Here is a 144179-nt window from a genome sequence, read left to right as displayed (position 1 = left end):
ATCTGGGTTTAGGCTTTTCTGTTCAAACCACCACAAGTTCTCTGCATGTCGCAATACCATCCTTCATGGATACTGTTTAGTGCAGTGGTTAAACAACTGACTGGTACTGAACAACTTATCAACACAAAGTCCTCAACAGATACTGAAAACAAATGGGCGAAAGATTCAATGATTCCCAATAAACACCTGAATTCAAGGTGGACAGAACAAATGAGTGTCCTATTGAAGGAGGGTCAGTGTAAAACCTCTATTTCCATCCAAGGTAGGATCTTTCTCTTTTATTTCCCTGTCGCTCCATTCAGGGTGAACCCTGGCCAAATGGATGCATGGAGCCAAAATGATCTATGAACTGGTTTCGAATAACTATTCTGACAATTCACCACTTTCAATAACAGTTGACTCACATTACTGCTTGTAGTAAATAAAAGCCGGTTATTTGTATTCTTTGACTAGTCGCCCTCAGTGTGTCCTGTCTCAATATGATAGCCGTGTTATTGTTTTGTCAGTGTTGAAACATTAGTCGTGCTGTCAGCACTGCGTGGTTCACCCATTAAGTTAAAGCTAAAATTACATCAGTTAGCTGTGTGTCCAGTGGTGGTACACACACGTTCTTTTGTATCTCAGAGGTCATTAGTCATTATGAAAACATGATATTTTAAACTGCATGTCTATTGCCTCAACCGGATATCTAAGGACTGCGAGTGGGATACAGTGAGCTGCTATTTATAGTGTCATTAATCGTAGATAAAGTGAACGATATCAGTAATGATAATATGTAAGCTGTACACTACCTGTTTTGACTACAGGGAGACGTGGTCCTGGGTGCGCCAAACATATGGAGAAAACTTAAGTAGGTCACAACTCACATTCAGCTTCAGTGTGACTCTGATGTGTCGACGTTGAGGCGACTGCTTCTGCTACTCAAGGAGTTCAATAGACACCAGGGTACAATAGGGTAGCTCCATAGTTCTATTCTTAAATATACCAATTTTTTAATCAAGTGACCCGACAACCTGTTCTGAGGTACAACATCAGCAGAAGGTTTTTGCAGGAGGTTCTTGCTTTGTATTCCTGTAATTTGTTTTACCTCAAGAATCAAACAAAGACTGGAGTCTCAGCCCGTCGACAGGAAAGGACATGTTTAATATGCGTCGTCTCAGTGCTTTTTGTAATACCTTGAATGTACCTGACAGCTTTTCATATATCATGGTTGCTCGCCGGGTGCTTTCTCACATTGGACGACTTTCTTATTGGAAATTGCATAAAGCTGCGAGTGCAAGTAAAGTTACTTTTCCTCTTAACTTTATGTGTAGTGATAAAATGAACACATAAAGTTGATGTCAAAGCCACTCTTAACAAAACCTATTTCATATAGCTGCAGATTTAGCATGACCTTTTACATTAACCTATGTTGGAAAATTCTCATTAAATCATTTTACTTAAAGGTGACACTTCTGGCACACGTATCTTTTTGCAGTGTGATGTGGAAAAGTGAGTCATTCCTTTCATGTTATGCCAACAATAAATTACTATAGTAAATTACATCTTTGATCCACATGTGCCAATAATTAGCTGTTTAAAAAAAAAGCATTGGGGAAATAGGACGAGGCAGCCCAAATGCACCATCACCGCTGGTGATGTTGCACTATGGACAATGTGCCTTTAACCGTTCAGTACGTCCTGAAGTATTCCACCATGTTCACCTGATGTTTGGCACTGCGCTCTTAAGAGTACAGCAGGTTTAAAGAGCATTTTTGTGGAAAACAGCTGCTCACTGCTGCTGATATGACCACTGAGAGCAAATTAAAGCTGCAAAGCTGCGCCTGTAAACCTAAATCAGTGAGCAGAGGGATGGTAAAACCCTCTGCGGAGGTGAAGACAGCTGGGGAGTTTTGATGCTAATTCTTTGTGGGAAATTAAAATGTTGATTGGTGCAGCTACAACAGTGATTTAAATAAAAGGGTGCTGTTCCATTTTATCTAAAAGTGTATGAAAATAAAAGGTTTCCCAGACACAAAATACCACCTTTAAAGTTGTTATGGGTGCGAGCAGTCAGATTGGACAGGCCAAAACACTGCCTCAGATTTACGGCGCAAACAGATTAGAGACGGGGTGTTCCAGAGAAATGCCTCTTATGTATCTTGAATAATGGGTTGTGATGTTATCTGCTTTCTCTCCTGTTGCCCACCACTTCACGTGTGACATGCGGCCCTTCATAAACTATCCCGTGGTTCGGAGTTAGTATGAAAGCTCTAATCTTTTCCAGATCCACTAATGTAACAGTAGAGGCAAGGACACACATGGCTGTGCAGGCTTGATATTTGGGGGCTGATTTATGCCGCAGTTCGTGCCCAAGCTATGGATCCGCTGTTTAGACATCACCCCATTCATCCCCCACCCTGTCAGCTTTAAGAGCTCAGCCTCATGTGCAACTTTAAGTTCAGCCTGCGTTCAATCATTTCTGCAGCACGCTCGTGTCACAGCGAGTAATTAAACTTCTGAGACGTGTCAAAGAGGAGACGTCGGCTGCTTTACAGCTTACGGAGGCACACAAATCCATGCAAACCGTTTGGCTGCGTTATTACACACGTATCTGTCGTAAATGATATAAATTCATGTTGTAAGAACCTACAATGTGTATGGAGTTAGGAGGATCATCGTGAACATGAAAGTATAATGTTTCTCATATCAAGACTTTTTATTTAACTAATCTTTCTTCATGTCATTTCATCTGATGTGGATTATGTCCTTTCTGTGTAGATTATGATAATGGTGTTAGAAGACACAAAGAGCTTCCATCCAAAGCGAAAGTGGCACTCATGAAAACAGTGTGTTCATGTTTATCATAGCGCTCCACCATATAAATCACCTCATTCCCCCCAGATGGCTAATGCATGCGAGTGACTTCAGATAATGGACTCGCATTTTGGTTCCTGAGAGAATACGCTGCAATGAAGGCGTTGACAGGCCTTTATCTTAACTGACAGGGTGTGTTAACAGTAATGGCTCAAATCAAATGCGGGACTCATGCGCCTCCGAAGTGACAAAAAAACACTGCAAACTTGTGGCTGTTGCAAACTGTTGTTTTGTCTGTGATGATGTTTGAGCAGGCGCATGTCCTCCTTCGGTTCCTGTCTGGGGTCAGGCTCTGGTATTCCACTGGATAAACAAGGCTGGTTTTTTTGGTTGTTTTTTTTCAGACAAAAGCAGTTTGTCCCAGTCAAGTCAACACGGCACCACACGGCACCGACACCCAGTTTAAATAGCTTCATAAACTCTCTGACGTGCATTCCTTGGAATTTCCACGAAAACAAAAGGCCAAAACACGTTGTTGTTGTTATTATTAAAATGTTACATTTTTTTTTTAAAGTGTTATGCTCTGCAAGGACATTTGGCCCAACAAAGTACACAACACTAAAGGCTATATCACGCATGACAAGTGGAAACCTGGAAATTCCCTTACATTATACCCACCAGCTTTTGCCTTCTCACACTAATGCAGTTCACACAATAGTAATTCTGTCTTTCTGCATTCTCATATTCTCACTACTCACATTTTAATCCAATGTGTAATGTGTCATTTGAAAACATGCCAATACCCACCCATTCATCACAGTCTACTCAGAGTGCTGTGTGTGCGTGTGCGTGTGTGTGTAGTAAAGTGGCAGAGGATAGTTGAGGATCAGTGCTGCTCCACATACCTAACCTTCTTTCTCTTGTTTTGTCTGATTTGGTTCCACCTCTAGTACAGTCTGGTTTTCTCAGGTCAGCTGACCAACATCTTCTCCTAGTTTTAAAACCCAGAGTCAAACACAGGAGAGGAAACTGCCTCGAAAGGCATCTCAGATGTATTTGTGGAAACGTCCACACCAGAAGAGGTTTACTACGTGTTCCCAGAGTCAGAAGAAACGAGATGAAGCAGCTTTTAGTTCCTACGCTCTTCAATTACTGACACACCTCTTTGAAATCAGGATTTAAAACTTTGTTTGCTCAGACTTTCCACTGAACAATAAATGTTGCCTATTTTAATACCTTTATGCTATAGAAATAAATTTGCCTTTCCTCTGAATGTTCAGGTGCCACAACTACTGCCTGTTCCTAAATATAGTGTGATACATACTTTACATCAAGGGTGTTAAACTCGCTTTACTTCAGGAACTGCAGCATGATTGTTTTCAACTGTGTCATGTTAAACTCTTCAATTAAAGTACACATCACTGTGATCATTCACACCAGTCTTGTATTTATTTATTTATTTTTTATTTCCAACTTTATTCAACTGACGAACGGTGAAATCCTTGATTGTTTTTCTGCTTCGTCACACAGCAAGCTTCAAACCTGGCGTATACGCAGTGTCTGTGACCGGCAGACTCCCTCCAGGTGCCTAAATACACCATAGCAGTGACTTTTAAGTGTCTCTTCTTGTTGTGTTTACTGACCTGTTGTGTGTTAGATCTAGATGTCTATCATACACAGCAGCCTTCATCCAAGTAGACAAGTATAGTTCAAGAATATACAAAATGCATGGACAGTCTGCCCACATCCTAATTGTGAGAAACAAGTTTCACTAAAAACTCTTTATTCTTTCATTTATCCAAAACAAGAACATCATAATAATTAGTAGAGATAAAACCAAAACACAGTGAAGGAGAGGAAAGAAGCCCAGCAAGCTGATATGATATCCTCCACATCAATAAACATTACTGTCATGAAAATATTAAAAAAAACCTGAAAAGATTTAATCAAAATGATCAAAACACATCAACTCAGAATCAGTGGGTTGCTGTTTGGACACGAGATTTTTTATTTAGCTTTAAAAAGAGCCAAAGAAGAAAGCATGTTGAATGATTTGTCCTTCCAGAAATTCGATGAAGAGGTGACAAAGGTGATGAAGAGGTGAATCGGTTCCTCACATTTTGAACTACTTTTATCACAGTCACAACGTAAACAGTAAACAGAAAGATGACAACAATCACTATCAATGTGAAGCTTAATGTGACACTTTCCATAGTGCAATGTCCATCTTCCTGTCTGCCAGACAGATACTAAACTAAGATTTCAAATAGAGATAATACAAATAATAATAGCCTTTCATAATTATGGTAGATCTTTCACAATCTGACTCACTGAGTCATGTTCAATGTAAATAACACTTTTGAAAACAGATATCTCTGTAAATGCCACTCACTGCAAATACCTAACTTGGTGGTTTATTTCATGTGTGTTTATATTTTTCAGGAAGATGAGTTAGTCCACATGTTCAGGAAGAAGCAGACTGCCTCTGCTCTCACAAAAATATATTGATAATGACAATAATACCTGCTGTGCTTGAACACGACTTCAGAGAAACACTTGTTGCCAGTGTAGGTTTAGCAGCATGGCAGTCTTTACAAACCGCCTGCGTCTTATCAAGTTTACCATCTTTCTTGTAAAAGCCAAAGTCCTCCTAAACGCCTGATTTTAAGTGTTTCGGTGTGTCAAAGATCTTATATTTATGCTTTATGCTGCTCTCGTGGACTTCAGTGCTGCGGCACGAGCTCGAGGGAGAAAAGTGTGTCTGGGCTGATGGTGCATTCAAGGCGCCTCGGAAACACAGGATATCATTAAATACAACGTGAAAAAAATACAACGTACAAAACAAATTTTCACGATGCATTTTTGGAAAAAGTACAACGTGAAAAAAAAATCGATGCAACCGTTGATTTTACCAACACAGGCACGCAGTGACCGATGTATCTCGATTTCACAGTATATTGTACCGATGCAGTGTGCTGGGTGCCCCAGTGTGAATTCTGGGTGTCCCAGTCTGAGTACTGGGTGCCCCAGTCTGAATTCTGGGTGCCCCAGTTTGAATTCTGGGTTCCTCAGTCTGCTCAGCAGTGGGAGGCGGAGGAAGCTCCCTCTCATGCTCCACAGGTAAGTGCTGTTTAGACTTTTAATAGTATAGAATAGACAGTCAACAACACTGTGACAACCCTGGAAGCCATGACTTTCTTTTACTTTCAGTGTGCTGAATACTGGGTACCCCAGTGTGAGTACTGGGTCCCCCAGTCTGAAGTCTGGGTCCCCCAGTCTGCTGAGGGCTCCTGCCCAGATTCTGCTCTGCAGTGGATCACGGAGGAGTCTCAGTCTTGTGTTCCGCAGGTAAGTGCTGTTAAGACGTTTAATAGTATAGAATAGACAGTCAACAACCCATGACAACCCTGGAAACCATGATTTTCTCTGACTTTCAGTCTGCTGAATGCTGGGTCCCCCAGTGTGAGTGGTGGGTTCCCCAGTCCGAAGACTGGGTGTCCCAGTCTGAGTACTGGGGCCCCCAGTCTGAAGTCTGGGTCCCCCAATCTGCTGAGGACTCGTGCCCTCATTCTGGTCAGGAGAGAGTCACAAAGGAAGCAGGGTCTCATGTTCCTCAGGTGAGTGCTGTTTAGAATTTTTATAGTATAGTATAGACAGTCAACAACACAAGACAATGCTGGTAACCATGACTTTCTCTGACTTTCAGTCTGCTGAGTGCTTGTCCTCGCATTCCACTCAGCAGAAGGTCACGGAGGAAGCTCAGTCTCCTGCTCCACTGGTAAGTTCTGTTTAGAATTTGAATAATGACCAGGAAATACAACTTATGACAAGTATGTTCGCTCAAGAAAGAATGTAGACCAGTATTATAAATGCTTAAATTAATATTTCATACACCCATAAATAAATGACGGGATATCATAAAATGTGCTGTGCTAATTAGAACATTATAAAATAAAGTTAAAAAAAAAGCCCAAACCAAGCCTTCCCTTTATTTTGAAGGTGATCACTGTGACTTCTTCCTCTGTGTGTCCTTCTGTGGACATTAACGTTGTCTTTCCTCTCATTTGCTACCTCAAATAGCAGCAGCAGTTCGAGCCGTACTCCGTGAAGCACCAGGGGGCCGAGCAGCTTCAAGCGGCCAAAGACAAAAAGGCCGAGACGCATGAGACCTGTGATCGCGCCAATAACTGCCAGGCTGATCAGCACAGCAAAGCTGAGCAGCATCAAATAACTGAGCAGGCCGAACAGCAGGGGCTGAACAATAAATGTCAGGTGGCTGACCAGGTGGAGCAACGGCACCAGGTTGAGCATTGTCATCAAGCCAAAGAATACAAGTTATCCGAAAATGAACTTTGGCTGGACGAGCAACTGGAAAAGCGACGGCAATTAGCGGAGCAGGCCAGACAGCGACGACTGAACATTCAATGTCGTCTGGATGACCACGAGGAGAAGAAATGTCGGGTGGAGCAGCTTCGTGAAGCCGAGCACCGTTTACTGGCAGAGCAGGCCGAACAAAGAAGGCTCAATAACCTACGTCGGCTGGCCCATCAGTCAGAGAGGCGGAGGGACGACAGATTACCGTCAGGCAGTGAGAGGCTCCAGACCAACTGGAGACGCGTTGCAAGATGAGGAGGTAGGAATCTGTTGCCATATCGTGCATATCGAGTGGCTGCTGAATTAATTCAGGCACACTCATTGATAAAAGCTGATCTTGTTTGTGTTCAGGTCTTTGATCATCTCTCACTTTTTGTTCCCCTGCAGGAAACCATCTCCTCCCCAACCCCAACCTGAAGGGTTTTGTTTATTATAAAAAAAACACCAAAAAAACTCACTTTTTTGTATTTTGTATTATTGTAGTTTGTGTGTCAAGTGAAGTCAGCATGAGCTGCAATCCCCAGTGCATCCCACTATTTTAATCCCTGGCTTATTTTCAAGATAAAAGTCTGGTGTGAGGAAAACAATGGGACAATTGTTGAAGTCCCTGTGCCTCCACTGTCCACAGGGTTGTCAGAGGTAGCCAAACTCAAAGGCAAGAAAAGTTAAAAGGTCTGGTTTCACCATTTGAAAGCATTAGTGAACGGTTTAATAATGATGGAGCCCCTCCACCGACACAACAACACTCAGGAGTAACCTCAATGCCGTGCTGCCAGAGTATTAAAAACACCCCAAATGCAACAGAATCTGGACATTTCACTGTGTGTGTGTGTGTGTGTGTGTGTGTGTGTGTGTGTGTGTGTGTGTGTGTGTGTGTGTGTGTGTGTGTGTGTGTGTGTGTGTGTGTGTGTGTGTGTGTGTGTGTGTGTGTGTGTGTGTGTGTGTGTGTTTTGCCAAGGATGTGCTTCAGTTTATTTGAGTTTTGCCTGGGAGTTATTAAATGTCATTAACACACCCGAATTCTAAATCATAGACTATGTAAAGCAATATACCCAAGTGGGTTTTCTCTATATATGAAATCGTTGGGGGAAATAGAATGATAGGAAAAATTAATAATTATAACTTGACAGTGTGTTTGCTCATTTTCTTTCTCTGCTTTTGCCATTACAGGGTCAGAAGGTGAACTTTTCAGCGAAAATGCTTTCGACAAAAGCATTGACAGTGACAAAAAGATGAGAACAAAATCTCTTGCCAACCATCTCTGAGACAATATGGCACATAAATAATTTTAATTAAAGTTTTCCCACTTAAATTACATAAGGAAGCATAATTGCTGCCTGTGTCATGTTCTCTCTCGTGTTTTTTTTTTCTCCAGCAGTAATTATGGTAACATTTTTTTCTCCACCTCCGCCAATTAACAAGACAAATTCTTCAGTGCAGACGTGTCATTTTCAAGTAAAGAATGAACGTTTGTTCCACAATAATTGTCACCGATGATGTGTTCGCGCGTCGGTCTGTCACCAGAAAAGAAAAACGTTCTCTGTCTGTTTTTCTATCTCCTCCCTTTTTCTTCTTGTCTGCATCATCAGGACAGATTGACACTGCATGGTATCAGCTTTCAGGGACTTTCTCCAACCATCAACAGAACACATGCGCAAGCACATGAGCGCGTGTGTGCGTGCACGCACACACTCCAAACCGACAGCCCTCGGTACAAGCACTCGTCTATATGTCATTCACCAGGCACCTTGGCTGAAACGAGAGGTGCTTGTCATCCTACATAACGCCTCTGTTACGGCCCCCGATGGAGTGAAACCTCCACTGCTTCCCTGGTACTCGCTCGGCTCTTCCTCCATTCTGTTGTTTTGGTTCACAGATTCCCTCTGGCGCAAGCAACCTGTGATTTATATACTGCACCTTGCCGCGATAAGAAGGAATTCCTAATGTACACTCTCACACAAACGAGGAGAACTACACCCAACTGTTTCCCTCATGAAGACCAACTCTGACGCTGAAACGCAAACTTGAGCATTAAGAATTTCAGTGTTTGGACCTGAAGCAATAAACGCCATACCAAAGTGGATACTCTTTCTGTAATTCCCCCTCTTTGCATGAAATGCAGAGTTTCCTTAACACTGTTTATGTAGGCTTGGTTTCACAGGGGTTCAGTAAACTTTTATGTTGCTTGACAAACGAGTTTGTAAAACAGCTCCTCAGAAATAAAACAAAATTAGAGTGAGATGAATGGGAGAGGAAGTCGTAGCTTCCGGGTGGGGGCGAGGTTGGTTTAGGGTGGGGAAGCTGAAAGCTGACACGCCCGCAGGACACCAAATCTCAGCATTCACCCGCACAATTGACCAAATGAAAACAAGCCATAGATTGTATTTCCCTTTTGACGTTCAGCTTTGAATAGAACATTTCAGGGTTTGTCCTCATCTGTCCCCTTTTTCACCCCTGCGGTGGTTTTCACGCCCTATTTTTTTGTTTTGTTTTTTTTTTCATTTTACTTCAGGTCATCATTTTTGTCGCAGCTGCAACAAATTTGTTGTCAATTCATTCATTTGATTTTGAAAAGAAAAGCAGTGAGTGGTACGCTGAAAGAGTTCCCGGAGCAATCAGCACCACCTGCTATCAAGGCCGCAGAGCTACTGCAAAGATAAAGTTAATGTATACAGCAGTGGGAGCCAAAGTGTGGAGTGGGACCCCCTGGTGGGCACCAAGAGCTTCAGGGTGCCGAAGCAGCAGGACAAATTTGCCTTGTGCCAGAAAGCTTATTTATACATACACAGTTAGACACACTTTAAAAAGAGGTATTTCCTATGATTGCATTACAATATGACTGTTTTTTAACATCACTTCTGAGCTGATGGTGCAGCCGATCAACCAATTATTTGCTGAATAAACAATTTTTGACTCTAAATATGTGATCCCGATTATTTGTAAAATAGTCAAAACATCAAAGGACCATAATTTGGGGCTTCAAGCCAAAAATGCCAGTAAAGAAAATGAGAAAAATGAAGGGGTGAGCTGGAGATGGAATGTAACATGATTGGGTTTTGGAGGAAAGAAGAAAAAGAAAGAGGGCAAACCCACCAAGAAATAAAGAAAGTGACTTTCATTTGAGAGGTGTTTAATTTTGAAGTGGCTCATTTACTCTCATCTCTGCTTTTTCTGTGTATCCACAACATGTCCAATGGTTTGATTGATAATGAAATGCAACATTGACATTTGGGCTTCATTTAAACTCTGGGTTTAGTGCAAATTGGCAAATGTAGGCATCGAACCACTTTTAATTAAGTTGGAGAACGTCATTGATAATATCGTCTGCTTTAAAGCAATCCTGTCTCTGCTGCCTTGAATTGCTTTCCTTTAGCCCCTCCTACCAAACCATACATCAAAAAGTAGGCGTATTTCGCTGGGCTTTTAGTGGGGTGATTTATCAGATTGTCAATTGCTGTTTCCAACTACGAGGCAAAAAGCCTTTTGTGTCATGAATCACAAATATGAAACTGTGAAATTAAATGCAGAGGAAAGGCAAAGAAGGGGGGAAAAAAAGAAAGTGGGATGAGCCACTGGGATTGGTTTAACAGCAGCTTCCCGAGATTAGTTTTTTAGGCTCAACCATCGATCAATCCATCCTCTATACATCTTCTTCCACTTTCGGGTTGAGGGGGAGTCGAAGCGAACTCCAGTTGACTTTGGTGAAGACGGGCGAGTTGCTAGTTCATCACAAGAACGACCACATGAAGACAGATTGACACCAAACAAGTCATTTTAGGTCACCAATTAATCTCAAATGCTCCTGTGAAAGAACTCTGCCGTACCAAGGAAAAACACAATGCTGCAAAGGGATAACATGGAGCTTCTTTGAAGACCTTCCCAGAGAGACAATGGGCCTGATTTAATATAAAACATGCTAAATTGCATGCGAATGAAACTAGAACTGTAAAACATGATGAACAACATCACCTGCAAACAGGAGTATTTAAATGAAAGGTTTGGATGGTATGAATTCAGCGCCAGGAGAAAATGAAATGTGATGCCACTGAGTCGTACATGTTGGTGGAAGAAGTAATCAAACCTATAAATATAACTATTCATTTGCTTTTGTGAAAGAAAATATAGTAAAAAGTAATATGTGGTAATATTTCTGAGGAAATACCTCTCAGCTAAATAAGCAGCCAATCTAAAGCTGGACTACGGACACAGTGAGAGTTGTACATTATTCTGCTTAATAAAAAGCCTCTGAGTATTTTGTGTGATGCTGAACACGCACTTGATATTCAAAATTCATAAAGGCAAACCCACTAAATCGGTAGTGTGCATTATCTGCCCATTAGCATATGCACAAAAACTTCAGGGACATCAACGCATTGCAAAAGCTTTAATCCTCTTTATTAGAATACAATACATGTCAAGCTAAACTAATGAAGTAACATTGTTGATTGAATTGCATCGCTGCTTTAGATAAATCACTGGGGACATTTATAAATAGCTCCAGTGAAAACAGTTTTATTCAATGCATAAATATTTTGTAGTAATACAATTTTTTTTTTAAAGAGTCACATTTACATATTTTAAGCGTCATATATTTTACCTGAGTTTTTTTTTTGGGGGGGGGGGAGGGGGGGGGTGTTGGTATGTAAACTTACACCTGAGCATGTTTTAGACTGATGGATGAATATTTTCATTGAGGTCGAAATGCCACAACTAAAGACCACATGTCAAACTGGGCTTTCCGTCCAGCTTTGCACTTGGTATATGGTTTGTAATTCTATAGGAGGAGTGGGGGCGCTTGAACAAACAGGCTTTAGGGAGGTAGCTGGTTCGGTGTGCGTTTCAGTTCTATTTGCAGCCGTATTGAATAGCTTCGCTTCACATGCTTGTCACCTCGTAATCAATAAAGTTGGAATAACACAGGCAGCCATCAGTGAGTCGTCACTCACTCACTCACTCACACCAAAAAAAACTATCTGCATATGCTCACGACGGCAAAAATGATCAATCACACATAAACTGTCTGGTAGCTGTCGAGGCTAGCGGTCGCATTAACACGCTGCAGTTTCAGAACTTTAAGGCATCATCCATCACTTGTAGCCCACCAAAGGGGTTCAGTGAAGGGGACACACACACACACACACACACACACACACACACACACACACACACACACACACACACACACACACACACACACACACACACACACACACACACACACACACACACACACACACACACACACACACACACACACACACACACGCGCGCACACAGGTGCTCCTGGCTGCAGAAATAGATTGCCCTCCCTCCCTGTCCTTTTCCTGTGTAATTAGTTTTCAGTCCTTAATCCACATTCTTAATTAAATCCTTTTACATTTTTCCACTACTTTCCTAACCAGACTCGTTCTCCCCCTCCTCCTGCTTCTCCCGCTATGCGGATTATGTTTGCAGTACCGTGTATAAATACTGCTGAGTAGGTGGCCCTGTAATGGAAACACAGATATACAGATATCAAAGGCTGAGCCCCTTTCTGCAAATTCTACGCACATTAATCAAAACCTGTGTGTTTCACAGATGTGTCTGAGCACATGTGCATTTGTGTATTTGAGGCTCTAAATGCGCATGAGGTATCTGTCTGGAAAAGTGTATGTGTGTGTGTGTGTGTGTGTGTGTGTGCATGTCATGCAGCAGGTGAGAACATATGGTGCCGTGGTTCACATTTCAAGAACAAGGCTTTGGAAAAGTTTAGGTACATCTGAAGATGTTGAAATGAATTGCTCTATCAACTCATGGAAATATGTTTACACGCAACGATCCTCCACCGATTTTTTTTTTTCCCCCTCAAGAGCAGTTACAATGAGTGTGAGGATAAAAATCCAACAAAACAAGTAAAAGTGGTCATAATTTATAATTCTAAACATTTTCCACTCAGTTTTTTAATTTGCGTCAGTCATTAGGGACTATTAAATGACCGGATCCTCCTCAAACGGCCGGATGATATTATTTTTATGAGAACACCGCATTATATCCATTCAGTATATTTTTCTGAAGTAGAACAACCTGAAGGTTTTGAGAATTTCATTTAATTTTTTTCTGAAAACTGTCTTATTAAAAGTGCTTATTGGGAACGGTTAGTTCAGTAATTTCTCAGTCACCATCTGTCCGAAAGAGCATTTCTATCAAACAAACTATTTTTCATTCCCAATTAAAATGTTCCTGAAACGGCAAACGGTAACCCTGAGAACCTTTAGGGCTGTACAGCGGTGTAGTGGGTAGTACTCTTGCCTCATAGCTGAGATTCCTCCCGGTTTGAGTCTGCGTTGGGCTTTAGGGCCTTTCTGTGTGGACTCAGCATTTTCTCCCAGTGCATGCATGTTTTTTCTGGCAACACAGACTCCCAGCCCAGTCCAGAAACATGCACTGGAGTCTGATTAGAGTCTGAATTAATTGTCGGTGTGAATGTGAGAGCATGACTGTCTGTCACTCTGTGTTTTTACTGTGATGGAGCAGTGACCTGTCCTTCATGCTCCCTGATAGTCGGTGAGATTCAGATCCACTGGCCATACATTTAATAAATTTTATTGATTCTAACTGTAAGATAAAAGCCTGTTTTCAAAATGATTTGCTGCACAGCAATATAAAAATGTATGTGCACGTGATTTCAGGGTGTAGAGGGAGACTGGAAGGCGGCAGGTTGCAGATTCCTAGACTGGCCTGAACCAGTCAAGAAAATAATTTTCGTTTGATATTGAAGTCGCATGTTTCTCTGTGGAATAACTTGCATTATTAAACAGTCTGACACCAAGAGATATTTAACACTTTGATATTGCAACAGTGAAATGTAGGGATGTAAGATATGTGTGGAAAACTGCAACATTTTCAGTAACTACTTGATTTCTTTGTCTGCTAAATTTGCTTTGAGCAAGAACATTTGATATCAGTGAAAGAAGTCAAATGCCTGTTTCTTGCAGGGGGAAGTACTTTTTGGAAACGGTATATGATCTTAAGCATTTTCGAACAGCCACGTAACTGTGGGCCAGTGTTGGCCGAGAGGTTAGAGCACCAAGCTTGTGAGTGAAAGGTCGAGGTTTGTAATCCCACTGAGAGCTGAGTCAGGAAGGGCATCCGCCATAAAACAAAGTCAAGCGTGAGGATCACGATCCACCGTGGTGACCCTGGGGGAGATCAACCAAAAGACATCATCATCATTTAACCAATGTAATAGCAGTTGAGTATCAATTTGAGCCATTTTTCAATCTCTGCTTAGATGTTATCACTTAAAATTGAAAATGAAATCACAATAGTTCAGTTTTTTTTTTCCCATTTATGGTAAATACAATCTGCCTGGCACTGCAGAGCAAAAGCCTACTAATCAATCAATAAATACAGTGCTGCAGCTGGAAGTCAAAGCAAAATCTGATATTTCGAAAGCCATCTTTAGATTTCACTTCTCGACCTACACCACTGTGCTGCGGAGTCCTGTTTATATTACCTCCCGGGCTCGTGAAAGATTTCAATATTTGGTGTGAAATGACTGCTTCGAGCTGATAAAGGAGAGTCACATTTCACAGTCTGACTTCAGAAATTGAGGTAGGCCTTCCCCTGTGGTAGCATGACTTCATCTCCTTCACGGTCAGCCAGACAGCTAATTTCTGACATGGCGGCCATGTGTCGGCCCTCTGAGGAGAGACTGTATCAGGACTGGAGAGTGTCACGACTCTACAAATAAAAACTGAGCGTTATAATTCTCCCTGTGTAAACTTTTGGTTGGTTGCGTCATAATTTGGGCTTCAGCGAGAGTCTCGCCTTCCAGCACGGGCTCACAGTCAAACCAGTGAGTGACACTGCAGCTGCAAATGTCTTAGCTGTTATGCTTATGGAAGAAGCGTCACAGTGGAGATGCTCCGCTGGGACTCACGACTGACTTGTTAAAAAAAAAAAGCAGAAGCGGTAAAATAACTCAAATCAGCCTCTGGAGCTCAGTAAAGTCAAAATTTTAAGAAGTGAAAAGACATCACTGGAGTCTGGAGAATATTGCTCTGACACACACACACACACACACACACACACACACACACACACACACACACACACACACACACACACACACACACACACACACACACACACACACACACACACACACACACACACACACACACACACACACACATGCACACACGGTCTTGTGGAAGGTTTAGTAAGTGATTAAAAAAAAACAACAGAACCAAACTTTCTGGGGAACAGGGGCCACACGTAGCAGTCAAGCCTCACAACAACAAGATCCTCAGTTTGAGGGCTTTGGGGAATTCCTATGAAATCTCTACCTCTGATGGAAGTTTGGGTTTTTTTTTGTTGTTTTTTTTAAAGTACCCCAGTTTCCTCATGCAGTCCAAAAAGACATTTCAGGTTAATTGCTGGCTTGAAATTGTGTCTGTCTGCATTTTGTGTTTGCTCTGTGATGGACTGATGATCAGTCTGGACTGTGCTTTCACAGTGAGGTGGGACTGGCCTGAAGACCCGTAACCCCACAATCAGGCAAATCAGGAGAAAAATTGGAAGAGTAGATACTTTGGAGCAGCAGGAGAAGCAATAAAATATACTTGCTACATTTCTTAGCACTTTATACACACAGTTTGAATCATTTTAATAGATTTTAGAAGCTGAAATCGCTGCCACATTAACACAGTCATCCAAGATAAGACCGGCCCAGATAAAGAACAAAGAAATAACACCAGGATTACTATATCGTAAACAATCAGAAAAAGTAGTTTGTGGGTGAAAACAGAAGCAACTTAGAATTTAAATACAAAAGGTAAAGTGTGTCATCAATAAAGGAAAACACAAGTCTAGGAGTGAAGCAGTACAAAGTGCAGAAAGATCCTGTAATTACATAAATAATGCAGCAGTTACTGTCAGCTGTGAATGACGTAGACGGTTGCTGAGACAAAGCTGTTTTTTGGCACCACTGATCTCTGTCTTTATGAAAGCAGCTGAAACTGGGTGGGAATCAGTATTTATGTCTAGAATTGTCTGCTGTGCACACACTGTGGAAGCTGAAAGAAAACACACCCGATCCTTAATGATCGAACTAATCAGAGTCATATTTTCAGCAGCCATTATTTTACTGGCCGAGCCAATGGGACGAAGACAGGATTCAAGAAAATGTTCTTTTCACTTGTCATGTTTATTTGGTGTTTAAACTGTCTCAGATAACAGATAGCAAATAACACTGCAAATGTCATTTAAATCAAACCAAAAAATCTATTTGTTGAACGGTCATTTTTGTGTTGATTATTTCTGATTGAGTGTCTTACTGCTGCTACATTGTGATCGTTCTGCCTGCTTTCCTGATTTCACACTCCATACAAAGAAATGCTCCTTTATTCCTTGAAGGGTGAAAACATGAAAATATGCCCGCTTTGACTGGAGCTCAGGATGTGAGGAGTAATAGAGCGTGCAGACGGAGAGATGATTTCATATAAATACCGTATCTGTTTTGACATCAGACTTTGCTTGATAGTTATGGTTTGGAAACACTTCTTTCCTGTGTTACATGCCTTCACCCGCTGTTTTCCACAGTGATTTATATTTACACTTTTTTTTGGTCTTGTTTTTGGTTTGCTTTCTTTTTATTAGTCAGGAAGACTAGGCTATACTTTTCATGCCTGTACAGTAACAAAGGAAAAATGCTGTGTGTCTTTCCTCCTGGTGAGCAGCACTGAAGGCCTGTGGGATCTGTTCCAACAGGGCCACGGTTGAAAACACTGACATACCGGTATTATCACCCAATAAAGTGTATGTGGCTAACTTGTTAGCAGACTGCATTCTCTTCATAAATCCAGCAGACATACAGCAACATTCACATTAATTTGGAGCTGTCTGTCGGGCTTCCTGACAAATATAGGTACAATGTTGACACTCTTAAGTCCCAGCTGCCGGCAGCTGGTTTTATTTGGCAGTCGCTTGATGCCACTGAAAACATGCATGCAGCGAGACTGAACCAAAATATACAAGTTTCAGGCCAAAGAAAATGCCACCGTGAGCCACAAAAAGGACATCCGCTCTGTAGTGTGTCATTTTGAGCGACATCTAATAGTAATTTTAACTATAGATACAACTAAGAAAATGGAGACATGCAGGCTGATCTTCAGACATTACAGGGCAAACAGACAGTCATACACTCTTCATATTCACAGGTACGTGCAAATTGACTCTAAATGATCTCCAGTATGTGGAGGGAACGAAAACACACAAAGATAATCCACACAAGCTCAGGAATGGGTTAAATGCAGACAACTATACAGGCGCTCACTGAAGTATGTCTTGTTCTTTCTAAAGAAAATGGTGTATAAAGTAGGCTATATAATATTGTGACATAATGTTCTTGGTATATTTGTATACTGAAGTAGAAATCCCCATAAATAAATAAATAGATAAATCTAAGTTATAGGCGTCGATGTCTGGAAAAATCCCGACAAATCAAAAATGTCATTCCTTTCAGAGCTTTGAGAAACTGTATACAAGTAGAATCTGAAATAAATCCAAGGTTTTGGATTGATATTTTGTAAAACGTGAGATTGCTGGGTGGATTTGTGTAATGTTTAACAGATGAGTAGTGAAAATGCAGTCTCGTGTAGGTTTTATGTGTGGGAGAGGTCGAATTTCTGAAAAAAAAAAAAAAAAAAAAAAAAGATAAATGTGCAAAAAGGCTTCAACCTATGCCTTTTAGTTCTATTTTTATTTCATGCTGTTTTTCCCAGCATCTGTACATACTTGATGTTTTTATTTTTCAGCATATTATTTTTTGCTAAGATTCTCAAATTTTTCTGATGGATGAAAAATGAAAATGGTACGGTCCAGACAGCAGCGATGTGGGGTATAGAGAGAAGATGTACACGCTAACCAGCAACATCTGGACATGATATCTTCTATCGCCTCTCAGGAATGACGCCAGTAGGAAAACCGAGAGTCCCACCCCTGCAACCCATGTCTTGAGCCCACTGATCTTCACCAGCATCGAAGATGTCAAACGCTTATAGAAAACTTTCGCACAACCTTATAGAGTCAAGGTGACGTCGATTACGGTTTACGTTTACTCATAAATCATGGTGGGAATGCAGCTTGGAGACAGCTCTGGACAAAACAAAGGAAAGTGGCCCCTGATCACCATGAGATGGTTCTCGTTCATAAAACCCAACAATAGCTGATTAAACCAAGACCACTAAGATGTTGCCAGATATAATATGACACAAATCACTTCTTGGTTTTCAGGGGGGGGTCCCCCCCCCCATTGTGCAGGATCTTTACAGGTTTTTCTTTTTCTTTGTCTGTGAGTAAAGTGATCCTCCCGCTGGTCACTAGCGCAACAGTTATCATATTCCTGCATGTATTCACTGGTTTACTTACTGAGTATAACTGTGCCACACACACTCACATACAGACGCCATCATATCAAAGAAGCAGCTTGAGTCCTCAGCACTGCAGGAATCTCATGGTTGCCAGTTTTTATTGGCAGTTTTAGCCCAGTTCAAGAGTCGGCGGAAGCGCACAGGGACACCATGGTTGTGAAAACTAAAGATGCTCCTTCAGATTCCAGATTTTGTGTGGTTGAACTTTCTCTCACCTCCAGAGGCAGAGCTGAGCTACAGCGGGAGGCGTGGTGGTGGAGGGGGGAGTCCTGCCAAAGATCCACTAGTGTCTTAAATACCACAGGAATGCACAATTGGAATTTCCATGAACGCCATGACAACTACGGATAACAGGGCCAGATAAAAACCTGGGCTGTCCCAAACAACGCTGGGGTTGTCAGCACCGCTGTTACTGTTTGTTCTTGTTTGTTTCTTGAGCAACGAACAACAATTACATCATCATATAAAGACCTCCATTTGTAAAAGTATGTTGTTTGCTTTACGACTAAGAAGTCTTTATGGAATAACTGCGTGGGGTCCTTTAGCAAGACTTGAATTAAACTGTCATAGTGGTAATAACACAGTTAATCTTATCTTCTAATTCCTTGCACAGAAGGAAAACAAGTTTTTTTTTTCCAGGGAGTATTGACACAAATAATTATATTGGAGAAGACCCAGTTGACGGAGCTTAAACAGGGATTGGAAATTGCATGTGACCTTTAACTTGCATGGTCGGTGATCGATTAGAATTTTTTTTTATTTGCTCATATTTCATAGGAAATCAAATAAAATTATCAAACTTTTTTGTCGTGGATAAGGTGAGCAAACTGGTAATAATGTGAACATGTGGTGAGCTCAGGTTACCATGTAGAGAAGACACTGCGAACCTGCCTCAGCTCATCAATAAGATAGTTAATTAAACTGTTACCTACAGGACTGGTTATTTTACCCAAGAGAAATCCACCCAAATGAGAGTCTTTCATTATCCAGTGGCAGACCTTGTCTGACCTGCCACAGCCTGAAAAACAACATTGATTTGTTACTTTGTTGAATTTCAATGCAGGGCGGACCTTTTCCAAAACGGCCAAGTGTTTCTGTTTGTCTCCTCGAAAACAACGTTCCTGCATTTCGTGTGAAAAAGATCTGTCGGGGCTCGTGAGGATTTTAAGGAACTCCTTTACGTGCCTTCGCTATCTGTTGATAGAGTAGCTCATGAAACCTGCTGGCAGACTGCCTGTTGATCCTTGCTCTTCAATTGTGATCCATATTTTTCAACTTTGTTTTTCTTTCTCTGTGTCATGGAGAGTTTCCTGGCAAAATAAAGATAAAACACAAGCGCCTTCCTCCACCTTGATTCAGGAAGAAAAACATGGTGAGAGTGAGGTGTCCAATTAATCATGTAAATATTTAATGTTCCTTTTATCTATCTTCAACAGACAGCACTATCCATTCGTTTTTTTGCATTGCTACTGCTTGAATCAATTACGTTTGACTGTTATATATCACTAAAGCTGCTTCTATCTACTCCCATTTCCTTCATCTGATGAGCAGGGCAGTATAGGAGGAGGAGAGTCCATTATTAGCAGCTATACATGCTGGATGTGTGCCAGGCCCCTCTGGTAAGCCACTCAAAGAGGCCTGCACCAGCCCCAGCCTCAAGCATTCCCATGCCAAACAAAAACATACCACGAAGTCAATATTGGCCTTTTATGCAGCCAACAAACTGCAGGAGGACAAAATAAAAATTGAATAAAAGAAGGAAAAATACCTAAAAGGAACATCTGAAGGCTGAATGAAAACACTTGGATTGTAGGAACGTCACTGAAGTGCACTTGGAGGTCCGCGGCTGTCTCCGGGGGGCTGTAAGCCATCGCACTCCTGCTCACACTTCCGCCCATTCTCTGTGCGAGGTTAATTGGACAGTGGTGTAACACTTTTCCGGGATGTGTGTGTGTGTGTGTGTGTGTGTGTGCGTGCGCGTGTGTGTGTTTGTGTCTTTATTAAAACAGCCCAGCCTTTTTTAATGATAATGGCAGCCACGTGTTTTGAGGAGTGTAGGGCTTAACCAAAATCCAAGCCTGAATATCCATTTTGTATTTCCTTGCAAAATGTTGGTTCTTTTGTGGAAAAGTATACACACGTTTTACATGATGAATTTAATCTCAAAGGCCTTGAATTCATCAAAGAAATATGAAGTCTTGATGGTTGAAGGCAGGAGATGTGTCCCATGCTGAGCTTCCCCCCCCCCCCCCAAGAGGTTATGAAGCTCTGGTCTCTTCTGAAAACCTCTTGGTCTCAAAGACATTATCTGATTAAATAAAGGTTTTATTAAACAAAGGAGGGTTTGAAAGGGGAGCCACTCCTCTTTCATTCTGCTAATCTGACATTTGCTGTCAGTGGCTGCACAGCCTGAGCATTAAACACAGCAAAAGTACCCCGACATTAAGTGGCATTTGGTGAGTCATCTCTCCATCTGAAGAGAAAATACTCCACTTTCATCTACTCATCCACTGAAATTGCCGGCTTCGTTTGAAACCCATTCAGTTTTCTCCCTTCATTTTGTCTTAATGGTCTTGTCTTTTCTTTAGACTACTAATCCAAATCCACTCTCTCTCCCACCGTCGCTCACACTCACTGCCTTCTCCAGAAACAGTTTCTGTTGTAGGACGTCACCTGCAGTCATTTCAACTTGAATTTAAGTCAAGTAGATGTCATCAAATACTTTTACTCAAATATTGAGGATGTACTTTGACATACCGCTGCTCAGCTTCAGCATGCTAAATATTAAAATTGGAGACAACAAACAAGATGTCTTTAGTTTCAGGTTACTTTATATAGTTTCAACCAAAATTTTAGACATGAATTTAATTTGGCGAAGTGGAGTAATCTACTTTCATCTCAGTGCTCTATAAAGATGACATGACTTTACACTTAAATGTACTTTTGTTCAAATTTAAACTCTTTTTATAGGTTTTAGTATATATACATTAGGTTCATTTTGAAAATGACTCACAATCAAGGTGAAACATTACACAAACATAAAGTAATTGTTTTGGAGGTCCACAAATGATATATTAAGGGGAGATCAATTGTCTGTTTTTCCAAGGAAGTGCGTCCAGACCCTCCTGCTCCCTGTTCGCAATTTCCGCCAAAGCTCGTAATGATCCTGAGGTAAAAGCATTTTACCACATTTCTTTTTTTTTCACCACGGCATTTGCAAATGATTGTTTTGGGCAGTTTGATGTGGGTCACTTAACTTTTCTCCTCCCCTGAGAGTCAGATCCTGTCAAGAGACCGTTTGACTCTCAAAGACAGGAAGACAAAATGTCAAGGAGAGTTTAAGGCGTGTGCCTGTTTTCACATATGAGCAAGTGCCTAACGTCTCCAAGTTGTATCAATTTCGCTCTCATACGATTGACTTATACCTTTCACAGCTTTACAGCTATAATCCCTGACTGGATCCTGGCTGAGGACGAGGATTGTGAGGAATTTGTTGAGGCTGCTGGAGTGTTTAGCACTCCACAGTGGGTCCAGCAGCTGTTGGACACACCAGATGGGGGTCAGGATCTGAACTCCCACTTAGATCATGTGACGGTGATAGTGACGGTTCTTGCTATTTTTCACAACAAATTTATTTTCTCCTCCAATGCTCGGTGCCAAAAGACTTTCCCACACCATCTCCCGTCCCCCTTCCACAGCTGAGTTCTGCTCAGCAGCTGACGCTTATGTATTCTTAGCACTTTGTTACCGACAGAGGAGAAAATCGTTCACAGTTCAGCCTGCACATGGACGCAACTGCGGCGCTCTGTGAAGATGACGAATAAAAGCAGATTTGTTGCCAGATTTAGCCCTGAAGGACTATATGAACAATTGTGTGTGCTGAATAAATCAATGCAACGAGACCTCAATATTTGTGGAATTACCCGGTGATCCAATTGGATTTAAAGCTTGCATCACAGTCCACCAAACACAACACTGCACGATTTCGGAAAAAAAAAAGAAAGAAATGAATGCGCATATTTAAACATCAATATATATAAAAGCTGTGCAATTTTATTAGAATGGGATCTCTAGTTTTTATAAACCAGCTGGCTGCAGCTTTACAAGCCCATTCTGTGAGAATATATTCAACTTGGCAGCGTTGTTTTCAGCACCCCACTTGCCTCTGCAATCTTAAAATGCTGAAGATTAAATAAGGGGGGGGATTAGATTTTTCTCATGAAGTTGCGAGGTAATCTTTTCTTACACCACTCGGCGGGCTGCTGGTATTAAATCATGAAAAGCACACTCAATAAATCTGTGCGGTTATCCTTTCATAACCCCATGCCATGATTTCAAATGTCACCAGTGCACCTATTATTGGCCTTTTGAAGTGACATGTAGATCTCTATGAAACGCTGAATTATGGTCAGTGGAAGGGTTTGTTTCTCCCCGGAGGGGCTTTTCACAGGTAATTACTGCTGTATGCTGACCACAAGGACTCAGACGCTTGCGGTGGTGGGGTCAAACATAATGTGAGGTCAAGTCAAAGAATATGCACTATTAAAAAATTATTGATTGGCCTATCAATGGCAATATGAATTATTCCATGACGTTGTCCAATGGCATGCAATGCACATCCACATCTTCTTCTTACACTATTGTTTGCAGAAAAACATAAGAACAATTCAGATCAATCATCACACATAAAGACCTTTGCTCTAGATTTTCTCGTTGCAACGCCTGACTTTTTTTGCTGGTAATAATGATCACGCACGCACACATGCCATACTTTTTATCGCCTATTTGCATCCCTGGAGAAAGCATTGTTACAGTGAAAGCCTTTTTTTTTCAGATATCCAGTGGGGATAATTGAATAGAAAGAACATGGATTAACATTTTCAGAACACAAAACCACAGCAAAAATATCCTGTAAGTTCATGAGATCGTCTTTTTTTTATTTTTTTTTTATTTCCTCCTCGATTTTGGCTTCTTGTATACTTGCCTGTACTTGCACAAGCAACTTTTTCAGCCTACAAGGCAGCAGTTTACAGGATGTTGAGCCAATCCTGCTGTGTTTGTGGCTAATCCTTCCCTACATCTTCATGAATAAACCCGGCCTCCCCCAGCAGGAAAACAAACTTGTTCAGTCGCATTAACCTAGAAACGGGAGGGAGCACCCACTCCACCCTTCCCTTTCCACTTATGAACCCTGACCACACTGACATCAGGCGGCGGGGCCGAGACCAGAAAGACAAGTTGCGCACTCTCTATTTGACCATCACAAGAATCCGGCTTATCGCTATTTGTTTGCTCAGGCGTTTAGAGTCAACAGCTGGCAAGAAGAAGAAGGAAGGCTTCAATCATGATAATACATGAAAGATTTGGAGTCACACGAAGTTCTCTATAATCCACAACTGCACAGGAGGGGAAAAAAGAAAAAAACAACTTTTCCCCGTCTTTTACGTGGAGGTTAAAGGTGGCGTAAACCCAAATTGAGCAAGCGTCCAGCTCATGTATTCCTGGAGGTGGATGTATACATCTTGAGGAGCACTTAAGTCACAGACGGAGGAATTCTCTCCTATAGACTCAACACGCGCTTTCCTCTTCTGTTAAGTAATTGTTGTGTGAATTGCTGGCTTCAACTGTGACGCATTTCTTGATTGGGGCGCAGCTTGCAATTGATTTACAAGATAATTAATTCAGTGCTAGTAAATGATGCAGTTCAAAAGACAATTAAACAAGTTTAAAATGTTCAAAGCACATTGCTGGGTGGCTGTTACTTACTCACCTATAAAAGCTCAAGCCTGAACCACCGGGGACATAATTCAAAGTGCTGATGAAGCCAGTTGCCGAACGGCGGGAAGACTGCTGATACCACGCAAAAACACCCCGAGGAGAAAAACAAATGTATTCAAACCAAATGCACTCACTAAATAAACACAAAAAGCACACATTTCTGTTCATGTCCAATGTTGATAAACTCCTTGAAATGACAACAATCAATTCTATTGGCACTCAATGAGTGGAACGGAATTGATTAGTCTAAAGCTTTTATCTGCATAAACTCATAAAATGTGTCAATGCACTGCTAAAAAGAGAATTTTCTTTTTTAACTGTCTTCACAGACGACCAAGATGCCAGGAACGCGTGTGACGAGGTAACCTTCACACACGAGCTCATTGAGATCATATATTTGCCGTTTGATCAAGGAAACAAAATCTGTCATCAATAGCTTACAACAAGTTTTGCCTTTATATCTGGGAACTGGCCCACTTCTGCCACTGCACTGTTAAATAAGTTGTGTTACAAAGAGGCATTTAAAAAAGGCTGTCAACATTGAAAAATAGTAAAATAAATATAAATTTTTTCTGTCATTCTTCCAACAAATGCTGTCCAACTTTTCTTTCTGAATAGTTATAATTTTTTTGTTATGGCTTGTTTTCGCACTTTAATGGTGATATATAGGAGATGTTTACAGGAAACTATGCAAATATATGTGACGGCACACAGACCATGCAAGTGCTTTATAATTAACAACGAGCATCAGAGAACAGCTTGACAACATAAAAGACTTCATTTCACATTCCTGAGCTCCTCCTCCCCTGCTAAAACCAAAAAGGTGACTTTAATGGGGAATTCCAGTAAACAGAAGCCTGTGCTGACTTAAATGATGTGCAAAGTGTTATGGCTGTTTACACTAACGGTGAAAAATGTGACTGTGTGTCAGGACAAAGAAAGACCCCTCTTAACTCCATTGAACAAATGACTCAGGTAGACCCCCGATCTAATTTCTCATTTTGCACAAAATACCTTGAAGTGAATAATCTCCCACAAAGCCTGCTCTTCACGACCAGAGACCGTTTGTACATGGAGGCCCCATGACTGAGTGTTGTACTTGGACAGACTATTAAAAAGTTCCTTAGCAGCAGTTGCATGGATCCACAAAATGGCCGATAAAGCCCAAAGCACTTTGTTAACCTTCCTCGGCTCCCTTGAGGCCACAGTTTTCTGTGGCGCCAACTCACTCTGCCTCAGTCCTGCTTGAAAACCGTATATATCATATCGGCCTGTTTACCGGCATGCGCCCTGCCACCAGTGTTGCCGTCGCCGCTGCAGTAATGCAAGACGTGGGCAAACCTCATAAATGTCACATTCTGTTGAGCCTATCTGGGTAGATGAGTGTTTCTCTTTGTGGCTTGAGCCCCAGCAGACTGCTGCAGAGCGTCTTTTAAAAACTCCAGCCTTCTGCTCCTTATAAATCACAGACGCTAACACATTCGTCTGAAGTACACTCAGGCTATGTCGCTGGAACGCTTCCAAAATGATGAAAGTGACAAACGAATCACACAAGGAAGAGCTGCAGGGACACGGGAGATAAGATGGCATGAATTACAGGATGAGGACGGAATAAAATTCACACAGTTTCTTTATAGGACAGGTAGGTACATGAAGCTCACGTAATGTCACGTTTGTGCATTTGGGGGCAGTAGTGAGACTCTGTAATATGCAGAGTCCAGCTTTATGTCAAAGTATTGGCAGCTTCTTTTTTTTAATTAGCCACTATTAAAACCTCTGGACTGTTTTTCAGATTGGAAAAAAAAAAACAACAGACTGAGGTTCACAGCTCTGGAGCTTCATGCAGCTCTTTAGTGGCTCCCTGTGACTTTCACCAAACTGTGTAAATAAACATTTTTATCTGATTTTTTTTTTTATGTCGCCCTCATCTTGCCCTTTGAAGTGACAAATGTGATTCTTAACTAAAAGAAAGGCTCAGTGGTTCGTTAACTGAATTATACATCACGTCCTGTCATTTAACGACAGAATGCACAATGGTGAAAGTACCAATTTGTTCCAGAGTAGAAACAACTAAAACACTAAAATGAAAAACAAAAACAAAAGTTTGCTAAAATAATAAAATACCAGACATCGTACAGACATCAATGACATCACGTGATGACTACTTTTATTTGCTTATTGTCACAGGTTTTATGTGAAAAGGGTACATGCTGTACCTTTAGACCAAAGCTCTCGATCACACTGATACATCATATTTAAATAAGTTTTTTTTTATGTATTTGTTGATAATAGGCAATGTATTTTAATCTAGCGAGATCATTCGTGACTGCAGTGTGTGGAAATGAACATTTCAACAACTTTTTTTTTTTTTTAATGTGTCCTAAGTTGGCACCAAGTAATGTGCAGCACTTAATGATTCTAATAGGAGTCTTGTGGGCATCGTTTTCCCATTTCAATAAGAATAATAGATTCAACCTGCAGGCAAGCTTGTGCTCACTCTAGCTCCAGAGAACTGCCTGAATCAATATTAGACTTTTTCAGAGCATCTGGAGAGGATACTTTCCTTTGAGATGACTAACTTATTTTTAAACACAACGTAATACAATGAGGCATCTGATGAGAATGCATCTGTGAAATCTATGAGAGGTTAATGAGTAAAATCAACAAAGAATAGCAGAGAGCACAGACACAGAGGAATAGATAACAAAAACTATTCCACAATATCTAATGACTAATTCTATCCTAATAGAAACAAAACACTGATCACAATATGCCTGTTTTTTTTGTAATTTATTTTATTTTATAATTGAATTTTTTTATTATTATTAAAATGTAGTTAGGCTCTGAAAGTTGTGCTCGCAGATGTGTTAGGATGTATTTCTCGGTCTGGTTGTAGAATGAATTCCATTCAGAGTATCAAGACATCAGAAGCACGGACTTTTTTAGGCACTTGGTGTATTGTTTGATTTTCTTTTTTCTGTTTGTATTTTAATTCCAACATGAGACATAAGGGGAGAGGAGCTTTCCCCCTCTATATCGCTGACATTGACAGACTTTGCATGAATAACGCGCCATCTAGTGTTCAGCTGCAGGTACTGTCTGAAGGCGGAAGTCTGCAGAAACGAGCTGTGAGACTGGAAGAAAACTCGCATAAATACAAAATTACATGAACAGCAAGTATGTAATTTATATATGTGTTTCCTTCAATACTGAATTACATGGATTTTATATACATCCTTTGAATGAAGCACTGGTGGATCCTCAATCATGCATTTTCCTTGTACTTGAGGATCCATACATCATATCTGCATTTATATGCATTGGACTTCTTTGAAGACAGTATATTTCCCATGGTGTCCTCCAGTTTCTTTAAGGCGAATACCGTGGTCTCGCGTCTGCAAAGTTGGACGAAAGTGCATCAATCTTCCTGGTTTTTCCCTGTCGGGTTTCAGTCAGTTTCTTTCATGCCTCTGGGATCATAGTTGTGTTATTTGATCCTCCAGGCTCTCAGGAGCTGTGCCAAGATTGCCTAATGTTGTTGTTTATGTAATATCAGACAGCTCTGAATGTGCTTATAGAGTCAAAGACACATCTGTCAATTTCTGACATTTGCAAAGTGAAAATAAAGACATACTTGCACATTTTACTGCAGAGACATGTTCTTGAACTAAATCTCAAAACCTTATTTGAACCCATGGCATTTCTATGAGAGCATGTTGCCGCACCTTTAAAGTGTAATTTAATTTAATTTAATTTAATTTAATTTAATTTAATTTAATTTAATTTAATTTAATTTAATTTAATTTAAATAAAATAAAATAAAATAAAATAAAATAAAATAAAATAAAATAAAATAAAATATCTCTCACACACTTGTAGGGGGCCTGTTAGTTTTTGGGCACTGTGCAGTATCTCAGCTGTGAGGACTGGATTCTTTTAGACAGATGTTGTTCCTGGCATCTTCTGCAGCCTACTAGTTTGGGGGTCACCACCAATGCTAATCATGTGGGGATCACACCAGCTTTAACCTTGACATATCTTTTCCATCCTCTTTGGTACTCCACAATCTTTTTGTGTTATTTCTTACGGAGGTTTTAATTTCCACTTTTCTTCATTTAATGTACATCATCTGAAAAGTTTGCAACAGCAATAAACACATAAGACATTTTTTTTAATGAAAAAACACTGTAACTGGAGGCACATTCGAGAAGAGTGAATAAGTAATTGAAAGAAAAGAGTGTCTGAGGATTTGTGCTTAATACAAAGAACTAAGTTAGCTATGTTGACTTTTGTGAATACATTGTTTGTTTCCATTGTTCTCAACCAGATTCTTCTCTCTCTCTCACACACACACACACACACACACACACACACACACACACACACACACACACACACACACACACACACACACACACACGCGCGCGCGCGCGCGCGCACACACGCACACACACACACACACACACACACACACTCTTCGCACGTGGTTTCCTGTCAGCGCTGTTATTTTGAAAGCGGGCGGTGGGCTTCCCGGAAGTTCCGGTTGTGATGTCGGGAGCGTTCGCCGCCAGGCTGCGTGCAGGAAGCAGGATCATCATCACACTCAGCCGCAGCCGCAGCAGCAACAACATGGCGTACAGCGCGAAGATCGGGCCGTCCATCCTGAGCAGCGACCTGTCGTGTCTGGGCAGTGAGTGCGTGCGGATGATGGAGTGCGGGGCGGATTATCTGCACCTGGACGTCATGGACGGGTCAGTTCGTCTCGGCGTGCTAACGTGCTAACAGCAACAAGCTAATGAGCTGCGTGGTCAAAAGTCAAACATTGGGGAGGCAGTACCTCAGGAGTGCTTTAACAGTTTTAGAAGTTATTTCTTGTGAACATGACACCTCGGAGTTTAAACATTTTTCCATGTTGCTCTTTTTTCTGTATTTATTTATTTTGTTTTATTTTATTTTTTAACTTCCTCTGTCAACATTGTCCTTGTGCAAGCTGCGTTTCAAATGTGGCCACTTCCTTTTAAAGGCATTTTGTCCCCAACATCACATTTGGACATCCCATGGTGGAGTGTCTGAGGAACTCAGTGGGCCAGGACCCCTTCTTTGGTGAGCATCCCTGCCCCCCCCCCTGGAGCCCCCCCACCCCCGATTACCAGAATTCACCCATGGTTGCTGAGGTGTGTTGTTGCATGCACATGCTTGTTGCAGACATGCACATGATGGTGTCCCGGCCGGAGCAGTGGGTCAAGCCCATGGCTGCAGCAGGAGCCAACCAGTACACCTTCCACTTGGAAGCGACGACCAACCCCGGGAACCTCATCAAGGAGATCCGAGACAGTGGCATGAAAGTGAGAGAACGATGCCCCCCCCCCACACACACACACACACACTCCTCCATAGACAGTCAATTTCATTCTGAAATCAGCACAGTCCAGCAGTTTACACAGATGAAAAGTAGATAATGATGCAAACGACAACATATTGGTGAGTGCCGAGTCCATGAAGCGCACTCAAAAGTTTCATTGGCAAAAATGTCGGGGAAAAAAGTAAAGGTGTTGCATCCATATTAGAGTTGATTTTACTCAAATTTATTCAAAATGTTATTCTGTCTATTGTTTAACAAACCAAAATAAAAAGTTTCCATTTGTATTATGTAATTGCGATGCTGGAAAATGGCCTCCAGTTAACAAAAATAATGAAAAATGCATCCACTTGTAAATTCTGATTCAAGTTATTCCAATATTTGCAGATGCAAAACGATTTTTTTACTTTTTTTTACCCTCAAGACTTGCAAGTTTAACGTTTAAAAAAAACAACCAAACAAACAAAACAGAAAGAAGTGTTTAATATTTATGCGTAATGTAAAATGTATAGAAGTGTCTCTCTTTTAAACCTTAATTGATTGAAGCCTCTGCTGTGGTTCACTTCCCACACTGACGCACAGGTGATTATTTCAGGTGGGTTTGGCCATAAAGCCTGGCACTACGGTTGAGGAGCTGGCGCCGTGGGCAAACCAGATCGACATGGCTCTGGTCATGACTGTCGAGCCCGGCTTTGGCGGACAGAAGTTTATGGAGGACATGATGCCCAAGGTAAGGACGAATTACAGGCACCAACAAACAAACGAGGCCGAGAAACGCCACAGATGAGGTGCAGGTTGTTTTTGTCGCGCGTCGAAACGACCCCATCCTCTCCCTGCTGGTCTGATAAGCGATCGTCAAGAATGTTTTAACCTTCCGATTTAACATTTCCCTGCCGCAAACTTGTACCGAGACGACGGGGGAGGAACTCCTTTCAAATGCTCATTTATAAAACGCTTTCAGTCGGCATTTGTTTGCATTTTAAGTGACGTACCAGAAGCCCAGAGTTCCTTGTATAAACCGGTAAGACGAGATGCGGAGATAGCTGCGGTTACACGGACAATAAGTCGTCTGATAAAACTGCCCGTCCATTTCTAATTGTGTCACAATACATTGCATAACACGCTCGGAACTTTGCACTCGTCTGTGAAGTAAGGTCACCATGTGATTGCGTCCTTCACGGTGGCAAAGTTTCACTTGTTGTTTACTTTTCAAGAGAGATGCAGAAAAGCTTGCTGACAAATGGGCCTTTTCATTCTGGCGGCTTCCAAGTGAAGTGGGTGTGTGAATGTCATAAATGATTAAAGTCACAGCGCAATGCATTATGGGTTTGATCCGCTGGCACAATCGGATGACAATCTGGGTGCAGATAAAGCCACATATCAAGTTACTTTATTCAGTGTTTGTTTTTTTAATCTCAGTAGTGACTCGGTCGTTCCAGTTTCACCTGTAGTGCTGGGCAGCGGGTTGACGTACTCGCTAAATAATCTGGACAAATGCAATGTACCACTTAAATCTCTATTCAGAATTCAAACAAGCACGTAACTCCACAAAATGATGGCGTTCCTGTGAGGAAAAGCAATTTGAGAAATAACTAGTTTGTTGTTTTTTTCCCCCCCCCCAACACCGGTTTTCCCCTAAACCCTTATAAACACAGGCTGACGTTGAGCAAGTGGCACATAAAGTTCCACTTTAAACAATGTCCGCCTATAAAAGTTTCCGGAAAAACCACAGAAGCACAAAGAATTCTATTGCATAAGTACTAAAACAACTAAGCAAAAAAAAAAAAAACATTGGCGGTTGTTTATTTTTGTCTCTTTGCTTCTCTCATTGTGCTTCTCATTTTAATTCAAGTGGGGTCGGTTCGATGTTGTCTAAAGACGAGTGTTTTTGTTTTTTTTTCCCTGTAGAAATAGTGAGGATACTGTGTCTCTTTGCTTTGATTTGTGAATATTGAGTGTGGCAGGTCTGGAGCTGTTCTCTCTGTGTGAATGTGACCCAGGTGAGCTGGCTGCGGAGTCAGTTCCCGTCACTCGACATCGAGGTTGATGGAGGAGTCGGGCCTGACACCGTCCACAAGTGTGCAGAAGTAAGAGATGCAGGAACCGCACCTGAAATAACCACTTGATTACGCGAGTTAACTCCGGGGGGAGCTTGTCTGACACGTTGTGTGTGTGTGTGGACTTTCACTCCAGGCTGGGGCCAACATGATCGTGTCAGGCAGCGCTGTGATCGGCAGTGACAACCCTCGTTCCGTCATCGCTCTCCTGCGCACCGCGGTGGCCGAAGCAATCCAGAAACGCTCGCTGGACCGCTGAGATGCCCCATTTTGAACCCGAGTCCCCGCCGCGACGCTCCCACCTGCTCCGTCTCCAGCAACTCACCGCAGCGGAACTTACTCGACAAGGACATTTCTGGGGGTAGAGGCCGAAAGGTCGCCGTCTGAGCGGCGGCCCTCGGCGGAGTCGTCAGCCGATGGCCAATCTTAAATCGCCTCTGATGTGATGGAAGCTGCAGTCGTGCCTCAACTATAAACAGTTTGGACTTCATCCTCCCTCCTGCCGCCGTCTGAACGCTTCACTCAGAGCCTCATCTCGGCTCGGGAGCAGCCGTTTCCGGGACTGAAGCGGAGGTCACTAATCGATCCCGTAAACATTCCTGAATATTGTTTTGACTCGCACCGAGTGATTTAAGGGTAAATTATCAGTGGAAATCCAAGCACTTTTGTTGATCCTTCAGTTCTGTATTTTTTTGACCTCCTATCTGTAATGTCATAGATCAAAAAATATTTTTGGCTCATTTGTTGTGTTAAAATCCTGTACTACTGGTCATGTATATTAAAACATCTCATCACATTTGGTTTTGTGGAATAAAAAGTTAAAAGAAGTGTTGACTCTGAAGTTTAACTTTTCTCTGCATAAAATTTCCATTCATTGAAAATAATTAGTCTTGTTTCAGAACATGAATTCAATTTTTTTTTTTTATTGTTCCTGAAAGCCGAAATAAAACATTTGGTGACAAGTTCATGTAAATGTTATCGTAAACGTCAAACTCACCTCTTTAGTTTCTAAGTGGCACTTTGCAATTGATAATCGTAGATTTTCAGGCCTTTTTTTAATTATTAGATCTCAACTTTTAACAGAAGCCTCAGTTCTCTTTTAGCTCCATTTCTTTCTTTTTTCTTAGTTTTATCTCATGTCTCGCTATTCAGATGTGTGTTGGTCTTTAATTGGCGGAGGCTGTAACGGGTCCTCGATGAAGGCAGCATGCACAATGAACAGACACACATTCGTGTGACGGCGACACTGAGTCCAATTAGACGGGGAACCTGCAGACTGCACACAGAAAGGCCGGCCCTGAGTTTGAATCATGAACCAGAAGCGCTAACCCACTACGTCCTGTGGCCCTGGTTTGCAAATATTTTTCCCTTTTAAGTGTATCGTCAAATACCTGAAAAACACTTGGACTTGCATTTACTTGGTATTTAGCAACGTCCTAACGTGTCTGAGGCGGCACACGAGTGTAGTGGATTGTACCGTCGCCTCACAGTAAGAAGACCGATGTTCAATTCTGTGCTTGAGGCCTTCTGTGTGGAGTTTGCTCCTTATCCACATACATTTGTTATAGGTTGATAATCAAAACAAATTGTGAATTGTCTTCCCTCTGATATCCCACTCTTTCATATTGGTGATCGGTGGACGAATTATCTTTCTTCCAAGTCATTTATTTGAGTGTTTCTGCTCTTCTTTCCCTCGTAATGATCATTATTCACAGTGTATGATTCAAGCTCAGTGACTGGCCATTCACCCTTCATACACTAGGTGGCGTGTTTGGACAAAAGCCTCGAACCAAAAAATAAATCATGACTGAACTGTGAGGACGGTAATGATTGATCTGCAAGTGTGAGAGGGCTTCACATACTGAAGCTTGGAATTAAAAAAGCATTAGTAATGTATGAACCATTCAGGCTGTGACCTGAACCACTCGCAGTTCAGTAGAGAATGGAAGACTGATGACGTGGGCCTGTAAAGTGTTTTTTTTCTGCTGGTGAAAACAAACAAAAAAAAAGCTTTTGGAAAGGTGTGGTGTGTGTATGTGTGCACGGTGAGAGCCGTGTTAAACCTTTGGCCTTTTATCCGTGACGTTCAACATCCTTTCAGTGTCAATATATCTACAGAGCTGTGCACCTGTTGTCTTTCATTACGCACAATCATGATGTCAACAATTGTTTAGTCAGAATAAAGACAAAGGTAGTTTGGAGAGTGGCCTTGAGGAATCAATAGGTGGTGTTTGTTGAGTCAGACTTTTTTGTTTTTTGGGGGGAAGGGGGTTGTTTTTTTTGTTTTTTTCTTCAGGACACCCAGAAACTCCACAGACACATTGAGTGTACAGTAACTCTTATCTCTTTGTCTGCTGGAAGAATCCCTCCTGTCAATGAGAATCACCCGTGACACACTTCAAACTGCAAGCGGCTCGCTCTCAATAATGCAGCACGTGTCTCGGAGGCATTTCACAGACCCGCTGAAATATTGATGCCTAAAATCTGTATTTTCATTTCAACTCCACGTATAATGGCAGATAATGTCGTCGTTTGTGCTCAACTGGATCATGACATGTGTTTGTGCAGGGGGGGGTTCATATATGGATCGTGCGTGTGACAAGGGGCATATGTGCGTGATGCATGCAACTGTAAATCGAGAGGGAATCTCCCGTGATGGATCTGTGTTCTAATAGATGATGACAAGTGTTTTGTATGCCAGTGTTGCTGCCGCCTCATAAGGGAAGGGGAGGGGGGGGGGGGGGGGGGGGTGATCATTGTGGGTAGGTTTCCAGCACCCACACATGCAGCAGACTCCTTAAGCCATGCCGTGGTCTCATTATCGGCTAATTGGCAGTTGTTTCTCTCTCCAGATTGTGTCACACTGTTTACACGCCGACTGATGATCGATAATGAAATAATAATTTGCAGCGAGAAGAATGTGGGCAGCGCCCGTGGTACAACTGAAAGAGACGGTCTGCGCGGGGGCAGATGATGCTTCCTACAAGGCCACATACGTGCTTCACACGGCGGCTCCTAACTTATACATCAAAGTGGATCATGAAAGACTTCCTGCTCGGATGCCATGACAACCGCATCTACAGGTACTGTCGTATGTGGGTGAAGGCGGATGGCAGCGGCATACAGTGCAGTGGCCGGGGATCAATCCGCGTTTGACTTTTGTTCACAGCTTTAAGCACCATCCAACACACACACAGGGACAGGTGGACAGAGGGAGTACATGGTGAAAGTGCACAAAAGATTTGACACCAAAAGTGCGTCAGACAGCCATCATGTAGAGCTTTTGATCTTCACAGAACTGCCGGGGGTGTGTGGGGGTGTGTGGGGGTGTGTGGGGGGGGTTGGGATGTCAGTCACTGGCAGAGATGTGTGCAGATTCTGACACGGGGGTGAACAAACACACAGTGGAGGTGGTCGGCTCACCAGAGTGCATGTCACTACTACAGCATATGTGGTTCAGCAAGAAGTTAAATTCACCACTGGAAGTTTTACGCCCAGCGATCAACAACCCTGCTGCCAATATCCATTAATCCGTCCCGCTTCATCCAGTTCAGGGCTGCAGTGATGACCACTCTGAAATATACACACACACACACACACACACATACATACACAGACAGTAATTTGAGGTCACCAATTACCCTGAAACTTATGCTTTTGGACTGTTCAGAGGAAACTCTCACATGCACGGTGAAAACATGCAGATTCCGCACAGAAAGGCCGCACCTGTCCGTAAATATATTCTTGCAGTGAGGTGATATAGTGCTTAACGAATGCCGGTGTAACTACCCATATTCATGATCATGAAAGAAGAGAAATGGAAAAGCCTTGCATATCAAAGACTGTCAAATATTCTGCAGGCTTATCCAGAGATGCTGTTTGATGTAGCTGCTTGTCACTGGGGAATCTGTTTTTTAGATTGTTAGAACATTTCCTTTCTTTTTCTTTCTCTCCTGCACTTTCTACCGCCATTTATTTTGTTCCATTTATTCCCTGCTGCATTATTTTTGCCTCCGTGACTCCCTCCCCACCCCCCCCCCCCCCCACCACCCCCTCTCTCTGGGATAATTATATAGTAGAATTATATCTTTCTGCTTCTTTCCTCATCCTCAGCACTAAAGGCACATTAGTGAACTTGCTTTGCCTGCTCCTGCTCATTCATAATTACTTGGCGTCCCACAGGAGAACAAGATGCACATTGCTGATTAGCTCACTGTTGTTACCAACTTTACTTATGCATAAAGGCCTCATCTGATTGAATGCGCATCATCTTATTAACAATTAAAAACAACTTGCTTAAGATAACAGTACAAAAGATCTCTTTGCTTTGCCCTACAGCAAGGTTGGCTACATGTACGGCTCCTACTGTAAATATGATGGATAACAGCACCTTATTGTGAAGGGGGGGGGGGGTTCTGCCCTCGTTGCCTCTCAGCTCCGGTTTACAATAATAATGTGTGAAATGCCTAAAGGCACACTGCTTCGCTGGTTATATTATGAGCTTATCTATACTCGAAGAAGGTAATGTGCTTGGATAGAACTCCTTTATGTGGCTGCACCCTCCTGATCTGCGTTGTCCTCGGGCAAACCAAACCCCGAGCTCTAGCCATCTCGACGTCCAATATATCAAAGCTGGATTTTTTTTCCGCCATGCTTGCAACATCACTTTTGAAAGGGCAAAGTTGGTCAGTGATTTGGTTGGTCCACCAATTTGGGACAGAGAAATGCTGACTGTGGCGATACTGTTGGGGGGAAAATAGCTTCACAGTTACTGAAAGTCCAAATGAGAAATTCTTTTCCTTGAGCCAGATCAAATAGTTGGCATTATTTTTAATATAATAAATCAATCGCTGCTCATACATTTCAGCAAATATACTCCAGCTAACCTCAAGTGTACTTTGTGTTTGCCAGATTTTTCCTGTGTAAATGTGGTTAACATTTAAACGGCTCATATTTTTTTTTTCTTTGTACGTTAAAATGTGCGCCACAGTGCTCACAGCCTCACAGCCTCACAAAATGCTAAAGAGGCTGTTGACTAGTCTTCTTTAAAATCGCCTCAGGGCTACTATTTTCTCTCCATCTGCTGTTCGCCAACACTTTGTGTTGGACGTCTCGTAAACACACTGTTGGACATCCAGAAGGCCCTCCGTGCTGTATGAAGTGATCTTCTGATTTTACTAAAAATCATAATTTCTGTAAGGCCCGTATATTCTTAAATGTAAATCCCCGCAAAAAGGAAAACAACAACAAATGCTGGAACAGTTAATGAGCTTTACATCTGAATCTCGAGGCTTCAGAGAATGAGACTAAATGCTGAGGCCTCAGGGGAAGTCGGCGGCAATTTCAGCATCACTGTCAGAGCCACTGGAACTACACACACAGTATTTTAGCTTTTATCAATAATGTAGGAGTTGAGAATATTTCAGAGTGCATGTTTGTAAATTTGTGCATGTCTTTAATACATAATGAATGATTTGGGACCATCATTGTTTTGTATGTCAGTAGGTATCTTGTTTGTTTGTTTGGTTTTTTTTTATGTAAGAGGTGTCGTATGCCTGGAGAATCCATGATAATCATTGTGCAACTCATAACATTGTTTTTAATGAATAACCCTAACAAGCTTTTAATGAGAGTATCGATTCATTCTTTTTTCACACAGCCTGACAGATTAACAACTGCTGCCGATTCGTCAATAAAAAAAAAACAAACCAAAAAAAACTAACCGTTGAGCCATTTTCAGCAGAACAGGTGGTGCATCTGTTCCTTATGCTTGGACAATTGTCACGTATTTATTTAGAGAAACCACGAGCTGTATCGTTCCCGTTCCTGTGCTACCGACATTTCTTCCGTTTTGACTCATCTTCACATCACCGAGTGAATCACAGCGCACACAGTGTTAATCATATACTAGTGAGCGCAACAAGCTGTGCTCATGCAGGCCTCAACTATGTGTCACTCTCAACAAGCTGTTAACTATATGGCCCCACCTCGCTTGTGTCTCCTCTTTACTTCATTTCACTTTTTTTTTTTTGCAATTAAAATTTTTGAGGAGGAATCATGATTTAAAAAGTATGTGGAGCGTAAAACTAATGAAACAATACACACATATATATATAGCAGATGTTGTAAATGTAACAGAAACTGATTATAATATTGGGTTTTGTGAAAATGAAAACAGTTTACCAGATATTTGAAATTCAAAGCATCTTTGCAGAATTTTATTTGAATAAAAATGTCATATCATGCAAAGACATTAGGCTCAAATTCTATGGTAATGACCGAGTTAGATAAGATGTGTTTAAGGCTTTCTCTCTTAATAAATGTCCCACTTAAGTCACATCTTGATGGGATTTTGCAGTCGTCCTTCTGATGATGCTGTGAGCTCTTCACAGTGTAAGCATGGAGGGGGGGGGGGGCACACACTATTTTTATTTCGAGCATTCTCTTCGGCACTTTCTCTCTCATTGGCAATACATCATTATATATTTGCCTGACTGCTGCCCTGCTGCTCTGGATCGTTAAGCGCTGTTTGCCCAAGTGTGCCCTCTGGTGTCTGCATCCTCAGCAAGAGCTCAGGATTTGTGAGTGTTGCTTACTTTTATGCAAAACATAGCTTCCCCTCATATGGGGTGAGCCTGGGAAAAATGGAGACGGAACAAGAATCGGGTAGAAAGTGGGACAGGGAGATAGTGCTCAAAGGGGGAGCATTTGGTGTTTTTCCCATCCTGTGAAGTTGTGACAGAGTCTGCTGACAAAAACATCAGTGATGTGTTAACACTCTGCTCGCTATCAGCAATAGATCTTTGAGTGAGGAGGGGCTCTTTTCAGTCAACCTTGCAGTCGACCAACAGAACTTGCAGGGGAACCTGAAAGCGCCAACAACATCCACTGTTTACAAGCAAAAACCAAACTGTGAATTTTCTTGCAGCAAATGTTTTTCTTTGTGCCGCAATGATTTATGGAATGGGTGGCAGCAGTTGTTTCCTGGCCTATTTAAGTATGTGTGCTTCAATATGACTGAATATGAATTCATTGAAAAACAGGCAATGCAAAAATGGGAATGCGAGGAGACCGCTATATACTGTTCAGGAGTGTGTGTGTATGTGTGTGTGCGTGCACTAGTGATGGAAGAAGATTGAGCAGCTCAATCTACATTGGCCCAGAGGTGAACAGTGTGAACAGCATTTGCCAAGGCTGTCAGGAAAAAAAAAAAGTTGTGGGTTTGCTTGCAGGAGGCCCTCTAAGCATTATTTATCCTTTTGGCATGCTGACCCAATCCTTCTATCTCCCCAGCTCACACTTTCACACACACAGACCCAACTAAACATGCAGGGTGAACGAACAGTTGAAATGCTTGAGGTCAAAATCCTACACCAACGAAACATGACCCCGCTGCCTGCAGAGTATTAACCTTGAGTTTATGGTTAAAGAACAACTAGAGAGTTGGGAGGCATTTGCATTTGTGAGAAGAAAATTGATTTCAGAATGTGTTTCGGAATAGACATATCGGGATCATGTACTGAATATGTTCAATTCCAATGACTATCAATGGATCCGATTCATTTCATGGGAAAAAGCACCGACTGGCCTGAAAAGTTGGAGTCACCCGATGCATGTATCCCTCAAAGCACAGCTACAACATCAAATATGTTGACCAATTCTGTTATCAGCTATTAAAGTAGTGACATTTGTACTACAAAATTGTGAGAGCTGTTCCACAGTGTGACACGACTGACGGTGGTGCACTATGGCATCACACATCGCAACCCTTTGGCTCTAAAAGAAGATTTAAAAAAAAAAATGAATAGTGCAGGAATTAAGTCGAGGATTACACAATTTACACACTGCAGCTGAAGCAGCCGTTTGGTGGAACCATTTACAATAACATGCATCTCTGGGAAGATTTAAGATTTACAAAAGGCAATCATTCAACCAACAAATAGGCTCATGGTCTCTAAAAACTGACATCAGCTTTCTATTAGTGCTCGCCGCCAATGCAAATGGAAGTAAATAAGATTTGTCACCATTTCTCTGAACCCACAGTGTATTCCTGGAGCTGCCGGGGCCTGGAGATGTATTGAATGTCTTCAGTACTGTGCAAGGCTATTTAAAAAGGAGAAATAGTGACACAATAACACACAACAAATAATGGAATTTAATGAGGGTCGGTTTTGACCGTCACAGTTGAACATGTGAGAAAATTAATTCATCACAAAAAAAAAAAAAAGTATCGTTCAGAAGATCACGAGTCTAAAAATATTTACACAAAACTAGTTTTCTATGGCATAACCACAACTTCGTACATTTATTAATCATTGTGCATTTATCAAAAAATGCATTATGGTCTTTTAAAATGTCTGACGTTGTCGGACAATGTTTTGTTCTTTTTATTCCAACCTAATCAGAGGTGGATTTGTCCTCGCAGTTTTGCCCTCTCACAAGTGATTGCTTGAAAATGGCCAATATATTAAAACGTGAAACTCTTGCCTCATTAAATTTGCCATTTCTATCGTGGTCTGCCTCTCGTTTTCTATTGTTTCTTTGAGGCACCCACTGAGATTGAGAGTGCACTAACCACCTCTATACTCAAGATTATTCATCCACATCAATATGTCTCGAGTAAAAACGCTTGTAAACACCTGGGTAATAACGCACAGACAGTCGACGGGCTATTTCTTTGAAGCCACTAATCAATTTGTCTGTGGCTGTACACACTGCCCATGCATCACACTTCTGCCTCCCGTGATTCAACGGCATCAGCCCCTTACTCGGCCTTGAACCGCGGGTTCTACTTGAAACGCACACTTCAAAAAAGGAAAAGAAAGAGGGATTGTTTCAGAATCGGCAACATAATTGTGTCTTTGTTGACATAAATTCTGTTTAATGAAGTGCTGCATAAAAGCAAAGCATTAAAAAGACAAATATGAGCAATAATATCAAACACAATCTCCACAACACCCATTCTTAAAATTAAGTACTTCACAGGTTCATTAGGGCATCTGGATTTGGCAGTCAGATATAAATGATGAAGGACTGGTCTTTGTGTTCACTTTTGGCTCAAGAAATGGGAGGGTTGGGGTCGGGGGGTGGGGTGAGGGGGGGTATGGGCTCTGTCACACAAACACAATGCTCAAAGAGTTCAAAGTTTACAAAACATCAAAATTCCTCCTGCGATATTGTCATGCAATATACATGTTGACACGACTGAGACAACACTGTCGAGTTTTTTTTTCTCCAAGAGTTCTCACGTCCAGGCTGGCAGTGAATGGGGTTAGGCCCACATGGGATTCAGGATTTCACACAGTCTTGACTGTTGCTTTGCGGTGAAGGGAACCCTTCCGCCTTGCATCAGGGGAGCAGAGGAGGACGCCGGAATCCACGATTAGAAGAGGTTTTTGACAGTTCGGTTTTCAGTTGTCTATGATCGAACATCCTAACCTAGGTGTTACATCACATTTCACTAAATAAACGCGACTCAAGCAAAAAGCATTAAGTGGACCCATTTTTGTGACTCATCTGTTAAAACTATTGTACAATTAAAGCCACGGTTAAATTTCATTATAAGTATAGCATATACAGTGTTTTAACACTGATCAAACTTGACAACCCGGTATGAAATGCTACAGACTGCAATGCGCAGGACAAATCTAGCATTTCTACATCTACCACATTGTCAACACACAGGCTATTGACATAATGTGCTTGGTGCAGTTGCCTGGCAACACAAGCAGCACAGTTTTGAGATATTCAGAGCAACAAAACAAAAGAGAAAAAGAAAAGAAAAATCTTACAAAGCTATGCAAAGTTGTATAAAACAATAAATAGAAAATCTTTCAAAATAAAACAAAAGTCAAGCAAATGTCCTCAGTCTTTTCTTACAGTGTGCAGATAGGTTTCTTGTGATTTATCATACGTCTACACATTGGTTATCTTCAGTGTGGCTTCTCAAAAAGTAATTTTTCTTTAACTAGTATGCATCAGATACCTTTTAAAGACAGGACGGAGTGGTGATATTAGGAAATAACTGTGCAATAATTTAGTGTCAAACAGTGTAATTTACCCAGGACAACTCAACTGATTCAACATGTGTAAAAACAGGCCTTTTTGCCAACGAGGGCTATGAATCCACAGCAACAGGTAAGAAGACATATTTACAATCTGCCTCCAGACCAATCGGCGCCGTCACTCGCTCCACTTTAAAACTTCACACATCAGCTGCAGAGGACAGCAGTGAAATAAGGACTTGGCACTGAAAAAATAACAAAAAAAAAACAACTTGTGATAATAGTACATATATCTTCAATAGCAGAGCTGTTCATTCCTCCATCACTTCAACCTGCCCCCCTGTTCAGTTTTCAGGGAGGAGGAGGATAGTGGAGGCGAGGGGGAGGGCGGGGGGGGGGGGGTCAGTCTCACCAAGGCCAGAGTGTCTGGCAGTGTTTAAGTGGCACACCAGGACCTGTTTCTGTCTGCCAAGGCAAATTCATTGTGAAGGCAGGTGGGCCAACACACATACACACATCCCCACTTAGGACACAGACTTGTGTGTCCGAGCCTTTGTCTCCGTGCAGCCTGGCAACCAAGTCAGCAGCTACAAAGTCAGTGGGCACAGAGCATCACTATGGAAACCAACATAGTGGGCAAGGCTGTGGCTGCTCTTGGATCAGTGCAGAGACTTTTTTTTTTTCCTTCCTTTTTCTGGCATCCACTTAGCGCCAAAGTTCATTATAGAGTTTCTTCTCTTACATGTTCTTCCCAGATTGGCCATTGATTTCAGGTGCAGTTTGTTTTTTTTTTTTTGTTTTTTTTTTAACCTCTTTTGAAAAATAGACAAATATTTAGATTAATAAAAATCAAAATGCAGGTGTGAGAATAAGTTTCACAGAAATGAGAGAGGCTCACAAAACTCTCCTAAACCTTCAATTTTCAAATCGAGCAGATCTCCCGTGTCAACATGGCACACTCGCTCTCGTCCACACAAGTGTTCACGCACACACATTTGTTAACATAAAACACACAGCCACCAGGGGTAGGAAATCGTTTTGACTGATTGACTAACTCAACACAGCAGTGAATGACAATAAGGTCTGAGGGTGGAGTCCAGATCTGCTCCCTGGCATTGTACTGGCTGAATCCGAGACGTAGGTGACGCAGGAGGGGGAGGCCCTCCTCTCGCTTAGTCAACCGAGCCGGGATGCAGGCTCAGCGCTGGCGGGTCGAGGCAGGTCGGGGAGTAGCTGAGGTGCGGTTCTTTAATCCACAGGAGGGGGGCGCCGTTCTTGCCTTCTTGGCTTTTGCTGTTGCTGCGGCTCTTGTAGCGCACCAGCAGCACGGCGATGAGGAGGATGCCGAAGATGGGGAAGGGGTAGAAGAAGACGAAGTAGAAGAGGGAGTCGTTGGAGCACACCACTGACTGGAGAGTGGACACTGTGGACGGAGAATGAACACGTCATAGTTGCTCACAGATCTAAAGCAGCTTTTTTTCCCTTCAAACCGGGAAAATTATAACCGCAGCCTAAAATGGACATTTAAAATGGAGCTGCTGTCTAATTTTTTTAAATAATTTTTTTTATGTCTCTTCAAGCTGAAAATGCTCTTCGGCTATATGCTGACATAACGAATCCATTTCACCTCATAAAATCTCCGCACTGCTTTGGCATTTTTAATGATGACGCTTTAATATTAAACATTGAGCCGCCATCTCTGGATGACATTTTTTTACCATGCTTGTCAAATTATTATTATATACACCATAACTAGGAAGGGTAAATCATAAATTTCTCTGTCAAGCTAAAATGGTGTGTAAAATCCATTATTGGAACATTTACACAAATCAACCATAACGTACTTGAAGTGAATAGCACTGATTATCTCTTTACAGTGGAACCTCTTATGGATGGGATATATAAAGGAGCAAGTACACACACTCTCCTCGAATCAAAGGCTTTAAAAGGGATCAAATGCACAAGCATATGGATTTGACGGAGTTTGGCAAAGACCAAATTGACACGTCGAAATGACCGGGTCAGCTCATTTGTAAAAGTAGGTTTTTGAGGTGTGGGTGGTCAGTATCCATGAAGCAAACTGACAATACTACCATACGCAGCTAAGGCTCTTGACAGGTCAGGGCTTCTTTGGAAATGAACTGTGCATTCAGCAGGTGGTCATAATGTTGTGGCTGTGCATTTTCTCAATTACGCTGAAACTGAAAAACAGGTCAGGAATGAACAAGACGAGAAAACACAACAGGGGGTTGGAAAAACCAAATTGGGAGCTTATAAATGGATGATGCCAAAACCGTTGCTGGTTTTAAATTGATTGTGTTTTTATTTCCTCGCAGTCTGTATAATCAAAGAAACTACAAGGATTTAGTTGATTAAATCCTTACCTCGCTGCAGTACGCTGACAAAAATAAACCCGGAGTTGTTGGTCGCCAGGCGGTACCATGCATTGCGGGGGCTGAGAAGCCACTCCTCAACCTGGCAGTAATATCGGCCCGCATCTGTCGGCCGGGCACCTTGAACGGTGAGGCTGTACTGGTCTGACGCCATCCTCTCAAACTGCAAGCGGGAATCTGGCCCCGCTTCTTCCCTGGGGATGCAGTTTCCGTTTCCGAAAACGGCATCGTGACCGATGGAGAAGACACACTCCCCCTGCTTGTCATCATCTCCTGGCTGGTCGTCGTTGCCCTCGTCTTCAGAGCGCTTCACGTACCAGGACACGGAGAAGCGGGAGTCTCTGGAGGACTGCGAGGGAATGCTGCAGCCCAGCCTGATCGAACCGGACTCTTCTATCGTTACATTCGACTCCACTTCCTCCACCTGCAGTCGAACTTCTACAGAGGTCCAGTGGAAAAAAAAGGAAGATTATTAGCAAGTATCTCTCAAATCTGTGCAACAAAAGAAAAGGCTTAGTATTCACTTTAAATTAATCTTGATTAGTCAAGAATGTCTAATCATTTCAGCTTTAACTCTAATACAGCATGATTAAATCAGTCATTGGCAATTAATCTGATTAACATTTCTTATTCTTTGATCATAATCTAACACACTTGTTCATAAATAATGAAAACAAGCAGTTTTAAGACATCAGCTAGAGGTTTGGGAAAATTGAAGTTGAGACACGACAGCATTTTTTTTTTTAAACATTATCCACAAAATGATTGAGATAATAATCAAGACATGATTATTTAATCAAAAATAAATCCAAGTTGCAGCCCTGATTTGAGTTGATGATTATAAATTAAGGCCAAAATATATTTCAATTGACAAAAAAAACAACCTCAGCAACGTCTGCATGGATATTGATTGTGCCCCAGTGAAGGATTTTGCAATTGGAACACCAAACTTCTTAAATGTGCAAACAAAGAGGGGTGGCTCTAACTCCCACAGTGCAGCGTGTGGCTACCACCACTTTTTTTTTGGGGGGGGGGGGGGGGGCTGAGTTTCCCAGCAGGGTTGGATCCTCCCCGAGGCTAGTGTGTCTGTCTGTGTGGGTATGCTACAACCCTTCAGGGGTGGTACTGTGACCCAGTTCCACTGCAGCGAAACACAAGTGGCAGTAAAGACTTGGCTTGCTTGGGCTCGTCTCAGATACAGTTTGGAATGGTCTGCTTGTTAAAGCAGAATAAGAAGCAGAATGCATGGCAGGAGAACGGCGGAAAAAAAAAAAGAAAAAACCCAACAAGTTCTGGCACATATCTCTCCCCATCTTTCCACTCCACAGGCACTTTTCTGGAAGATTTCCTGAATTAATGTTTTATCGCCTTAATGAATATCCATGTAGCTTGTACTGTATAATAAATTCATCTCATGGAGATGTTTACATGCAAATTAAAAAAATACAGTATGGTAATGCATAATATACTATACCATTCTTGTTTTGCTAATGCACTACAACTACTGTGTTAATGCTTTCAGTCAAAGAAAGGAGGATACAAAAGCATTAAAGGAATTAATGCATTTCCAAAGAAAAGCTGAATACAAAGTGCACCTATTCCCAGATCTCTTTGTGTCGGTACACCAGCTACATTAATTGTGACACCAATGGCAACTTCGAACAGTATTGCTATAAAAGTGTTTTCTTTGCCCTGCAGGCGTTAGACCAGATGTTTTGATCCTCACATTCTAGTTGGACTGAGGCCATAGAAGCGATTTCACTCTGAATTGTAAACAGGACACCTGACTGCTAACCGAGATAACTGCGGAAAAAAAAAAGTCACCTTCAAGTGGATGGACCGTTTATTTGTGTTTGGTGGCACATTGTTTTTTTGTACAAGAAAGGAAAATGTATTTTTCAATCAAGGAGAGAAAAGTAAAGATGTGTGGGTTTACATAAGCGCTGCCTGGAGCCCAGATATACAGTGAGGGTGGCAGTAGGTGCGTCATGGCTGTAGGGGTACATTTCTCTGTAAAGGACAAGAGGATTAGATCCTCCGTCAGCTGGCATGTCTTCAGTCCATTTTCTTTTTCCAACCGAGCGCTGCCTAGAGGCCTGTGTCAGGTCACTAGTGTGAGACGGCCTTGAGTGGTTGAGGACAGTGTGTGGTAGTGGGACACACAGTGGGGGCAAAGCAATTTGGAGGAAGAATTGGGTTAGCAATGTTCCACTTGTCAAAAGCATGACAACATACAGGGGGGGGGCAAAAGCACTTGTTTCTACGAGGAGGAATTAAATACAAATTTAAAAACGAACAGCGTTCTTGACTGCTCGCTCACCTGGCTGTTTGACCAGGACCTGCGTGAACCCCGAAGACTCCCGGGAAAGTCGATACCAGGCTCCGTCTGGGTCACTGAGCCACTCCTCCACCAGACAGTAGTACGTCCCGGAGTCACCGCTTTCCGCCCGGTTCAGTGTCAGCACGTAGAGGCGGGGCGACAGCCTCTCGGCCTGCACGCGCCGCCTCAGGCGCTCCTCGTCCGCGTAGGCGCCGTACTCGAAGGCCCCCGAGCGCTCGATCCTCAGAAGGAGCTCGTCAGCTTCTGAACCCGTTGCGCGTCTCACGTACCACAGCACGGCATGCTGGGAGTCCGGGCTGGTCTGAGAGGTGATGGAGCAGTTGATCCTGACGCGGCTGTCCTCCAGGTATACCCGCGACTGGTTGTTCTTTTGCACTTTCAGCTTACTCTCTGCAAGAAGTTGAGGGAGAAGGGCGTTTGGGAAAGAAGAAGAAAGAGTCGACAAGTCATTCTTCAAGGTGTAGGAAAATGTGAAAACTAGTGACAGGGTACACAATGCATCTTCTGTTTTGTGACAGACGACCTGTAGCTGGGTTTATTTCTGGTGGCAGCAGGGCAGGAAAAGATAGTGGCGCGTGGGTGGGTATGGCGGTTGACAAAGAAAGAAAAAGAAAGAAGAGGAGAAGAGGCAGGAGGAGGAAATGTCAAGCCAATCAAAGCAGAGGGGATGGGATGTCTGTTTGTATCAAGGTAGAAAGGTAAGAGGAGATGCAGAACAGGGGAACGGAGTCGGGTGCATGTGAAAAGGGTGAATTGTAAAAGAAGGCCTATGGATATTATTAGCCAAGATATAAGACAAAAGCAGGCCAGGGGGTCTTGTCAGCCTGCCAGAGAGGAAACGAACAGGGAATGCAGTTATAAAGTCAAGTAAAAGAGGAAGAGCGCAGATAGGAGGGGAAGGAGACGGCAGAGAGGTGTGACTGAGATGTCAGGAGGGAGCTGATGCTGCCCTGAGTGCTGTGACAGGATTGGTTACAGTGACATCGGTTGTGGGATAGGATTAGCTGCAGGTACATCAGGTGTGACCGCCACCAGAGCCCTACTGTCAAATGCTTGGGGGACGGATTAGTTTGGCACAAAGCATGTAGAAAACACACACAGATTCTTGACACACGATGTATGAAAATACGAGGAGAGAAGAAGAAGAAGAAAAAAAGAACTGTACAATTTTCTAAAGCGAAGCACTTAAGAGTGAAACATTTCTTCTGATGTAACACCTACATTAATTTGCATTTGACATAACATGACATAAAGAAAAAAGAAGGTATTCAGACGAAAATGAGCTTATAACATAACAATTCTAATCACAGGCTTTTTTCATTCACACCCAAAATGCTGCTCAGCTTAAATCAAGTCACACAAGTCTGCACACAAGCATTTGTAAAGTAGATATTCTCATTATGTTAGAGGCAGGCAGACCCCGTGTACACCGATGTTATCGTCAGCGATAACCATCTTTAAGTCAGTCTGATTGGTGGGACTGATGTTCTTGTTGGCAGACAGCAAAGAGTTTTCAGGCTGAGTCTGATTTGGGGAAACAGAGTCACTGACTTGATCTCGGCTGCAGACATGCACCGTCAGGATATGACATCTCTCTACTTCTACCCTGCGAATAGACATAGTTAGTGAAGTTGTTCTTTTTGAACAAGACTGGTATATACCAGACTTCTCCAAGCAACAAGAGTCATTTGTAAGGAAGAATTTGAAAGGGCAGAAAACAAGCCAAAACACGACGCAATGTTAAAGAACGGTGAACATAAAGCATTATATTTTGGCATTATTAGTCGCATCCATAAGCATAAAGTTTTATAAAAAAAAACAAGCTTCCGTTTGGAGAGTCATTCTTAAAACAGCATACTTCTAATCACTCATGCAGTTTGAATCACATCCGAGTATTAAACCTACTTTTTGGGCATCGGTTTCGATGCATCTGTTCCACTCGATATTAAAAATTGTCAAGTACCTAAAGCTGGCACCCCATGTTGGCTCATAATCATACTGTGGTTCACTTATTCTTATAATCAGGCCGTCTCTGATTAAAATCTTTTTCAATTTGGAGATGGATTTACTTTGAGACAGAAATGACACTGTATGCTGGCTGTTTGCATATTTACCATCTCGTCAAATACTAAAAGATTTTGCATAAAAAGGTTTTCCTCTTCAAAGAGATATGTCGGGAAAATCCTGTATATAATCCCAGCACAGGTATATAAAACATCCCCAGGAATGTACAGCTCAATGTTAATAATTTCATTTGTTGATAAGTTGTTATATTGCATTTCAATTCTGCTTTTTTTTTCTGGATTGGCTACAATTATACTTCTAAAAAGGCTGGGCAGCTCTGTGAGATGTGAAATAAACAGATTAACAGATTTCATAAACTCAAATTCATATTCCAATCAAAAACAGGCATACGGGATTTTCAAAAGAATAAAAATGTGTAGTGAGGATGTGTTTGGAAGACTATTTCTTTGTTCTACTGATACTTCCTGGCATTAAATGTTAAACGGAGAAAAAAAGCCTCTTTATTTCCACTTTAAATGGTGCAAAAGAAAATACATTTGTGGGATGAGCAGCCATGGGGAAAAGAAAAACTAAATATTGTCTGCCAATTAAATCAGCTCTCCTATGCTGTTGCTATTCACTCCCGTTTCGAGCTCCGGTGCCTTCGGGTGCCGACAACCAGGCATCTGGTATGTTCAATGCCGAGAGATATTGAGATGGAGTCAAGCAGTCTGAGCCAACTTCGATTCACCAAGTGGAGTTTATCTGAGACTACTGTCAGAATTTGACATTAAATGATGGAAATGACCAGCCAGCTGTCCTAATCTCAACCCTATCCAATGCTTGTGGGATCAGCTCCGTGTTGCATGTGCGAGAGTGACCGACATAACCACACTGACTGTCCAGCTGAGACATGAGAATGAGATACAATCCCACCTTGGGAAATCCCAAGTGACCACCTGGAGGAGGAAGTACCAGGCTGTGGAGGCTGTAATACTACTACTACTCATAATAATAATAATGTATTTTCAAATGAAAATTGGAGGAATATTGACTTATAAGACACTCATTATCTACAGACCGTGTCAATCTTTTTTGACTCTGGGTTGCTTAATATCGGAAACCACATAAAACTCTTGAATTTCCCCTCAGTCCGTCTTCGGAGTTAAACAACCCTCTGCATCTCCAATTTCATGCAAAGTCGTAGCTCACGATAGGATTTGCTATGACTGACTGACTGATTGACTGCCTGGGGTCAAAGCCATCTGTTTAAAAACCCTCAACCTTATCCACAGATTGACAGCCGTGCCTAAATGATCGCCGTTTGGGATTCTCAATATTTGCAATGTGCATGTTTTTTTGTTGCTTCACAAAACGCACGGCTAAAGGCGTAGCCAGGCCACTTTATTGTGCATGGGCATTTAGCACAAACATCTCTAATTAGTCATCATCATTACCTCTGTGCCCACTAGACTTTGTAAGAATGTTCCCATATGGAATTACCACAGAGCCCTGTGGATCTTGGCAGATCTTTTTCTTCTTTTTTTGTGGGAGAATTACCTCCTAACTTCCTGAAGTGGAACCATGCAAGATTGGATTGGCATGAGACAAAGCAATTCTCCACCATTTCCATTTGAAGTTTGAATCAGAAGCCAGAATCAAGAAAAAAAAAAAAAAAAAAACTAACTGGGGGCTGAAATCATGTTGCCATACGTCAGCGTTGATAAGAAGGTCCATCAAATATAGAGTAGTATAATTATTTTAAAACGCAGCATTGTAAGCCATTACACACTATTATTATATCAGAAATTCACTCAACTCGAAGAACAAATAAAACATTACTAATGTGCAAAAGAAAGCGGTGGAGAAATACAGTATTTTTTTTTTTTTACATTTCAAAACAACTTTAAAGTCTCAACTCCCTGCAGAATCCTCTTGCTGTGAAAGCGACTTCACAGACCAGCCTGTCACATCCTCTGACACGTGTCCATTCCCAGAGAGGGAGAGATTTCTTCTCTCAGCTACAGTATGGCCATCTGACAACTTGCAATTGCTGACGCAAGCAGGAGACAGGCAGGCCGAAAAAAAAAAATATAAAGAAAATCAATATGATGTACAGAGTGTATGTGGTGTTTTTTTTCTTCATTTTTTTTATGTGCAAAGAATGACCAAAAAAATATTCTGTGTTGTGTGAATAAAATAAGTATAAGGCACCAGTTCAATCACAAGTTTTTAACGAAGCCGCTCTTCACATATGTGCATTCCCTTAACGGCGAGAGCAGCTCTGTGTTCTTGTGTGTCAGCAAGGCTGTCAATACCTATTTTAAGTGTTATCACATATTCTTTGCTACTGTGTTTTTAATAAGCCTCCAGGGCTCATCCGCAAACTGAGACAAATCCATAACTGGAAACACTTGTTCTCACTGCTCTGCATTAGTTCGCGTGCCAGTCAAGGTGTCAGTGGTGTGGAAATGAAACCTTGAGCCACTTTACATGCAACGGCCTTCAGCTTCCAACTCATTAAGAAAAAAAAAAACAACAAAAAAACTTCGTTGATAATTTAAGCTTGAGCATAACCATACAGAGCCTCTCATCTTTTTTCCCAATGTGGTTTCCAGGGCAACACTGTCTCCATGATAAACATGCTGCGGCTCTGATACTTTTTTCCTTTTAAAGAGCGTCACTGATCTTATAGTCCAGAGGGGAAAGACAAAATTCACCGAACAAGGTCAGAATGTTATGTTTACTTCGACAAATAATATTAAACGGCATGCAAATCAAAAAAGTGAATTCTTGCTCTTCAAAATGCACAAGACACATTTTACTGGATGAAATGATGATGTAATGAGATACCTGTCACAGCTCCAATGGAAGCACCTGTGTTTCAGCCATTTATTGGTCATGTAGCACCATTACAGGACGTGTAAACACACAAATCCACACAGTGGAGTCACTAATTGGCTCATTGAACTCACGTCTCACCCCTCTTCCATGTGTGCCTAATTTGTCCGCTTTAATAGCTACAGGACACTGCATAGTTGAGACAAAGCTGCCTTTTTTTCCTTTTCTTCATCGGTGGAGGTAAGGTACACGCAGGCGAAAAACAGCAGCCCACTCTTGATACAATAGAAAGACAGCAGTGTGCACCCCAAACCCCAAAAGCAGCACCGTTGTACAATCATTGTTCATGAAGCAGAGCAGATAAAAACAAGTTTGCGTCCAGGGGGAGGAGAAGTGTAGAGCTACAGATACTTGGATACCACTGTGGCAAATCGTGCGCACACACACACAGATACGCACTTGCACACCGTGTGCTCGTAACAGAATTTTAGGATAACTTCAAAGGACCTACAAAACTGCCTGGCCCGAGTGTTCAGAGAGCAGACTACAGCTGGAGATGGTAAATCAAAGAGTGTTATCCTTTATTCTTTTGTCTAGAGAGGAAATCCAATTCATTTTCCATTTCTGTTTTGTGCTGCAGCTCCAGGTGAAGTCTTTTAATACAGGACAGGCTCCAGGGTTGAAGCGTCTGACTCAAACCTCTCCATTTCTGTCGCTTTATCACAGCCTCTTTTAAACCAATCAATAAATCTTTCCCCCCTCCTGTGTTACCACCATCTAAGTCCCCCCTGTCTAATCATCTGATGTTTCCCTGAATATTCAGCAGATCAACCTGTGGGCTCATGACTATTCATGAGGCCTAAATGAAGCACAAACACCAGAGGTGCTGATGGGGTCTCAGGTCTCCGGCTGACATTTTGCATCTTTTTAAGTACAATCTATTGGGTCAGGAAAGCAATGCAGACATGCTGTGGATAGATTTAACCTAAACACCAGACACAGGGAAAAAAATAGGAAAAGATCTTCTCTAAGAAGGCAGGATGAGAGGAAAAACAGGGGACTTAAGGGAAATATAATCAAACTATTCACTACAAGAGCGAGAGTCAGTGTGCAGAGGGAGGGAGAGAGCCGGGGAAAGATGAGAGAGATGTAAAAGACAGAAAGTGAGAACATGCTCCTGGGGGGATTTTCAGAAAGCAGCAGGCAGTCTCTCCAGCTGTACTCCAGAGGACTTATAGTCTTAATGGCTGCCTGCTCCGCCTTTAGCATTAGCGTTAGCTCAGCCATAGGCTTATCCACAGCCAGGACACCAAGCATGTCAGGACTGAGGGCTTTAGACACGCCCTGATCCCCTACAGGACAGCTCTGTTCACCACACTGATATACTTCACATACAAACAGCAGCACATCCCAACCTTCCTGGACCTCCATCACACGGGGTGGAGATGAGAGCGGGCCGTCTGTTCCAAGCAATGACGGATGGGGTTCCCCCGACTGAAAAGTGGCGCCTCTGCTGAACTGGGAGCCTAATTTCTATGCTAATGACTGTGATGTATCTATGATCCCATTGTGTCACAGGGATATTACTACCTCTCATCCCTGCTCTGCAACTCCCCCCACAATATCATTAAGACTGGGCTAATTATGGGGATCTGTGCACATAATGGCAGGCTTGAACACGCCCGTACAGAGACCACACACACACACACACACGCACTCACCTACTCCCAGATAATTTCTGTTTTTTAACATTAGTACAAATTCAATGAGATAAGTGTACACACCGCGTTCTATGAAGGGGTGACTGTTGCAAGGCTGGGAAACGTATGCAGATGAGGTGGGAGATACAGGAGGTCAGGGCAGGGGAACTCCTGGGGATGAATGACCCAAAAGAAGCTTGCACGAAGGGAAAAGCATAAAGGCATACTAGATTGAGCTGTGTGTCTGTAGTGCGCGTGCGTGTGTGTGTGTGTGTGCGCGCGTGCATGAGAGGAAGAGAAAGTGGGCCCGCCAATAAGAATAAAACACATTATGCCCATTAAACCAGAGAGAACAGTGGTCATTCAGTTAGTGCAGGCTGGAGAGTGTGCATATTCAGGAGGCAGCACTGCTGAGCCCTTCCTGCTTGCTCCTACTATTAGCCGCTGATTTACATGGGGAGCAGCAGCACTGTATCTAGCTCTGAGTTATGACTTCAATTACAGCAGCAGCAGGACACACAAGTGCTTGTGTGCACACATGGATGCACACACACACACACACACACACACACACACACACACACACACACACACACACACACACACACACACACACAGGTGCTTAGGATAGATGGAGGGACACAACACAGAGAATCTCATTGTGTCTGCAGATTGGGCCGAATAAGGAAATGAGCCCAAGATGGGATTGGTTTTGACAGAAAAATGTGTGTGAGAGAGAGTCTCGGGTTTTGCTCTTGCTCGGAGGAAGACATGGAGGAAAGAGTTTGACCTTGAGTGTCTGGAGCAGACGTGATTAATCAAAAACCTTTTATGAAATTATTTTCTGTTTCACTGCATCCCTCAAAGTCTCTTTATTTATCACACATTGTGAGAGATCAACTACAAGTGCTCTCTGATTATTTGCATACACAATATATATTAAAAAAATAAATAAAAAATTCTGCACAGAAAGGGCAGCCATGTACACAACTCCTGCGGCCTCATACATGCAATTACGCCTCAGGTGAGCTCATGGCAAACCCTGAACTACATCCAGTGCAACAAAAAGGGGGCGCAGAAAAGATTTACAACTGTGTCACAAGAAATACCACAGTGATAAATCCACTATTGTGCGCAAACATGCACCGCTGCCATATTCCTATTCTTCGGGAAACACCGACAACGGTGAAGAAGCTACTTGAAGAAAAATGTAAACATAATGGAGAGAATTACGAGGAGGGAAGGAGGGAATTATAAAATATTGAAAAATCACAGGAGTGAGGAAGGAGCTGGGGGCGTGCGTGTAGGGAAACATGCAGCTAAGTGGGAGTGAAGGGGAAAGAAGACATTAGAGACTTATGAGGAGAGTGAGAGCAAAATATGAAAAAAAAAAAAGTGAGAGCACCAGCGAGAAAAAGGACACGAGGGTGATAGGCCGGGACTTAATGAAGATGGACAGTGCCTACCCATGCCCTGATAAGAAGGAATCTCCAATCACTGCAGCAATGCCAACACCATCAATAAAGGCTGGCTGGCAACACGTTCAGTGGCATGAAAGGAGAGTGCATGCAGCATCTGTTAGTGTCAGCCCGAATTAAATGCGAAGACACCCTCAACTATCCAAAACAGAGACAATGACGGAGCAGACAACGCTGGACAGGACAGTGGGAGGAATAAATCTTCTAACTCAAAGCACAACTACAGAAGAGCTGAAAAGAGAGAGACAATGATACAAATAATAGGTAAAAAGATCATTTCCCGTATCGTGATGTTTGATCATGTGAAGGAAAGGTAGCCAAGGAAGCGTAGGTGTGTGAGGTGGAATGAGGAGAACTCTAAGTGGGCCACCCCCCCACCCTTCCCCGCCTTCCTTACCATCATCATTCTAACTCAGCCAATAACCAGACGACCCTAATATCCCACTTTGTTTGCCAGACACATGCATACCCACACACACACACACACATACTTAAATTATGAGAAAAAAAAATGTATTGATCTCCCTAAATCATCATTAATCTAAACTCCGGTTCCATTAGGGAAGATTCAGCATAATTAGTTTTCCATGTTTTCAGTGTGCGTTCGGTATGAGTTATGAGCAGATGATATTGGATCGTGTTGGAGAAACAGAGGCTTCCCTGGTGATCTGCCATGCATAACATGCATTTGCTATGATTGCATTTCAGAAAGAGACAAAAAGAAAACTCAATCAGGTGCAATCTAATACTGCAGCTACTGTATGTGGAACTTTACACTGCATGCGCACGCGAGTTCTGTGTGTTTGTGGCCATCTTTTGCTGTGAGCGATAATATTGAATCATGTTCCATCAAAGCATAATTACACTTTTGCTCTGAGAGGTAACCCCCACCCCCAGTGTTTATACACGTACTGCTTGTTTGTGTAGGATGATGTTATTTGCGCTCCTGTGTGTGCAATGGTCTTTTGCATGTAACCTATGGTGGATAATCTCAGCCTAACTATGCCGCAGGGCTGCCCTCACGATAAACATACAAATCTTGCATGTGCATGTGAACAGATACAGTGGTGAACTCCTCTGATATGACCCCTGGGATTTGGACACAGGCAGCATGCTGCTAATAGGATCTGAAACAGGAAGTAGGCCTGGTCTGGGCCACAGGCATAGTAGTTTGATGAAACATTATGTTGACCGGCTGACTGCTTCTGAGAGGGCTCGGTCCAGCTTTTATCTACATCCAACATTTCTCTTCTGCTGATCTGAGATGCATGGATGTGGGATCAAGGACGCTTTTTCTGATGGTGATTTTCAGTCCCTCCTTTTGATGTAGTCGCACAATAATTTAATGAGAAGCGTCACTCCACATCTCCACATTTGCAATTCTTATGTAAGGCACACACATGCGTCCTTTTTCTGAATACGAGACGCTGGTGAAATGGACCATCAGAGAGCTGAGAGAAGCAGTTTGGCTGTTGTGTGTCTGGGTATCAGGGGTGAGGAAGGCTTCTGTATACATGCAAAGTAAGCATATGAAATCTCTCACAAGCAGAACACAAGGGCCACGACAGGGGCATTCGTGCAATAAGTTTGATATACACACACACACAAGTATGCATGTGCGCACATAATGCTGTTGAGGCAGCTCATGCATATTGATCAGGTAAATCTGGAAACATGATTTAAAGTCTCTCAATTATGTATCTGGTCATATGCTGTGTTTGCTCACATCTCATTACACACATTCCCCTTTATTCCATCGCTTTGACAGAGAAGTTGGAAATGCCAGCCACTCATATTGCCAGGAGTGGGTAACATTCGGGAGAAAATAGTGAAGCAAAAGCAGAAGGGGAGTAGAGGCGTGAGGCAGAGAAAGACGTCCTACATTCTGACAAATGAATCATCAGTCTAAATGAAGGTCTGACTATACAACCAAAAAAAGGAAAGCGAAAACACACAGGAGGCAGAGGAGATGAACACAGTATGACCAGGACAGAGCCGGGCCTCAGCAGCCAATGAGATAAAGGAATTACTCACTCGTCCTCCCTTGTGAGATACTGCCCTACACACAGAATGATTGCGCCGTTACGGTTACTGATTGGATTTCAGTCGGCAACTGATCACATCGTCACGGTAACTGATGGCATTACCAAGGTAGCTGATCACTTTGTCATGGAGACACTGACACTGTTGGAAAAAGACCTGGAGGAGGTCTCAGTTTGTCACAAAACATCTGTGTGCGTGTGCGTGTGCGTGTGTGTGGGTGTGTGTGTGTGTGTGCACGTGCGCTCAGACTTTTCTAGTTAAAGATAAACAAAGTAAACTGCACATTGGGGTAGGATTATTGGACACTCAGGATGATAAGTCGATTTTCAAATAACTTGTGAAGAGGCCAGGAATGGTGTCTGTGTGTGTTCTGCGTGAGTGGTTAAGGTCACAACAGAGCCAGTCAAGCAAATAAAGCCCTGCATCAGCTTGGTATGCGTCTGCAGGTCTGTGTACATCTGCTCGCATTTGTGTGCATCTGAATCAATAGCATGGAATGACCGACTATCTATACTGTACATGTGACTGTGTTTTTACTGACTCACTTTTAACACCTTATTGATCATCGTGGTCTGCCTTCAGGCTCAAAGCAGCATCTTGTTTATCCTCAGCTGAGTATGGAAGAGGGGAGGACTGCGGGCACTCATTGCTCATGATCACAAATATAACACGGCGGGCCTACATTTGGCATTTCAGAAGATGTTACACATTTGTTGATGTTATTCCAACAAATGGAAAACCTACTTGCCATGCCACCCGTGCAGCTCACTCACATTTCTTCTGCTAAATCAAACAAACCTATGGTTCATTGGTTGTGCAAATGTAAAAAATGCTTCACTGAACTGCTTTAGTTTTTTTTTTGTTTTTTTTTTAGTATACAGCTCAGGCACATTCACCTGAAAAAATGAAGCATCATATTGTGGAGGCTCACTAGATTTGACTAAATTAGGCCAATGTGTGTTTGTGCCTATATGTTATTTTGTTTGTGCTCCTCCACTAATTGGGCTGTTCTGAATGGGTTTTTCCGTGTGTGCACGAAGCACAGAGGGCCAATGAGGGAGGCGCAGACAGTTTAATGCCTCCGCTGAGGAAAAAGGTTCAAGGACGGTTCGCTCACTCTCTTTATCACACTTTCTCACTCTCCGCGTCTTCCATGCTTTGCCTCCAACTCTTCCACCCCTTTCACTGAGCTTTCTCTTCCTGGGGGATGTTTAGCAAACCATGCACTGCGCTCCATTAGGAGACTCCACCCTGGCCTGCACACCGACAAACACACATCCAAACACACTCCAATTAGAGGCTAAACCAAAGACTAAGTGCAATTAGAGCCGGCAGAAATCCTCTAAGCTCTGGTGAATTTGCGCGATGTGCACGTGTGTGTGTGTGTGTGTGTGTGTGTGTGTGTGTGTGTGTGTGTGTGTGTGTGTGTGTGTGTGTGTGTGTGTGTGTGTGTGTGTGTGTGTGTGTGTGTGTGTGTGTGTGTGTGTGTGTGTGTGTGTCTTATTCTGTGTTGATCCCCATTTGTGTGCTGGTGTGTGTCTAGTCCAATTAGGTGTGTGGCCACCTGGCAAGCAGTCATGCAATTTTACCTGGCTGTAGAACACTGATGCCAAGCAGGTTAGAAGTGCGGTTGGCCACTCTGCTCCAGCTGTTGTCGTAGTTCTTCCTCCAAAGTACCGCAGTGCACTGGTATTTGCCCTCCTCCCGACGCCCAGCCCGGGTCACCGACAGCCGGAAGTTCGTGTTGGAGTGGGAGCGGTCCACCGTGGTGCGTGTACCCAACCCCAGCAGCTGCTCCCCCCACTGCAGCGTTCCTTCACGGGTGAAAGTCACGAGGTCTTTGAACTCTCCCTGGTCCTCGTCGTCAACTTCTGCGCCGGTCGGCATGAATCGCCAGGTGACCGATGTGGGGACACGAGGATTATGACGAGGCTTGACCAAACACAGGAGGTCAAAGGAATCTCCAAAGGAAATCGACGGTGTCCGTGAAGAGGCCGACACCATGAAGGAGGATTCTGGTTTGTGGGATAAAAAAAGAAAAAGGACGTTAGGATAACACATTGCAAATCTGTCTTTTTTTTAATCTTATTCAGAATGAACATTTTCCAGCTTATAGCATTGCATATTTTAACAATTTTGGTCTACTTAAGACTTTTCTTTCAGTGTTTAAAGCTCAGAAAATGTTGTGGGGGTTCAGACTGTTCCCCTGGAAATTACTTGCTTCTTTTTTTTTTTTTAATCAAGGCAACTAAGAGAAACAAAGCCCACTGCTGGAACAAATAAAAAACATTTATTTGAAGCGTAACAACCTACACTGTAGGTCAAGCAGTTTCTCAATTTCCACTAGTATTTTTCTGCATCAATACGGCCTTACCGTCAAATGACAGATGTGTATATGCAAGTTTGTGCGCTTGACTGTAGGAGTGCACTTCGAAATTAATGATGATGCAACAAAGAAAACCCTGGGGAGAGATTTCCTCTAAGCGCCGATGTTCGATCTGCGCCGAGCTCCTTGCCAAGTCTAAACTATCCTCATTAAGCTAAAAACATTTGCCCAACTCCATATATTATTGCCAAGATACACCTACACTGGGAAGCAAGGGAGATGAGAGATGAAGCTAAAGAAAGAAAGAAAGAGACGCTGGATAAAGAAAAAAGCCTAATCTCCATTGCCCTCTAAGAACCCGGTCCTGGTGTTCCTATTTTTGGTCATTTCAATAAAAGATTGAACTTGAGTATTAGAAAGAATAATAAACAGGGGGAAAAAAGAAAGAGGGTGGAACGAATAGGAATGAAGATATCCTGGTTAAGGCTGATTTCTGCCTGATGGGATAATTCATTGTTCTTGAAACTTTGCACATTCTCCATTATGTTTGTATCAAAACTCCTGTCACCACCCCCACCCCCCACCCCCGGTCCTCTGACAGCCATCATCCCCGGTGTCCTTCAGGGTGAGTAATCAATGGCTTTCAGTCCAGACTTGGCTATGCTAGGCCTTCTGCCTGGGGCCATAATTCTCCAACAGACAATAACTCTCCCCTCTCACTCTATCTCCCATCTCCCGGCACCCCTCTACCATCCATCCATCCATTTCCCTCACAGTCTGTCTGCCTCTGTGACAGAAAGAGAGGATTTCATGCCGATTCATTGCTCCATTGTGCCGTTTTTTGTGTGTGTGAATAAACTGCTTGTTTCATTCACCGTTAAGCTGATTGTGCGAAAGATTCTGTCTGAGCATGTACTATGCATTGGCGTGTGTGGCATTGGCTTCTCACTCATATATTTATCACTCACATGCCATAAGTGCCCCTTAAACCAATCAGCTGGAAAGAAGAGTCTCTACTGAGCAGCTTTGTCTTCGCCGCCGCAACAAACGCACCAAATTCCCAGAGGATGCCCCTCTCCCATTCCCTCCGGGTATTGTCAGCAAGCAGACATGAGTCCATAAAGGAAGAGGCTGTGACTAAATTAAGGTACAGTGGCCATATATAATGTGCTGTACTACAGTCTAGAGACTGGTTCATTCAGAGGACAGGTCAATGTGAAATGCTCAATTTGAAGCTCAGAAAAGAAAGCGGAGCACACGTTTACTCCTTCCCTTTTCAAATTTTTGTTTCTAAGATACAAGAACTAAGGGTGCAACGCAAGAACCACGGAAAAGTTGAAAGTTGGAACAACAATGAGTTCTATATTTGCTTGACAGGTTTAGGTCCAATGAAATGGTAGTTGGAAGCTAAAGTGAGAAAAACGAGAGCCAAAACAAATCCGAGACGAAGTGAAACGCGCACATTGACCGTCACACTAGAGTGCACATTTAGAAAATCCTCTGATCAACAACCACAGAGGAAGAGAAGAAGCGATGTCAAAGAGTGTTACTGAAGAAAGATGAGCAGCTTTGGACTTCTTTTCCCTGTTTTGCATAATATGTCCCTTGTTCCTCAAACTAATGTTTCTGTTGTTGCCCGAACTTAACAAATGGCCACTTAAAAACTGACATCTCTTCTCTGCAGCACTGCGCTACTGCAGGGAGCTAATCCGTTAGTTGTGTGTGTGTGTATGTGTGTGTGTGTGTTGCGCCCAGGCCTGGCCTGGCCTGCCAGCTCCTCACGGCTGCGCTCCAGTGACTTCCTCAGTATGTATCGAGGATGTTCAGCTTAACTCAGCAATGACAAGAGGAGACCCACGGACTGTGAAACACATTGCCGCTGTATTTCCATTCTAATAATTCTGACCAATCCATGTGGGTGTGCACGAGTCTATGATGGGGGTCATGGAAGCACTGCTGTTGACGTGACGCAGGTGATGTTTTACCTCCATTGTCAGTGACTAGGCCCGTTTACACAAGCATAGGGCGGACTTGTCTGGAATACGGGGAGGCAATTCAAGTCCACATGCAGTTAATTAACTAATATTTAAAACTATGTTTTCAGCTTTGGTAGTGGCTTGGGTTAAGTTAAGGTGAGAGAGAGAGAAAGAAAGTTCTGGCTTGGAACGTAGTAGTTATGCCAGAATATGAATGTAAGTTGATGTGAAAGTGCCCCGAAGAGATTAAAACAAAGCTGCGTGTGTGTGTGTATGTGCGTGAGTGTGTGCGTGTGATGATAGCTCCTTCCCCTGAGCACCACATGAATAAACCATGATACATTTTATTGTGTTGAACGACATGTTTTCCCTGTGCCATTCATTTCTCTTTAGAAAATCACAAAACACATGGCTGTTTTTGATACGGCGGGCATGTGTGCCAACACGCAGTGCTCTCCTGAACGTTGACACACCTCACCCACTTCAACACGTCAGAGAGATTGTGATGAGGCTACTTCGGGATGAAATGGCTCACCGACAGTCTTGACAGAAACCGTCTTGGCGGCGGACTTCTCTCCGATCTCCTCCCAGGTCAGCTCTGGTTCGGTGCCGGTCTGGATCCACTCGGTGACGACGCAGCGGTACTCGCCTTCATCTCCAGGCACGGCGTTGTACAGCGACAGCGAGAATGTGTCACCCTGCACCTTCTCGGCGCGGATCTCGCCGTAAGTGGAGCGTTCTCTGTAGGCGGGGCGGTGCCACATGGTGCCGTCTCGGTCCACAGAGGCCACGTCCTGGGTGGGTTGACCCTTCTGCTTGTCTGTCCACTGCCAGACCACCGACAGCGGGCCTGTAGTGGATTGGACTGAGCAGCTCAACTGGATCACGTCGCCCTCGAGGACCTCTGAGGAGTTGCTGGACAGCGACACGGTGATGTTGCTCTCTGGGTCGGAAGAGAAAACATAGACAAGCAGACGATGTTAAAGACAATAACATGAATCAAGGTTTTTAAAGGAAGTTAACGAACCTTCAGGTTTGCACACTTTAAAAATTTATTGCGTTAAAAATAATAATAATAAAAAAAAGGTTTCATGAGAAAATGTGTTTTTAGACATTTTCAGCCAATTTTCCAAAAGAAAAAAAAAAAAAGTCTTATTGCTGCAATAAAAGGAGGCAATATTAGCCAGGTGAACATGCCTGTAGTTATGCCAAAAGATTTTAATGAGTGAAATGATTCACTTGAGCACTCAGTTTGATTGCAGTTTAGAAAGTTCCAAGACCACTCACATCCATCTTTTATTCAACATTGGTTTCAGTCCAGCCACTATCATAAATGCCTTGTTGATTGAGTGCTGCTGAGATAGTTATCAGTGGGTTCTTCTTGTTCACCCTCCTGACCAAGGAGCCCTATTTGTGTCTGGCTGATTGTGCCCAGCCAGTCGGGCTGATTAAACACTTCTTCTATTGCAGAATCACTGATTCCACCGTGTTCTGGGAACCAGCAAACTTTTGAAACTGAATTCGGAAGTTTACAAAAATATGTATTTATTTATAAAATATTTACTACTTCTCAAGGCTTTAAAAACATGTCTTTAACGCCACTGCTTGGTTCTTATCCTGAAATGAACTCTGGCACACTGAACACTCGCATGCACACAAGCTTTCCCAAACTACATCCAATAAGGCTGGTAGACGGAAGCTCTCCACGTCTCAAGGTTAATTTAAGCAAAGACGATACGCTTGTCTTGATTGTGATAGAAAAAAAAAAGCTCTGAAGAACTGTTTTTTTTTTGGGGCCTCAGACAATGTGATGTACCTCCAGGAGAGGTACAGGAGAGATGGATTTGTTTATTGATAAAAAAAAACAGAACTTAATGAAAATGGGGGGGGGGGGGGGGGGGGGGGACGGGGGGGGGGACTACAGTTGTCTCTGATGACCACAAAACCTGAAACTTAAACTTAAGCTGAATTATAACTATAAATTACCTGTAGGTTGGTGTGTGTGTGTGTGTGTGTGTGTGTGTGCACACTCTGGGATTGACTGGCGACCTATCCAACGTTAACCCTGGCTTTGCCAAGAGTCAGACAGGATTGACTCCAGCGTCTTACGACCATGATGTGCGATGAAGCGGCACAGACGAGGAACGGAAGGAATAAAAAGACACACACATCAGTCACGCTGCATCTTGTGACATAATGCTGACGATGGCTCAACCATTTGGTGGTCATTTATTCATGATAAAATACGGCACGGCGGAGCTATCCAATATAAGAGTCTGAATATCAACCGCGCCTATGGAATATATGGCACGGCACACTTGGGAAAGTGGGAAAAGTTCCACAAAAATCTTCACTTCTCACACTGAATTCCTCACAACAAGAATTACTCTTGCTGCGTCAAAACAATCAGAGAGTAGAGGAGGCCAGGGGCAGTCAAAACCACTGAGCCTTTTTCCCGAGAGCATAGCTCAGTCCTGTCGAGGTACTGAGCGAGTGTGTTTGGATGTTTGTGGGTGTGTGTGCGCGAGAGCGAGAGAGCGAGAGAGCGAGAGCGAGAGAGAGAGAGAGAGAGCGAGCGAGAGAGAATAGGATAGTGCAGTTTTGTTACTGGCCTTGGGCACATCGGAGTGACAGCCAGAGAGGAGACACTGGTAAGTTTGTGTGTGTGGGTTGAAATTCTCTCTCTCTCTCTCTCTCTCTCTTTTTTTTTAAACCATGTGAAGCTTGTTCACCAAATACACATACACACAGGAAAGAGGGTTCAGATCATAGGGCTCAGTGGCACTTCAGAAAAAAAAATGGATGAAAGTATTTACTGACTCTTCTGCTTTGTTCTCCCACTTTATCTGGTCTCACATCACTTTAATCATCCATCAAACATCACCGAGCTCTGTTTGACCCATAAGCTCTCTTCCTCCTGTGGGGTGACTGTTGCCGTCTCTTGAGGGGAAGGCTTACTCCATTTTTTTTTTCTACCCCCAGGCCAAGCTCTACTGCTTCCCTCTCTTTCCTCTGTGGCCCTTCTAATAAGCACGAACCCTCTGTGAATATGGAATAAACTCGCTCCTTATTTCTATAACACTCAAACGAACAAAGAGAAAACCTTTCATCCTTTTTTTCTTTTCATTGTCTTTAAGTGTTTTTTTTCCCTCTTTCTTACAGCCAAGAACATATTGTATTACAATACTTTTCCACACTCTGAGGCATTAAGAGAGGATTGCTCGACTGTTGCTGATGTAGATACATCTGCTGTCCTTTCAAACACCCTGTATTATTTTCCCCTCAACTTTACATCGAGTTTCTTTTTTCTTTGTGTTTTTTTTTTATAATTATTTTTAGACTGCAGACAAGTGAAGAAATAGTAGTTTTTGAAGCTTGCTTTTTCGACTTTGCACTTGTCCTTTCTATGTATATGACAGAGATTCAGCTTGGCAAGAGGGCACACCTCCATTTCTCATTGCAAATGTGAACGCATCCATCAGTACTCATTTGTCAGAAATGGTTATCCCGTTTTTTGTTTTTTTTTAATCCTTGCCATTTCGTGATGCCCTTCTCTGACTCATCAACTTTAACCTGCGTCACAGCCTATTTCTACCTCTCACATAAATATGCCAATTAAACAGTGTGTCTTCAAAGTGTGGGTGAGAAAGCAAGCATTGGAAAACAGTTTGTGCACAAAACACATGCTGCCTGCACACCGCGACTGTGTTCCATGGACATTCCCTCCCAATAACCATGGTTATTATCTTGTGTAAACCCTATAAACATCCTTTATACAGCATTAATGTCTTTTGTTGCAGAAACAATACCTCCCGTACAGAGCTACTCCCGGGAGGCTGGTGCAGGCTCCTGGTCATTGTTTTTTTTTTTTCTGATTTAGCGAGGGGTGCAGAGCGGTCAGACTAAGGTAGCATAGGAGGCTTGAAAGGAGATGCTACTTTATGGCTATTAGGCTTTTTTATGTTGGCAGGACATTTTTTTTTCCATGCACTCTGCTAGTCCTGAGAGACAGAAGAACAGAGGGATGAGTGAGTGCAGCATGCTCTCCACACGCTGTGATTGAAAGAAAGTGAACTTTTAAAAAGCAGATTGAGTGCAGAGATGTTAAAGGTTTGTATATTCGTATCAAACAGCTGCACAATTGACAACCACACTGGCCAGCCCTGCTTAACCCAGCTGTAGAGTTCTGCCCCAGCAGAACACATTAATTTAGCCCGGGGAACCACTTAGAGGGCCCTGGAGATCCGGGTGACTTTCTTGGCTTCCTTTCTTTCTCCACACTTTCATTTCATGGCTGTTAGCTCAGCCTCCTTCAGTCCTGACTTCTCTGCTCTCCATTATTCTACTGTAGTGTTTTCACCCTCCTACTAAGCCAAGGAAATGGGAAGGACCATAATGCTGCATTACCAATCCTTAGCAATCCACTCAAACAGAAAATACACCAGGAATCGGAGTGGCATTATCCTTTTCCCTCTTACTCACAGCTAACAATAGAGGCTGCACGGTTATCTGTTATGGGCCACCGAGACAGATAGAGAGGGGAAGACGGGGGGGGAGAGAGGAGAGGAGAGGCTGGAGTGGAAAACAGAATGACATTCCATATGGCCCGTATGAAGATAAAACTGCTATTATGAAAAGCTCATCCTTCTTGGCGTAATTGACAACTAAGGACAGAACAACTAAGCCAGTGGCCTCGTGAAAAGATGATTACTCACTGAGTGGCTGGACTGTGATCTGGACATTGCGGGACCTCTTGCTGCGGTCGATAAAGTCTCCCGTGGGTGTCTTCTCTCGCTCCGTTACACGGCAGATATACTTCCCAGCATCTTCGGGACGCAAGTGCTGCAGCTTGAGCAGGTATACATTCGGGCTCTCTTTACGCACAGTCATGTGGCCCGCCGCCTCGCGGGCGATGTATTCCGAGCCCAGGACAGGCACGGCACTGGGGCCCACCACGGCCACCGGTGAGCTGCTGAAGACCCACGACACCGAGAAGAAACGCTCGGGGACATTCTGCGCCTCAATGGTGCAGCGAAGCTCCAGCGGCTCACCGGCCGTGAAGGACCGTCGCTCCGTGCTCACCTGGATGCTGAAGTCGCGGTCTGAATGGGAGGAAAACAAGGGGAACATCGATGTTGAAGATGTTTTTTGTTTTTTTCCAAAAGAAAAGTACAAAACACTTTCATGGAACACTTGATTGTTAAAAACACGGCACAGCTGAGAGAGTACACGTGTGGGCGAGCTCTCAAGGTAATTTTTTTAAATTTTCCCTTCACATTTCCAAACATGTTTCTAAAGTCTCAAACAGAACAAATTCTAAATTTAGGCTAAAGCTGAAATGTATTTCACACCTCTGCATTTTTGTAATATCTACAGTTTAGTAAGCTGAACCGGCAATCACAAAAATGAGAGCGAGTAGATTGAAGAGTGGGCGAGAGGGGGGCTTTGAGGTGGTCGAGGGCGGGTTAGGGAAATAAAACAGCAGTTTGTGCTGAAGAGAGAGAAACGGAATAGAAAATAGCAGAGGTTGAGGTCACACAGTACACTGCTCGCGTAAAACTGTGATCTTTCAGACAGCTCTGCTGTCTCCTTCTTTCTCTCCCCCCTTGGTTTCACCTCTGCAATAAAAATAATAAAAAAAAGAAACGCATCTAATTAATATTCTCTTCAGCTGTCTGAAACAAGGAGTCAGACACTCTTTCCTCCTTCTCCTCTTGAACTGTCTAAGACAACAGACAAGAGTAAACACTGCTCCTGGTAGTGCCTCCTTTTGGCCAACTTACACTTGCCGGCACGTGGGCCTTTTGTGTGTGTATGTGTGTGTGTGTGTGTGTGTGTGTGTCATCCGCATTTTATTTATTTCAATTTCCACAAGATGGGTACAGTATGTATCAGAGACAGCTGCTTTGCATCTCAGTGAGGTGGTAGCCCCCAGCTGTAATTACAAAGACTTTAAATGGGCAAACACACTCATGTGGAAAAGTTCAAAGCCTGCCCCTGGTGTAGAGCTCATTATAGGGGGGAGCATTATTATGAGATATTGTTTACCCATACAGTATATATCCATTAATGCACACACGTGCTGAATATTAACGTGTACAGAAGCATACGTGTAGCTAAATGTAATTTGCAATGGTAAAATGGTACTTAAAAGTTTACTGTGCACACACACACACACCCAAGTTTGGAAACGTATAATAAGTTGACGTTTTAGAGGGTGGCATCTTTTTATACATCCAGCCTATGTTCAGGATTCAATAATATATAAAATCAATAAATAAACAGAAAGCTGAATATGAGGGAGCAATTTATTAATGAGCTAAGACATGGCTGCAGAAAATGAGAGGTGATGTGAGAGTGGGGAACAAGAGAAGAGGTGAGTGAAAAGAGGGGGAAAAGGCAGATATGGTGAAAACAGAGAGTGAGAGGTACATTAGGATTCTGTCTGTGGCTCCTCTCTGATGCCGGCTGTGGGTGATTAGCTAGTGATGGGGCTGTCTTGAGATCCACTCCATCTTTTATAATAGGAGTCTTAATGGAGAAGCCGCTGCCTCTCCTTTTTAAATTTCCCTTGCATGCTCTCAGTCAAATGCGCGCTCAGGCAGGTGGAACGCCAACTATACTTTCCAGCCTGGGAGTATGCAAGTTGCACCCTCATCATGTAACATGTACCCAAAAATTTAATCCAGACGAATTTACACAAATACATAAGTTTGTGCACTTCCACCTCCAGCCACACACTGCAGCACCGCTGCGTTATTCTCTTTGTCATGCAACAATACCTCCATCCATAATAGATTACATGGAAGATGGAGAGTGACAAAGGGTGTTGAGGGGAGAAGCTCATCATGCCTTTTGTCTCCTCCCTGAAGTAGCAGGAACTCATCTGACAAACCTGCTTTACATCCGAGTTCCCGCTCTCCTCCTCAGCCACACAGTGCTATCTGGGGCACCATCAAGTCGCATTGGTCCAGAGCGGATCTGATGTTTAATGGGGAAAGGCAAAACGACTCCACTTTGAAGTGATTTACTGGCATGAGCCACTCGCCACCGCATGCTTCCTTGGTAATTGAGCTAATGTCGAGGCGGTTTATCACCCATCTCCGTGGCCCTTTCTTGGAAGCATACAAAGAGATGCTTTATGTATGTGGAACACAGCACAGTGGGTGTGATCGGGTTGAGCTGGGTGAGAGGCTATGAGTACGTGTGAGCAGTCATAAAGCTGTCTTTGTTTCTGGGCCTTCCGGTCTGGAGGTTGACAGGTTATTAGATTATCATCATATGAGGCATATTAGTCTGTTAGCCACCACTGCACATATTTGGTGCCTCCCACACACTTCCATCATGCAGCCCTTGTTATTTGCCCATCCTAAGGCCACCCTCCACATCCCCTCTTCCTCCCTCAGTTAGAAACTTCCTTCCTCCCACCCGTTAGGGAATCTCTGCTTACAGATTTGGCAACAGCATTAAACCAGCACGATTTCTCCCACTGATGTAGTCTGGGAGAAATTAAACTGGTGGAACTGTTAGCGAGATGCAATTGCAAAACCCATTTTTGGCTTCTGAACTCTGGGCCACTTGTAGCCCGAGGAGGTTGTTTCTGTGGAAGTCATGGGCCTCCTGTGTCAAACACCCACGCCATTCGGAGCTGGGCAAATGTATTCTTGGATGTGCTTGTAATGTTGCCCATCAAACAGACACTAATACAAAAGTGGGGAGTCTATGGAGGTTTAGTTAAGCTCTTTTTAGTCCACTAATGAGCTTAGCTTGAGATACTGATCAGCAATCAGTGGAACCCTGCCCACAAGCAGGCGTGTGTGCCAGTCAAAGGACAGGGGGATCTAGACCACTGTCTTTACCCTCGCTCCCTCTGCACTCTTCTTTTCCCACACAATCTTTTCCTCTCAGTCTGGATTAGAAAGAAAGCAGCAGTCTGTGCACTCATTATAGAGCTGCTGGTTAAACTCCTCGCTCATTTCCCCCCACATGTCTACATGCGTGTTTGGCAAGATTACCGGCACCAAGTTGCTGCAAATGGGCTGCACCTTCAAGGCAGCTCCATTCACACACAGTCTGCCGAGTGCGAAAACTAAATGAGCGCTAAATAAGAGGCTAGTTAAAGTGAAAGTGCTTTAGTAGGAAAATCACTATGCGGGTGCATTTCATTCATCATTCACTCACCAGTTGGTTGAATGCGGAGCTGAGTCTTATCGCTCTGTTTTCGGGTCATGGCGAACCAGCTCCCGTCCGAGTCCTGAATCCACTCAGCGGCCTGGCAGTAGAGCACGCCCTGGTCTACAGGCTGCAGCTTGTGAATGGTCAGCCTGTAGGCTGTAGCGCTGGTTTTATCCAACCTGAGGTCCCCCGCAGCCATCCTCTGCCGATACGGTCCCCCGGAGCGCAAAACAAAGTCTCTTGACAAGGTGACCAACTCCTGCGGCAGGGCGGGGGTGTCCTCTGGGGCTCGCAGGTACCAACCGACTGACAAGTGAGTGTGCTGCATGGTGGTCCTGGACACCTCGCAGGTGAGCTGTAATGTGTCGCCCTCCACTTTGGAAAGAGTCTGAGCTGGCGCAGTTACTGTCAAAGAGTCCGCAATAACTGCAAAGACAAACAGAAGAATGAGGAAGATCAGCAAGCATACATGTAGGACCTGAGAAAAAAAAACAGAGTAGGAAAGTTATTCTCTTCCTCAATATTTGTTTTTATTTATTTATTTATTTATTCGTTCTATATTTAATCGAGAAGTTTACTTGAGATCAGAATCACTATTACATTATTACAATATTCACATGAGACAGCGCTGGAAAAAAAAAAACCCCAGAACAAAACAAGATGCACAATAAACAGAATTACCAAAACGCACTCACAAAAATCAGCTGGTAATGAAGCTTGACATTTCCAATGAGAATGTAAAACATCAGCTATTCATACAGTGAAATCAGCCCTGGGATGTCTAAGGATAGATAGTGACTGCGTCATGCACTGGAGTGTCTACACTGAAATGGGCAGAGAGAGATGAGGCTGTTTGGGAGATTCAGCAGCAGTGCTTAAAGCAAATGACATGACATGGTTAATTCTTCCCGACTGTACGAAAGTTCATCCAACCGTGTGATACAGAGCAGACTGATGATGACGGAATTTGTCATTTGCACAATGTGTGATACTATATAAGGATTGAGCCACTCAAGGGCTGAGGGGGCGGCACGCCGGCTTAAAATATCCCTATAATTGAGAGGTAACACAAAGGTTGACTTAATAGTTTCACACCGGGAAGAAAACAGAAACCTTTAATTTTATACACGAGGCTGGTTTTTCCATACATAAAAATATGTATAACTTGGACCCTCTGAAGAAAACCCTCCATCACAGTGTAATTACATTATTTTTTTATTTTATTTTACTAGCATTAGTACAGTTAAGATATGAAAATAAACCACTCTTATACCATCAGTAGTTATTAATCTGATTTATTGGTAGGAAAAAGTGTGATGAAAAGGTGTTAATGCAGCCGAGCTTCTATTGGAGGTGACTGCCCTCTATTTCCTCCTCCATACATGATTATCACATGTCACACAGTGTGTTGATGGCATTCTTTCCATCTCACAGACCAATATACCTCCAGAGACCCCCCTGGCACTTCATTCAGACTGATTAAATCCCATAAGGTTTCCCACAGGCACAATAACATCTTACAGCGATGCTCCATCTCACTAAACATTTCAAACAGTTTTTGATCACACATACTAAATATACAAACAGCAAGTTAAAATTACTGTAATAGATTCAGCACAGTCTTTCTTCCAACAATTTAACTGAGAATAAAGGCAAGAATCCAAGCCAGATGGTTGAGAACAGAAGAGATTTGGGGGGGGGGGGGCAGTCGAGTGCAGGGAAGCAAAATAGACATCAAGATGCTATGATTTCAGAGAAGGCCAGGAAAAGAAAAAAAAAAAAAAAAAAAAACGTCACTTTGACAGAAATAAATATGTATAGCTTTATAGAAGAACTTATATTAGAGAAAAGATGAAGAAAAACAAAAACAACATTTTAGGATGTGCACCAGGGTGCCAGAAGCAGAAAGAGCAGAAGATAGCATTGGGTTTAAGATTCCATCACGTAATGCATTATTGACAACCAAGAGGAAGAAAGGTCACCAGGTCAGGTTATCACACGTGGGGGTGGTTGCACACTCTCTGAGGTTAAGAATTACAGGTTTGAGCCAAGCTGGGAAGAAATTAATTGGGTGAATACTGCCAAAGGGAGCTGTCTTGCTTTGCCATGTGGTGGCCGTGAACGGCTCATAAAAGCCAGAAAATTGAAGCGCATTGTGAGAGAGTTTATGTTGGTCGAGTGCTTTGTCAAGATGTCTGGGTGCTGGGACTCTTGAGGGATCACAATTATGAAGACTAAAAATAATCATGTCCAGGGCCTGTGCCGCTTCGCGCTCGCTGCGACTAATTTGTTACAATAATTTAACTCTCCGATATTCTATGCAAACTCACGCTGCACGGACTGCAGACGTTGCGCCGACCATGCGTCTGCCCGTGTGCTTGTGAGTAAGAGAACATCAGTCAAATTTAGAGATCGGGAGAACAGAGAAACAGACACCACTAATGAAACAAACGAGGGAACAAAGACGGAGAGATCAGAGAAAAAATATATAGAGGAGGCGGAGAGAAGTGGGTTGACATCTGGTTAGCGGAGTTTAACAAGGCACTCAAAGGCAGAAACAGTGATGAAACAAAAGTGGCAGGAAAAGAAGTAATCAGGTGGGTCAGACTCAGTGGCACTCTAATGAGATGCTGCAGGAGACGCCGTGCACATCAGTCCCAGACGAGAATAAACAGTTTTCTGCCATTGTTTGCAGTACTGTTGAAAATACTGACGAGGCCTGAATGAACATGACCTCTAATGCACTTTTCCATTACCCTGAGTGCTTGATAAACCGTCTAGCAGCCAGGAATGCAAATGGTAGTCATGGGCAGCAATAAAGCTATCCTGCTGATATATTTGTTTGTTGGTTGCACAATTAAATGACTAACATGGGAATCTCACCGAGCCTGTATTAGCGTTTATTGTCAAAAGGTTTATTCATAACAAATTTGGGGTGAGCAATTGCTGGTAATGGTTTCAACTGCTGAGAGATAATTGTTCCATATTAACATTTACTAACTTTCAGCAGATTCACTACGTTTCAAAATCTTGCGAGACTTTTTAATCTTGCGGTGTCTAAATGAAATTAAAACTAATTACATGAAAAAGGTGCACATGAGTTTACATTTTATAGACATAAAAAAGATGTGTGTAAAAGCATAAAAATCACCCCTTTGAAAATCGGCTTGATTATAAAGATTATGCAATGGTTCACCAAAACATTATAACCATGGTCTCCATTTTATTGCAAAAAAAACAGATCTGTCCACTCGAAACAGGCCTTCTATGACATTTTCCCGTGGTTTCTGGCAACAAGAAGCAGCACCTTGAGTCCTGTGAGCTGCGAGGTCTAACCACCTTGAATCAGACTTGTTTGTATCACACATACCAAGTTATATCTTTGAAGGCCAAGTCAACACCCGACCTTATTAAAGTACTCCTTCATTCAATTTGCTTTGCAGCAGGGTCCATTACTTTGCTTGCGATACATGTCTGTAAAAGCAAACCGCCCATAGAATCACACCGTTTCTATCTGTTAGCCATTTTCCCATAGTGCACCATGGTACCACGTGGTCCCCAGCAACCACATACACACAAACACATGCAGCCTTCAGCCGAGGCCACTTCCTTCCATGACTATATTGTCCGGTTCTCATGCTCATTGTTGCTGCTCTGGGCGATGGCGAGCAAGACCACCCCGTCATAAAGGGTGCAGCCTCATATGTAATAAACTGTGATGCAATATCGATCAGGACCAGCAAAGTGAGCTGCGGTAACTCATCTGTTGGTTCTGACAACATGCACCAGCCTCGGGCGAAGTTTTTATTTATTTTTTATTTTATTTTCTTCCTCGGACCATCTAACTATCACAATGTGGACCTGGTCAAATTCAGTCACATCCTTAAGCTCTTCCCATATTTTCTGATTCAAGAACATTTCAATTTACTCCACCTGGCTCTTTGTGCACATGGTTGAACAGCAATATTTTTCTCGATTAAATCAATATCGCTGGAGTCCAGTTCTGAGCCGCAATAACTTGATGTTATGTCATTTCACTCCGACACTCCAGTCAACAATGAGTGAACGGCAGCCTCGCACAGATGTAACGTTACCACAACAACACACCTACGCTACAACCTGCCATCACCATAGCAACCCTCCCACTACATGCTGACGGCCTTTGAGAACAGTCAGGAGTTACTATAACAACCGCACCCACCAACTCCAACTCAATTCTGACTCACATTAACTCACCTATCGAGAGTGAAGCAGCTTCTCCTCACTCCTTGGCCCACTTATCCCAGCGATATTAAACACTTTGACCTCATCTGAAGTTCTCTGGGCCAATCGGGGTCACGCACGTGGATATGTTGAGTTGGCAGACCCAATCAAAAAGCACCATCCTATCTCAGCCTGTCCAAGGGTTGGGGTTGTAAACACGCCCGAGATGCTCCAATAGCCCCACTGACCTCAATCTGGGAAGGATTAGGAACAGCATGAGATGGCATTCTCTGGCACAAACACAAACTCATGTCCGTCTCTTGTGAGGACATCGTATTGACTTATTTTAGCGCTGTGTAAATAAAAGCAACAGTTGAGGCGTAGTTTATGTAGATCTTTTAGTCAAAACAAGAGCAGAATGCGCTTACCACTAAGAGGAGCTCAAGTCTGCTCATTGCCAGGGGAAGAAAAAAAAAAAAAGATTTTGTTGAAGATTTTTACTTTATTGTCTTACATGTAGGAACTATTTATAAACACATCTGTGAGCCTTGCTGGTCGCCCAAGCAACACATTTCTTCAACGAAATGGCCGTGGAACGACTTCGTAGCTCATCTCAAGTTTCGGGGTCCTGCAGACATAATCACTTATTGAATCTGCAACTATGGCTCAGTTCCAACCAATGGTCACACTGTGTTCCCGATTATTTACAGCTACTACTCTATAAATGTAAATTAGGACTAAAAAGGGACTTTTTCCCCCACCTTATATTTGGGCCAATATGACACAAAGAGAATCTGATCCCAGTAAACACAGCGGTGCAGTGTGTGGCATGCTTGCCTCCATGCCTGGACCGCTCTCTGGAGATTGCGTGCTCTCCTTACATTTACAGATTGATTTTTTTTTTTCCTCCTCAAATTATCTGGCCTCCACAGCTCAAAAAAAATGTGGGGTTAATAAGTGCCTGTAATTATTCTTGAGTTGTGACCGTGGTAATCTTGCGATGGACTGGCGACCTCCTCTGGGTGTAATCCGCCCCCAACTACACAGAATCATCTGGAATCTGCTGCTTGCAACCCCAAAATGAATAAAACAAGAATAGAAAAAAACAAATATGCAAAAGTATAAAAAATATTAAATTAAATCCTATAATGGAAAGTTCCATGTATTGAAAAAGAAAGATACCGTTGAAATGATGCTGACGAAATTTAGCAGGCAATCCCATCTTTCCCCTAAAAAGTGTGACCGGATTTTCAAAGATTTAAGTCTTCATTAAGAATGAATGGCTTGAGAGCTAAGTGACACAGAAGAGAAGTTGAAAAGTAGAGAAGAGCAAACTAACACACGGATAGTTTTACTTCTTATGTGAGATTTTTTATTTTTATTTTTTTTAAACCTGTGGTTATTGTAGTTTATTCTAAAATCAGTGGTTCGATTTCTAAGGTAAACCAAAGAAGCATCATTTGTTTCATGATGCATTTGTTCCAATTATCTGATGAAAACAAAAATGTGTTTACTATAATTAACTATTAAAGTTACCACTGTATCTTGATGAATAGCAGGTATGCCAGGTGTTTTTCGGTATTGGATGTCATTTAGTAAATTTGTCAGAAATGCCCGTGTTGAAGTTGAGACTCAAAGAACTTGTTCTTTGAGTTTTTTTAGCTTTGGAACATTCAGCATCATATTTGGATATTTTACTGCAGCAAAAGCTTTTCGAGTTCACCGCGGTCTCAGCCATCATGAATTAAGTTAAAACTGTAAGTTCAAGGAAGATTTCTGGTATTTTTCTTGTCATGTTTTAAATGTGCGCAGACTGAAATCCCAAAAATGCGGGTGATTTAAGCCTTTTCACCGTGTGAATCAGTATAATCTCTCCCATTCTGAGATGGAGGTTCTCATGTGTGGATGTCGCGAAAGCATACCAGTGATATTCGGCTTTTTTTTTTTTTGACTGACACTGAAGATGTCAATCCTCTATAAATCTTTAAAACTACTCTCTTCCTTTTCTACCTCATCTGCAGCTTGTGCTTTCATCTCCTTCCATTTCCTGATCTTCTCCTACTCTTTCAGCCTTCTGAAGTGAGTGACGGTCGTCGTGCCTCGAGCTGCCCTTTTAAGTCCAGTCACACAGAGACAGAAGCGTGGGGGACACGGGGACACAAAAATGGCGGAAAAGGGATTTTGCAGAGATGACATGGGGGGAGATGATAATTTATGAAGACTGATCTGTACATTTTCCATTAATGGAAACTTTTAAAATAGCATTGCAGGGTGCGAGGTGGCGACTGAGCTAACGAAGTGGTCCATCATGACAAATCCAAGAAGAAGATGAAGCCAACAGAAAAATCACAGAAGTGCTTGTGCATTTATTGATGTCAAAAGGGTTTTTAAGGTGGAACAAAAACTGCCAACAGTGAAAATCCAACCCTCCAGCAACGACAGCTCCTCCTGGTGAGCTTTGTCATGAGAGAGAATGACTTCTGGGAGAAGTGCAGTAGTTCTCAGATTCCCTCTGGATGGTACCGCTGTTGCAAACAATCAGAGGAACATGCACTCTCTTCTAAGGGCAACACAATTTTTTTTTTTAAATAAACACGCGTGTACCCACACTGGCATGAGACGACAGCAGTGGTTCCATCGTCAGGTCAACAGTGGGGCAGCATTGATTGTTTTTCTGTTTGACGGATAAACCAAATGTGTAACAGAGAGCGAGCACTTATAAACTATGGATCCCTTGTAGGACCACTTAACATACCAATACACTTTTCTGTATAGGTTTTACTCTATAAACTAGTAGTATATTGTATGCAGCTATTTAAAGGTAATGATTGATGGCTAATATAAACTGAGGAGCAATGTGGTAACGCTGCAATCACCGTGTCAAACATGCCAATTGGCCTTCTGTTAATGACGGCACCTGACATGTTGCTGGCTGTGTTTTGCAGTGACTGGATGATTGGTGGAAGGTGAGAGCGCTGAGCACCAATGTTGACTCCAGTGTATTGCACTGTTTTGTTACAGTGCTGACCGGGTCATTAACTATTAATAGTATTTTCCACATCTAGTTTCAGTTTGGGGTTTCACAAATTTCAGAAACTCCCTGGACTCTCCATCTATGGACACACAACTCTTTAGTCAGAAACCATCTGTGGCCTGTGATTAAAAAAAAAAAAAAAAAGATGGGTCAAAAGGTTAATGACACAAATATGTTAAAAACACCAAATCTCGCTGCATCATGATTAACTACAGTTGCATTCCGGATTGTATTTGTGTTGTTGTTTGAAAAGACCTGGCTGATTGGTTGTCAAAGTGTAAATCTCAGATGGTGATGAGGGTTGAATCCGTTGTGGATGCACCTGCTTTCGCCAGGCTTGACCGTCTTGCATAAAAATATCACTTTTGCATGGAACATATTGAAAGAGCTTCAAAATGCATTTCCATAGTATGTAACCAAATGCGTGTTTAAAGTGTCCTCACACATTGTGAAAATTGAGAAAGAAAATAGCCAAATGACAAAACAATGTTTGTCCATTGATCCATCTATCCAGCCATATCCCTCTCGCCAACTGATTGCGGGTTGCAGGGTGCTGGAGTCGTGCTATTTTTTGACTGTGGGAGAAAACTGGAGTATGTACATACGAGGATAATATGTAAACTCCACACAGAAAAGCATCCAAACTCAACCTGGACTCAAACCAGAGTCATCGGAACATTTTCCAATGAGATAAGAGGACTGACCACTTCACCACCATGCAGCAGTCCTCGCCCCCCTCGCCCAAAACCAAGATAAAAGTATGAGTGGACATGTCCACACACATTTGGCCCAACAGTGTGTGCCATGACACTCTTCCTGCCAAGCAGTGCAGATGTTCAGCCACAGCTGAAGTGCTTACAGTGTTGCAGTGCGTAATGGCCTTAAGTGTCTGTTTTCGTGTGTGTGTGTTGCTGCAAAGCAAATGGCCATTTGGCAAAGCCAGAAGGGTAATTATTGTTAATTACTCTGTGAAACTAAGAGTACTGCTGCGAGGGAAACGGAGCGAGTGGGCGATCCTCAGCTCCCCTCCACAGCCTCGTCACCGAGCAGACGTCACTTACTGACCCACGGCACCTGCAACACATGCAGGCGTACTGGGTCAGGAAATGATACCAGGATGAATAAATAAAGAAACCGAGCCTACACCTGCCTTTCGCATTCTTATTATCTAATACTGTGCTCATTCACATCCTCCACTCTTTTGTTCTTTGCCGCGAGAGCTACCGATGAGTCAGAACGAGAGTCAAAGTGGTTCAACTGGGAAATTAAGAGAGGGAGGACTGTGAAGTAGGAGGGAGATGAACAATGGTGAGGATGAAGGCGAAGAGGAAGAAGAAGAAAGGAGCAAAGATGAACAAAGGGGCAGTGCTCTCTCCTTTGATATGTTCTACCTCGCGCATGTTTGTAGCCTAAATATAGACGATTTGCTTGTCACTCTTCAGTCTTCAGTCCATGCACACTAATGCAAATTTTCCCCAAACAACTCACAAAGTGAGCACACACGTCATCCAGAGACCCTAAAAATCAAGCACGTTTACAAAACACTGCGAGCAACTCCTAAAACAAATGCTGATGAACTTGCGTCTACACCACTTTCCCCAGGAGCCTGCTATTAAAAATAGGATCCCCCCCCAAAAAAAGAAAAAAAGGAATATAAACGAATATTTAAAAAAGTAAAAAGAAGGCAAAGTACGGATCATGACCTACAGCCACACAAGAGATGAGGGAATGAAACAGAAGAGGCGTAATCTCAAAAAAAAAAAATAGAAAAAAGAAAAAAAGGATGTGATCTGGGTCCTCAGCAGGGGGTACATCCATAATACAACACACATCACACACGCATGATCACATGAGCCCTGTATCTAATGGAATCTCAAGTACAGAGCGCAACTCCTTCTGCCTCCTCCGTTTTTTCCTGCTTTGGCATATTTATTTATTATGTAATATCAGGCAGCAAAGATGTTGTACAATGTATGGGCCTAGGGAAATAACTGTTTATGTGTGACAATGTGTTTGTTAGTAAAATGTTCTCAAGTGATTTTGTGACCATGTGCTGGATCAGTGTTGTTATTATTAAGGCCTTTTTCTTTTTTCCTTTTCCCAAATCCACAGAGTATACAGAAACGTTGTGTTTTCGTCTTTTCAGGCACAGTTGGGCTCACCATCAAACCGAAGCTGTGACATTGGCAGCGATCGTACAGCAGATTTACGTAGGATCAGAGTAGACACTTCACTCAGAGAGACCGAACTTTGCTAAACACCCAAAATGTTCTCTTAAAACAATAATTTCAGTAAGAAGACAAAAACATGCTCCTCATTTGCATCAAGCGCCAGTCACTTATTTGTCTTATAAACGCCCACTGATGGTCGCAGATTACAACGGCTGAGGTCAAGTACCTAAACTTAACAATGAGCCCATTGCAGAACCTTTAATTCCAGTGTCACCAACGGCTTATATTAGCTTAAAAAATCTTTAACGACTCCCAAATTCTCTTGAGGAATAGCTATTATAACCCCCCATTCTCTATAATGCTTTATTCAACACAGCTTTTTTTGACTGTGTGAAGAAACCAAAGTACGCACAGGACGAAAAAAAAAAGATGAAATTATAGAAACTCCTCACAGAATGGCCCCGAAAGCCAGACTGAAATTGGGGAGAACCACTACACCAATTACCAGACCAGCTAATAGGTCAAATTAGTTAAATCTGATAAGTGTGTTTGGTGGTCATTTGGAAAATAATCTCACTATTAATAAGTTTTGAACACTTACAGCAAGGCTTTAGTCTCTGCCATGTGTCAGCTATGACTGACAGTCTCCTGCTGCTCTCTTGACTGAACTCACACTGAGTCAGAATTTGGAGATTCTGTTTAAAGAACAAACCAATTTTTTAAATTTTTTTTTATTTTTTTTTTACTGTATGTGGGTTTTTGTCACAGTAACAAGACTTTAACGGGATCCTTGCTGGGTGCCGTCACACAGTATTTTTTTGGAAACCGTGCTTCTAATGGCGGCGCCTGTCCTCTTACCACAGTGCAGCCAACATGAACCTGTGTTTTCAATAAGACGACATTTACTTTGATCTGAGGAGACGTGGTGTATTTTTTATTTTTTTTTAGAAAAAGAGAATGAGAGTGATTGTGTCTGTGTTTGATCAGCTGTATGAGATGTGCTCACAAACGTAGCCCCGATGCGGATTTCGTCCGACTGCAGGATCATTTTGCTCAAACTTGCAAGTGCACGAGGCGATTTCACGTGAAACTCACATGGGCATTTGGGGACACCGATTCATAAGTAACCAACAACTTTTAGTTTGTAAATGAGTCAGAGTTTTGACTTCAATCCCAAAAAAGTCTGGATCAGACACAAAAGCATTTGCAAATAAGAGAATAATGAGCGGTACCATTTCCTCCAAGTCTGTAATGAACACTACATGAACTATTTTTTTCCTACACCAGGACCATATCTGATTGATAGCTTCGCATTTCATTATGCACACATTTTCTTTGAATGATCAAATAACTGGCTTATTAAACATTTTGCCCAGCGATGCAGAGGTTAAAATGTTTTGTCCACTGAATGGCTGAAGAGGATTTCACTTTGACCTTCCTCTCCAAGTTAACCTTTGGTGCTTGCCTTTTTTCTCCAGCACATTGTGCTCCCAGTTAACCGTCATGAAAAGACAAGAATGCCAAAGCCCATCTGTGAGCATTCAAATGACGCCAAAGGTGCTGCCCCCGTGCCAAAGGCCAGCGTGGAGACGTTCAGCATACACAGTTTTTTTTTTTTTACATTTGCATGGAGATTTTATTGCCAGATTTTATTTGCCTGCAGATTTCGATGTGTCAATCATGACTTGAGTACTGAAGCAATGAATATAATTTATACCCTTGATATTGATATTATAATAGACTAAGGAAGAAAAATTCCCAGGGAGATAAATGCATTCTCCAAATGTAAAGCTTGATAATAAAATCCCCCCCACCAAAAAAAAAAGCCAAGGTGGTCCAAACCCAGAATTTACTGTTTAATTGGTGCAGTGAATTGAAAGTCTCACACAATCTGGACCAATCAAAACGACTTCCACACTGCCCTATCATATCAGAGCAAATTCAATCTTGTGAGGGGGGATGAAATAAAAAAAAAACTATGAGAAAAAGAAGAGGAAGATGCTGAAAGGGGTGAGAGGATATGAGAGATCTTACAGATGCTGTTATGAGATTTCTGGTGAGGAGCTGAGCGGTCTGTCGTCAACGGAACCTGTGTGTGTGTGTGTGTGTGTGTGTGTGTGTGTGTGTGTGTGTGTGTGTGTGTGTGTGTGTGTGTGTGTGTGCGTGTGTGGTAACAGAGGTCACGGTGACTGAAGGGAAAAGGCCTCTTCATTTAATAAATGGCTCTCTCAAGCATTCTTTTCTGTCTTCTTACACTGTCATTTGTGCCCAAGCCCTGTCCCATTTTTCTCTTCACAATTTTCTTCTCACTCAAGCAATCCTCCATCTGCACGCTGCCACGTCAAACCCATGTCCCCTCCTTTTTACCACAGCATCAGCTGTGTCTTTATTCTTAGACAAGTTGTTTGTCTGCACTTAATTAACACACGTGTTCCGTTTTTATTAGCACATGTTTTCTCTTCGTGATGATCAGATAAGAAAGGAACACTTTTTTTTTGTTGGAATATTGATCTATTTTTGACACCTTATGCTTTCCATACCGGTCAGGCAGTGACCCCACTGCAGGTCTTTTTCTCTGTACCAGATGGTCACAATGCAAGTAAATGAAGTAACAAATCCTCAGAGTGTATGTGAGCGTGTGCAAGAGGGAGAAGGAAACAGAGCTCAGTCCCCATGGCGATTAGAGCTTATTACACCTGAAGGTAGAGGCACATCAGAGTCCAACAGTCACTCTCTCACACACGCGCATCTACACACAAACCCACCTAAATACACAGATAGCCAAGCCTGAGGGAGCAGCTGCTCTCTGACACACACACAGATGAGTGTAAGTGACTGAGGTATTCCCTTCTGCTCGACCAAACGTTTCCTCCAGAGCCGTGACTCAGCTGTAGTGGGCTACTGAATCACACACAGTCCCGGGGGATGTGTTGATAATTAACACACAATTTTAGACAAATATACCGTGGATTAATAACCAAACCATTAATGCGCAAGCTCGGTTTTTAATACTGCATGATGACTTGCTAAAACACACGGACCTCTTAACTCTATCGCAGCGTTTCATTGAGATTTATTCTGCACATTTTCAGAGTGTCATCTTAATGAGCCGTTCATTTTACTATTGACTATCTCAATAGTGTCAGATAATCATCAACTGAAGGCAGCTAAAGATTTAAAGACACTAGAGATGAAAAACTACATGTCAGAGCTTATTCTATTGGAATTTCTTTATAGCGAATATGCTGTATATTATTTACAACAGTAACTTTCAATGTTTGGGGTTAGTCTCGCTTGAGGGTGGGGCCAGAAAGCCTGGGGTTTCTTCTTAAAAAACAAAAACAAAAACAAAAACAGGCTAACAAGAAAAATTGCTAAATATTCCTTTAGAACACACATTTAAACTCAATGTATTGGATTTGTGAAATGAGTAAATTCACAGCATATCTAACCAACACACAAAGATTTCTAGTTTTTGCAAGAATCCATCTATTCATCTAGAATCCAGCATCAATATATCTTCTCTACTACTTTATCCATGAGGAGCTGGACCCAATCCCAGCTGAGTATGGGCGAAGGCAGAGTGCTCCCCTGGACAGACTGCCAGTCCATCACTGAGCAAACACAGAAAATACACCAATTCACACATAGAAAAGATAGCAGAATCATCAATTCACCTCAAATATATATTTTCAAACTGCGGGAGGAAACCCAGAGAAAAACAAAATACAACCTTTGCAGAGAAAGCCCCCCCCAACTAGCACAAGGCTGGCATTCACACAAAAAATGACTACTTGGCAATGAGATAGAGCATGTGTGGCGTGACAGTTGGGAGGTAGCAATGTGGTTGAAGCTGTGTGAAAGGGGTCGACACTACACCTACCACACCAACATCCGATTCAGAACATGCTCCATGTAATATGTTAATATAACATTGAGCGTATTAAAATACTAAAGCTGATCCTTTCGCTTTTCATTTTTATAGTGACATACACACTAGTATTTTTCTCTGGTTTGTTTGTATGAGCCTCGTGTGTATTTGCTCAGGTTTGCTTGGTAAGGAGCATAGAAGAGGGAGCGGTCCAACAAAGACGAAAGTAGGAGAGGAATAGAAAGATGGGCAGCGAGTGAAAGAGTGGGCTTTAGTATTGTAGCAGGAGAATGGTGACGTGGCGATGAAAGGGCTGAATTCTGTGATAAGAGACCGGTTCGTGGTAAGGAGAAGCTTTCAAATATGAGACGCTGTTTACACAAAGGCAACAGAGGAGGATTTAAACACCAACCAAGATGCGCACAAACACATATGCGCAGACACGCATGCAAATACACAATGTGACACCACGTCTCACTGAGGCCCGGCCAGGAAACGAGCCCGAGTGAGCGTGTAGGGAAGACGGAGAGTAAGCGAGAGATTAAAAGGCAAGGCGTTAGAGGAGGGGTAGTCTGAAGAGAGGTGGGAGTATGAAAGACAAATCTTCCTAAGAGCATTTGAGAGGAGCTGTGTGCAAAGCTATCTTTGACTGAAATCCATTGCAGCATCAAAGATCCACTCATCACAGTTAAACACATGTAATATTGCTTAACCCCACCGAGTTCGGTGCACCCCTCCTCTGTATCTCTCGTCGTCTCTCTCCATCGGTCTAACCCCATCCACCTTTTTTGATATGTTGTTTGCTTTCATATACTATCCACCGACATCCACCCAAGAGCCCAAACAACACACATTTTCTACAAACACCGTGTACTCCATATGACAGAAATGCATACAGACACAAGGGCTGTGTGGGTTTGTTTGTCTTCTCCGTTGCTGCTGTCCTGGAGGTTGTTAGCACATGTGCCGGGTTTTGTGGCGACTGCCAACATCAGCATCAACACACATCCCAGAGTCATTACTACTTCTGCAAACACACACACACACACACACATCATGCCATGTAATATCCCCTCTACCTGCAGGCACAGAAACACACCATCCACGGTCATGAATACCCCCACCCTCCCTTTCGTGCACCATAAACAGATTTATCAAATATATTATGATTGTAATATTACTAGAGGTGCAAGTATTAAAACTAATAAGCTTCATCCCTGTGCTGCACTTACGGTCTCTCTCTCTCTCCCCGCTTTCTTTCTCCCCTCTCCATACCCCCTTACAGGAGCTCCCACCAACTCCCTTCATCCCTCCCTCCATCGTCACTCCAGCCCCAGATGGTAAAGCACTGTGACCAATTAAAGGCTTCCCTCAGGATAGAACCAGTTATAGCCCCAGCCATCTGACCATTTCTGTATGCTCGTGTGTGTGTGTGTGTGTGTGTGTGTGTGTGTGTGTGTGTGTGTGTGTGTGTGTGTGTGTGTGTGTGTGTGTGTGTGTGTGTGTGTGTGTGTGTGTGTGTGTGTGTGTGTATGCACAGAAACCTTTCACAACATATCAGTGTGTTTTAATCAGAGTACAAAGCCTTGCTTTTTTGGCCGGTTGCTCATACCTTTTTCCTTTTAGAAAAAATACAAAGTTTAGAGAAAAGCAGGTGTACAAGTCCAAGAATAATCTATCGAAAGCCTTGCATTTAGCGTGTAAGCTCACAATGACAAGATCTAGAGTATCACTGTATTAGAGGGAGTGAGTGGCAGAGGTTGACTGTGAGGTTGGCCAGAGGTGCAGAGTCTTAGCAGCTGTACATGTGTTGTTGGTTTATGAGAACCAGAGCCGTTGAGGGAGAGAGAGAGCTGCTAAGAGAGGTGGGCCGAGCTCAATCACCAGGCACTGGTCCAGCAGGGCAGCAGATGAGGGAGCAACTGTCCGTCTGAGCTGCCAGCACGGAGGGGAATTACGCATATGCCAAGCCCATCCCCCCCCCCCCCCCCTCTCTCTTTCTCTCTCTCTTTCCACCTCTTTTACATACACACATCAAATACACTCTCTCTCTCTCTCTCTCTCTCTCTCTCTGCCCTTATCCCAAGGTAGTTACCCTGGCACCGGGGCACAGGTGGCAGCATATGCCTCTCGTTTGCCCTCAAGTCAACTGTCGTGGAAGAAACAGTCATGCTTGTTAGACAGAAAATCCTTTCTGACGTTTCTGATATCCATGGATGTTTGTGTGAAACATTAAGAGCTGTACAACAGATTTCATTGTGTCCCTCAGATGCAACTTGAGGGCCATCAGCTCCCTCGCCTTAGTGCTGCTTCAACAAAATGAGAGGAGACTCCCAGGATTCTCTCCTCATACTTTTCTCTTCCGTACCGGCACTCAGAAACCGCCCCAGGCTGCTTCTACAGCCCACACTTAAATCCATTACATCAGACATTTTAACTAAATCTTGGTTTCCCATAGCAAATATCGAGCTTGTGATTAACATGCCAGTGAGGTGGGTGAGATGCTAAGCTTTAAGTCGATATTATAGTGTGTCAACTTCATTGTGCCCTTCTTTCCACATGGCTTACAATGACCTTAAGACTGCCAACTGAGCCACAGTCACTTCAGTAGGTATAACAAGTCTACCAATCCCTAACTTGGTGGTTCCATGCCCCGTCTTGCTCTGTCCATGCATCAAAGCGTCATTGGGCCAGACATTGAATCCCAAATTGCTTTGAATGAAGGTCAAATACCTTACATGACAGGCTATTGGTGTGTAATGTCTGAATGAATGAGTGAATATGACTGACAGTGCAAATTACTTTGAGACTGCTGAAGCGGTGACAATGAGTTTATAAAGTCCAGTTAACATTAATAATTCATCTTGAATGATGGAAAAGCACTACTGCAATAAAAGCAAATTACACTCAGTGTGGTGAAAGGTAGGTAATCCTCTGACCATGCCAACAGATAGTCAGGCACGGACATGTGTGTTTTGTGTGATCAGTGTTTATTTGACGAGTTTCGCATTACGTACAACACATATAGTTTGATTTGTTGTGATTAAAACCAAATGAAAAAGTTGCTGTACAATCGCTGCCGACTTTTGAGAAGCAGTAAGGAGATAATTCAACCAAGTTCAATACAGCTTTTAATTATATGCTGCTATTTGATTAGGCTGATAGATATTTAACATCATCTGCTGCCTCATATGTCGCCGGCTCTTTTTCCCGCCAACGCTTTCAGAGTCAGTATACTGGCTGAGCCAAATGCAGTTCAGCTTATGTGGTCATGACCACAGCCAGTTGTGTGGCACAAAGGCAATGCCAACTAGTGGTTGGCATTGCAAGAAAGCTAATTTGCCTCCATACACCGACTCTCCAGCTACGCCAGTACTCTCTGCCGGCAGGAGTTACATCCAATGTGTCTGTGGGTGTTTGAATAAACTGCCAATATCCGTACATGTACTTCTACACATGAATGTGTGCAAATAGATTTGGATGGCTGTTGTGTCCATGTCACAAAGGGTTATCAGATATATAGCAAGGCCAAAAAAAAACGGGACATCCCCTTTGTGCTCAGACACCGTTTCAAAGCATTCAAAAACATCAAAGAGCGCAGCAGCAGCCCAAGTGTCCAAGACCACGCATGCACCATATGACTGCTCACGGCTATTACAACGCAACTTCCACTCTTTACCAACACATTTTAACAACGTGAATACAAACACTCATTAGCACATTCATTCACATCCATATTCATGTTGAATTCATATTCAAACTGTGGCTGTGCTCTGTTAATCCCACAGAGGAAAGGCAGTTGGCCCCTGAGGGTTAGCGCTTAGCTAAGCTAATCAACTCAGCCAGAAAAATAGTGGAGCATCTCTGGCACAATTTATACACAATAATATACATTACACATAAACACACACACCAATAAATGTGCGTGCAGACGTGCATTTTTAAATGTGTTAACATATTAAATCCTTTCTCATTTGAACAACTTGTGATGATTAGCTAAATGTAGAGCATCGTTGACATCATTTATATTTATAGGGTAAGAGACACAAATTGCAAGGCTGTGTATGGATTTCTGAGGGAGATGAGCGCAGCACGTCTCACAACAACAGCTTCATAACAGATTTCCCTTCAACATCGACAAAGGATTCAAGGTCTGATGTAGGCCCTGTGATTGGCCATATCCTGTATTTGGTGTGAGGTTATGTGATTGGGTCCTGAATGATATATTCACCACTGAACAGCAAACTCAGGAAAAACAATAGACATGATTCATTAATTGGTGGCAGTGTGCAGAAGGAAAATGGTTTTATTCACATCTATTTTAGAAAAAGCAGTACTTTGGAATCGAGACCACCTACTATGACGCCTGTTCCACCACTTTTTTTCTGGTCTTCATTATAATTGTATTTCAGAGTTGGTCTGTAATAGGTTTTCAATAAATCTGTTTCTGAGGAACTATAGATCGGCGAGAATCTATACTTGCTCCTATTACTTGCCCATTATATCCCTTGTACACCAATACCAATGCATATAGATAATATGTCCAACATCTAAACTTCCTGCAAACGGAATATGTGTACTCAGTGCTTCCAAATCACTGCAAGTGACGGAGAGCAAGATACGAACAGCCACCACTATCGGAGTATCTGGTACGACATTTGTACCGAGATGATTTATCTGAAGCTACATTGAAAATGTAGCTGCTCCTCAAAGCTATGCAATTTCCTATTGGATTTACTACCCACTGCCTGCACACACAAAATGAGGCTGCAGGATTGGTGTAAAAATATCTCATTTGGAATACATTTCAAATCTCCCACCTACTCATCAATAGTCCTCCCTAATTTCCACATGTATATGTGGACCGGTACAAACTGTAATAAAGGACTACAGCACATCAAGGTGTCTCGTTTGCACCTTTCGCAGTGTTTTATTCACAGTGCTACATGTTCCGTAGAGCAGTTGTATTGTCTGCTGGGTTGTTAAAGCCCCCTTCACTGGTGTTCAGTGGAGAGCGTATGCTCCAATGGGAGCGCTAAAGAATTGCTCTTCTTGGACTCAATTATTGGTGCGACATCTGTCCTGAGTGACGGTTCACTACAGTGTGCGACTGTGTTTGTTTCCACTGTGCCTATACGAGTATGTCTGCTTATGATTGGTCGGAGTGGCAGTAATGTTATTGAGCAGGAGGCCTTGTCCACTAAAGCAGATGAGATGTGCAAGGAAATGGCGAGCCAGACATGGCGATAAAATCTCTTTCCATTTGGAATCCTGCCTGAGCTGCAGCTTAGAGCCAGTATGTGGATATACACGCATACACCCGGCTCTCCGTTTTTGCGAGGACCCTCACAGACAAAACACCTGCTTCAGCTCCTTATTCTAACTTTACAATTACAGCCCTTAAGTGAGCCTAAGCCTAAATCTACTCTGAAATGTAATTCCCGCTCTTGAAAGGCCATTTGAAATCATTATGAACCCAAATGTCAAAGTATCAGAGAAATTATTTTAAAGGTGATTTCAAAAGTTATAAAGAGAGTAATATACATGCAGACACAGACACACAAGACAACACAAATATCAGAATAGAAAAAAAAATAATTACAAAAGATAAGGCCAGAAAAGGTTGAATAAAAAAATTGAAATGCGTCTGCAAGAAAGGATAAGAGAGATGAAGTGATCCGGTCACACACAAGTCTGAGCTCCCAATCAATACCGGGAGACACAGAGGTACAGCCTCTCTTGACTACTCATCTGCACTCTCTCTCAGTGATTCACCTCCAGTAAAAAAAACATCCTTCCTTGTCTACACAAGGCCTCAAGGTTTTGGTTTGTCAAAAACTAAAATATTTTTTCCCCTTTCCGTCTCATTCTTCTTTATTTGATCACTGTTTTTCACTATAATCTTGTGTTTCAACCCCCCCCCCCCCCCCAAATGCCGTTCTTCTGTGATAAAGCTCAATCAAGAGTTGTATTGACAAAGCCATATACCTGCATGAGCAACACTGGCTTGGGGCAGAAGCTGGGCACTTGGAATCGAATCTCGAGCTTTGAATTGATGGAGCAAGCAGAATTTAGATGGGGGGGAAAACAGCATGGAGAACAGTGAAATGCACAAAGGGGTGGGGGGTGGGGGGTCTCTGTGTCACCCAGTGTAAGAGAGAAAGTGAGATGACATCTCCCTGCTCGGTCTATCTCATTAAGTGAAGTAAGGGAGTGCAGCTTGGCAGCGCCGGCTCCCCTGTGAAAAGAGAGGCAGGGGAGACACACTAATCAGACACGCACACACTCAACGCTGAGCTCAGCAGAAGCATGATTCAGCCGCTCTGACTGGTTATGCATGTTTAGTTGTGCTCGGTCCCAGCAACGCACAGCAAAATCAAGACTCCTGTCCTCCTTGGCCCTCTTCACAAACACAAGGGTTGCATGAATAAAGAAGCATGCACAAAGAATACTGTATTTTGACTTTGAGCAGGCATTGCTTCAATGCATACACATCCCTTGTTCATAAGGAATGTGAAAAGATATTTATATTTTGTGGCAAAATTTAACTAGTAACAAAAAAATGACTCGACTGTGTGACTGGGAAATGTGGTACTTTGCTATGGCCTGTTCTGAAAATGATTTGCCCATAAGTTTTCTATACACCTAATTGAAATTTCTAGGTCTCATCTCCACCCTTTTCCCGATTCTTTCTTCTTTCTCAGTCTCCTCAATTTGTGCTGGCTAATTGCATTTAGACGTTGTATGCCAGTTACTAACTGCATTAACCTTCGGAGTCACATCAAGCAAAGACTATTTAAAACTCACCCCTATAGCGCCAGTTGTATTGTGGGTAATGCCTCGGGGAGGTGTAACCAATCACATTGGAGTGAGAGGAAGAGCTCATCATTTATTGGTCACACACTCTATTCAGCATCGCTCCACTACCCATTTCCAATACTGCCGTTTCTGTCCCCATTCTTCTCTTTTCCAATTTCCTCATCTCTGCCTTTTCGCAACATCTATCTCACTCTCTTTTCTTCAAAACCTCCAGCTGCCAAAGTCATTTTTTTCTGTTGTCACACATCTGAAGATAGACGTTTTTTCTTTCTTTCTCTCACCCAGTGGCAGTGAATAAACAGAATGGACCGAGAATGCCTTTGTTCCAAAAATTTATCCAGGCTTTGGTTTTTCCAGCTCTGTTACTACAAGACAGTAAATGGATGCCGACTGCCAAATGCGGAGGATAGAATCCGTGTATCTGCCAGGACATGACTCCTATGCTGTGTTCTATGACAGTGAGGGTATATGGGAGCTTCATAAGTAAGAGCAGTGTGTCTTAGCGAGGGCTTGTTGTACTGCTAGCGGTTGGACATGCTCACACGCAGGCTGGTGCGTAGGATAAGGACAACCGTGATGGCCATGTCAGGCTGTTGTCCTTTTCTTCTGCAATCTGATGAGTAGGAGGAAGTCACACACACACACACACACACACACACACACACACACACACACACACACACACACACACACACACACACACACACACACACACAAGCACACACACACGCAACAGACTGACCTTAGTCAATCTGTAACTTATGAAAATGGAGGTGTGCACAGAAAATACAGGAGCTCTTGGACATTTAAGTGCTGCACTGCACTCAGGTTAAATGCACACAGTGTCTTACAGCACACAAACAACTATTGTGATAAAAGTATACCGACTACAGGTGTCAGAATTTATGTTCAAGCAAAAACAGACATTACTAAAGATGCACAAATGCATACAAGATGATCCTTTATTTGTCTCACAATGAGGACATTTGCATTGTTGCTTCAGCAAGTGGACATAGATTGGTACCAAATGAAAAGACTATTAATAATAACAAGAATAAATACTTTTATTTTACATTCTTACCCAATAATGTTGTTAGTGATTGTGTGTCAGAGATTATGATATAGTATGCAGTATGTACACAAATACATACATGTAGTATATGTTTATATGAATTGATAATAAAAATTTCTCAGGTTTAACAAGGAATATTTCCAAACAGACCAAGTACACAGTGAGCGAGGCCAAAGCTCTAAAGTTCAAGTTCACAGGAAGGCAATAGTTGCTCAAATAGACAATAGTTACAACCAAGGTAGGCAAAGGATCATCTCCAAATATGCAACACGTGGAACCTTGAAGCAGATGGACTACAGCCGCAGTGGACCACCTTGGGTGTCGGTGCTTTCAGCCAAGAGCAGAAAACTGATGGTGGACACTTCTCTCAGGCTCACCTATATTAGACAACACAGGACTGTAGCAGCTGCCTGCTCTGACGACTCGCCATTTCTCCTGGAACATTAGAATGATCAGGTCGCATACAATGCAACACATGCAATGAGAAAACACCAGTTCATTCTGCTTTTTAACACACTTCCAGGACTGTGGAGTCCGGGTGGTCTCGATACGCTTAAGGCTCAAACTGTATGCTGTTCAAATTCCAAAGTGCTGTTTACCATGCCCATGCCTTTTTGACCACAGTGTACTTAGCTTTGGTGTGCTCCAAGCAGGATAACACGCATAACGCTTGAATCATCTCCATCTGGTTTCTTCAACATGACAATTAATTGACTGTACACTGTTGGATTGAGGACTTGTGACTGCTGAGGGAATCGTAGTGTTATGGATTTAGAGATTTCTGTCACAGATGCACCTGCAGCAATTGTGTGTTGCTATGAGATTGAAATCTGAAATTCAAGCAAGCAATTCTCTGTATGTATTCAAATCCGACACACACTAACTAGATGTCAATTTGCTACTGCTTGTTTTCCTATTACACATCCAGAACGACGACCTGGTCACTTAATTACTGGATGCCTCTCTTTTGAGTTCTGTTTTTTGTCTCCGCCACCTCCGAAATAACTGTTGTTTTAACACCTAAATATTCGAAAGGGTTCACTAACTACTTGCTGAAGTTGCTTGCATGCAATCTGATAGTGAGCAGCTTTTTCACTGAAGACAACTGCCTGCTGCAGCGGGAGAGAAGCCAATCATTTCGCCCGCTTCCACATTTAAAACACGGGAAGGGAAATAACAAACAAAGTGTGAAAAGTAACCTATCTCTGCATTACATAATGCTGATGATCAGCATCCCAGTGCCATTCCATAATTTAGTGGACATAATCCAGAATTTGCGCTGTGATGGCCAATTATTCTTGTCACATGTGAAGTATTACAGCATTGCCTAAGGCTTTATGGGTGCTTAGGGGCTGAGTAGAGCTACATTTTCCTTTGATTAATCTAGGTTTAGTATCACAGAGGGTATAAAAGACACACGCTCTCTCGCTGTTCACTTACTTTAAAACAGCACCTTGGATTTACAAATAGAAACAAGTACTATCTTTTCAGGCAATCAACCACATGCACAGCTGGGGAGTTCCTATATGACAGACCCAATACAATATACATAAAAGACTAAGTCATTGTTTCTGGCACAGCAATGTCCAGATGTATTGCTGAAACTGCTCCTGTCCTCGGGCAGCAGGTGTTATGTTCCAGGTGAAAGTGTTGCTCTTTTGTATGGAAAGGATGAAACACGCCACCGTGAGTAATGCAGAGCTCACGGCAGAGACTACCGCGCCGCCTTCTACCCCTACAATTAACCCAAAACACCCCCACTGCCAGACACTTACAACATACCCCTGTCTGTCTGCCCTTCTATCTCCTATCATTGCCTCCCACATTCCCCCGTGATACTCCTTACTTCTAGCCGTCTTTTGACATTATCCTTGAAATGCCTACCCTTAAAAGGCAGTATCAGCAAAGGACCTCCTTTATTGCATCAGAGTGAGAGCAAATTAGAGAAAGAGGCTTGGGCTGATGAATGGAGACCGAGACATGACGGTATGAAAGACAGACCAAAAAGCGAAGATGAATAGGAGAGAGAAGAGGGAGGACATGGTATTGTTTGGTCATAAGAGGCATGCAGCTGCCACGGGGATGACAGAGGGACTGGCGAGCCTATGAGAGGGGAGAAAATGGGTGAGACCCTACTGCGCACCCCTGACCTTCGAAACTAGGTTAAGAGGTTAGGGACACAGAAAAAGGCTCAGATAACAGTCCCCCAACACGTCTATTCTCTCTCACCCTTGCTCTCTCTCTCTCTCTCTCTCTGCCCCTCTCTCTCTCTCTCTCTCTCTCCCCCCCTCTCTCTCTCTGCCCCTCTCTCTCTCTCTCTCCCTCACGCACGTCTCTATAAATACGGTGCTCTATCAGCAGTGCCGTTTCTCGGTGCTCTGCAATTGAGCCCTGTCCCACATTCATATCATACCACTCATAATAGAAACTGCAACGACTGAGGTCAAAATAATAACACATATTCTGTGAAAAATCAACCAATATTGATCGACACAATATCCCCTGCTTCCGGGAAACAGGCTCTTCCGCTGGTTCAAGATGGGAAACAGATCCTAAAGGAAGAAGACAAATATCTGAATTCCTCAGCCCCGTGTCACATTGTGACATGGGCACACTGGGACGCAAATAAATGCAACTTCAATTTTCAGCATTCGATGGGCTCCATGACCTTAAGAGGGAGGTCAGCAATGTGAAGGATAAAGGCATGAAGTTATGGAAGGAATGGACTTGCCAGAAATGACAGCTGGGTCTTCAGTGGTGCCTCTGGGGCAGATCTGTATGCGACTGTGGACAATAAGGAGTGGGAGGAGAAACTTGCGCAACTGTTTGAAGCGGTCACACTTGACAATGCAGCAGAAATGGCTCAGAGCGAGGAATGGATAGGTGAGAATGAAGCGTGCACGCACGCGGGAGCATTGTTCTCCATTCATGGGGACCGAAACCTGTTTGCACACCAACTCACAAGGCCTTAAGTCACGGCAGGGACACAAATGGGGGTCCGCTTTAGTGAAATCACGAAACATTTATGGAAAGACACGTTTCAGGGTCAGACAACGGTTAGGGAGAGTAAACTGCCGAGATTAAATTTAGTTGGCAAAAAAGATTAATGTAAATCAATGTATTGTCCCCATAATCCCATGTGATGTAGGTGTGCGTGTGTGTGGAATGTGTGAGACTAAGAGCTTGTTTGTTTCACAGTCATAGCAGGTGGGATTTTACCACACAGGAGTTTAACTTCCTCCGACTAGCTTTCCAAAGACTGCACGACTAATTTACATTTAGATTCAAGTTGTTGACTTTACAGTCGTTATCATGCCTACTGTTGTTGATGTGATCATTATACAAACTGCACATTTGGATTTGACAACTTATCACATTCACACTACAAGGAATAGCCAGATGTCTCCCATAAACATTTTTTGTGGTAAATATGTGAGAAATATGCAAGACCATACGATGCATTACGTGCTGATGTTGTAGGTCATAAGTCACCGGACACCAGTTTCAGGAAGGCCTCATGTCAGTTCACTTTTAACTTTAGTTTTAATTGAAATAACATTCTCATGTAGTTGTATACTGTATAGATATATATATACAAAATAAATCCAGTTAAGTCACATCATTATAAAATGCCTGTCAAATACATAACAAGGTTACTGGATAATTTTATATTATAAAGCAAGGCATGCTTGACAAGCAGGCAAACCTGGCCCTGAAACTAGAGTAAACACACAATTCAATACAATGCATTCCGCACGGCTACAAGAACAACATTACCACGAAGGTTACTTTGCTGTGAGTAAACATTCTTTTTTTTCTTTTTTAAACTTCCCCTGCCAACATTGAAGGCCATTCCAATAATGACATCCGGATTATGTTTGTGTATCACACAAGAGGGCCACTGTGACTCGGTTCACTTTTGAGTGGAATCGAACTTCCAATTTTGTCACTGAAAGACAATCTCATGTGTGCCTAAGTGTCCTTGAACAAGGCACTGAAACAAAAGTTGGACCTCAATGGCCATTAATGTGTGTGTGTGTGTGTGTGTGTGTGTGTGTGTGTGTGTGTGTGTGTGTGTGTGTGTGTGTGTGTGTGTGTGTGTGTGTGTGTGTGTGTGTGTGTGTGTGTGTGTGTGTGTGTGTGTGTGTGTGTGTGTGTATACTGATAAATGTGACTCATCATTCACAACCATAGGCTGAATTCACAAAGAGATGAAGGGTCTGAAAAGAAATTAACTTTTTTTCTTTTCTTTTTTTTTTTAAAATCAATAAAACATTGTTTAACAAAATTAATAGGGTATCGCAACATAAAATCTCACCATTGTTTATATTTTCTCCCCCCCTTACTGCAAAGTGAACTTAGACCGTTGAAACAAAAATAATGCACAAAAAGTCAATTTAATATTTGCCGATTGCCAAGAAAAGATGTGCATTATTGCACAATTTATAAAAACAAAAGTTGTATACAACACAGCCAAACATTGTTCTAAATATATGTACTTTACGCCGATTTTGAACTTGATATGTGTGTGCGTGTGCGCGACTCACCAGTGAGGTTGGTGCGTGCGCTGTAGGATCCCAGGTAGCGTCCGTCTGTGTTGGGTGTGTAACACTCAAACAGACCCTGGTCCCTGGCCTGCACTTTAGTGATGTGGAGCACAGCTGAGTCACGGCTCAGCCTCTCCACAAAGATCTCTTTACTATTCACCCTCTGGGCATACACGGCGTAGGCATAGTTTGACTGAGCCGTGCTCACAATGCGAATCTCCCGGTCCGGTACCGATGGCAGGTACATGGACCACTCGAAGTCTTGCTCTACTCCTTCCTTGTAGCCCGTCACGTTGCACCAGATGGTCACGTGGGATCCTTCAGTCCGTACCAGCGGTCCACTCTGCACCGTTACCACTCTCTGGGCCACGGCGACACCGGCTGCAGAGGAGGAGAGGGAGAAAGAGAGGGATGGGGAGCAAGGAAGGGAGCAGATGGATTGAAGGCAAGGAAAGGAGGGGGAGAAAGGAAAAAAAAAAAAGAGGAAACATGGATTACAAAACTGCAGTTTAAATATTTAACATTGGCAGAGTTCACGCACCAAACATCTCAGAGGAAATCCAGAACCCGGCATGACATGTGCAGCTAAGCATTCTGGGGAGTGCTTACCGAGGTTGAGGTGTGCAGAGGCTCTCACACAAACACGTGGTTTCTGAACACCGCAAGCCACTTAAAAAATTCACAAAAACTCTTTTCAACAGCTGTGATCTAATCACGCTCACCGCTATTACACACTCTCGCATGATAACCCTCCACCACAAGGACAGCACTGCAGCTGCACCGCATCGAGGTGAGAGGCAGCCATCTGGGAATTAGGAGAAAGGTCAGCATGAGCTGGTAAAATACAAGCCTGTGGGGCATATTAAGTATGTCAAGCTGCACAGAGTGTACAGGTGTTTCTGAAATGGATTATAAATACCGTTTCCCCCCCCCCCCGATGCATCCCCAATTCTGATTTTAGATGACTAATGAGAGTCAAGCAAATACGTGAGCCAGACTGGGACTATAACGCAACATTTCTCAACATCAAACGCAGCGGTATCAGCCTCTGGAGTGGCAGAGCTCTAACAAGAACTTTCTGTGAAGGAATATAAAACACGTCTGAAGTCAATCAGAAAGGTGTTGCTTTATTTATTCAACGTCTGTGCCTCCAGAGAGCACCAATAACTTTTATCGGCTGCATCTCTCCCACTGTATACATCTTGGTACATGGTCTCGCAATCGTGATTTTTTTTCTTTTTTCTTTTCTTTCTTATATTAGTTTTTGTGAAAAATGGAATTCCGGTTGTTATGTTGGCACTTTGTGTCCCTGTGATTGTTTTAAGCGCTTTATAATTAAAGATCGATAAAAGAGATGGATGTTTTTATGAGCGTTCTTGCCTCCTAGTATTTCAATGAACATTTCACAACAGAAAAAAAATAAATAAATAGTTGCCGTTAATTGAATGTGATTTGGGTATGAAATGGATACCCAGAAGTTTAGCTTTTCCCCCACATTTATAATAATAAGGACACACGAGCAAATTGCTGTTTAATTACACACAAACACTTTTGTTTCAGCGGTTAAAATCGCTACAAAGTAAATTAACATGCAGCGTTATCCATTATCCACAGCGAGTGCAAGGTTTATAATCATGTCAGTCTACAGTCTGTCAAATTGTCTGAAAGTAAAATCTAAAAAGAAATCTGTGAGGAATAAACTTGAAAACACCCTTTTTTCAGAGGCATAATTCAACTTTGAAAGGAAAGAACTGAACCATAAACAATACGTACTCAGCGCTGCGAAAAACTGCAAGCGGATTGTAGCATAAAAGCCCAAGTGAAGAGTGATTATTTCTATTCTTTGTAGCCTATATTTAGACTTGCAGCACATGTGGATCTTACCTCAGTCTCCTTCCATATGCACGCACACACATACACAAATCTGCAAGCGCACACATCATACATTCACAATTCAAGGGAACAACTACAAACATCCCTCTCATTGGGGATCGAGACAACTGAGCATTTACACACCCCAAATCCAGACAGAGTGACAAGCACACTATTTCCTGTCTGCACAGGCAACTGGGGACCGCAGCTGTGTGAGTGTGTGTGTGTGTTTTTGTGTGTGTAAGTCTGTGAGAGGCTGTGTCCGCAAGCACAATGCTTGGCATTAATAATTCACCGGAACAGCTTTTTTAACTTGAACATCTTTGCTCCTCTCATAGTAACTTTCTCCCTCACACTTCCACTACACCCTCCTTTCATTCACTATTATTAGTGTTGGTCCATTTAAGACGGTGTATGTGTGTCCATGCGAGAGCATGCGCGGGTCCTGTACGTGCATTTTACGATAAAAGGTTATCTTGTGGAGAAGCGTGGACCCTTTCAGCAGCTTGTGCTCACCGACGCCGCGAAACAGAACAATAGCAGGAAAAGCCCGTCGTTATTTAGCTGTGCACCGCACGTGCAAATAAGCATCCATCTGCCAAAATAATTTGCCTGCACTCCTTCCTTATATCTCAGGTTTCAGAGACACGGTCCCATCATGAAGAAATAAAATCTTTACACTTCGTCTCACTCAAATGTGCAACTTTGCAAATGTAATAATTAGTATGCAAACTTGCTTTGATATGCCACTGTGACTGAATTCAAAGTGAAAACTGATTAAAGTAATAATTTTTCTTCTTCAGAAGAACCCCAAAGGACTAATCAGGACATCATTTATATCATAATAACTGCAGAAATTTTACATTTCTTAACCTTGTCCTTGAGGAAAGGGCAACTTTGTTTCTTTGGTCGAGAGGCGCGATTATCTGCACACCAGATGTCTCATCCTTCTCGAGGAACATCATTAGATATTCGTGTGATAATATTGTTTTTAATCAAAGTTAGCTCACTGAAATGTCAAAGCAACCTGTAAGTTATATCCCTCCGGAACTACAAACAGCTTTATATAAGTGTTTCCAGTGTACGTTTAATAATGCCGTAAATACCAATATTTTCTTCACACGATTTCCTGATTATTTTGGTTGCCTGCATGTATTGTCAAAAACCTCCAGGTTGACTGGCGTCTGTACATTGGCCCCAGGTGTGAATGAGAGTTGGTGTGACCCTTTGTGTTTGCCCAGTGATGGCGTGGCAACCTGATCTGGGTGCGCCCCAGCTGTCCCCTATAGTGAGATTGGTTGACTCTCGCACCCCACAACCTTGAGTGAAACATCGAAAATGGATATCTTTGAGTAAAGATATGCACAGGAGGCTGATTAATATCAATAAACTGAGCCTGTATTTAAGTTGCGTCTCTTTTCAAATTATAGTACATCGGGCAGCCATCCACATTTTCATCTCTGTGTATATACATTTTTGAGAGACACTCCGCTGAATCAATGGCCGGTCTGTGCACCCACTTGGCCAGTTGGGTTACTGATGCATCACCTTGAAAGGAAAAAGTGTTGTAGCATAGTAATCTGAAAGCCATAACTTGCCACATAGTTGGCACTTACATTTGAAAAGTCTGTTAAACACAAGAAAAACTTCCAAGGTGAAGAAACACCAAACACCCCAAATATAAAAACCGAACCTGACAAAAAAATCTATAGTGAGAAGAGCGAGCAAACTCTGCCGGAGCATAGTATACAATACAGGAAGTGAGAGAAGGGGCCGTCAATACTGACTAATACCTGACTTTTCTATTTTTCCTCACTGTGATGTCAGTGTGCTAATCTGGCGGCGCCCAGTCTACCCACATCCAACTCAGATCAGCTCAAAGCTGTACCGCTGCATCACCGCGTCTCATGTTGCAGCTTCTCATCTAGAACTGCTGGAAACATATTACTCATACAGCCCTCCCTAAAAAAAACTCATACTACTCATACTGTGTTGGTGCACTAAAAGCTTTCCTCTGCTTGCCTGTCTCCTGTCATCCGCCTGAAACAAGCCTCCTTACTTCTGATTACTCTCACTGCCTTCCACCATGTTTCACCCATCATCAATCCTCCCCTCCGTCCTGCCCTCCAGTCTTTCCTTCTCTTTCTCTATATTCCTGTCTCCTCTCAGAGCCTCGCGGTTCTCTGCGTCTTTTCAGACAGGATTTAAGCGGCTCTGTGGAACTTCAAAGTGCCCATCGCTCTGCAGGCTGTTTAGAAAGGATGACAATGACATACCAAACCCTGCAGACCCTCAACCGATCGCTCCATTTCACCATCTTTCCACATTAATCCTGTGCCCAAAAACTCCCACAATTTTTCACCTCTCGTTGCAATGGCTGGAACTCCAAGTGCCCATATTTACTGAAAAAGTCTCAGATTTTCTATTAATAAAGCTCATCTCCATCTTTGCAAAGCAGAGATGTCTTGCTACACCCCCACCCCCCAAAACACAAACACTCAGTGGTTTTTAACTTCTGCATCTCCTCTGTTATCAGAGCTTCCAGTCACTTCCCACACAACTCCTCAGTGGATGCAGGAAACGGGTCTCATGTCTGACGACTGTGAACAAACTGACCTTGTGTTTTATCGGTTGGAGCATAAAAAGCAAACACACACACACACACACACACACACACACACACACACACACACACACACACACACACACACACACACACACACACACACACACACACACACACACACACACACACACACACACACACACACACACACACACACACACACACACACACACACACACACACACACACACACACACACACACAAATCTGCAAAGAGGATTAAGCTAAGTGGAGGGGAGGGGGCTAAACACTAATCCAATCATTTGTGGCCAGTGTCTTATTCTCAGTGGAAACAGCAGTGAGGCCACTCGTATTCATGCCTCACCCTCAAATCATCACTCTTCTATGACACGTTATAATTACACACCTCGGAAGGTGTATAATAAAATACATGTGGGGTGTAAGTAAAGTAGAGGACAATCACAGCAATCCAGAGATGTACCAATCTAGACATCCGAGCTGTCCATCACCTCTTTGCATTTAGTTTCTAATCCTACACACACACACACATACACACACACACACACACACACACACCCACCCAAATGACAGAACAGCTTTGATTGAAAGTTATTGAGCTATTGCCAACTCTTAATGGTATGATTGAAAGGTAGCCCCGAACCTTAAAGCTTTCAAGCAAAATCTACCCTGTAGAATTGAGGAGAAAGTGCAGTAAAAATGGCAATTCTTGCCAATGAAATATAAGCCATATGAATATGCTAATGACATAACATGAAGTAACACAAGTAATGGGTGCCCTTCATCATTAATGGAGGTTTAGACTCAACCACTGGTTCTGGCAACTTGTGAAGATTCAAAGACAAAAAATGTGGCCAACAGGAAAGCAGAAGATCACGCTGGTGATGAGGCAGGGGGGGGGAGCTGAGGAGAAAATTACATCTTCCACCCGGGAGCTCAACACAAGGTGATGAACACTTTGCTATGTGCAAAAATGCATGTCGCTAAGTGAATACATAAGCATGCCACCGACTTATGTGCTGCACATATGTGCTGCAGAGAGAAGTAAACCTGGGAGAGAGATGAAGAACATCAGAGTACACTTCTCAGCACTGGTTAGCCATTCTCCAAAATCACTCTGAGTCTTTTTCCCTCTAGGCCCCCGAAAGCATTTGACCCCGTTAACATCATTACCAGAGAAAGCAGGAGTGTGAACGAGACAGAGAGATTCCAAGATGAGGGAAAACGGGTGGGAGAAAGATGAAAAAGCAGAAAAGGAGGGATTTTCTTGTGACAGAGAAAATTAACATCCGACCGTGTTACAAGACACACGGTGTCCGTTTTCCTTTTTATTTTATTGTGCAGTGAAATAAACCATCATGTGCTCCATTATACTGCGGCCTTGCAAAACAAGGGTTGGCTTTTGGTAATGCTTTATCCGTTTTGACATGGCAACTCAGTTTGTCGCCACACTGAAGCGAGTTATCACAAAGTGTTGTGCTTTGAGAGAGTTAAACCTCTCACATTGTCCTTGAGCAAGAAAGTGAATGTTTGGCTTCTCACTCTTTGTGCACGGCACCGAGTAATCATGACACTCTAATGGAAACCATGTAATGGACTGATGAGAATCCCCACACTTGTTTCCCACAGCTCTCTCGCCGTAGCGGCTATAAGAGGGGCTCTAGACAGCGTCAAACATTGCAATTCAGTCCTCATCCTCTCGCTCCTTTTCCAGTCCTCGTCCTCCCCGCAGTGATAATCATCGCCCGCGTCACAATGTAGAAATCAGTGTAGCGGGGCTGTCATTAACCACCTCTGACCCTTTTTTTTTTTTCCCCCAGCTCCTGAATCTTCGACAAACTCCATACCGGCAGCCTAATTCATTCAATGGGATGTTTGAAAAAGACAAACAGAGGAGACTTAAGCCTCCAGTGCTGAACAAAGTGCCAACTGACTTTCGGGAAGACTATTTGGGTTACTGGAAGCTTTGTCCAATGAGAAACAGGTGTTGGCCCCGTGTCTGACGTGGCGAAATGAAGTGCAAAACAGAGTCCGAATGTTGTGCATCCCATACGAGGCCGGTTTGACTGACCGGCTGGTCGCTCCGTCAGCTGACAAACAGTTACAACTGCCCATTACGCCCACGCAGCACTAATCACAGCGAGGAGGACAGAGTACATATGAGATGATTACAAGACGAGTACTGTAACATTCAGTGACAAATGCTGCTGAGGGAGCTTCTGTGAGCCAGCAGCATCGAGGAGGACTCCCTGACACGATGCTTCTCAAAAGCTTAGATGAGAAGAAACACAGCCCGCGGGCAAAAAAGCAGATCACACATAATGAAACAGACACATGCATGTATAGTGCATGAATGTACTGCAAATTTATGCCCCCCGTTCATCCCCGACCGGAGTACAAAGAGCTCCCATGTAAATTTCTTTCAAACTTGAGACAAGAGCTAGTTTTTATGAGAAGCGGTTTGACATTTTAGGGAAATAGCTGGGCCTTTTTTGCCCTTTTTAGTTCTCTGAAGTGAATGTGATAAACACAAGGCTACAGAAAAATGGCCAGGGAGATCCATCTAAAAGCACCTCTAAAAAATGTTTTTTGCTTTTCTTTTTTTTTGGGGCTGTGAGCAATAACTTTCTGAAGTGCGTGCTTGGCAACCTCAAAGTGATCACAAGAGTACAGGAAATAAGTGGTTCCAGTCAAAAAATAGATTTGTTACTGATGAACTTAGTCTGGCTATCAGTTCAAGGCCTGCATGCCATGCCAAGATCACTGGCAGCATTCCTTAACAAAATGGTAAAGACGGTGATTCTAAATAAACTGATGGGATAAATGTTTTAGATTTCAAGTCTCAAGGAAGTCAGTGGGAAGCTATCAGGCAGCCTTTATGTTGCTCGAATCCAAACACTCTTGCACAATAACAGGCTACAATACAAGCATGAAAAACATCTCTGCCTTTTCTAAATTGAACCGAATAAATGTGTGATTTTATCTAAAATACTGGCTTTCCAGGGTAAAAGTAGTTGTGTGAGAATCCAGTGGTATCCGTCTTTGGCCCTGCTTTGCAAGCACTCATTTTCACAGATGGATTCACTCATGTGCTCCCTTCACTGTTGCAATGAACAGTTAAAAAAAAAAAAAAAAAAAAAACCCTCTCTCAACTCCATTGCAATGCGTCATGTTTATAGCCCTCATACATGTGTGATGTTTGTAGTTGCTCCCTGGATGGTGAATTTGCTCATGTCTCAAATTCTCCCTGAACTCCGGCTCCTGTTTTGAATCACCTGGGTCATGTTGTCCTCTGCTCTCACTATGCTAACTACTTCTAATTTATGAGCCCCCCTGGGCTATAACAGTCATGACCCCACCTGCGTTGCTGCTCACAACAGCTGGCGAGGCAGGATGGAGACAATGGAGAGGGGTGGGGGGGTTAAAGTTAATTCATACTTCTGCGTTGATGTGATGCTGGAGGTGTGAGTGGCCGCCACACTGTAATTGTAATTAAGTGTATGGGCTTCACATGCTGAGCTGTAAAGTGATTTTTTTTTTTTTTTTTTTTTTTTTTTAAGTGGGCTGATTCATATTTTTCCTCCTTCCCACTTTCCATGGTTGTAGTGTTAGTGGATCGAGTCAACAACATAGAGCAGAATCATAATCTATCCTACTCCGAGAACAGCTGCCTCTTCATCCTCCCTCCCACACCCTCAGCTGTTTCGCCTTCCTGTTGGACCACAATAGAGAAGAGTTTTTGTTATTTCCGCATCTGAAGTGGGGAATCTGCACACAATCAATCTTTTGATCTTTGTAAATAACACTCAATAGACAATTTAAATCAAATGTTTTTGTTTTGTTTTTTTGGGGGGGGGGGTTTAAACCAACAAAACATCAATTGTATTCCTTTTGCTCATCTTCGAAGAGGAAGAATCTATAAAATGCCACATGTTGCTTTATCATCACATCACTCATCTTGAAGGTTAGGGAGAGTGAATGCAATTACCTTGGAAGTTTCCAAGAAAATAATTGCATGAATGAGACTGTTTTGCTTTGCAGCAGTAGAACAACAGTCCACAAGGAGAGTCTGTGCTGCTTTCAAGACGGCCATTTCAACATGGTCACGTACGGCACTTTCAGAGCAACATCCTTACATGTAAATCTAATTAAAACCTAGAAATTGCGTGAGGTACTTTCTTACAAACCATATAGTGTGACTAAATAATTCATACAGTAAGAAAAAGATCATGAGACAGTTATAAAACTGCCTCTTTTGCCACTCGAGCCTCTGTCCAAAGACTAAAGTGAAAAATGAACTGCTTGATATTATGTAACTGGACATTAAACTCCTGAATTGTGTAGTCTTGGTCCTTGAGAGCCGAGTAAACATCCACAGCATGGCGGAGGACTTTGTTTCGCGTCCACTGGGATGAGCAGAAGTGCAAGTATGGCCATGTTTGCTACATGGGCATATTTACATTAGTGATAAAAATCAGACATCTGTAAAAATATAGAAAATATGGCACCAAAAAAAGTCAGAACGACAGACAAAGGAGGACCATTTCTAAAATTCATAACAGTGTCCGCACAAACACAAACCCACCTCCAATATATTGAGTGCCTCCATCTACACCCCTCCCAAATCCATTAACTCTGTGTGGACACCTGCTACCCCACTAACCCGGCTTCCCAACCCCCAGCCATAAACATCCTACCCCCCCCCCCCCCCACACACACACACACACACACATCCATCCCCCACCCTGTCTGAATGACAAAGCACAGTGGTCTTCAATTTACTCCCCACACCACCGAAGAGACAAAAAAGAAAACATCAACAATGAAAAAAACTGCCATAAAGCTCATCACATTATATCCCGTCATAAAAAAATGTTCCAGCAACGCGCGGAACGCTTGCGTTGATTGTTGTAAAAAGAAAGTGATGCAATAAACACAGTCAGCTATCTTCGGTCATTATCCATCTCGCATTTGTGTACAATTAAGCCTGACAGCTGTATCTACTTTATGTACAGTGGGTATTTTTTTTTTCTTTTGTATGGCTGGCAACTTGCTATCAGTTCACACTTTTCACATTAAGCCGCAGATCGGAGAGGAAACTAATTAACTATTAATTAGTCTACTTCAAACAGATTTTTTCTCTGCCATTGTCAGTCATTTTGCCTCTCAGGCAGTCAAAAGGCTCTTGTAAATTTATGCATTTATGCATAAGCAATTAGACACACAAATATACACCTCTTTGGTTTTTACGTGTGAGCCAAGATAAAAAAAAAAGTATGTTAACACAACATAAATGCAAAACGAGTATGCACTTGGTCACTATCTGACAAGTGTATTTTTTTTTAAATGGAAAGAATACGAACACGGAGACATATAATCACGTGCACATATGCATCCTTGGACGTGCACGCCAGCCGAGCATGTGTCACCGACTGCGCGGCGGCAGTGCGCAAGCCGGGAGCGGTCGCCATAGTTACAGCGCCTGGTGTGCATCCCACCAGCGTGGGATCCGCTCGGGTGGAGGATCAAGCGGGGAGCAAGGGAGAGGAGCTCTGCGGAAGGACAGCAGCTCATAGCACCGTGGGTGCTCGTGGTACATGTGTGGAGGAGTGAAGTGGAGGCCTCGCACCAGCCCGTCATCATGATTCCCAACATAGACTGGCAAAAAAAGAAAAAAGAAGCCTGGAAGGGAGAATTGGGGGAGTGTGTGTGTGGGGGGGGGGTTGTTTTTATGGGATTTTGCTAGTAAAAGGTGACCAATAAAAACGGATATTTCCGTAAACACTGTGAGGAAGATGGGAATATCTGGTTTGGATCACCCTGGAAGGCAGCTTCTAATTAGGGCTCTTTGAAGAGGAGGTGGGCCGGGCATCGTATTGTTTGGCAAAGAGTGGGGGAGGGATGTCAGAGGCCACTCTGGAGGAGGAGGAGGAGGAGGCTGTTGGAGTACCTTTTTGAGTGTGTGAGTGAGGCAAGGCAGAGATACATGCAAATCAGGCCACAAGAACCCTGAAAAAAAAAGGGTTTAGACTGAATGTCTGGAGGGTGGCTTCTTGGATGGCATCACAAAAGGGGAGATACGATCTGAGGTGGGGTGGCTTTTTGGCATTGTTGCAAAGAGTGGCAGTGTGGGAGACTCCTGACAGTTTACCAGGGGTGCTGCAGAGGAGTTAAAAAAAAACAACAAAAAACTGAAACAAAGCAGATGCTGCCTGTGCTCTGTCTCCATTCCAGCCACTTTACTGATTCACTGTGGCAGGCAGGAAGTCTCCCTCAAGAACATTGTTTCTCTTCAGTCACTCATATCCCCGTCTGAACCGGAGAGAGTCTACAGCACAGATCTGGGTCACAGGGGAGGCTCATCATTTAAAACAGAAAAAAAAAAAAAAAAAAACTTGACACTTTACACGAGAAGAACAATGATTACACAAAACTAACTTCAGCTTTTCCATTTAAATTCATCCTCAAACTTTCCTTGATATCTTCTGAGGGCGCCAATGGAAAGTTTTATTTTTCAACTTTCCACCTTCAAGAGGACACACACAGAGAGGAAGAAGTCCAAAAACAGATGCCAGCGAGGCTGCAGAGAAACTGCTGTGGTAGTTGGGTGCGAGTTTCAGTAGCAGACTGTGAAGTCTGTATTACAGGGAAATTACTTGGCCTGTGGGTAGTAGACACTAACCAGTGTTTGGCTTCCCTCGGGGTACACCTGATGTAAGAAATTCCACGAGCACAAAAACATGCCCACACCGGCGAAATCCGCACACGCTTCGTCTTGTCCCATTGATCTGTGACGACCGCAGTCGTGACGCTGACCCACGAGTGGCTCGTGTTTTCGTTGTACACCCCAACTTTATTGAATATTTAGTGGAAACTTACCACACAGTTGGTGGATGATAGCCAAGCTGACAGTCTCATTTCTTCACTTCCATTGTTTGTTTGTCTTTTGTTTTGTTTTGTTTTTTGTCAGTTGAGTCAACGATGTTATGGTATGAAAAAAAAACAATAGTACAAAAGACTTCTTGTCATGGGTATACACAAAGACATGGGTCTGGTGCTTATGATGCAAACAAGCAAGCGTACAAGAACAAGAGTATAGCGGGCACCGAAAATAACAAGGGGAGCAAACCGTGCGGCAGTGAGACAGCTGCATCAGCCTGTATTTCCCCCAACCAGAGGGAGGCAAGCCCTCTGATTCTGATGACAACAACAGGCAAGAATAATGACGAGCAAATAGCAAAAACGTGCACATCCATACGCGCAAAAAAACATTTCCATACCACATGGACGCAGCTATACAAACAGTCAGACAGCGAGTTATTCCATGCCGTCTCGCTGTCTAGACGGAACGCTCTCCTGCGTCAGCTGGGGCTGAAACACACGCGAGAAACATTCCCAGTGCGGGAGCAGCGGATTCAAGGTGCTCAGCAAGAGCCTTGACCACACACAGGCTGTAATCTGTGTAATGTTTGGGTGGGGACTCAGCTGTCTTGGTGTTTGGGAAAGAGGAGAGGCAGGGTGGGCATCAGAGAGTGACCTCGCAAACTTTGAATCCCGACAAATTTTGGAATGCCTGAATCACCTCCGACCACTTGTCAGTGACAATTACGAGTCATGTGTATTTATTTTTTAAAATGTGGTAAACAACAGTTAGAATTGGTGGTGGGAACATCACAAGATCATCATCGGGTTGGACACGCCGCCTCGTTAACATTGTTCCATGTTCTACAGCGACCAACACACAAATATCCTCAACCTGACAAGGACATAAGATCCCATCCAAATGGAGATGAAAAAAAGGTTTTCGTTCACAAAAGTTTTTTTTAACGTCGACGTAGAAAGGCATCAAGAAATAGATCTGTCCACCGCAAAGTGTTGACAAGTCTGTATATTTCACAACAATGTTGTAGTAGCGCTGCAACGCAGCATAAAAAACCCCCACCAAAAACAGAAAAGAAGACATGAAGCACAAACAGGAAACTCAAAATGCATAGATCGGAAATCTTGGGCTTGGCATCGAAGGCCAAGTTCTGCTTCGGGTCACACTGGACAACAAATTATTAGAGAATGTGAAAATGTGTTGTAAAAAGCAATAAACAAGCTCAGTAAGCTTTCATGTTCATCACGAAATGACTTTCATCCCAAGTTTGATATCTTTTTATACATCGACTGATGTTACTTGAAACAAATGATAATTGTAGGGTCACACGAGGCGGCCTGGCAGACTGAGTGGGCTGCTGCTGCGGCTGCCGATGTTAAAGCCGTGTGTTCTACTGTAAACACCTCCAATTCTATGCAAATGCCTACATGAGTCAGATTTCCAATTTTCTGTCTGTGTTCATTACAAAACGAGCTTGACATTACGAAATTTGCACATCTTAATCAGTTTGTCTGGAATGAGATTGTTCAAACTAAAACCACTTCAAGCATTGCTCCATTTGTCACTGCATCACATGGACAATCAAATCTGCGCTCGAGTGGCTGGAAGTGACACCGTAAAGACGGGAGAACAAAAATCTTCACATTCGTTATGCCTAAATAAAAAAGAAGAAGAAAAAAAGAAAAAACACGAGCTTTTAAGTACCTTCATGTTCTCTGATTGGCCCAATCATGAAAGACCGGCTTCATACTCTGTCCGCTGATAAGCATAAAGTTTGATAGTGAGGCTGCAACTACTTAAAACTTTTCTCTTTTCAATCAATACCACTATAATGAGCCAAGATAACAGGCTATTGTTTCAGTGTCTCCTCTGACTCATGGACAAGTGATCAAAAATAGCATCAAATATCTGAGGAAAAGAGGGAAATTACTAAAAGGGGAAAAAAGAAACTTTGGCCGCACACAGGGCTCATTACAGCCAATTTTGCTTCCTTGAATTAAAAGAGACCACCCATCACCCGCTTTAGAAATTTACCTTCGTTCTGAGCCGACTCGTGATTTACAATACAGTGTTTGACAAAACGTCTCGACTTTTTATTCCTGCAAACTTACTGCACATTAACAATAAAAGAAAAACAGGAAAATGAATACAAACGTGGAAAAATGTAATTTCCAACTGTCACTTTGTGCTCCAGTTAAAATACAACCAGTACATTGAGGGGGGAAGGTGCAAAACGATGAAATAACTTTATTATGTAGAATTGTTTTTCAACATGAAAAAGCAAATTACACCAACACAAAAACTGCTTATTACATGAATATGGAAATCACGGCCAACAAGTCCCTGCCATTTCGAGTCACTTCAGTTCTTCCTGTTCCCAATGTGTTAACTGGCAAGCACTCCCCCCCCCCCCCCCCCCCCCCCCCCCCCCAGTGAGAGTAGCAGACATAACATCCCACTGACACCAGAAGCAGAACACAAAGTTTCCCATGTGAGAGAGCTCAATAAAGCAGCGGTGATGATCGCTACCATATTCCGAGCCAAGCAGCATTAACATTAAAGCCAGACGATGAGGGTGAATTCATCAAAAACAAGCATGCTAAAGACTGCCGGATGTGAGATTCTTAAGAAGTGACAGGCTTTTTCCAGAATTACTCTGAGGAGAGACTCTGCAGCAGAGAGGATTTTGGATCTTTCAGCAGATTTGTCAAATAAGGCACAAAGTTAAGTCATTGGGGTTTTTTTTTTTGTTGTTGCAACAAAATTCAAAGCAATAATGATGAACATCAAATGGAAGATATCTCACAATAGAAACCATTGAAAAACAATATCTCAAAACAATGGTCAGGTTTTTAATGGTTTTGTGAAAAGATAATCTAATACATCGATACCTTCTCCGAATGTATTCATACTCAGGGAATTTAGAGTTTGTATTATTTAAAGATTAATTACTGCTCCGGCCATCTTGGGATCAAATTACGTTGTATATGCATCACTGATGTCGAGGATTAGAAGACTAATTAATGGTTAAATATTATGAATTTCTCCCTATTTAGAGCAAATGAGCCAAGATGTATGACGCATTGAGTAGGTTTTGCAATTATTGATAATTAGATGATGAAAATATGTTGTTAATGTAATTCAGAGTTATGCAATACGCCTATACAAGTTATATTCAATCCATTCATCTTCTATACTGCTTCCTCAAACCGAGGGTCCGGGGCTGGACTATGGGCGAAGTCAAGTCAGGTCAAATACAGACGATCAAGCTCACATTCAGTGCCACGAGCAAGTCATCCTCGTGCACGCGTTTAGAAAGCGCAGGGAGAACATGTACACTCTGAACAGAAAGTGTGCTGGCCAGCCAGGACTGCAACCGTACAGCTAATTGCTATGAAGCGAAAGCATTCACCTCGACACGAACGTCCATCCTGTGGCGAGTAATATTCCATCAAAGTGGCCAAAGTGTTAACCTCCACCATGAAAAAATAAAAATAAAAAAAATGATGAATCTCTCTCCCCCCTCATTATTACCATGAGCAACAGCTTGACAGAGGCCTGCACAAATCTATTCGTAACATGTTCAGACTGGTTTACCAGCTGGCAGAGCTAATCAAGATATATATATATATATATATATCGATTTATATATGAAATCAAATACGAGTTAGGATATTCTTACTCTGCTCTCAGACCAGTTGATAAGCAGCAGCGGTGGCAGCTCATCAGAACCCAGGTGACCGCTGGCCGCTCTCCTGTCAGCCCAGTAAGTGGAAACCAGTGAGGCATTTCACACTTAAACTAGCAAGCCTCACACATATTACACTTTCAATTTAGTTATATAAACTGAGACGTCTGGGATGCTTGATGCTGGCGCCCCGTTCAAAACATACTCTCGCACCAAACAGAAAGCGCACCCCAAACGAAAGCACACGCTGTTACACCACACCAGAAGCATGACATCTTTCTCACTCTCTGTGGGGGAGAGGGAAGGCATCCTGCTTGTAAAGCTAATAAACAGTCATTCCTTCAGGCGCATCTTTTTATATGCTTTACATCATATACCCCGGCTGCCACAAATAAAAACACATGCATGCGCACCTCACTTGCACCGGGGGTTGCAAACTCAGCAGCGTAAATAACCCCGATATCAGATTTGTCTGCAAAAACATTGTGTAAGTGGCACCTCTGGGTTTCAGAATGACTGATACAGTCTTCATCTAACACAGCTGTCATCCACCTTTCTTTCTTTTCTTTTTTTTTGCAAACTTGTGCATTTGGCTGACACATGGCAAATAAATCACACAGCTGATCACACACACACACACACACACACACACAAACACACACACACTAAAACACAGATGCTTGTACATGCCTGGTAGGTAATAGATAAATAATACGCCAATAAATGCATTAATCCTGTGATGCTTCATTAATAATTCTTTTTTTTTTTTTAATCCTCACGACTGTAGTGGAACATATTTTGAAACATCATCTTGAGTTTTCCAATGATGATTTCACCACTGAAAGTAATGAATGTATTAAAAAAAAAAAGAATCAATATGGTTTACAGGCGCTGATGTCAAACCAAGGGCTTAAATGTTAAGATGGCCAAAGAAATGTTTTTTTCAAAAATGAAAGTACCAAACATTCTTACACGATCCTATTGGATCCTATTGTATCATTTTACATATGTTCATATAATTCAATCTGGTGTTTATGTGTCGTTGTCTTGATACGTCCCGATTGCTGATACTGTACAAAAGAAATCAGTTTATGCGCTCAGTGAAGCCATGGTTTTGTCAGTGATGGAGAAGTATAGGAAAATCTCTCGTCACACGTTGCCACAGCTTAATGTAATATTTTCTTCCGTGTGACTTACAGTTCAGTCCCCACAGACATTGTTCACAACACTCAAGGACTCAAGGAAATATTCACATTCCAGTAGCTAGACTCAGCAAATTAGAAACTATTTCATAAAAAAAAAAAAAATCTTTTAAACAAGATTGTCACAATTTGTTCTCGTTATTCAGCTGATTTTATTTTGGGAAATGTCTTTGACATCGTACGACACCTCAGAAAATAAATCCTCAACAATTCTGGCAAAAACAGCAGAAGTGGGCTGGAAAATGAACTTCTACCACACAAGCGGTCTTCAACATTAAAAACACATCCTCCGTCCTCTCCCAACACCTGAAACGTTCACCACCTCAACACAGCCCGCGTTGATTCTCGATTATGTAATGTGAGATCTCCCTCATCCAGCCTGTATTATGAACGAGCTCGGACTGAAGGGCTGCGCGAGAAGCAACACATCTCCCGTTTACTTGTTTACAGCTTGCATCCCAGCGAAAGGGACTTGTGATGTGCCAAGAGATGTGAAGCAAGGCGCAGGCTGCTGATCCTCCAGGCCAAGTGGGGGCCTCCAGTGGGCTGACTCCCACTCCCCCCTCTACTACCACCTCCTCCTCCTCCTCCTCCTCCTCCTCCTCCTCCTCCTCCTCCTCCTCCTCCTCCTCTGTCCCCCAGCAGTGCTGACAGGCCACCCCATCCAGGAAGAGAAAAGCCATCTGGTGTTTGTTTGGGACAGTTCACAGGCAGGACCTGCTGTATGTAGCCTGCTATATGTGTGTGTCAGCATTGTTTGTGCCCGTGTGTGTGTGTGTGTGTGTGTGTGTGTGTGTGTGTGTCCAAACTTGTACCAGTCAGTGAAATCCAGTAAAATACAGATTGACAAAAGTGTGATGGTATGACTCAATGAATAGGTGTCATCACACCCACATGGTGACTTCATATCTATCAGAGGGTGGTGTGTGTGTGTCTGTGTGTGTGTGTAGGCAGGTTGTAATCAAACGTTCTCACAAAGAGGGGGGGGGCAATGGGTGAGACTGCATAGGGTTAATCTGTGACTGAAGTCCAAATATCACATTAACCTAGATCAGCGCGCGCGCGCGCGCACACACACACACACACACACACACGCACACACACACACACGCACGCACGCACGCACGCACGCACGCACGCACGCACGCACACACACGTCTAAACTCACGCGCGCGCACAGCTGGTATTATTGCAGTGATTATAGACGTAGTCGACTTCCACCTGACTCACGATGACTGGTAGTTGCTCTCCCGGATCTAGATTCTCACGCCGCACACAGGTGTGCCGTGACAGGCAAACCGGCGGATGTTGCTCCACATGATCAAGTCTCCACATCGATCGAGGAATCGCACAAGAGATGCGAGCTCGTTCCTCATCTCGAGCGACTTACCGAGCAGCGCGCAGGCGAGGAGGAGCGCACCGGTTGCCATTGTGTGTCGCTCCGCAGATTCACTTCCAGTCTCCCCGGTAGACGTCTGCACGGGTCCGACGGGGTGGCCGGCGGCTGGTCCTGGATCAGAGAGGGAGGGATGGAGGTGAAGGAGGGGGGGGGGGGGCGGGGGGTATCCACTAACCCCCGGAGACAAAACGCTACTGGAGTTTGTGTTGAGTCAAATCCTCAGCCGGTGCGCGGCTCACCTCTCCAGCGTCCCTTAAAAAAAAGAGAGAGGGGGGAGAGACAAAGCCTCGGGGTGTCGCTCCCTCTTCTCCCTCACCTATCTGTTTTTTTTTTTTTTTTTTATCACAGACGACGTGTGCGTATGCCAGCAGGCGGCTCTGCGACCCAGCCCACTCCCCCGGTTACTACGCATCCGAGACTGCGGAGGCGATTCACGCGCTCAGCCTCCTCCGGTGGAAAACACTAGTGAAAGTCCGGCGTCACTTCGTGCGCGTGTTTCTTCAGGATGCCCGATCGAGACGCAGCTGATGCGGAGTCGGACTGAAACAAGTCCCTGGTTAATTTCTCCCCTCTTCCTGTCTCTCCTTGCACAGATGAGACGGGAGAGCAAATCCCAGTCCGAGCGGGCTCCGGTGTTGTTCTCCTCGGTAAATCCCGGAGACTATAATCAATCTCCGCAGAAAGCCCAATGGGCGGGCGCTCCAGATGAAGCAGACGAGGCTTTGTGCTCCGGCACAATGGATCAACAATGATCAATTAAGACACTTCTCACTCGGAACACCTAGATCCTCAACCGCGCCACTAAAACACCTGATCCATCTAATTCAAGCCTCCGAACTCTCCGGTATTGTAAAGAGCCGCGCACAGACGCTGGATCACTCCTCCTGCTCCCCCGGACGAGAGAAATAGAAAAAAATTAAAATGCTGCGTTTCGGTCCCAGACGCGATCCTTCTCCCAAGGTTATTTCCTCGTTCCCCTTGCTTGTGAAAGCACTTTTGTGTGTCAGTTTGAAAACTTGAGGCGTGTTGTCTGCTCCCAAACCACGCCCCGGCCGTGTGGGGCCGGCCGCCGTGGGAGAGGACGTAATTTGCATTTCTCTATTAAAAATTCTGGGGCAGGCGGTTGATGGATTGAATAGGATAACCCAGTCTGCAAGCTTTATGGCAAAAATAAATAAAAAATCCCCCCCCCCCCTACAACCAATATTGCCACCAAATATGAATTGTCTGGAGCTCGACAACATGTTTGAGCTATAAAATGAGCATAAAGTCATACCAATGCTTTTGCAATGTATAGATAAACTGAATTTCAGGCTCTTTTAGTGACAATTTAGAAGTATAGACATTTGATTGTACTGTATGGTTCTCGAGCAGCTTTAACTATTGCAGTCATTTGAGTTGTTTTTCAGTCTTTTTGACTGTACCCTCCTCTCCCCATTATTTTTTTATTTTGTTGAGCAATTTCTAATAGTTTCTCTGTTTTAGCTACAGCATCTCGGCTGCTGTAGCTGTTTCACATTTCTCTCGCTGTTTTGAACTGTTTTAGATTTGACAGACCGTTTTGTTAAGTTCTAATTCCCGCCACATATTAAATATACAGATATTAGTCTGTTCAAGTTTCATGAAACGTTGCTGGATTTCTTTGTTGTTTTTTTGGAAACATTTCTTTGTCGGGATTCTGGTAACCTCCCCATGATGTGCATTTGAAGACTTTCAATTTATGACCTGAAGTGAAAGGTGACATAGCGGGACGTGAGGAATGTAGTAAACAAGCTGTTGACCCAATGTGACATTTGTTAGTTTGAATTGTGAGATGAGAGTAAGATGAAATTGTCTGCTTATATTAGATTCAAAAAAAAAAAAATCTGATAAAAAGGTTTCTTTATAATTTGAGAAAGCTTCAAGGAGCAACTCCAGAGGATCTTAATAGCTACAAGTGGCTCCAGAGGTGCAGGTTGCCGACCCCTGGGTGAACCAAAGTGGAGAGCAATTAAACCTCTAAAGCTGACAATTTTCTCAGCGTTTGTGTTTCCGGTGTAGAATTTAACCACCTTTAGAAGCTGACATGGATCATTTGCACAAAATCACTTCAAATTGCCTATTGAGTACAGTGATGATAGGACTCTTGTTATTCTGAGTTTTGGAATTAGGCCTTTCATTTGCAGTGTTTACTTGTCTTGATCGCAGATTCGCACTCTCGTGCATAATTTGCCCTGCAGTCTGTGCATTATAGGCAGAAATTTGACATTGCTCTCTCCTCTGCTGTTTTTCTGAGTCACCCCGCACCACACACACGACTGGCAATCAGCATAATGAGGTGCCACTCTGGGAACAGTAGGAAATATCAGAACAAACACATTTCTCTTCAACACCATACGTATCGCCTTCCAGGGGTGAGGAGGTGCAAATTCGATCCCACTTTGATTCAGATTATAAGTAGGCAAACCGGGCATGCTTTGACATACATGCAGATTCATTGATTTTCACAAGTGTGCTGCATATTAGGAAACCAAAATAGGCAGGGCGAATGGGAATCTGCAAGGAAACAGAAAATAGCACAATGAGACAGTCACAGTTTGGTGTGAAGCTGTGAAAAGAAAGCTGCTGTCTGAAAAGGAAAATCCAAAAAGCTCTAACTTAGTGGAACTCAAAGCTCCCTCCTGTGTAATATATAAATAAATGAGCAGGCTTTTGCATGTGCATACACAAAGTAATTGCGATGGATCCATCTGGTATTCTCTTTATCAACTGGGAATTCCAAGTTCCGACACTGCCTGAGTGCAACATGAATACATTTCCCCCCCCCCTTTTTTTTTGGAAGCAAGTAAAGTGATTTCTCTTCCTTTACTGCACTCATGGATTTGAGTTCAGATGAAGCTTCCAGAACAACTGCAGAGATGGGTGTGAAGCACATAGAGACATATTTACAGAATCTACATAAATAAGCTGTAACCTCACATCAAAATACAAGTTAATTCATAATTTGATGAGAAGAAGAGACTTCTTCCCTTTTCTTCTGTGTCAAGTTGTGTAATGGTGTTTACAGAATAGGAGAGGCAGATTTTAGCGTATTTATGCAGCCCAAAACGGCTTTAGCCGGCATTGCTGCCAAAAAAAAAAAAAGTAAGTCAGAATGGGATTAGACACTGCTGTGAAGTGTCATGCCATTGGTCCATCCGGGTCCAGTGCTGCTGAATCACACCCCCAAACAGAACTGACGTGGTAGGACATGTGCGGTACACCTGGTCTACATATCGCTGGACCTAAAATTAGCTCTGCTCTCAATAGACTCCTCATTGCAAGGCTATGCGATGGCACAGTTTGTGCAGATGGGCAGCTAAAAGGCAGCCACACCATTGTTTGAACTCCACATCATGTTCGCGCTGAAGACCGAACGTCACCTTTGACACCATCGCGCCAGTATTGGCAACCGTCCACAGTTATCTTTGCTCCGGTAGACAGAGAAAAGAAGGGAAAATAAAAACGAGGCGGCTTTGGAGGAATGTCGAGCTCGGTGGATGCGAGGGATCACAATAGGTCTCCATGGAAACAAGCAGCCTGCATTATGTGCACTTCATGACAAGGTCCATCACCGTGATGAAGACTTGATAGCCAGAGCTCTCCGGCAGAGCACTTTTTAAGTCTCACTCCGGACCACCCATTAGAACCATTCAAAGTTCAAAACTTAAGGTTTCATCTTCCTTTAACACTTCTGAGATTTTTTTTTTTTTTTTTTACAAGCAAGGTTACATTGGCTATCCGAGAGAGACACACTGTGGAGAAAGTTACTTATTTCATCATACGCACATTTTCATAGTGCGTCCCGAAAGCGCATGAATGTTTTATTGGGTTTCTCTGTGCATTTTTCTCCAGTTTCACATGAATGTGTTAGTATTACACAGAAGGCAGCGCGGAGGCAAACCGCGCACAAACGCATGCACGTACACACTCATATGTGTACATTTAATGGAAATGCGTGCCTACAGACGCAAGTGTCACTTTGAATTACTGAGGCAAGTTCCTCAAGTTCCACACACATACACACACACACACACACAGTCGGATGGGGTGTGCCCACTTTGCTGATGAATCTGACTGTAATCTGAGGTACACAGATTCCTCCTGTTACATAAATGATCTTTGAAACAAATGAGAAAAAGTATAAATAAGTAAACAAAAGCTCTTTGTGCTGGTGGAGTCAAAAAGCATGTACCAAAACTTTTGATACTGCTCTTCTCCATGTTTGTTCTAAGAGACTTCCCTAAAAGGAATATGTCAGAAACAAAGAGCAACTCGAAGCGGAAATGGGGAAAATAATCCATGTTTGCATGGAAGGAAGAGAAACATTTCAGTGCCATATGAACGTTGTGTTTTATTATCTGGTAACCTTGTATAAAATATGGTTAAAAAGTGATGCTGCAGAGTCAAATAATGAGCGTAAGATAGATCACTGCCTCCGGCTCGGTCCAACCTGAATGCTACAATATATTATGAGCTAAATAACTACACAGTCAATCTAATACTATCCAGTCCAGTACACCACACTTCAGATCAGCCGGGAAGATTACATGCTACTTTTTTTTTTTTCATACAACCTGTCATCAAGTACGGCAGGCACTGTATAATTTAGCTTTCATGTTATAACTTGTGTCAAGATCAAGATTTTCCCTTTCAAATATAAAAATCAGACTTAATTCTCCAAAGTTACAGAACAAATTGAATCCGTACACATCCAGTGACTCCTTCTAAAAGGCTGTATTTTACATTGCATTACCCTGCCAGGAGCACAAATCACTACATGTTTCAGCGGATTAATTATTCATAATAGAAGCTCCTAATGCACAGTATTAATATGAAATGACTGTCAAGCTACTATTTTTTGGCTTTCTATCTGTCTGTGTCTGCTTTTCCATACCTCATTGCTCATCCTTCTGCATTTTTCTCTCTTCTGTGCTACAAGCTGCTCATGGCACTTTTGTCTGCTTGTTTCTTTCTCTTAAAAACATTGATTGCCATGACAGCTTGATTTACAGCGAGTGAACTGTATGTCCCAGTGTGTGGTGGGGTTTTTTTTATATGCCGGCTTGCATGTACACAGGCTTTTAGATGCTTGAGTGGTTTTGTTGTAATTGCTAAGCTTTGATAAAATACTCTTCTTTTTTTTTGTATCTTTACAGGTGGTTGCAACAATATTTATTGTGAACTCCTTTGATTAAAATCCACAGCAGAGCTGACGCTGTAACACGGACCAAACACCACATGTAATTTTGATAATAATTAACTGACAGGTTGGTGCAAACTACTGTCCTAATCTCTATTGTAAATGATTACACGGAATGAAGATGGCAATTAAAAGCTTTTGAATGAAAGGAACATATACTTGAACATCAGAGGAACAATGGATCCCTTCACTCACCCTGGCTCGGCCTACTGTAGGTATTATTATTACAGCATGTTACGCCAGGTGTTCACATACACACATTGTCAGCAGCAGAACAAGTCAGGTACAATTATAGCGGTTTCTGGCAGCAGTGTGGATAAAAATCCCCCTGTGTCATGGCGAAGGACAGCTGTGTACACTTGTTCTTCACAGTGCGCCGCAGAACTAATTTTCTGGGATCTTGATTGAAAATAATTTTAGTGGGGGTCCATGAATTTCTCTTGCATTCATCGCGACGCATCTCCTCTGCCTGCTTGTCTGTCTTTGTCTTTCCTCCCTCTTCTTGATTATGTGGGTGTCGCCCGACATGCAAACACAGCTGAGTGTCATACATTATTCATTCTGTAGCACAGTGGCCAACACACACACACACACACACACACACACACACACACACACACACACACACACACACACACACACACACACACACACACACACACACACACACACACACACATAGGATGGCAAGGGCACCGAGGTGAGTTTAGACACGCTGGTAAGACCGTTCAACTTTACGCCCCAAAACACCAACTTCAATACACAACACGCACATTTCATCTCCACCGCTCGCAGGTACAGGCTTGTCCTTTGCTCTTGGGCAACAGCAAGAAAAGCAGATGCTATCTATCAACTTTGGGCTGCAACACATTATTTGCTTTTCATGGTCACATTTTCTGGAGGGTTTTTTTAATTTTTTTTGTGCTCATAAGTAGCAAGGTAACACATTTAAACTGCACACCCATGTGAAAATGACATGGCTCATGGCTGGAAGAGAAAATATGTGGGCTACAAAAGGTTTTTGGAGGCTGCAGTTAATACACCAACAGATTACTGAGTCACATCTTTATCCAGGCTGGTAACAAAATCAGAGCAATGCATGTAAAATGTCATTACATCTAATTTATAGATGGCATTATGTTGCATGCTGAGGGTCTTAATATAGACTTGTATTTGCATGCGTACATCATTTACGTTTTATCTTGTATGTTTCACATGTTGGGACTGAAGCTAATTGACATTACTGTGTCAAGCAAGCAATCAAAACATTCAAGCTGGATGTTAAAGCACACCTCTTCCGGTCCACTTACAGACAACACACCACAATCATGTAACGTCTTCATCTCACCTTCTGCTCTGTGTTGAACCGTTCTGACTCTGTCTGAAAGGGTGATAAAAACACATTTCAACAATAATTACAGTGTGTTCGTCACCAGAATACTTTAACTTTAACAGCAGTAATGTCGACTCCTCTCCCTCAAAAACCTTTACTTTTTCTGTCTCCTTGAAGATGAGCTTCTTCACACATCATAAAACACACAGTGTCGAAATACGTTTTTATGTTTGTTTGTCATTTTTTTGCTGAGAATCTGTTACCCCTAAAAGGTTTTACTTACCACTATAAAAATAACGATGAGAACCAGTGGATAAGGATTTACCTTGCATGCAGTTGAATTGGTGGGCCCAGGGGTTAATTTCTTTCTGCAGCTCTTTCTTCTCTCGGCTGTTTATGACACCTCACATTTTGAAAAGGAGTGGTTAACAACATTTTTTTTCCTTGGAGGACTTCCAGGTTCCAGAAATTCAGTAAACTCCCTCTGTGATAATGGCTTCACAAAAAAAAAAAAAAAAAAAAAAAAAAACCAAAACAACCAGCAAAGCCAAACACTAGTTGATGCATCAACATACTTTTTTTTTTTCTTTTTTTTCTCTGAAATAAAGGAAAAAGCCAGTAAAAACTTCTCTAGATTAAAAAAACCAAACTTGTCTAATGAGAATTTTCTTTGACATATGCAAATCTGGCCTTGTTTCTTAGGATTGCATATAAAAAAAATTTCTCTCCAAAGTAAAAACCTTTAATGAATAATAATTTTAAAAAGAAAAAAAACAACAACCTTGCCGTACCCAAGCCTAATGATTAATGCTGTCTGTCTGTAGTTGTTGTTGAACAACTTGTGGAAAAATTGCTGGAAACAGAGTTAATTAATTGAAAATCCACTGCTTTCTTTTGCTACAGCAAAGGTCTTGGTACATTCGCTTGATGTAGTGGTTATCTTTATGGAACAAGTGTAGCTATTAGACTGATGTCATTAACCCTTGACAGAAGTCTAATTGGTTGATGTGTCAAATCACCTCGCGTCAAGTGTTAGCTTTGTATGTGGTATGTGGCTACAATGAGACATGACTTGGGTTTAGCAGCAGTGGCATTAGGTGGTAATTAATTAATAACAAGTGCATACCTAATTGCTTAGTTCAAAAACTAGATATGTGATATCTGTCTGATACAGTTCGCCTTTATGACTTGTTTCTCTTCATATGTGCTTGTTAATACCGTGAGAAAGGTTTTACATATACGAGCATTCACTGGGTTTTGTATGTCCTGCATTTCCAGTGAAATTTCCAATCTATAAAAGGCAAACGCTTCTTTACATCTATAAATATGGCTGGGAATCAAGCGCCTGTTGTTTTTTTTCCCCCCTCTTAATTAAAAGTGTAGCTCGAGGTTTGAGGGGGATTTATGTTTTGATGATGCATCATAGACTCAGCAGGCAGTTAGCCTAAATTAAAGTAAACATTGAAATTAAGGGAAAAGAGCTAAGCTTGCTTTGTCCAAAATATAATAAAAAATAGCATCCTGCTTGCACCTACAGAGTGGACTTGATTTAATCTTATAAACAAACAAGATATAATGTGCTAATTTGTGAACTTTTGCTGTCCTTGCTGTTTCTCCCTGCTTCTCGCTGCTTTGCAGGACCACTGCCTGCTGGCTTTAGTTTCAAATTTAGCATATAGACTAAATTAAAGTATCAGTCTTGATATCTTTATAAGAAGGCAAAAAAATATATATTTTGATTATAATGACCTTTAAAACAGATATTTTTCCTGACTTACTAAATCCTATATTGATCCATCAAGCTGATTTTAGCCAGTACTGTGCCGGTCATCTGTTAGTCATCAGGCCGACACATGAAGACAGACAGCCACAGCCAATATTGATAAAGCTTCTCCCACTCAGCACGGAGGTTCAGGCTGAGAATGTGTTGCTGTGATTAAAATATGCAAAGCATTATACTATACTGGAACTATATCTTAGGGGGGGAAAAGCCATATCCATTATCAATGGCAAATCACCAAATGAAGTATACACACAATGTGGACATCAATCCATTCTAAATCAGGACAAATCTTCTATGAAGTTGTCCTTAAGCCTGATAATCTGAAATGTTGTCAAACCCTATGAATTTGCACGTTGGGCAAGCTGAACATTTCCAGTCAAACTAAAATACCCTTTACCAGGTTTATAAGTAGCATAGATGTCAGATATTAAAGCCAAACTGCACCTATTAAAGCTAGAAAGCAATAATTAGTTTGACCTTTTGAAGTCAAGTGAATAACAATTATGAACACAATAATGGGAGGCAGAAGGTAAATTATTTCAAAAAGTTCATGTTGAGCTACTTGCTGGTACTGAAAAATTATTCTTTTTTTGTTTTTTTGGTTCTTAGAAAAGCATTATGTTGTTTCCTCCTTAAGACTTCAACATGGACTTAGAAGTTGAGCCCTTGACCCAAGAGACTTATATTTAAAAAAATTGAAAGGAGCCATTTCTAGTTGTAAGTTTACTTCATGTCACATGATTATATAATGTATAAGGCAATTGCCATCAGGCGTCACAGTGGTGGGGTGGTTGGCATGCTTGCCTAATAGAGAGAATGTGTTGTGTTCAAGTCCAACTTGAGGGTTTCTTTCAAAGTCAAAGTCAAAGTCAGCTTTATTGTCAAGTGTGCTAATATGCATGACATACAGCACAGATGAAATGTCAGTCCTCTCAGACCCACAGTGCAAAGGCATGTAACAATACATTAAAAAAATAACAATTTAAAGATTTAAAAATCTATACACCATATAATCATATAAGCAGTAAAGTGGCATGTACACAATGTCTCTTTTGAGGTAGAATGTTCATTTGTGAATGGGGGGGTGGGGGGTGGGCATGATGTCAGATGCCGGAGGGGAGGGGGGGTGTAAGGGTGGCTGTGGCAGGGGGCAGAGGCAGGGGGGGGGGGGGGGCAGAGCAGGGAGGGAGTTGAGTCTCCTGACTGCCTGGTGGCAGAAACTGTCTTTGAGCCTGCTGGTTTTGGCTCGGAGACTCTGAAGTCTCCTCCCCGACGGCAGCAGGCTGAAGAGGCTGTGGGAGGGGTGGGTGGGGTCACATGCGATCCTGATGGCTCTGCGGGTGAGGCGGGTGTTGTATATGTCCCGCAGGGGGGGGAGAGACACCAATGATCCTCTCGGCTGCTCTTTGTGAAGTTCAACAATAATAATACATTTTATATATCAGCACCTTTCAAGATGCCCAAGGTAACTGTATAAAATGAACATATTAAAAGTGTTCAAAAGAATAGTAACAACATTCCAAAACATTCAAGGATTTACAGACCAACATTGTTTAGCATGAGTATGTTTTCTTAACAATGTGTTTTAAGGTGATATTGTGGTGATGGCCATGAACATTTTGAACCACTGAGAGTTAAAGGGGACATACTGTATCATGCAAAATTCACTGCGCTGCATGTAAATAAACATGGCGAACATACGAGCAAAACACGGCAGGTGCAACGTTATTAATTGTATCAACGGGCAGAAGAGTCGATTTTTGCTGCCTTCGCCTGTGAGAGCCCAGTGGATTCATTTTTGTTTTTAATGGGAATCTACAACAAGACTTCCCAAAGTTTTATATTTCGCTACCAGCACTTCACAGAGGAATGTTTTTAGAATATGTCCAGAACGACGCTGGATTCACTGCAAAACTTCAAATAAAGCCAATGTGGGAAAAGTAAGTAAAATATTCAGATTTATATGCCTTTATATTGCTTTCTGAAACACCAGGCTGGTTAGTTTGCAACAGCTGAGGCCAGTTTTGTTTTTGTTTATTGTGAGGTATTGTTCATGTTGTTCTGATAGAGACTGTATGATTGTGAGGTGATGTTTTTATTTATTTCTATGATTTAAATGGGGGCTCAAGATATTCTCCTGTCTGCTATTAATTATTATCATTAGTAGAGTATAATTAAATAATCCAATCTCAGTGTGGCATGCACATTGTTAGATAAGTGCACAGTCACTCAGGCTGGTCTGAATAGTAATTTATTTGCTGTTAAATCAGGACATTTCTTTGTAAAGAAAACATTCAGTGCAACTGATTAACATATTCAGACACACAATATGTTTTACTAACCTTCTGAAACGTCCTGCTGCAGCAGCAGAGTCACAACGTCTTCAGGAGCTTCTCCTTCTGGGTCACATTCTGCTTCATATTGGTTTGGTTGAACAGCGTTTCTCCATAACGTAGCGACAGATAGAATGTAAACAATACCACATGGCATAAGGAGAGGAAGTACTTCCTCCTCTTCCCAAGATTTTCATGTGGGGCAGAGCCACCCAGCAGATTCTGAATTTGGTTCGAATGATCAAATATTCAACTGGCTGAAAATCAAGGACAAGCTGGATTTAGGGCAAAAAAAAAAGCTTTGAATACAATGTTTTTTGGACCAATAGAAACCATATGAAAGTGTTGAAAAGTTGTGTGATATGACTCCTTTAATGGACGTATTTCAGAGGGAGAACAGACGGTCCGGTACACTCGTGGAGTTGGGAGGTGACTGGGAGGGGCGAAAGCTGTTAACGTTACGAAGGTGGAAGTATGCGCCAAGTGACGGTATTGATGTGGGTTTAAAAAGATGAAGTGCTGTCGAGGATGACATCCAGACACTTAACCTGAGTGGAGAGAGAAACAGAGGAGCTGCCAATAGTGAGAAGAAAAAAAACAACTATGATTCTTGTGAGAGTGGACATGGTTTGAAAAGTAGAGCTAAGTGTCATCCACACAGCAGTGAAATTGTTTATTGTATTTATGGGAAATATGGCCGAGGGGGAGGAGCCAGACAGCGACGAGGATGGGGCCTATAGGACTGGGCCCTGGGGGACACCAGAGGAGAGGGGAGATGTCCAGGATGTAAAAGCTTTTGCAGTCCAGTTCAGGGGTGTGTTGGATATTCCAACAGAAAGCAATCTGTGGAGGAAGACAGAGTGGGAGATGGGGGTCAAAAGCTTCACTCAGATCAAGGACAAGTCGGATGGATAAAAGTCTGTAAGTCAGCTGCAATCAGGCGATTCTCTCACAGTGACGTTACTACCTGACAGGCTAGTTAGCATCAATTTGACCTAATGGCTAACTTGGCTCCGCAAAGAAAGCTTGTGTTTCTTTCAAGGTACTGGAGTGTCGGCTTCCATGGAAATTGCAAAATGTGTGTAAGTCTGTGTCAAACAGTGACATCATGAAGCAATTCAAATGACCATGACAAATGATGGAAGAAGTGGTGTGGTGGATCAAATAACCTTGTAATCCATTGGTTTCCATGGTGACAAATGTGACGTTTTCAAAGGTATGCGCTTTACCAAGTGCTTATTCTCATTTATATTTCTTCTTTATTTATGATTTTTTTTTTTTTTTTTTACCAAGTAAGTTAACTTGCAGGAGATGTTCTTTATGACTATTTTCATATTCATTGGTGAATATAAATTGCCTGTAAATATGTATGAATGGACTGTAAATGTGCCCATGAACCGGACACTAAAAGAAAATGGAAGGATTTTACTGTCACCATGGTAACTAGCATGAAAGCATGATTTTTTTTTTTTTTACTACAAATCCTTATTTTTCAGACATAGTGAAGCAGCTAACCTAATGTGTGTTGTTTCCTATCATGTGAATCAAAAGGTGGGGTACCTCTATCACTGGTATATCTGGCCTCCGACATGTGAGTGATTGACAACACATTACTGAACAAAGTGGGGGACGTGAGAGGCCCACACGAGCTGATATCATTGGTTCTGACACCGAGCTGGGCTGATACCATAAGAAGAGGTGTGTTTGTGAGAAAACAATATGACATCACCCCTGATGGTGAAATCGGAGACTATCGGAGAGATTACCACAAGTCTCCTGAACACAAGCATCATTTTCTGTTGCAGGTGACATTGAAGTACTTACTGGTATCAATGACGCACAGTGAGTGGTAACATAAAATAATATGCAAGGCAGATTATATTCTGTCTACATGAAATATCTAATAAATCTCTATTTTACATCTATCTGTGTATCTATCTATCGCACACTTTCGTACTTGTTTAATTAACCACCGCAGTGAAATTGACGCTGGAATATCCTCTTATTTTGGCAGAGATCAAGGTAATCTGCGAACTGATACTTAATCAAAGCACTCACAGGGGAAATGAGAGTTTGCAGATAAAGACTCGGGAGTCGGTTGTGTTTGTTATTTGGCGGAGGTACAGCCCGGGGCCTCCTAAATGGTCAGGTCAGTCCGATCTTATCTGAGCTGCCTGCCAAGCAGAAGAAACATGAGCCGCCTGCCTACCTCGGGCTGAGTCACGCACTTCACTCTCTCAAACAAACACGCCTGCATATTTATCTACAGTATGTGGACATTCGCGAAGAGATACACGAGCACAGTTTAGAATACACATAAGTCTGGTATGGAAAAGCTTCACGCACTTTCACTTTCACACGCTCTGGTCTCCAGATCGTACCTTCAAGCCAGGTCTTCTTTTCGTCTCTCGATTGGTCATGCGTGTTTATGTTTTTCATGTCTTTACACACCCACAAACAGTGGAAAGCAGTGTTGTATCTTTGCTGCGGATGACACTCCAGATGAGTCCTTGGAGGGTAGAAGGTGGAAAATATCATCATGCCAGCACCATGTGCATACCAGCAGACAGTCCGGACTCCATGTCCGCAGGCTCATACAAGTATTGTGTTCAAAATCTGGTCCCAAACAAACTGACACTCCTCGAATTTAAGAGGCTTTGTGCTGAAATGAATTGTATTATAGGACGAATAATAATAATAATAATAATAATGATAATAATAATAATAATAATAATAATAATAATAATGTGCAGCCTTAACAAGCCCATCTTGCAGCACCAAAGTACAAATAAGTATTATTGTTCTTATTGTTTTGACAAATTACAGTTCGAGGTACTGTTTTATTGTACCTAGAGGGAGATTTAATATGGAAGTCATTAAAAATACCTAAAACTGTACCGCACCCGCAACACATGATGTTAGTGCAAGCATTTGAAATGATGCAAGGATTCTATGATTGGCTTGCCGTACAAAAAAAATGGTCTTGAATTACAAAACTGGGAAGAATTACATGTCAACAAAAACAAAAAAGTGGATAAAGACTATTTTTTTTTCTAAATATTTCTTGTAAAGTTGTTTCAGGCACATTGGTAACGAGTTCCTGTTTCAATAACCTTCAGGCTACAACAAAGCACATACAGTACATACTGTAAGTCATCAGCATTTAAATATACAAACACTCATGAATAAATTGAACCTATTCATATCCCAAAAAGAGAATCACATTGACTTGTGCCGAGGCTCTACATTAGCTCACTGGGCTCATGCATTTCATACATAAATTCTTGCAGGGTGCAAACATGCGGGGTGTGGCACTTAAGCAATGATTTTGCAGCAACTGAAGTCTCTGAATCCAGGACTTACTCTCACTCCCTCAGGACTCAGTATCTATGCTCTTCCTGGTCCAGATTCTCCAAATGACTGAGAGAGTGAGAAAAAGAGAAAGACAATTAGTTTTCCTCCCTTTGAACCAGGAAGGACTGTTAGCACAGGGTTTTTAATTGATTTTGAAGTCGTAGCTGTTGGGAATGCCTCTTACCATTAAAACATGCTTGACACACAGAAATCAAAACAGCCTATTACCACATCAAAGGGGCAACTACCCTCTTGCCATTTGTGTAAACTGGAGCCAATTTTGATGACATTGAGCATTTATGAAAATGTTAATTTGTGAACTTCCTCCCAGCTATGATAGGGTCATTCCATTGAGAATGCTTGAGATTTTTAACCCTACCTTTTATGGGAAGGAGTTTTGTTTCATCATTATCATACAGAGATAGAAGGACCTGGTTAAAAAAAAAAAAAAAACTCTCCTCCGTTATGATGTATGATGGGATTTTGTTTGTGAGCATTGGAGGGGTTTTGATCTTTTTGTTTTTTTTCCTTTCTGGAAGGTGTTTATCTCAGTGATATGTCACTCCCTTACCAGGTTCAGTCATGTGTTTTCTGCAGCTCTGATATCAGACAGTCTCCAGCTCAGCGTGAGGCTCAGCTCTGGGATAGAGAAGCTGCTCACTAACAGAAATGCCAATTACTGCACACTGCATCATGACGCCTAATAGGCCTGCTGTGGCAGAAAGATGCTCGGGATGAAAGGCTTGTGGGTTCTCCTACAGTAAAACCTATATCTCTGCCCTCAGCTGCTTGTTTAAAAACCACTGGCACTACAACTCCAAGGCTCTAATGTCGACATCGGGTTATGATACATTTTTATTGTTGTATACAACTTTTTGCCGAGCCGAGATACTTATTATACTCCACTTGGTTCATTTAAATGGCATTGTCTGCTGCTAAACAAGCAGTGCTGTTAGTAGATTTCACTGAGAACAGGAAGGCGCGATGTGACATACTGCACGTACAATGAGGCTACATCTCATTTTTAAGACATGCTCAACAAGAATATTTAATATTATAGCCATGATCTTGGTAGATGTGGCTACCTTTACTGTGTGAGCAGATTATGATGACCTATTTGAGTCTTTCCAGTCAGGTTTTAGAGCTCATCATAGCACAGAGACACGCTGGTCAAAGTTACGGTACTAATGATCTTCTCATAGCCTCAGACAAACGACTGGTCTCTGTTCTGGTCCTGTTAGATCTCAGTGTTGCATTTTAATACCATTGATCATAACATAGGCTTCTTTTTTTTTTTAAATACATTTTTATTACATGAGGCTAGAACACATCATTGAGCTTAAAGGTACAGCACCAAATTGGTTCCGATCATATTTATCAATTCCTCAGTCCAGATTGATGTTAAACATGGAGTTCCACAGGGTTCTGTCTTTTGTCCTATAATTTTCACTTTATACCTGCTTTCTGTAGGGAATTAAAATTTTTTTTAAAACCACTCCATTAACTTCCATTGTTATGTAGATGACACACAAATCTATGTATCTATGAAACCTGATGAGAATAACCAACTTTCTAAACTAGAAACTTGTCAGGAAAACATAAAGGCTTGGATGAGCCGTAATTTCCGGGACTTTTTTTTCTACCGTATGGTGCGTACCAGAGCCTTTCATAAAGACTGGACTGTCAGTCGCTACTTTTTTCACACACTTTGAACCCAGCGGCTTAAACAGTGACGTTAATTTATGGATTTTTACGGGTAAACAAGCTTCATGCCAACAATACATGGATGATGGATTTAGATGCATCACGTAACATCAGCACTCCATGGCTGCGTTCCAGGCTGACCAATCGTCTCCTCACAATCACAATCAGCAAATACTTTATGACAAGAGATGAAACCCTCAGCGTTTATGTATTTTTGCAGTAATTCCCTTAACCCTCCCTCCCTCTCTCTGTTTCCCTCTGGTCCAGTCCGTCGCCCCAGCATTGAAGCAGTGTTTAAAACTATTTTTTTCTTTAAAAAAAAAAAAGTTAAATCCTGCAATCCAACTGTGAAATTCATGTCCTGTTACAACACGGACACATGTACTTATAGACAAGTGTGGCCTATACTGTGTATGTACAAATATATTTTTTCTTTTTAAATATGGTGGGTGCAGCTTATGTTTATTTTTTTTTTATTAATTTAGTCTGTACTGTCTGTCACCCATATTGACGTGATCATGGACAACATCAACATTTTTTACAATCACACTTAAAGCACTGCTCCCTGTTAAATCTAGAATATAATTTAAAATCCTTCTTTTAACTTATAAAGCTCTTAGTCCTGTAGATCCCCAGAAGAACACTTCGTTCTCGAAGTGCTGGTTTAGTGGAGGTTTTCTAAAAGTAGAATGGGAGGCAGAGCTTTCAGCTCTCAGGTTCCTCTTATTTGGAACCAGATCCCAGTTTCAGTTCGGGAGGCCGAAAAAGTCTCTACTTTTAAGACCAGACTCAAGACTTTTCTATTCACTAAACCTTACAGTTAGGGCTGTTTCAAAACAGCACTCCCCCATCTCTCTCCTTTCTTCTTCTCTATCCCCTCACCTCAACCAGCCAGCAGAAAAGCCACCCTAGGTCTGGTATCTGCAAAGGTTTCTTCCTGTTAGAGGGAGTTTTTCCTTTCCACAGTCGCAAATAAACCTGCTTGCTCATGTGGGGTTTTCTCTGTTTAAAGCACCTAGAGATGACTGTGTTGTATTTGGTGCTTTATAAATACAGTTGAATTGAATTAAATTGAATTGAATTGATTGAATTGAATTGTTTGAAGTGATTAAAACATTTATGATTTTGAAAACATACAAGTGACGTGTAACCTGTAAATACCTACATACCTTACAATATAAAACATCATGTCTCTACTGGACTAACACTGGGCATTGTTCAGTTGCTCATTGTGTCTGCTTGTGTGTGCAATGACAATAATAAAAAAAAGTATTTATCTTTATCTATCATTCAGAAAAATGTCCAGCATGTCGTATAATAGTGTTTGATTTCTTCTGTGATTTAAATTACAAAGTAATGTAAATGTTAATTAGAAAAGTAGCACTGAATTACACGGTGTATTAATGTGATGCCCACATGCTGTCTTCAGGTGAGACAATTGAAGTGTTACACTCTTGGTGACGCTTCAATAAGTGATGCTTTCACTAAGCTGCCAAAAATAGAAGAAAATCACATATATTTACATGTAAGATTGCAGACTGGGGAGGTGTGAAGTGATCTGTGGTCTGCCATTTTCATGTGTAGGGAGCTGAAGAGCAGCGGAGGTCAGGAGGGCATCGTGTGTGTGTGTGTGTGTGTGTGTGTGTGTGTGTGTATGTGTGTGTGTGTGTGTGTGTGTGTGGTGGTGGTGGGGAGGACAATGTTGCTTATTTAGCTCCATCTACATGACAAGCAGTAGAACATTTTGCCGCTGAGTGTTGAGCAGTGGGGATGCAGATCAGCACCCCCCCCCCCCCCTCCCGCCCTCTCCCACACGGGAGAACAAAGGTGAAGAGGTTCAAGTTGCTCAACGTCTTACTCATGAGTGGTGAAAGGATGGATGGATGGATGGATGGATGGATGGATGGATGGTTTACGTGATATAATAGATAAATGGACTGGATCTATATTGGGTAATAAGCCACTAACCCACAGCTGCCCATGTTACTAATGGAAGTTTGATTGAAAACAGCAATAAATTCTAATGATTTCATCCCTTGGTGCTTACCAAGGGATGGAATCATTAGAATTCTGCTCAAAGAATGGATATTAAATGAATTAAAGAGCATATCTCTGCAACCACAGGGTCTATTTGAATAATTTTACCTTCAAATTAGTTTGACAGAGTTATGCAACAAGGAGTTTGTTGTTTGGAAAATCATTGGTTGGTGTTAGAGTTATGTTTGAAGCATATAAATACTTGTGGCCAAGGTTCTTGCTTAATTCGATGTGTAGCATCACTGTATTTTTACAGAAGTGATTCATTGTTTAATGCTGTTTGTGAAAGAGCACTTTGTCTGCTTCACAATAAGAGAGCTTCGTTTTTAACATGCTACAAGAAGATTTTCCCTTGAAAGTGACATCTGTATTGTATGTAATGTTACAAGTGCTATCTACAAGATCTAGTAGATCCAGTGTCTACTAGATTAGAGTCTCTAGATTGAAAGAAAGAATATAAATACATTTGGACTTTGTTCATCTTTATGTCCTAAAGGGACATCACTTCCGTCGACCCTCACAACACATGACAGGCCTGTCTGCCTCTGTGTCATGTCACCAAGCTGCTTGGAATAAAGAGAGCTGGATGAGTGAGGCAGAGATGACAGATATCACATTGACTGTTTTCCCCTTAGTTTTACAGATTTATATAAGCCCTGACCTGATCCGACCTGTAAGACACGGTAAATCTGACACAGCACAATTGTATTACCAAGGTTCACGATAAGTGATAAATATCAGTCATATCTGGTTAATTACTATTATGAAAACATTTTATTCTACATGTATTCAATATTCTCAAGGAGCTGGTTACCATGGTAGCCACAGGGTGATTTAAAGGGGGGGGGGTATTCAGATTCTCAGTTGAAACGATCATGCACACATTCAATATCAATAAATGCAGCAGTGTATGGTTGTCTTGAGAAAAACTTCAAACCGAATCCAGCAGATCTGCAGCTTTTCTCTTTGGAGTATGTGAAAACCAGTGACTCGCTATGTACCTACTGGGTGAAAGACCAACATTTTGAATGGAAATGTATGCGATTTTCTAAACGCGTTATATTTTATAGTCTCATGTGGGAGTGTGTATTTTACATGTGTGCGGGTGGGTGTCAATGTATACAAATACAAGTGCTGTAAATGTAGCAGCCCCTCAGTGGAACTGTACAGTGTTTGTCAGCTAATTAGCAACATGAGTTAGTGCAATAGCAGTTGGGAGAGTGCCTCACATGCAGAGAAAGGCTGATGGGAGCTGATGGGCGCAGCAGAGCGTCGTTGCTGGTGACTGGGGGGGAGGAGAGGGAGCGGGGTGCAGCGTTGAAACCACTGCTAATGAAGACATCAGCTCACTGGCAGAGCCATCTCAGTCGCTGGCAAGGCAGCTGTCAAAACTGGCATTAATGGTATGAAGAAATCGCACAAGAATCGTCAGCCGTGCGCATGCCAGCGAGGAGATTGAAAACATTTGCGCTCGTGAACACACAAATCATCTCACTCGGGTTGGAGTGGTGTGTCCTGATGGTATGGCACAGCTACTCAAATGTGCAGAACTGATCTAAAGAAAACAGAAAATGCATTCAGATTGGCTCTGTTTGTTTGAGGGATCTGGTCTGATTTGAGCTTTCAGCTGATTTGTGTTATCTTAAGTCTTTCCTGCATCATTTGGGTACACATGCAAATACAGTAATCCACAGAGGCTGGCATGGAGTGGCTTAAAGCAGTAAAGGCAACTGGAAGTTTCAATGTTTTCTTAAACTTCACGTTGCTCTCATGATATTGCCTGTATCATCCCAATAATTTAAAGAGTAGTAGAAATGTGTCGATAAATGTTCCTTTTCTTTCAGGTGAAGTGTACAAAATGGAAGAATAACCTACAAAAAAAGGGATAATAGAAATATAGTTAAAGGAAATTATAGGTGTCAAATGCACAGGGTAACGTACAACACATCAAATAATGCACACACAGACATACAAATAGCGCACAGACCTCTGATACGGTCCACAAACGTGTATTTAAACCAAATTAGTGAACACAATGCACCTGACACACACTCAGCTGGGATCATCCCCAGCCTCCCGTGACCCTGAGTTGCATGAGCTGTATGAAATGGATGGTATGTGTAGGTTATTATTCTATCATTCCAAAGACACGGGCGAAAGATAGAGTGTGGTCTGTTTAACACACCTGCTTCAAACGCTCCTGCAGCATCCCGGGCTATAGATGGCGATAGAAGTTCATAGTCTAGGCTCACCTTCCCCCATCAAGTCTCCGGTGTGTGGAGGAGCTTTCTCTCTGTTATAAACTTATTTGTTTGCTGTTCTGCCCTTCCCTTTTCTCTGTTACCATACCCTGACCAGTGCAGGCAAATGTATCAGCCTCTAAAAACTGCTGGATTCCTGCTGAAAAGGAATCTTTGCTTTCCACCGTCGACAATACAGGCTCATGTGGAATTGTTGGGTTTCCTCGCTATGTTTCGTACGTAAAGTACATTGACATGTCTGTCTTCTAATCCTTGTTAGACACAAAAACTGGAATTGAACTGAGTTGGTGGAAGACGTTTAAATAGAATTTATGGCATTAGCAAAAGTGCTTTCTCCTTCTTTCAGTCATCTACCAGAATGAGTAACAAGAAGCAAGTCAAAGTCAGATTGACCATGACATTTCTCCCCTTGCTGTTTTTCAGAAATAGTTTCGATCTAAAGCCATGACGGGCAACGGTTGTGAGAAAAGCCTAAAAGAGCCGGAGGCTGAAATATTGGCTGATTAGCAGCTTGGATGGCCTTTGCTGATAGTTCCCCCCCCCCCCCCTGATAGCTATATATTTGTTGCTCTGCTCGGCGATACGACCGAGTAAATGCTTTGGAAGCAGCTAACATTTTCTGCTGCTCTTATCCCTGAGCCGAGAGACCTCTGTCAGTATCAAAGATCAGATAGCATCTAACTCTACACAGACTGTGTTAAACCAGCTTAACGGTTTCAACTGTTTTCCCTTTTTTTTTTTTTTTTTTTTTTTTTACCTTGGAAAGTTCACACCAGCAACTTCAGTTAGAAACCACAGTTGAGCTCAATTAAAAACATCATATTGCAGCTGACATTTCAGACTCGTGCTACTTCAGTTTCCTTGGTGATGCCTAATTTAGACTGAACGGTAATTCCCCACCATGTTCGCTGTATGTGTCATCAGTTACTCACACTGGGCACATGTTGTTGCCAGTACGTCTCCCGATAAATACCCGATCATTTGTGAATGAGTCTCGCATGAATGCTGACAGTCAGATATTGATCTGGAATATGTGCAGTAAAAGACTACAACAGCCTCCTTGTAAAAAGCCCCTTCAGTCCAATAAAGAAGCACAGGCAAGGCAATTATTATCATTCTATCAGTTCTGGAACGCATGCTGCATTCAATCCCAGACCAACAACTCAATTCCTTGTTTGTCAGTGAGATGGGGATGTTTTTGTTGTCTGATTAAGTGGAGTGGTCTGTGGAGAGCAGGAAGGATGGATTGATAAAGGCAAACATGGCCAGTCAAAACCCAGATAAGAGTCATTATTCAGTCACACTAAAAATAGAACGCGAAATTGTATTAAACCCGAACAAAAATAAACTCCACAGGCTGATATCATTTCAAACACGTTTTGTGATGCGAAAATATGAATCTGTCATCGTCTTTTTGTGTGTGTATACTTGGTCATGTTTCACATTACATTTTCCGGTGATAAGATGTGCACATCTGGATAGACCAGGGGTCTGCAACCTGTATGACCAAAAGAGCTGTTTTCATGATTTTCCAAGAAATAAAATTTGACTGGAGAAACAAGCAATTGTTTTTTTTAAGGAGTTAATCACTTTTTTTATATATTTTTTTTTTTAAATGCTGTCATTTTCACATCATAAATCATACAGGGTGTGTTTTAATAAATTCCAGTAAAGTAACTGTAAAGTAACCCCCCTGAACTTGCAGCTGAACAAGAAAAACAGTTTTAAATAATTTTAGTCAAAGGAAATCTGATCTGTAAGCTGCATGCTCTGCACGTTGAAACTGGCAGGAGGCGCTGTCTGTATGCCGCCAACACATCATGACACTGAAGTGCACAGATTCACAGTATTTTTTATGGCAATCTGCATTCTACTGTCACCACGTTATATCTGCTTCTGGGCCACGTCAAAGGTTTTGTGTCACATTATTCACTTATTTGGTTCTTTGGTTCATCTCCTTGGGTCAGTGTGGCAACTTGAAACATACAACATGAACAAAAGATATATATTTTTCTTAAAAACAAGTTGTTTTTATGTCATGGGTAGAATCTGTCAGAACAGAGTAAAATGGTTGCAAAATCAAACGTTTTTTATCTTATTTAATGAGGAACTAAATTGGTGTGAAAACACCCGACGGCTTCTGTTAACCTTTGACCTCCCGGGAGGCCACGCAACGCACTCACAGTTGGAAAGACGTCAATATCTCAAACAACAGGTGTTTTGTCGTGCAGTGACTTCGTGCGGACAAACCACGATAATGAAGCTTACGTTAATTAGTACTGATTCTGTTTCTGTTTTCCTTGTCGCGGCCATACTTGCGGTTGGTCGAGGCTGATTCCACCACAGTGCTGTAATATTTCCATGCTTGTGTTCAATTTAGCAACAGAAAATATACTAAATTATGTCTGTTTACTCTCAACATTGACAATTTACATATATCTATGTTTTTCCATTTAAACTGTTGTGGCCATTTTCAAAGGTTTTTTGTGATTTTCCTGCTATTTTATACCTCTTGGCTATTTTAGCCTCTTTAGCTATTTAGTTGTTTATAGGTTGGAGATGTTTTAGCTAAACCAGCTTTTTTACCTCTTTCGTTCCTTTTGTCTTTTTCTTCTTTTTTATTTATTCAACTTTTTTCTTTTCTTTTTCTTCTTTCTTTATTTTCCTTTTGATCTTTTTATCCTTTCCCCCCATGTTTAACCTTTTTTTTTCCTTCAGTCCCTAATTTTTTCTTCTTTTATCTTTCTTTCCCCCCCATTTTATTCCTTCTTTTTTCCATTTCTTTGTTTTCCTCAAAGCTATGGCTGTTTTAGCTGTTTTATCTTCTATAACTATTTTAAGCCTGTAGATTTGACGATTTTTTTATTTTTTTTGCAAATCAATTCGGTATGTAAATAAAATAGAAAATGAAATCAAATGTTTAATTGCATCACATATCCTGAAAGCTTCATGGAACCGCTACAGAGGAGCTGAAGAGCCGCATACCAGCAGATGACATTATCATTACAAGAAACCCCCGCTACGCTGCTTTGGGGGCTTCATTCATGCGGTTCCACTCTGTGAGAGTACAGCTAAAAGAAAGGGAAAAAAATGAGAGCTCTGAGTTTGTTGAGCGCTCCCTTGACAGGGAGCAGAACAGGCTATTACTTCATATTGCACCATTTAAGCTGTTTTTATTTTGGACTCTCAAGCTCCTTCTACCAGCCGGCGCAGTCTCTGGGGATAACAATCAGGCTTCAACAAGAAAGAGCAGACAGCTCTTAACAGTTTAGAGAGTTGTACTCCGTTGTGTGTGTGTGTGTGTGTATGTGTGGTGGGGCTGGATAAATGAGGTAATTCTCTGTGTGTTTGCGTGAAAAGAGCTGTCACTCATGCTCACCGTGCTACAACTTTCTCAGATGAAGCTCTTTTTAGACGACGGCGTACAGTATGGAATGCCAACGTAGCCTAACACCTCTGCAGGCTTCATGCTGACTCCCAGGCTCTCCACCTGAACATCTCTATCCCACTTAGCAGACACTATTCCGTCTATTCCTCAACACATTTAAACCAACCCGTGCTCACTGTGCTGAGACACTTGGGGGGATGATTTCTTTGATATTTACAAAAGAATTTGTCGATAATGGGCAGGGAAGCGCCTTCCCTTCTGTCTTTCTGTGGTAACCTATTGACCCCAGCAGGTCCCTGCTATTGCTGTGATTCTGGGCAACAATAGCTCCCCCTGCTGCTGACAAACTAAACCGCAGAGAGGAAGAGAGAACAAGAGACCATGCAGCTTTTTGGTTCACTTTGGGAACAGAAGGCAGTTCTATCACACTCTGTCCTCTCCTTGTGAGAAAAGAGAATATCAAAGGCAAGACAGATCCATGAGGGAGTAGAAAGGGAGTAGAGGGTATGAGCAAAGAGATTCAGTGAGTTGAGGTGAGAGGAGGCAGTGCTTCAGAGGAGACGTTCAGATTCTGGGAGAGGCGTTACATAATTCGTGCAGATGGCAGTTTGAGTGTCTCTCTCTCTCTTTTTCTCTCTGTTATATCCTTAACTCTGCCAGGACACATTATCCTCTTGCTCAGGAGAGTGTTTTAGGGGCTAACTTTGATCACTTGTGAGTTTCTGAAAGTCCCCCTGTGTCTAACGGCCTTGACAGGACACAGTTAAACTTTCAAATTTCATACAGCACATAATCAGCCTGTCTTTGCTGGAGGTGAAGAAATCTGAAGTTTACTGTTAACATTTCCAGCCCATACGTACAGGATTGTGACGTCACAGGAAATCAAGTGCTGAGAATAAACCCAAACCACAAGTCCTTTCTACCACCTTAAAAGCTCTCACAATAAAAGCTTTAAAAACTAATACCGTTTAAACCACTGAAAAGAAAAATTCTGATGCAGCAGCAGTAAAATCCAACTACCTAAAGTTAATTTAATATTGTTGCTCCATTGCTGTCTGAAAAAGAGTGTGAAGACATTGCATTTATCTTGTCTTCCCCTGGTGATACTGCTTCAGTCGCTCAACCAATGTGGAGGGTAGAAGAAAGGAAAACAAGAGTAGATAAGGCACTCTACGTCTGTTCCTCAATGCCATATTTATATAAAATTAAATACTTATACTTTTTGAAACTGTGTGTTTCACTTTGTTTTATGTTTTTCTCTATCTTGTTCCACCATTTAACCTACATTTCTATGTTTATTTTATTTTATTTTATTTTATTTTATTTTATTTTATTTTATTTTATTTTATTTTATTTTATTTTATTTTATTTTATTTTATTTTATTTTATTTTATTTTATTTTATTTTGAGTTCAGCGACAGTGCTCCAGACATTGTACAAACTGATAACCAATAAAAATAGAACATTTTTACTCCAGTAGACCGGAAACCATTTGACCTTACCAGCTCATCTGTTACTATGTTACTACTCATCTGTCAAACACAACCATCTGCAGCTCTTCTAGAGGACCCCCAGCAGATTCCTGACCAGCCAAGAGAAATAATATCTGCGGCGGGTCCTGAGCTGACCCGTCGTCCTCTCATTTGGAGTGTGAATCAGATGCTTGAATCACTTCAACTGGCTCCTCTATGGAGGAGACGCAGCTCCACAATGACTCAGGTGACTCACAATGATTAAGGCCCACCGCCCTCCACTTCAGCTGCTTGAATCCACAATATCTTTCCCATTGTGAGTTCATGGTCACAATCACAGGCAAGGTATAGATCTAGTCATTGTTTCTTAACATATCTCATTAAATATCTAAAAATAAATTAAAAAAAAATACATATTTTTCAATCAAATTAAAAACAATAATTAGCTATGCAGTCTTTTGCCTTGTTTTAGGGAAGTGATGTGCCTTAGACATGTTGTGACCTGTCATCTTCTTGCAATCCTATTGGTTTGCAGTCAATTTGATCTGAATGCAGCCATAAATTGCAATATTATTCCGCCATTAATCAAAAGCTCCCTCTATAGGGTGCTCTTGGAGAAGTAAGGGTATTTTCAAAGCACATTTGTGAAGAAGCAAAAAAACCATCAACTTCTGGCCATAAACCAGAGACATACAGAACCTCTGTAAATAAAATTAACCTATTATCACTTCCTGCAGGTGTCCACAGTAAAACTGCCTCTAGATTAACAGTCTGCTTTCAGCTTCATTGCCTATAAAGAGGTTGGTTTAATCCCAGGTGTGTATACTACTGAGACACTGATTCTTTACAGCCGGGTGGTACACCAGTCACAGCATTTATGGCAGTTTCTCCAGTCATATTGGTGTTGCTGTTTAATTCAATCCTTGCGAATAGATTGTAATTCTACATGAGAATTTTCAGGCGGTTTTCATAAATTTGGAGCATAATTTCCAGATCCGATCTGTAATGAAATAAGACCAAAAGAGATAACCACTGCAAAGTGTCCGTTTCCATGCAGGGAAAGACAATAACATTTGCGAAGCTCATTTTTCAACAGGCACAGCATGCAAACAAACTAATCATAAAGCCCTGTAATATGTTCAGGTTAGAAAGTTTATGGGGGCAAAGAGCATGAAGACGGAGCTCGGAGGCTGCGAGTTTGCCTCAGCTACATTTGTTCTTTGCTGCATAGACATAGGCATTGATTTGCCTCCAAAATGCACTGTTTCTTTGTTTGCTCTGACAGGCATTTCCATGGAAACACAAGGAAGTAAAATTACAGTAAAGTTACGAGGGAGCCTGTCCACCCGAGTGTGAAAGGCTGGTATAATTCAAGACCAAAGGCAACAGCATATGATCTCTCTGGGGGTGAGAGGACTACAGCTTGCCTTACAGTTTCTGTGTTTAGATTAATGTCCCACATCCTCCAGAAAAACACAGCAACCTTTACCTTAAATTGTGTATCACTGGAATACCGTCATCAGATAAGAGCCTTATTCTGTATGGGAGTAATAATCTGGTGCCTGGGCCCGTTTGCTCATCAGTGAAAGAAAGAACTTGGATGATTCTATTCCAGTCTTCTTCACAGATGGGGTGTTAAACATTGATAGGCTATAGGCCTGATGCAAAGAGGAAATGGTGGGGGGGGGGGAGAGAGAGAGAGAGAGAGAGAGAGAGAGAGAGAGAGAGAGAGAGAGAGAGAGAGAGAGTACTCGTCTTTCTTCTTGGTTTTGTTATGTTTACTCTGGCGTGGCCAATATTATTCATATGCGGCAACTCAAGTTATGCCAGTGATGGAAAATCTGACTCGTATTTATGTGCAAGCTTGTAGGAACAGTCAGTGAGCAGATGGACGGCAATTACTTTTATTTCTACTCATTGGACAATCGATGTCTAATTAAAGTTCTGGGTTTGAAGTTGAGTTTGAAAGCATTCATACTGAAATTGATAAGCGAAGCTCAAACTGCAGACTTGCAGTGTGCTACACCTTGAGGAAGATTACACCAAGACTACATAAAACTAGACTCGATGGCAGTGACTAAAATTATGCAAATTGGTTGACGATCATCAACAAGAAATCAGTGAACTGACAGACATCAACAGATGTTTTTCTTACGATGATCAGTCAGGCCTGACAACTTAAATTTGTTTACCTTCAGACTGTGATGTTAGAAAGTCTGCAGTTTTTAGTCATCCCAGATATGAACACACATAAAAAAAAAAAAAAAAGACATCAACGTTAACAAGTATTGTTTTATTTTCTAAAAACTGTCACGCTGGATTCAAGCAATGGCATTGAAAGAAAAAAAACGTTTTCGTACTTGCCCAAATAAAGACATTGCGGCTGATGGTTACTGACGCACACAAACACAAAACTTCTGTTTCTCATCTAGAAGTGAAACTATATGTTCAGAATAGCAGGGTGAGGCTACATGCTGACAAAACAAATATGTATGTTTGTGGAATGCAACGAACACACTGGGATGTGTGTACAAATGTCTGTCACAAGTGCAACTTCTGACAATTCACCATTGCTCCATTATGTTTTGCAACGTGCAAAACCACAGAGCACTTCCTGGTTGATTCGTTATTGCCGAGTGAGTTAAAGCGAAGTCTTTGACATCTCACCACATCGCACCACATCTTTCCACATCTTACCACGTCTCATGCTGAGCTGCTCTTTGGGACACGCTATGCTTCACCGTCTTTCAAAGACACAGAGTCGCGCTTACTGCTAACCTGCTATATAAGAAGATCTGTCATTACGGGTGGATTTTCTTTGTAGGTGTAAAGCAACAAAGTTGATCTGCTGCCGAGCTCAACCGTCCACTGCAGGCAGTAAAAAGCTGGTGATTATGCAAATGAGTTTTAGCTGCAAAAATGTAAAATAACTGTTTAGATTCAAAGCTGTATTTAATGCTCATGCTGCACAAACAGTGAAACATTTGAAGCATTTTGACAGGGCATCTTATGTAGTTTGAATAAATAAAAAATAAAAAATCTTTTACTCAAACATACTGCATTTTAAGTGCAACTTTAAGAACATTTTCTATGAATTGTGCAACATATGAAAACAGAAAGGCATTTACTTCCTCTCCTTCACATTCAGTCCAGTGCACTGGGTTTCAGCGGGTGCTCTTCAGTCCAAAACGACTGGCCTGTCTTTTTTCCTCCCGACGTCTTGCTCCTGCATATCTTCACCATCAGCAGAACTATGACAAGCATCAACGCTATGAGGATAATGACAATAATCACAATCCAGACAAAAGAGTTGCATGGAGATTCCGAGGCAGCGACAGCATGACCTGCAAAAGAATTATAATTTTTTTTAAATTTATGGATATTTTTTCAAATGTACACTTTTGAGTTTGTAATTCACCTTTAAAGAATCGCTATACCAATTAAAATTTGCTCACCTTTGCCATTGACACTGACATTCAATCCTCCCGACCTTTCCATCGCAGCCTTTCTCCACCCATGAGAAAGAGAAGGGAGCCACTCTTCGACTTCGCAGAAATATAGGCCACTATTTTCAGGCCTGGGATTTAAGACTGTAATGCTGAACTGGTTTGGCAGAGGGTGGACAAATCTAAGATTAATGCCCTCCCCAAAACTATCATGTAAAGTGGAATTTTGGTGAACCGTGAAAATGGAGCGTTTGGATTTGGGCTCTTTCTGCCAAAACCATGTGACCTGGAACCTGGATTCCTTGCTGGACTGACTGGCAATATGGCACGGGATCGTGAATTCTTGAGACAGGCTTACATTCAACATCTCTTCCCTTGTTTCGAGGAGGAGATCTGGTTCTGTGAAAAAGAAAGCACACAGTGAAAGAGAAACATCTTATTAAACTTCAGTTTGATAAGCCAAAGCAATCAATGACACTTTAATTAAATTCGTAGGTACAGAAACAGACAGGGGAGAAATCAGCATAACAAGACAAAAGGAAGATTAGGAGGCTTTGCTTAGAGCAGGCACCAACACACCACAATAAAATACGTCTAAAAAAACCCCCCGAAAACAGCAAGAAAGAAAAACAGAAAAACACATATACGTTGCAAAACATAACAGATATAGATAGGACAGGCATAAATTACCAAAAATTGTTTGGCTGTCCAACACAAATCAGTAAAAATCCTCCAGACATGCAGAAATACCTACTATAATATTATATTGTCAGTGTTCTAACTACTGTTCTATTATTTTGGGTACTATACCCATGTGTTTTGTTCAGACAGTTAAATGAGATGTCTGACACCACTCTCACAGCCAGCGAGTTAAAACGAAGCTACAGGGAGCAGCTAATTAGCTTAACTAAGTATAATAACCAAAATAAATGGAAAAGGCTAACCTGGCTCTTCAGGAAAAAAAAAAAAAAAACTCCACTCCATTAAATTAATTTGATGAGAAATGTAATATAAAGCTACTCATATTCAGATATGCATCGGTAAAAGAGGAGATCATACCTGTAATATTTACTGTTAGAGTGATTGGGCCAACGCTGTCTGATGCTTTTTGCACGAAGCTGCCATCATGACCGAGCTGATGTTGTTCCACCTTGCACCAGTAGGTCCCACTATCCACGTCCTGGGCCCTCTGAATCCTCAGAGGGAAGCTGCTCTGAGTGGGCCTGGAGAGATGGAGCCGCTCCTGCAGACCTCGGACACCCGGGTCCTCTGGGTAGCTCAGTAGGCCAGTGTGATGGAGCTCCACCAAGGAGGCATTCCTGGTGGGTGGAGTGCCGACAGTGTGGAGCCAGGTGACTTTATAAAAAAAAGAAGCACCGGATGCGCCGGAGATGATATCACATTTCAGCTCGACATCATTTCCCTCTTCGGCAAACAACATCTGCTCTGTTTTATCCAAGCGGAGGTCGTTGGCTGTAGACGGAACGTGGACAGAAAAAGTGAGATGAAATGAACGCTTATGTGATTTGAGATGAATTTATCTAAATAGACTTTGCAATTTCAAATCAATTCATTTACCAGGCTCAACCACAGTTAGCGACGACGCTCGGGACACAGTCGAGAGGCGATACCAGTCACCACGAGGATCCTGCAGCCATTCCTCCACTATGCATACGTAGGTCCCTCTGTCTGCGGTCGTCGCTTGCCGAACAGTCAACTCAAATGCAGGTGTATTGGTGCGTGTCATGCTGATTCGCGTTCGTTGGCTCATCTCCACCTGTGGCCCGAACGTTACCGCGGCGCTCCGGTCTGAGCTTACAATGGTCTTATTGTTTCCATCTTGATTAAGCAGCCAGGTTACGGCATAGAGAGAAGTTGCGGAGGATTTGGAGGTAACTGAGCAGGCTATGTTTATGTCCATGTTGATATTTGTCGTCATGGTCGGAGGGGATGATAGAGCAAGCATGCTCTCTAAAAGACAGAAACAAAGTTGTTATAGCGGGATGAATTCAAGGAGAGAGGAATGAAAACATGCATTAGATGTAAATTACACTTTAAAAATGTTCCGGAGGGTAACTTCTACAGTATAAACCTCAGTAGTACCTGGATTCAGCACCTCCACAGCCACTTGATTCGATAGAGGGAGCTTCTTATATACGTTGTCCAGGAAGACAGAAACCCGGCACTGATAGATGCCCGCCTCTCTGTGGCTGGCACCGACGATTTGTAGATAGTGAATGACTTGGCCATTTGTCTTTTCCACCTTCACCTGGTAGTGGTGCTGTTGAAAGGACCAGCTGATGGTCCCATCGGAGTACACTGTCAGGATATTATCCAGAGTGTTGGTGTCACGTTGCACGCTCCAGGTCAGCGTTATTGGCACGTGAGGCCCTTGGATCCGACACATCAACTCCACATTGTCGCCCACGGTTGCTTTGTTGGTGCGACCTATCAGACCCACTCGCATAGCTTCCATGCGTGTCCAAAACATTCACCAGTAGAAGATAAGAGAAAAAAGTTAGGTGAATAAGCGTTCGAAGTATGAGAAAGTTGGGAAACATCCTATTTCCTATTTATTTCATCAAATTAGCAGCTCATATTTTGGCCCTCTCTATTGTTTTGTTTTGTTTTCTCCATTCCTTAAAAGTTAAACACATTTGAATACTAATTTAACACCATTATCTTCACATAAAACAGTCTTCAGACTGAAGATATTTCCTTAATTATGCAGATTTATGCAGAAAGGCCTTTAAAAAAAAAAACACCAACAAACTAATGTTACCAAGACTTTAAGTCTTGTGAGTGAGCCCAGCGTTACACTTTACTCCAAGCAACACATTAGACAACTTGTTTTATTCTTGGAGCTTTTCTCTTGACTGAGCTCGAAAATGCATGTTAATTAAAATGAATAATCTTGCTGTTGAAAACATCCTGTCTTGTGAGCAGACTTGATATTTTCTTGTTAAGTTGCATAATAAGGGTCATTCATGCGATACTCAAAATGAGGAGGGTGCATCCTCTTCGGAGGATGAATGTGCTGAGTAAATTTCCACGGATTGTATTTCTCGCATGCCCACGTAAAGTGTCTTTTTTTCCCCTGGCTGGCTTATAGCTACGATAAAGATCACATAAGCTATCACAGCCGCAGGTTAATCCCCAGAGAACCATGACCATCTATCAGAATCTCCAACATTTTGGATTTACGTCATCAGCCGCTCTAGAAACTAGTGCATCAAAATAGATATAGATTCCATCGTTGTCTTTTAATGGCGAGTGCACATACAGCAGGGGACAAAACTTACCTAAAGGAGTCACTTTAATGGTGGCAGCTTGTGTCTGGCTGTGAGTCTTACTGTTGGTTTTCCATTCAGACACAGCACACTGGTAGACACCCGAATCAGAGGGCTTGACCTCATCAAGCTCGA

The 144179-nt window shown here is 42.3% G+C and overlaps 3 protein-coding genes across 4 annotated transcripts in view; 1 reads left to right on the top strand and 2 right to left on the bottom strand.

The window, feature by feature from the left end:
- The first annotated feature begins 28934 nt into the window (after positions 1 to 28934).
- rpe (ribulose-5-phosphate-3-epimerase) lies at positions 28935 to 32563 on the top strand. Its single transcript, XM_080498430.1, has 6 exons — positions 28935 to 29113; positions 29386 to 29465; positions 29568 to 29707; positions 30317 to 30451; positions 31722 to 31808; positions 31915 to 32563. The coding sequence occupies exons 1-6, from the start codon at positions 28992 to 28994 to the stop codon at positions 32035 to 32037; spliced, it is 687 nt and encodes a 228-aa protein (XP_080354556.1). The 5' UTR covers positions 28935 to 28991; the 3' UTR covers positions 32038 to 32563.
- Positions 32564 to 39917: 7354 nt separating this feature from the next.
- igsf3 (immunoglobulin superfamily, member 3) lies at positions 39918 to 113376 on the bottom strand. Of its 2 annotated transcripts, XM_080498442.1 has the most exons (10): positions 112662 to 113376; positions 112414 to 112533; positions 94777 to 95157; positions 69066 to 69485; positions 65600 to 65986; positions 61420 to 61827; positions 58172 to 58597; positions 46496 to 46906; positions 44167 to 44613; positions 39918 to 43205 (listed from the first exon to the last, which is right to left on the bottom strand). In XM_080498442.1, the coding sequence occupies exons 2-10, from the start codon at positions 112451 to 112453 to the stop codon at positions 42955 to 42957; spliced, it is 3171 nt and encodes a 1056-aa protein (XP_080354568.1). In that variant the 5' UTR covers positions 112454 to 112533; positions 112662 to 113376; the 3' UTR covers positions 39918 to 42954. The 2 variants fall into 2 exon arrangements, with proteins under 2 accessions (XP_080354568.1, XP_080354567.1); XM_080498441.1 differs by having other exon boundaries at positions 112414 to 113376.
- Positions 113377 to 139676: 26300 nt separating this feature from the next.
- The window catches only part of LOC308131473 (immunoglobulin superfamily member 3-like), a gene marked incomplete at its 5' end in the record, with an annotated part of 6688 nt that continues 2185 nt past the window's right edge, over positions 139677 to 144179 (bottom strand). The window contains 6 exons of the mRNA XM_080498201.1: positions 139677 to 140652; positions 140764 to 141153; positions 141814 to 142227; positions 142333 to 142725; positions 142858 to 143223; positions 144057 to 144179. The exon at positions 144057 to 144179 is cut by the window's right edge and continues 249 nt beyond it. Coding sequence (XP_080354327.1) covers positions 140453 to 140652; positions 140764 to 141153; positions 141814 to 142227; positions 142333 to 142725; positions 142858 to 143223; positions 144057 to 144179 — 1886 coding nt within the window. The remainder of the gene's footprint in view (positions 140653 to 140763; positions 141154 to 141813; positions 142228 to 142332; positions 142726 to 142857; positions 143224 to 144056) is intronic.

The sequence above is a fragment of the Blennius ocellaris genome (assembly GCF_963422515.1).
Source record: "Blennius ocellaris genome assembly, chromosome: 6".
Lineage (NCBI taxonomy): Eukaryota > Metazoa > Chordata > Actinopteri > Blenniiformes > Blenniidae > Blennius > Blennius ocellaris.
The sequence above is the reverse complement of the archived record's forward strand: the minus strand, read 5'-3'. Positions and strand labels throughout refer to the sequence as shown.

Bases quoted from the DNA above. Each gene is read 5' to 3' on its own strand.
- rpe (XM_080498430.1), top strand. From the start codon at position 28,992: ATGGCGTACAGCGCGAAGATCGGGCCGTCCATCCTGAGCAGCGACCTG. The intron at 29,114-29,385 runs GTCAGTTCGTCT...TTCCTTTTAAAG, and splicing joins CACCTGGACGTCATGGACGG to GCATTTTGTCCCCAACATCA. The intron at 29,708-30,316 runs GTGAGAGAACGA...TGATTATTTCAG, and splicing joins TCCGAGACAGTGGCATGAAA to GTGGGTTTGGCCATAAAGCC.
- igsf3 (XM_080498441.1), bottom strand. From the start codon at position 112,453: ATGGCAACCGGTGCGCTCCTCCTCGCCTGCGCGCTGCTCG. The intron at 95,158-112,413 runs GTAAGTCGCTCG...CCTCCTCTGCAG, and splicing joins CCTCGCCTGCGCGCTGCTCG to CCGGTGTCGCCGTGGCCCAG. The intron at 44,614-46,495 runs GTGAGCGAGCAG...GGACCTCTGTAG, and splicing joins GGTCCTGGTCAAACAGCCAG to AAGTTCGACTGCAGGTGGAG.